This window comes from Miniopterus natalensis, chromosome 2 (assembly GCF_054644295.1).
Source record: "Miniopterus natalensis isolate mMinNat1 chromosome 2, mMinNat1.hap1, whole genome shotgun sequence".
NCBI lineage: Eukaryota > Metazoa > Chordata > Mammalia > Chiroptera > Miniopteridae > Miniopterus > Miniopterus natalensis.
The window spans coordinates 91,098,779-91,242,957 of NC_142082.1; the positions used below are offsets into that span (position 1 = coordinate 91,098,779).

Below are 144,179 nucleotides of genomic sequence, written 5' to 3' on the forward strand. Positions count from 1 at the left end.
ATGAAAAAAAAAACCACTGAAAAATAGATAATATGCAAAATGAAAATACACTATAAAAAAACAACAGCTGATTAGATGAAACAAACTGTTTAATCAGCTATTTGGAAGACATGGTAGCAGAAAACACTGAATCAGAGAGGCAAAAAGAAAAAAGAATTTCAAAGAATGAGAATAGTTTAAGGGACTGCTGGGACAAAATCAACAGTGAAAATATTAGCATCTTAGGAATACCAGAAAGAAAACAGAGAGAAAAAAATATTGAAAACCTATTTGAAGACATAATGACTGAAAACTTTCCTAACCTGGTGAAGGAAAAAGACACACAAATCCAGGAAATGCACAGAATCCCAAACAGTGTGAACCCATAAAGACTCACATCAAGACACATCATAATAAAACAGCAAAGATTAAATACAAAGGGAGAAACTTTAAAGCAGCAGGAGAAAAAACAGTTGGTTAGCTACAAAGGAGGTCCCATAAAATCTTCAGGTGATTTTTTTTCTCTCTATTTTTTATTAAATTTTTTTTCTTTATTATTCAAAACATTACAGATGTCCCCTTTTTATCCCCAATGACCTCTTCCACCCTACGCCCACTCCCCTTGCCAGACATTCACCACACTGTCTGTGCCCTTGGGTTATGCATATATACATATAACTTCTTTGGTTAACCTCTCCCCAGCCACCCACCCACACACACACCCACAACTTCCCTCTAAGATTCAACGGTCTGATCCATGCTTCCATGTAACTGAATCTGTTTTGTTCATCAGTTTATTATGTTCTTTAGATTCCACATATAAATGAGGTCATGTGATGTTTGTTTTTCTCTGCCTGGCTTATTTCTCTTAGCATAATATTCTCCAGGTCTGTCCATACTGTCCCAAATGATAAGAGATCCTTCTTTATAGCTGCATAGTATACCATGGTGTAATAATCCCACAGTATTTTTATCCACTCATTTACTGATGGGCACTTGGGCTGTCTCCAGATCTCAGTTGTACTAAATTGTGTTGATATGAACATCAGGGTGCATATATTCTTTCTGATTAGTGTTACAGGATTCTTAAGATATATTCCTAGAAGTGGGATCACTGGGTCAAAAGGTATATACTGTTTTCCATAGTGGTTGCACCAGCCTGCATTCCCACCGGTAATATACCAGGGTTCCCCTTTCTCCACATCCTTGCCATCATGTGTCATTTGTTGATTTGTTCATGGTAGCCATTCTGACAAGTGTGAAGTGATACCTCAAGGTGGTTTTAATTTGCATATCTGATGATTTGCAACATTGAGCATTTTTTAATATATCTCTTGGCCATCTGTAAGTCCTCTTTGGAGAAGTGTATATTCAGATCCTTTGCCCATTTTTTAATTGGATTGTTTTCCTATTGTTGAGTTGTATGAGTTCTTCATAGACTTTGGAAATTATCTCCTTATCAGATGCATCCTTGGCAAATATATTCTCCCATAATGTGGGGTCCTTTGTATTTTGAGGATGATTTCTGTTGCTGTGCAGAAGCTTTTTATTTTGATGTAGTCCAATTTGATTATTTTTTATTTTGGTTCTCTTGCCCTAAGGAATGTACCAGTGAAAATTTCACTGCGTGAGATATCTGTAAGTTTGCTGTCTATGGTTTCTTCCAGAATTTTTATGGTTTCATGAGTTATATTTAAGTCTTTTATCCATTTTGAATTTATTCTTGTGTGTGGATTAAGTTGGTAATCTAGTTTCTTTCTTTTTTTTTTTTTTTTTTTGCATGTACCTGTCCAATTTTCCCAACACCATTTATTGGAGGGACTGTCTTTACTCCATTGAATGTTCTTGCCAACTTTGTCAAATATTAACTGACCATAATGGTGTGGGTCTATTTCTGGGACATTTGTTCTATTTGATTGACCTATATGTCTGTTGTTGTACCAATACCAGGCTGTTTTGATTACAGTGGCTTTAGTAGTATAGTTTGACGTACAGTAAAGTGATCCCACCAACTCTGTTCTTTCTGAAGATTGCTGTGGATATTCAGGGTTTTTTGGTTCCATCTAAATTTTTGGAATTATTTGTTCTAGCTCTGTGAAATATGCTGTTGGTATTTTAATAGGAATTGCATTGAATCTATAGATTGCTTTGGGTACTATGGACATTTTAATGATATTAATTCTTCTAATCCATGAACATGGCATATGCTTCCACTTGTTTATAACGTGCTCTATCTCTTTTTTTAGTGTCCTGTAGATTTCTGAGTAGAGATATTTTACATCCTTGGTTAAGTTTATTCTTAGGTATCTTATTTTTTCAGTTGCAATGGTAAATGGTATTGTTTTTTAGTTTCTCTTTATGAAAGTTCATTGTTGGTGTATAAAAATGCCATCAATTTTCAGATGTTAAATTTGTTTCCAGCTACACTGCCAAATTCATTTATCAAATCTAGTAGTACTTTGGTGGAGTCTTTAGGCTTTCTATGTACAATATCATGTCATCTGCAAATAATGACAGTTTTACTTCCTCCTTTCCAATTTGAATACCTTTTATGTTTTCTTCCTGTTTAACAGCTGTGGGAAGGATATCCAGTACTATATTGAATAAACATGGTGAAAATTGACACCCCTGTCTTGTTCCTGTTCTTAGGGGAAATGGTCTTAGTGTTTGCCCATTGAGTATGATGTTGGCTGTAGGTCTGTCATATATGGCCTTTATTATGTTGCGATATGATCCCTCTATTCCCACTTTGCTGAGAGTCTTTATCAAAAATGGGTGCTGGCCTGGCCCGGCGTGGCTCAGCAGTTGAGCATCGACCTAGGATCCAGGCAATCGGGGTTCGATTCCTGGTCAGGGCACATGCCCAGGTTGCGGGCTCTATCCCCAGTCAGGGGCATGCAGGAGGCAGCTGATCAATGATTCTCTCATCATTGATGTTTCTAACTCTCTCCCTCTCCCTCGTCTTTCCTCTCTTTGAAATCAATAAAGATATATTTAAAGAAGAAGAAAAAAGATAAAAAAAATGGGTGCTGGACTTTGGCAAATGCCTTTTCTGCATCTATTGGTATGATCATATGATTATTGTCTTCCATTTTGATTATGTGATGTATCACATTTATTGATTTGCTAATATTGTACCAGCCTTGCAACTCAGGAATAAATCCCACTTGGTCGTTGTGTATGATCCTTTGAATGTATTGCTGGATCAGGGTTGCTAATATTTGTTGAGGATTTTACTGCCTATTGTTCATCAAGGATATTGGCCTGTGCTTTTCTTTCTTTTAGTGTCTTTATCTGGATTTGGGATTAGAATAATTCTACCTTCATAAAAAGAGCTTGGGAGTCTTTCTTCCTCTTGAATTTTCTAGAATAGTTTGAGGAGATAAGTGTTCATTATTTGAATGTCTGGTAAAACTGCTGTAAATATTTCTGGTCCCTGACATTTGTTTGCAGGGAGTTTTTTTTTTTTATTACTCCTTCAATTTCATTAGTTGTTATCAGCTTATTCAGGTTTTCTGATTCCTCCTGATTCAGCTTTGGAGGATTGTATGTTTCTAGAAATATGTCCATTTCACCCAGGTTGTCCAGATTGTTGGCATATAGTATTGTTGGCTCATAGTATTTTCTTACAATCCTTTGTATTTCTGTTGGGTCAGTTGTTATATCACCTCTTGCATTTCTGATTTTATTTATTTGGGGACTTTCTCTTCACTTCTTGGTGAGTCTGGCTAAAGGTGAATCAGTCTTATTTATCTTTTCAAAGAACCAACTCTTGGTTTCATTTATCTTTTGTATTGTTTTTTTTTTAGTCTCTTTGTCATTAATTTCTGCTCACACCTTTATTATTTCCTTCCTCCTACATCCTAGGGGCTTTTCCTGCTATTCTCTTTCTAATTCTTTTACTTGTTTTGTTAGATGTTTTAGCAAAGCTTTTTCTTGTTTCTTGAGGTATACCTGTAATACTATGAACTTTCCTCTCAGGACTGCTTTTACTGTGTCCCATAGATTTTGGGTTGTTGTCTGTTCATGTTAATTTTTTCCAGAATTTTTTTTATTTTTTCCTTGACCTCATTGGTAACCCATTAATTGTTTAATAACATGCGATTTAGCCTCCATGTGCTTGAAAATTTTTGAGTTTTTTTATAGTGGTTGATTTCTTGTTTCATGCCTTCATGATGTGAGAAGATGACTGATATGATTTCAATCTTTTTGAACTTGTAGAGTCTGGTTTTGTGCCCTAACATGAGGTTGATTTTTGAGAATGTTCCATGTACACTTGAGAAGAATGTGTATTCTGTTGTTTTGGGATGAAATGTTCTATAAATATCAATTAAATCCATCAGACCTAGTGTATTACATAAAGTCTTTGTTTCCCTGTTTATTTTTTGTCTTGATGGTCTGTCCAATGATGACAGTGGGATGTTAAAATACCCCAATATGATTATGTTGCTGTCAAGCTTTCTCTTAAAGTCCACCATGATTTTTTTATATATTTATGTGCTTCTATCTTAAGTGCATATATATTTATAAGTGTTATATCCTCCTGTAGGAACTATCCTTTTAGTATTATGTTGTTACCTTTTTTGTCACTTGTTATGGTCTTTATTTTGAAGTCTATTTTGTCAGAAATAAGTATTGCTACTCCAGCTTCTTTTTAATTTCCATTTGCATGGAATACTTTTTCTATCCCTTCACTTTTAGACAGTGTGAATATTTTGCTCTCAGGTAATTCTCTTGTAGACAGCATATATACGAGTCCTGTTTTATTCATTCAGCTACCCAGTGTCTTCTTATTGGAGCCCTTATTCCATTTACATTTAAGGAGTCTATTGATATATAGTTATTCAATGCCATTTTTCTCCTTTATGCTGATGTATCTTTCTCTCAATATTTCTTTTTGCTCTTAAAGCAGTCCCTTTCACATTTCTCGCAAGATTGGTTTGATGGTACTGAACTCCTTTAGCATTCTTTGGTCTAGGAAGCTCTTTATTTCATCTTCAAATTTAGATGATAGCCTTACTGGATAAAGTAGTCTTGGTTGCTGGTTCTTGCTTTAAATTACTTTGACAACTTCAAACCAATGCTTTCTGGCCTAAAGTGTTTCTGTTGAGACATCTGCTCTCAGCTTTATAGGGGCTCCATTGTAGGTCACTGCTTTTCCCTCTCTAGCAGTCCTTAATATTCTCTCAGTCCATAAAATTTGACATTTTAATTATGATGTGTTCTGGAATGGGTCACTTTGGGTTCATCTTGTTTGGAACCCTCTGTTATTCCTGAGCTTGTGTGACTTTCTTTTTATCAGCTCAGGAAAGTTTCCTGTCATTATTTTCTTCACCAGGTTCTCTATTCCTTGCTGAGTTTCCTCCTTCCCTGGTAACCATATGATGGTAATGATGTTTCATTTCATGTTGTCCCATAGTTCCTTTAATGTATCCTCATGCTTTTGAAGTGGTTTTCTTTTTGCTTCTGATTGTTTTTTTCTGCCTTATCTTCTAATACACTTATTCTATCCTCTGCTTCATTGAACCTGCTTTTAATTCCTTCCAGCATATTCTTGATATCAGATATGATATTCTTCATTTCTGTCCGCTTCTTATTTATGATACTTAGCTCTTTTTTCATGTTTTCGCTGAGTTCTTAGTCCTTCCCATTAAGTGTCTTTTTGTTCTCATTAATTACCTTGAGCTTCTTAATAACCTTTAAACTGACCTCTATTTCTGAGTTTGCTTAACTCCATCTCATCAAGGTCTGTTCTGGTGATTTTTTCTTTTCTTTAGTTCAGGGGTTGTTTCTTTGTCTATCTTAGTGATTCTTAGTATTCATATTTGTAAATTAGATATATTTGCTGTCTCCCAGTCTTGTGGTGGTGGGATTTTGTAGTGTGTGTCCAGTGGGACCCATAGGTGTGTTTTCCTTATACTTTTGAGTTATTTGCTCTATGAGTGTACTTTTTGTGGGTGTCCCTTTTTGGGGGTTCTTTGGCTCCTGTGTTGTAATTGGGTCTAGAATGCTGTTGTCCTGTTCTTCAGAAGATTCTCTTCTCAGGTTGGCTAACTGTGAGGCTCAGCCACAACCACATCTTGTGATCTATTGCACAGGTGCTGATAGTGCAAAACAAAACAAAACAAAACAAAACAAAATTGCCAGGAAACAAACAGATACTTACAAAACATCTTGACAATCACAATAAAAACATCCCAAGAGGAAGTAGAAATGGGAGAGCAAAGTAAGAACACAAATGCAAAAAAAAACAACAACAACACACACAGAGAGAGAAATGGATATTATTGGTAATAGTAAAGAAAAAATTAAAGTAATAGTAATAAAATAAAATGAAAAGTAAAAAATAGAGAAGCTGCTGGGAGATAAAGGGTAGAGAAAAATTTCTGAAAGGAAAGAATGGGGAGCAAATAATTAAAGGTAGATAGTAGGAATAAAAAAGTGGTTGAAAAAAATAAAATAAGAGACAAACAAAAATAAACAAAAAGACAGGAAGATAGAGAAAAAAGGGGCATAAAAGAAGAATAAAAAAGAAAGTTATTCCAATGGAATAAGAAGAGAGAGGTAAAGCAAGGACAGGGAAGGAAGCCAATAAGAGATATGGGGGAAACAATAGAAAAGAGCAATAAACTAATTGGTTATAATGATGACACCCCTGCAATAAAGCAGAGAGTATCAAGAAAATCTTGATAATAGAACAAAAAACAAAACAAAACCAAAAAACGAAGCAAAGCAAGACAAAATAATTTTTTAGAAAACTGATTAAAAATAAACAATAAAAAATTTTCTTTCCCCTCTTTTTTCTAAAAACAAAACAAAGCAAAAAAGTCAATCAGGTGAGGTTCCTCTGGGCAGCTTATGTTGCCTGAGGCTTTCTGTTTTGTATGCTGATTTTGGGTCTCCTGAGAAGTACTTGTGTGTCACCCAGTGTCAGGAGCTGTCTAGTTTTGACTCTGGAGTCCTTAGGTAGTTGGCTACTCTGAGGCTCTCTATGGACCACCTCCTCCTGTCAGTTATTTTGCCTCTCCCTTGTGGTTGCCTGGACTTCCTCCAGAGTTTTCTGAAGAGTCTTTAGAGTGCAAGCCAGCTAGTGTATCTCAGGATTTTGCGCTCCATACTTAGAGTTTTTGTTGTCAGGCACTCACTGTGGTGAATTTAGTCTGCTTCAAAGCCAACTCCTCAGTCTCTACCCTATCCCCCACTTCTAGTTCCCCATACAATGGCCTGCTGCAAGGTTCAGATTGACTTCAGTCTGTTGCCTTTTCTGTATGGGCAGTTTCAGTGACCTGGGCTCAGTGGGTTTGACCAAAAGAGACTCTGGTGAGCACATTGCCTGCCCAACCCCCAGAAGGGTTTTTAAGCTTTTTCTCCAGTTCCCAAACAATAGTCTCTGACAGTTTTATTCTGGTATTGTGGTCCTGTGAACTGTTCTCTTTTCCCCCTCAGGACTGTGCCCTGTGAGGTATATTTGGGACTTCAGGGAGCTGAACCAGCCCCTCCCTATTGGGGGTTATCCTCTTAGCCTTCAAGAGAGGTGGGCATGTTCTGTCCCTCCTTTAACAGATCTGCTGTCTGATCTCACAGGATGCTCAATTCAAACTCTTCACAATGCCAACACAAATCCCAGATTTTGCTGGTCTGTCTTCCCCATGCAAACCAGGAAGGTAGACAGCTGTTTAGCAATAAAAAATGCATAAAGCAACAAGTAAAGAACCCACCCTGTAAGGTCCCAGTGACCCCATGTCTTGGAACCAGGCAGGATAGGTTACAAAGTAGGCCCGAAGCAGGTCTCCTGCACAGCTGATCTCAGTAAATCTGGGGCAGCTCCTTGTAAGCTATCCTGGCTCCTCTCAGGGCAGGTTAAAAATCTTCAATTCACTTCACTGGTGGCTCTGGTGGCTGGAGACCTTATCAGCCCCACCAGCAGCACTGGAAGCTGGAAAATTGATCTAACCTGCTGGCAGCTCCTGTTCTGTCTCTGGTTGTAGAAGGGCTCTCTTCCCCTTCCCTGTGCCACACAGTTCAAAAACTTTCTGGTGTTCTACACAATGTTTTATAGGAAAGCAGAGGGTCCCTTTAGGTTGCTGTTGAGTGCAGCCCTCTGGCCTCTTTGTGTTCTGGAGCCACACATTGTTGGACAGCTTTCCTCTGGTTAGTACCAAGGGTAAAAGTTGCCTGTCCCAGTTGCTGCCATTAGGCATGTTGTTTCACTGGGAAAGTGCAGTCCTCTCCTCATAGGCACTTGGTTTCCCAGGCTCACTCTGCCAGCTGTGCACAAGCTCTCCTTCCCTTCTCCACCACTCTGGGAATGATATCCAAAATTTGAATTCCAATCTACACTCCCAAGGGGAGGGAGCTGTGCAATCTCTAACCCTTGGGCCTCACAGCCCAGCCTTGACTTCAGGGGGGACTCCTCCTTTTTATAGCCCTCCTCTCTTACCAGACTATATGATGTTTCTTCAGTGCTCCTTACTCTTAATATGTCACTCAGTTACATTTCTCTTGTTTTTTCCAAGCTGGTTATGTAGTATTTTAGCTGTAAATCTAATCTGTGGCAGGATGCAAGGGGACTCTGATTCTTGTCAGAGTGCCACCACCTTCCCTCCTTCTTCAGGTGCTTTTTTGACAGAAAAGTTTCAAGTCAGAAAGATTAGCAAAAAATATTAAAAGTGATGGAAAGCAGAACTACTCTACTAGGTAAGACTATCATTTAAAAATTAAAGGAAAAATAAAGAACTTCCCAGACAAGAAAAAACTTGAGTTCATCACCAACAATCCATTATTACAAAAAAAAAAAATGTTTAAAAAACTTCTTTAAGAAAAAGGAAAAAAGAATATAAATATATGTAATAAAATGGCAATAAATATGTAACTATCAATAATTACTTTAAATGTAAATAGATTAAATGATTAAATAAAAATATATAGGGTAGCCAATGGATAAGAAAACAAAACAAAGTATATATATACTTTCTACAAGAGACACACTTCAGATTAAAATGCACACAGAGACTGAAAGTAAAGTGAAGAAAAATATATTTTATGCAAATAGAAACAAAATAAAAGCTGGAATTGCAATATTTATTTCAGACAAAATAAGACTTTAAAACAAAGGCTATAATGAAAGACAAAGAAGGACATTATGTAATAATAAGGAGATCAACCCAACAAGAGCATATAACCCTTGTAAACATTTATGTACTTCAACATAGGAGAAACTAAACATGCAATAAATATTGATGGACATAAAGGGAAATATCAACACTAATACAATCATAGTAGGGGACTTTAACACCCCATTGTCATAAATAGATAGATCTTTCAGACAGAAAATCAACAAGAAAACAGCAACGTTAAACAGCACACTAAGCCACATAGATTTATTAATAATTCCAGAGAAACTCACCCAAAATCAACAAAATATTCTTTCTTTACAGGTGCACATAAAACATTTATGAGAATAGACTACATGTTAGAACACAAAACAAATCTCAATAAGTTTAAGAAGATTGAAAAAATATTAAGCAACTTCTCCAACAATGACAATATGAAACTAGAAATCATTTACAAGAAAAAAACCCTAAACATCACAAACACATGATGGCTAAATAGCATGTTACTAAACAAGGAGTAGATTAACAATGAAATCAAAGAAAATATCAAAAGATACCTTGAGACTAATGGAAATGAAATGCTGGATCTTGAGAGTATGTGAGTAGATGGTTTTGAGAATATTACTCTAAGTCAGATGGAAAAGGCAAAGAACTGTATGATTTCACTTATACATTGTATATAAAACAAAACAACAATAAAGAAAGAAAGAAAAAAATCTCATAGAAGCAGGCAACAGAATGGAGTTCACCAGAGTTAAAGGGGTTTGGGGAAAGGACAAAATGGGTAAAGGGGTTCAAATGCAAAATGATGATGGACAGGAGACTTCGGGTGATGACCACACAACACAGTATACAGATATTGCATTATAAAGTCATTCAACTGAATTTTTAAAATGTTATTAGGCAATGTTAGCCCAATAAATTTAATTTTTTAAAAAAGAAAAATAAATGGATAGAGGACTTAAATGAACTTTCCTCAAACAAGATCACTCATATGACCAATAGACATAAAAAGATTTTCAACTTTACTAATCACCAGGGAAATTCAAATTAAAACCTCAATGATATATCACTTCACACCTGTAATAATAGGTATAATCAATAAATTGACAAATAGAAAGTGCTGGTGAAGAAGTGAAAAAAAGTGAACCCCTGTACACTCTTGGTGGGACTGTAAATTCATGGAGTCACTGTGAAGAACAGTAGAGAGAATCCTCAAATTTAAAAATAGAGCTGCCATAAGATCCATCAATTCCACTTCTGAGTATTTATGTGAAAAATACCAAAACCTTAATTTGAAAACATATATGCACCTCTATGTTCATTGCAACATTGCTAGTAATAGTCAAGATATGAAAGCAACCTAGATGTCCATTGATAGATATATGGATAAAGGTGTTGTATATAAACAGAATAGAACATTTTTCAGCAATAGAAAAGAATTACATATTGTTTGTGACAACATGGATGAACCTAGAGAATATTATGCTAAGTGAAATACATCAGAAAGAGAAAGACATATACTATATGATTTCACTTATATGTGAAATCTAAAAAACCCAAAATAAATAAACAAACAAAACAAAACAGAAACAGAACCATAGATGTAGAGAACAAGCTGATGGTTAACAAAGGGTAAGGGGGCAGACTTGGGGTGAAAAAAGACAATCACAATAAAAATTAGAAATATTTTGAGCTAAAAAATGATAAAATGGTACCATAACAAATCTGAGAAAAAAACAAAATTGTACTCACATGAATTTATTTAAAAAGAAGAAAAGGTAGAAATCAGGGAATTTAGTATATATCTTAAGACATTATAAACATGTTAATTGCAGCATTATTTACAATAGACAAGATATGGAAGCAACCTAAGTGCCTATCAATAGAGGAATAGATTAAAAAGTTGTGGTATATATATACAGTATAATATTACTTGGCCATGAAAAAGAACAAAATCATACCATATACAACAGTATGTATGGACCAAGAGGATATTATGCTAAATGAAATAAGTCAGTCAGAGAAAGACAAATACCATATGATTTCACTTATTTGTGGAATCTAGTGAACAAAATAAACAAACAAACAAAGAATATTGAACCAAACTTAAGACTCAGAGAACAGACTGGTGTTTTCCAGAGGGGAAAAGGGTTAGGGGACTGGGTAAAATAAGTGAAGGGATTAAAAAATACAAACTAGTAGTTACAAATTAAAAAAATTATGAGGATGTAAAGTACAGAGTAGAGATTAATATTTTAATAATAATATTATAATATTGTAATAACTATGTATATAGTTAAGTGGATACTGAAAATATTGAGGGTTAACACTTTGTAAAGTATGATTGTCTAACCACTATGCTGTACACCTGAAACTAATACAAATCATATAGAATTTAAACTGTAATTAAAAAATAAAATTTAAAAAATAGTTTTGAAGAGAAAGTCAGAATAAATCAACAGAGTAGATGTGAAAAAAAATTTAAAAATAATAAAATATAACTACACACAAAAAATTTGGACATAACAAAGCCAAAAATTAAAAAAGGGCATGATTGTTCAGGGAAAAGGAAAGAATGTAAAAGTTATCAACATTAAAAATAATACATGGGATGCTACTACAAAACCTCTATACATTTCAAAGATAAGAGGATCTCATGCAAAACTTTATATGAATGAATTTTAAAATGGAGATAAAATTGACTCATTAATTTAGAAAATAAAATCTCTAAAATTAACAGAAGAAACAAAAGTTTTAATAGTTCTATATCTATAAAAAATGAATCAATAATTAAAAATTTTTTCATAAGAAAAATCAAAGTTAATGCCTAGATGGCCTTAACAGTAGGGAAAACACAAAGAAAAAGTTGCAATTCTGGAGCAAGCATAAGAGGAAATTTTTAATGACTTTCTTTGGGGTTATATTAATGTGTCTGCTTTTTATCCAAAAACAATCTAGAAGACACAATATTCCATAAAGCATTTCATGAAATCATTACATTGATGATATTTAACTAATTGATCCTGGTGAGTAAGAAATATCAAGCATCCTAGGTACTTTACTGAGCAATAGAAATGAGAGAATATATAATTATCATATGTATATGATATGTGGGGATTTCAGGGTTATAACCAGCAGACTCAATGGTTTTGGAATAGCTTATGATAGACATGCTACATGCAACCTTTGGCAAACATCAACAAAAAAATAGTAACACAGGATGGAAGATGGTGGAACTCTGACAAGAAGTGGAGTGCTTTTGTTTCCAGCCAAGGACTGGATTTACAGTTAAAATACTGTGTAGTCAGCTTGGAAAAACAAGAGAAATATACCTGATTGGACATACTTCTACCAAAGGACACAGAAGAAACCTCATAGAGTCTGGTAAGAGAGGGAGAGGCATTGAAAAGGGGGAGTCCCCCTGAAGCCAGGGCTGTGCTGGGAGGCCCATGGGTTAGAGGCTGCAAAGCTCCCTCCCCTTGGGAATGTGAACTAACATCCAAAAGCAGGAATCTCAAACCTGGAGCAGTGGAGAAAGGAAGGAGAGCCAATGCATAGCAGGGGAACAGTCTGCCTGTGAGGAAGAGGCTGCACCTTCCCAGTGAAACAAAACCCCTAATAGCAGCAGCCTGGGTTGCAGAGATTCACCCTGGGTGCTGACTGCAGAAAAGGTTATTCTGCAGTGTGGGGCCCCAGAATAAAAAGGGGCCAGAAAACTAAACTCAGCAGTGACCTAAAGGGATACTCTGCCTTTCTGTAAGACATTGTGCTGAGCCCCAGAAAGCATTTGAAATGGGTGGTGTGGGGAGGGGGAAGAGAGACCAACCACCACCACAGAGGCGGATGGAGTGGCCAGCAGTGCTGATTGGATCAGAGATCTTTGACCTGCTCTGAAGGGAGCTGGAATAACACAAGGAGCTGCTCCAGTGTTACTGAAGTCAGGTGTGCAGGAGACCTGCAAGGGACTGACTTTGTAACCCCTCCTGATAGGACCAGAGGCGCCAGGGTGCAAAGTAGCTTTTCTACTTGTTTTTTTTTTTCTTTATTTTTGTTTGTTTGTTTGTTTACTTTATATGTTTTTGATTACTGGTTGGAACCTAATGACATCCACTTTCTTTTCTTACATTGGGGAGACAGACCAACTAAGGCTGGGATTTGTGCCTGCATTATGGAGAGTTTGAACTGAACTCTCTACAAAGTTATGATGAGCCAACTAGAACTGGGAAAGGAGAAGCAGAGCATGACAACTTCTCCCAAAGACTGGGAGCACCACCCCAAATAGGGAGGGGCTGGTTCAGCTCCCTGAAGTCCCAAATATACCTCACAGGGCACAGCCCTGAGGGGGAAAAGAGAACAGTTCACAGGACCACAATACCAGAATAAAACTGTCAGAGACTATTGTTTGGGAACTGGAGAAAAAGCTTAAAAACCCTTCTGGGGGTTGGGCAGGCAATGTGCTCACCAGAGTCTCTTTTGGTCAAACCCACTGAGCCCAGGTCACTGAAACTGCCCATACAGAAAAGGCAACAGACTGAAGTCAATCTGAACCTTGCAGCAGGCCATTGTATGGGGAACTAGAAGTGGGGGATAGGGTAGAGACTGAGGAGTTGGCTTTGAAGCAGACTAAATTCACCACAGTGAGTGCCTGACAACAAAAACTCTAAGTATGGAGCGCAAAATCCTGAGATACACTAGCTGGCTTGCACTCTAAAGACTCTTCAGAAAACTCTGGAGGAAGTCCAGGCAACCACAAGGGAGAGGCAAAATAACTGACAGGAGGAGGTGGTCCATAGAGAGCCTCAGAGTAGCCAACTACCTAAGGACTCCAGAGTCAAAACTAGACAGCTCCTGACACTGGGTGACACACAAGTACTTCTCAGGAGACCCAAAATCAGCATACAAAACAGAAAGCCTCAGGCAACATAAGCTGCCCAGAGGAACCTCACCTGATTGACTTTTTTGCTTTGTTTTGTTTTTAGAAAAAAGAGGGGAAAGAAAATTTTTTATTGTTTATTTTTAATCAGTTTTCTAAAAAATTATTTTGTCTTGCTTTGCTTCGTTTTTTGGTTTTGTTTTGTTTTTTGTTCTATTATCAAGATTTTCTTGATACTCTCTGCTTTATTGCAGGGGTGTCATCATTATAACCAATTAGTTTATTGCTCTTTTCTATTGTTTCCCCCATATCTCTTATTGGCTTCCTTCCCTGTCCTTGCTTTACCTCTCTCTTCTTATTCCATTGGAATAACTTTCTTTTTTATTCTTCTTTTATGCCCCTTTTTTCTCTATCTTCCTGTCTTTTTGTTTATTTTTGTTTGTCTCTTATTTTATTTTTTTCAACCACTTTTTTATTCCTACTATCTACCTTTAATTATTTGCTCCCCATTCTTTCCTTTCAGAAATTTTTCTCTACCCTTTATCTCCCAGCAGCTTCTCTATTTTTTACTTTTCATTTTATTTTATTACTATTACTTTAATTTTTTCTTTACTATTACCAATAATATCCATTTCTCTCTCTGTGTGTGTTGTTGTTGTTTTTTTTGCATTTGTGTTCTTACTTTGCTCTCCCATTTCTACTTCCTCTTGGGATGTTTTTATTGTGATTGTCAAGATATTTTGTAAGTATCTGTTTGTTTCCTGGCAATTTTGTTTTGTTTTGTTTTGTTTTGTTTTGCACTATCAGCACCTGTGCAATAGATCACAAGATGTGGTTGTGGCTGAGCCTCACAGTTAGCCAACCTGAGAAGAGAATCTTCTGAAGAACAGGACAACAGCATTCTAGACCCAATTACAACACAGGAGCCAAAGAACCCCCAAAAAGGGACACCCACAAAAAGTACACTCATAGAGCAAATAACTCAAAAGTATAAGGAAAACACACCTATGGGTCCCACTGGACACACACTACAAAATCCCACCACCACAAGACTGGGAGACAGCAAATATATCTAATTTACACATACAAACACTAAGAGTCACTAAAATAGACAAAGAAACAACCCCTAAACTAAAGAAAAAGTAAATCAACGGAAAAATCCTTGATGAGATGAAAGTATGCAAAGTTATCAGAAATAGCGTTCAGGGTAAAGGTTATTAAGAAGCTCAAGGAAATTAATGAGAATAAAAAGTCACTTAATAGGAATGTCCAGGAACTTAGCGAAAGCTTCATCAGCATTAATAAAGTTATAGATATAAATAAGAATCAGGCAAAATGCAGATTACTAAATCAGATATCAAGAATATGCTGGAAGGAATGAAAAGCAAGCTTAATGAAGCAGAGGATACAATAAGTGAATTGGAAAATAATGCAGAAAAAAACAATCAGAGAAACAAAAAGAAAAACACTTAAAAAGCATAATGACAGTTAAAGGGAACTTAGGGATAACATCAAATAAAACAATATTTGCTTCTTAAGGAGTGTAATGTGAGCAATAGGTAGAGAACCTGGTGGAAGAAATAATGACAAAAAGCCTCTTTAACCTGTTCAAGAAAAAACCCACACAAGTTCAAGAAGCACAGAGAGTACCAAACAAGAGGAATCCAAAGAGAACCACTCTAAGACACATCATATTTAAAATGGCAAATGTTAAGGACAAAGAAAGAATATTAAAGGCTGCAACAGAGAGACAAGCAGTGATCCACAAGGGAGCCCCCATAAGTCTGATAGCTGATTTCTCTACAGAAACACTTCAGGTCAGACGGGAGTGGCATGAAGGTCTCAAAGTAATGAAAAGCAATAAACTGCAACCTAGATTGTCCTATCCAGCAAGACTATCATTTGAAATAGAAGGTGAAATAAAGAGCTTCTCAGACTAAAGAAGGTTAAAGGAGTTCAATACTATCAACCAACATTACAAGAAATGCTAAAGGAACTGCTTTAAGAAAAAGAAGAAATATTGAGAGAAAGGTACATCAGCATAAAGGGAAAAAATGGCATAAAATGAGCATATATCAATAATAACCTTAATACACATATGGAATAAATGCTCCAATAAAAGACAGAGGCTAGCTGAATGGATAAGAAAACAAGATCCATATATATGCTGTCTACAAGAGACCCACATGAGAGCAAAAGATTCACACAGGTGGAAAGTGAAGGGATGGAAAAAATATTCCATGCAAATGGAAATTTAAAAACCTGGAGTAGCAATACTTATTTCTGACAAAATAGACTTCAAAATAAAGACCATAACAAGAGACAAAGAAGGTCACTTATTGATCCAACAGGAGAAAATAACCCTTATAAATATATATGCACCCAATATAGGAGCACCTAAATATATAAAAACTTTCTTGGTTGTTTTGAAGGGGTATTGACAGCTACACAGTCATAGTTAGTATTTTAACACCCCACTGTTATCACTGTACAAATCATCAAGACAAAAAACAAAACTGAAAACTGAAACCTTAAATGACAAACTATATCTAATAGATTTAATTGATATTTACAGAATATTTCATCCCAAAGCAGCAGAATACACATTCTTCTCAAGTGCACATGAAACATTCTCAAAAATGGACCACAGGTTAGGGCACACAATAAGTCTCTACATGTTTAAGAAGATTGAAATCATATCAAGCATCTTCTCAGACCACAATGGCATGAAACTAAAAATCAACCACTATAAAAAAACTCAAACATATTCAAGCACATGGAGGCCAAATAGCATGATATTAAACAACGAATGGGTTACCAAATAAATAAAAGAATATTATAAAAACTTCCTGGAAACAAATAAAAGTGAAAACACAACAACTGAATATCAATGGGACACAGAAAGCAATCCTGAGATTAAAGTGAATAGCATTACAAGCCTACCTCAAAAAAAAAAAAAACAAAAAACAAAAAAAATCCCTAATCAACTATCTTACCCTACATCTAAAAGAATTGGAAAGAGAGCACCCAGAAAAACAGAGGAAGTAGAAGGAAAGAAATTATAAATATCAGAGCAGAAATAAATGGTGGAGAGATTTAGGAAAACTGTACAATAGATTAATGAAACCAAGAGCTGGTTCTTTGAAAAGATAAATAAGATTGATGAGCCTTTAGCCAGACTCACCAAGAGCAAAAAGACAGGACCTAAATAAATAAAATCAGAAATAAAAAAGGAGATATAAGTGCTGACACCACAGAAATATAAAGGATCATAAGAAAGTACTAAAAGCAACTATATGCCAACAAAGGATCATAAGAAAGTACTAAAAGCAACTATATGCCAACAAACTGGATAACCTGGGTGAAATGGACAAATTTCTAGAAACATACAACCTTCCAAAACTCAATCGGGAATAAACAAAAAACCTGAATAAGCCAATAACAACTGATGAAATTAAAGCAGTAATCAAAAAACTTTCAGCAAACAAAAGTCTGCAATCAGATGGATTTACTGGTGAGTTTTACCAAACATTAAAAGAAGAATTAACACCTATTCTCCTCAAACTATTTCAAAAAATTCAAGAGACGGAAAACTCCCAAACTCCATTTTATGAGGTCAGCATTATCTTTATCCCAAAACCAGATAAAGACACTAGAAAGAAAATCACAGGCCATTATCCCTGATGAACATAGACACTAAAACCCTCAACAAAATATTAGTAAACCAGACCCAGCAATATATTACAAAGATCTTACATCATGACCAAGTGGGATTTATTCTGGAGATGCAAGTCTGTTATATTATTCACAAATCAATAAATGTGATACATCACATAAAAAAAATGAAGGACAAAAATCATATGATCATATCAATAGGTGCAGAAAAAGCACCTGACAAAATCCACCACTCATTTCTGATAAAAACTCTCAGCAAAATGGGAATAGAGAGAACATACTTCAACATAATAAAGGCCATATATGAAACACCTACTGCCAACATCATGTTCAACTGACAAAAACTAAAACCATTTCCCTTAAAAACAGAAACAAGACAGGGATGTCTGCTTTCTGCACTATTATTCAACGTAGTACTCCAAGTTCTTGCCACAGTGATTAGACTAGAAGAAAAAATTAAAGGCATTCAAATTGGAAAGGAGAAAGTAAAACCATTATTATTTGCAGATGACATGATATTGTACATAGAAAACTCTAAGACTACCCTAAAGTTCTACTAGATTTAATAAATAAATTTGGCACTATAACAGGATACAAAATTAACATCCAAAATCAACAGCATTTTTATACACTTATAATGAACTGTGAGAAAGAGAAACTAAAAAAAACACACAAAACAATTCCAGAGTTGAAGATTGTTGTTATATAAGTAAAAATAATATATACCTGCTCTTGGCACTGAACCAGGGTTACAGCTAAAACTTAAAGCAATTAACCTGAATTAACAACAAAAAGACATGTGAAGAGTATTCTATCCAAGGATTTAAAAAGAGAAGCTACACAGAGACTGGTAAGAGGGATGGAGGCCCGGAAAAGGCTGGTCCCTGAACCCAGAGGCAGCAGCTTTAGCCGGAGAAATATTGCAGTTGCAAAAGCACCCTTAAAGGAAAGAAGTCTCAATCTTACGCCAGGATCCCCAACCCAGAACACCAGGGCCTGAAAGAAGAGTCTGCATAACATTTGACAGAAAAAATAAGTGGGGAATTGGCCTACTTAAGGGGAGGAGAGTCTGCCTGAATCCAGGATGTTCTCCATAAAGGCGGCTGCACAGGGATTCACTCTTGGGCACTCCAGGGCTCTTGTGTAGTGAGAGAGACTCAGGGTATATGGATACCAAAAGGAGATCAGGGTGGCATAGCGCTGGAGATCAGGAAGGCAGGCTTCTGAGGTCACAGACCTGAACCAATATCCCACATCATCCGCAGAAGTGATCTCCCAAGGTCCAGCACTTCTATTCTTACAGCACCAACTGGAGAATGTGCACTAACCCTGTCCTCCAAATACTTGCAACACCACCCTGCCAAGCTTGAGTCTGGCATAAAGAACTGTAGGCTGTACCTAAAAGGGACCTGAACAGTGCTTTTTACCTGGAGAAACTATAGGCAGCTTTAGAGGAATATTGAACTGAGTGGCTGAGAAATAAGAGCCAATCTTCCCACCCTCCCACTAGGTAAGCAGGTGCAATCCTCAAAGGAAGGCACCCTGGGCAGGACCTCATGCTACAGGCAGCTGTGGAATAAGGGAGAAGAGTGCACTTGCAAGCCTCCCTTCAGGATCTTTGACCAGGTTAGAAAGTCAGCAGCTAACAAACCTGCTAAGGTCCTGTACTACCCCCAGCAAGGGGCACTTGAATTTGCATTACCAAAGCCTGGATTTGCATTCCAAAATCTGCTTGCACCACAAACCAATCTCATATCTAGGACTGGAACAAAGTGCAAACCAGAACTGGGACTTTGGAGACCCCTTTTTCAGAGGCCTTCACCAGGGCTTCTGGCAGTGAGCTGCAAGGATAGAACAAGGTGACAAGCTTTCTACTCCCCCCACAAGAGCTGGTGCAACCTCAAGCAGAGGGTCAGCCTTGTGCTATCACTCCAAACCCCACCTGCACCATCCTGCAGAAACAGACTTGCTTGGAAAAAGGGCCACAAATCAGAACTGTGAAACATGGTGTGTCCCCTAGGATCCTCCATTCAAGACCTCTGGTTGGATGCCCTGAGCTGTAGGCCAAGAGCTTAGCTCTCTTTTTGGGGCTAAGTGCCTGAACCACCTCCAAAAAGGAACCAACTGGACTTGCATTCCTAAAGCCTGGATTTGCATTCCAAAAGTGGGGTGCACCACAAGTCAAGCTCAGATCTGTAGCAGGAACAAAGTACAAACCAGAACTTGTTCTTTGGCACACCCTTCCCCCTCAGAGGTCTTCCCTAGGGCATCTGGCAGTGAGTTGCAGGGATAGAGGGGGGCGACAAGCTCTCTATTCCCCTCACAAGAGCCAGAGCTACCTGAAGCAGAGGAGGCAGCCTTGTGCTATCACTCCAAATCCCACCTGCACCATCCAGCAGGGGGAGGCTCACTGGGGAAATGGGTCACAAATCAGAAGTATGAAATTTGGTGTGATCCACTAGGAGCCTCCCTTGAAGAATTCTGGTAAGTTACTGATGAGCTCAAGGACAAGAAACTAGCACCTTTATTGAGGGTTGAGGAGCTACACCACTTCCAACAAGGGGTTGCGTGGACTTGCAATCCCAAAACCTGTCAGCACGCCAGCCAAGTGGAGACTAAAAGGGGGAAGGAATTGTAGGTCAGAACTGGGGCATCTAGAGCCACTCCCTTTGAGATCTATATCAGAGCCTCTAGCAGTGAGCTGCAAGGAAATTGCGGGGTGACAAGCTCTCTCTCATCCCCCACAAAAGCCAGTGTTACTCCAAGTGGAGGGAGCACAAATTAGAACTGTGAAATCTAGTGCATCCCCCTAGGAGCTTCCCTTCTAGTGTTCTGGCGTGGAGCTTAAAAGAGAGCACCTACCTCCCTTCTTGAGGACTAAGGACTGTGGCCACTTCAATCAAGGGGTAGATTTGACTAGCATCCCCAGATTCTTGTGGCAACGCCCTGCTAACCACATATCCACTAGTGGAAGGGGGTGTAAAACAGAGGTTGAACATTGGACATGACTCAATCAGAGCATTCCAACAACGCCTCTGGCTGAGCACTGCAGAAACAGAAGAAAGCAGGAGTTCTCTCTCTTCTCCCAAGAACAAGTGACACCCCAAGTGGAGTAGGGCAAACTTGCTCTCTTCCTCCAAGCTCTACCTGCACATCCATGTTGGGGAAGCCACACAGGAGAAAGAGGACATACCCCAGAGCCAGGGCCTCTGGTGAGATGCTCTCAGAGCCTTCCCTCAGGGTTTCTGACAGGGCATTTCTGAGCTAGAAGGCAAATAGCTAGCACCCTTCTTAAGGTCTGAGATCCTTGTCACCCCATTCAAAGGGAGGATTAGATTTTTACTCCCATCTCCAGCTGGCTCCATCCTCCTAGGCTCAATTCTGTGGTGTGAAAGTTGATGCCACCCATGAACAGGCCAACAACAACTGGCTCCCAATTACAACAGGAGGGTGCACATAACCCACACAAGGGACATTACTAGAGCATTCAGCTCAGGAATTCAAGGAGATTTTATCACTGTGTCCCACAGGATGCTTACTACACAGGGTCACCCCATAAAGACTGGGTGACCTAGTAGTTCTATCTTGCACATAGGAACAAAAGCAAGGAGACAGCTAAAATGGGGCAACAAAGAAACAACCCCCAAATAAAACAAAGGAAAAATCTCCAGGAAAAAAAACTAATACAAATGGAAGCATTCAATTTATCAGACAGAACTCAAAATAATGGTTATAGGGAGACTCAAACAACTTAGTGTGAGAACTACAGAAAACTCAATGACAACTATATCAACATGAAGGAGATTGAAATGCTAAATAAAAATCAGTTGGAAATAAAAAACTTCATATCTGATATCAAGGACACATTGGAGTTAAAAATAAGCTGGATGAAGTGGAGGATAGAATCAGTAATTTGGAACACAAGGAAGAAAAAAACACCCAAACAGAGCACCAAAAAGAAAAGAATTAACAAGAATGAGGATAGTTTAAGGGAACTCTGGGACAACATGAAACAAAACAACATCCACATAATTGGGGAACAGAAGGAGAAGAAAATAAACAAAGGATAGGGAACCTGTATGAAGAAATAATCACAGAAATGTTCTGAACCTGGTGAAAGAAAAAGCTTGTATAGTTCAGGAAGTACAGAGAGTCCCAATCAAGATGAACCCAAAGAGAACCACACCAAAATACATCATAATTAACATGGCAAATGTTAAGGACAAAGAGAGAATCCAAAGGGCCCCAAAAGAGAGACAATCTGTGACCTACAAGGGATCCCCCATAAGGCTGACAGCAGATTTCTCAACAGAAACACTTCAGGACAGAAAGAATTGGCATGTAGGTCTCAAAGTAATGAAAAGAAAGACCCTGAAACCAACACTGCTCTATCCAGCAAAGCTATCATTCGAAATTGATGGGGAAATAAAGAGCTGCCATAACAAAAGAAGGCTGAAGGATTCAGTACCACCAAACAAGCATTGCAATAAATGCTAAAAGGACCACTTAAAGAAGAAAAAGAAGCACAGCGAGTAAGATACAGAGGCATAAAGGGGGGAAGTGGCATTAAACAAGTACATATCAATATTAACCTTCAATGTAAACAAGTTAAATGCTCTAATCAAAAGACGTAGGGTAGCTGAATGGATAAGAAAACATGACCCATAAATATGCTGCCTACAAGAGACCCAACTCAGAATACAAGAATTACACAGACTGAAAGTGAAGGGATGGGGAAAAATATTCCATGAAATGGAAAAGAAAAAAAAAAAAAAAAGCTGGGTGGTAATACTTATTTCAGAATAAAGACCATATCAAGAGAAAAAGAAGGTCACTACATAATAATAAAATAATCCATCCAGCAGGAGGATATAGCTCTTATAAACATATATTCACCAAATATATGAGCACCTAAATAAAAAAAATTAAAAATTGTGAACTTTAAGAGTGAGATCAACAGCAAGACCACCATAATAGGGGACTTTAACACCTCACAGCCATCACTGAATAGATCATTCAGACAAAAAGTCAACAAGGAAATAGACTTTAAATGACACACTAAAGCTAATAGATTTAATTGACATAAATAAAACATTTAATCTGAAAGCAGCAGAATATACATTCTTCTCAAGTGCACATGGAACATTCTCAAAGATAGACCTCATGTTAGGACACAAAACAAGGCTCTACAAGTTCAAGAAGATTGAAATCATGTCAAGCATCTTCTTGGATCACAATGTGATGAAACAAGAAATCAAGCAGTATAAAAAATGCAAAAATATTCAAATACATGGAGGCTAAATAGCATATTACTAAACAATTAATAGATTACCAATGAGATCGAGGAAGAAATCAAACACTTCTTGGGGGAAAAAATTAACAGACAACAAACCAAAATCTATGGGACACAGTGAAAGCAGTCCTGAAAGGAAAGTTCATAGCATTACAGGCATATCTGAAGAAACATGAAAAATCTCTACCAAATCATCAAACACAACAACTAAAAGAATTAGAACAAGAACAGCAAGAAAAGCTGCAAGGAAGTAGAAGGAAAGAAATAATAAAGATCAGAGCAAGATTAATGACAAAGAGACCAAAAAAAAAAAAAAAAAAAAAAAGAACAAAAAAACAAAAGATCAATGAAACTAAGAGCTGGTTTTTTGAAAAAATAAATAAGATTGATAAACCTTTAGCCAGACTCAACAAGAAACAAAGAGGATCCAAATAAATAAAATCAGAAATGAAAGAGGCTATATAACAACTGACCCAACAGAAATAAAAAGGATTGTAAGAAAATTCTATGAGCAAGAAAATGCAACAAACTGGACAACCTGAGTGAAATGGATAAATTTCTAGAAACATACAATCTAACAAAACTCAGTAAGGAAGAATCAGAAAACCTGATAAGCTGATAACAACTAATGAAATGAAAGGAGTAATAAAAAGAACTTCCAGCAAACAATATTCCAGGACCAGATGGATTTACAGGAGAGTTTTACCAAACATTCAAAGATGAATTAACATCTATTCTCCTCAAACTATTCCAGAAAATTTAAGAGGACAGAAAACTCCCAAACTCTTTTTATGAGGCCAGCATTATCTTAGTCTCAAAACCAGATAAAGACACTACAAAGAAAGAAAATTCCTGATGAACATAGATGATAAATCTCAACAAAATACTAGGAAACCAGATCCAGCAATACATTAAAAAAATCATACACTATAACCAAGTGAGATTTATTCCAGAGATGCAAGGCTGGCATAATGTTTGCAAATCCATAAATGTCATACATCACATAAACAAAATGAAGGACAAAAATCATTTGATCATATCAATACATGCAGAAAAAGCATTTGACAAAATCCAGCACCCATTTTTGATAAAAACTCTCAGCAAAGTGGGAACAGAGGGAACATACCTCAATGTAATAAAAGCCATAAATGACAAACATACAGACAACATCATATTCAATGGGCAAAACTAAAACCATTTCCCTTAAAAACAGGAACAAGACAGGGTTGTCTGATTTAACCACTCTTAATCAACATAGGACTAAAAGTTCTTGCCACAGTCCTCAGACAGGGAAAAAACATAAAAGGTATCCAAATTGGAAAGAAGGCTATAAAACTGTCATTATTTGCAGATGGCATGATATTGTACATAGAAAACCCTAAAGTCTCCACCAAAGTACCACTAGACTTGGTAAATGAATTTGGGAGTGTAGCTGAAAACAAAATTAACATCTGAAAATTGACAACATGTTTTTACAACAATGATCTCTCACAAAAAGTAACTAAAAAAAATTACCATTTCAATTTTAAAAATAAGATACATAAGAATAAACTTAACTAAGGATGTAAAAGATCTGAACTTGGAAAACTACAGGACACTGAAGAAAGAAATAAAGGAAGATATAAACAAATGGAAGAATATATCATGTTCTTGGATTGGAAGAATTAATATCATTTAAATGTCCATACTACTCAAAGCAATCTATAGATTCTATGCAATTCCTCTGAAAATAATAACAACACATTTCACAGAGCTAGAACAAATATTCCAAAAATTTATATAGAACCAAAAATTACCTCAAATAGCCACAGAAATCTTGAGAAAGAAGAACAGAGTTGGAGGGATCACTTTACCAGATATCAAGCCATACTACAAAGCTATTGTAATCAAAACAACCTGGTATTGGTACAACATCAGACATATATATCAATGGAACAGAAGTGAGACCCCAGAAATTCACTCATGCCATTATGGTCAATTAATATTTGACAAAGGAGGTAGGGTCATACAATTGAGTAAAGATAGTCTCTTCAATAAATGCTGTTGGGAAAATTGGACAGGTACATGCAAAAAAATAAAACTAGATCACTAACTTACTCCATACACAAGAATAAATACAACATGGATGAAAGACTCAAATGTAAGTTGTAAAACCATAAAAATTTCTGGAAGAAATCATTGGGAGTAAAGTCACAGACATCTCAGGCAGTGGGATTTTCACCAATACATCTTCTAGGGAAAGAGAAATAAAGGAGAAAATAAATAACTGGGACTACATCAAACTAAAAAGCTTCTACAGAGCAAAAGTAATCATTCTCAAAATACAAAGGAACCCCACCATATGGGAAAACATATTTGCCAAGGATACATATGATAAGGGGATAATTTCCAAGTTTACAAAGAACTCATGCAAGAACTCAACAAGAGGAAGATGAACATTCCAATTAAAAAATGGGCAAAGGACCTGAATAGACACTTCTCCAAAGAGGATATACAGATGGCCAAAGGACATATGAAAATTGCTTAATATCACTAATCAGCAGAGAGATGCAAATTAAAACCACAATGAGGTATCACTTCACGCCTGTCAGAATGGCTACCATCAACAAATCAACAAATGACACATGCTGGTGATATGTGGAGAAAGGGAAACCCTGCTACACTGTTGCTGGAATGCAGACTGGTACAGCCACTATGGAAAAAAGTATGCAGGTTCTTCAAAAAAATTAAAAATGGAACAGCCTTTTGATTTAGTGATCCCACTTTTAGGAATATATCCTAAGAATCCTGAAACACTAATCAGAAAGAATATATACACCTCTATGTCCACAGCAGCACTATTTACAATAGCTAAGATCTGGAAAAAGCCTAAGCGCCCATCAGTAGATAAGGGGATAAAAAAGCTGTGGGACATTTACACTATGCAGCTGTAAAGAAGAAATATCTCGTATTATTTGCGACAGCATGGATGGAGCTGGAGAATATTAAGTGAAATAAGCCAGGCAGAGAAAGACAAATACCACATGATCTCACTTACATGTGAAATCTAAAGAACATAAACTGATGAACAAAATAGATTTAATGACATTGAAACATGGAACAGACTGGTGAATCTCAGAGGGTCATTGGGAATGGGTGGGAGTGTGGGGAGAGATTAACTAAAGAATTTACATGCTTATATGCTTAACCTATGGATACAGACAACAGTGTGGTGAAGGTCTTGGGTGGAGTGTTAGTGCAGATTAGAAGAGGTCAATGAGAAAAAAAGGGAACATCTGTAATACTTTCAACAATAAGGATTAAAAAATCAATTAAAAAATAAATTGAGAAAAAATAAAATAAATAAAAACATATAAAAATAAAAAATAAATGAAAATTTTAAATATTATTTTAAAAATGTAGGAAAATAATAACATGTACTCCAACATTTTTGGACTGTGTCATGCCTTTTTTTGCTCACAAATATTCCCTGCTTCAAGTTCTTGTTGAGCCTTAGTAGAAACTTTGCACCTGACCTTATGACGTACAATACAGCTACCCATCCTGAACAAGGTGTTATATATTCTACTAAATCACAAAATTGTACAACTGCAGCAGAATTCCACTGTAAAAAAAGTATAAAAATATATATAACTAGATCCAAGCAGATTCAGAACTCACTAGTAAACCACAACCAGGTGGTTCAGTCTCCCATAAGACTTATCCCTACTGCTGTTTCAGCAGTTCCTCAAAATATCTGTATGACCTCTTTGGAAGCTTCCTAAGGCAAGTGAAAAGAGATGGAAAAAAGTAGGCCTAGTTAGCAATGGATTTCTGTGACATGCAGACACCACCCAAAAGTACATGGTGACATTACAGTACCTCTGGAAGACAGTAATAAAGGACAATTGTCCTATAGGGAGAACTCTGGAGTCCAGCATGGAATTGTTCACTTTGCACCAAAGGCAAGATAGTCCAAATTATGGACCAATTCTGTTTCAGGTTTAGAAACTTGGAAAGAACAAGATTAAAATATTGATGATAAGAGGTATGTAGTGTGCCTTTCAAAATGCATGCTGAGTGTGAAAATCCTTGTGTCCACTGCAAAGGAGATTCTCTATTATGGTGAGAGGAGATGACCCATATTATAAAACATGGTATGGAAACTTATTTTGCTCAATGAGCCTATATTTAAAGAGGCTTTGATAGCAGGGATTGAGTTATGTCTAGGTTCAGCAATCTGAGCTTTTTCTCATCAAAGCTGATCTGGCTACTACTACCACTGAGTGCCCAATCTGCTAAGGAGCAGAGGTCAATGTTGAGTCTATCCCATGAGGATGACAGTGGGTCACCTGGTGGCAGTTTGACTACAATGGCTTACTTCTATTATACCACAAGCAGCAATTTATCCTCACAAGGATACACAGGTATTTCAAATGCAGGGTTTTTTCCCTTACCTATAGCTTTTCTATTAGCATGACCATCTGTGAACTCTTAGAATGTCTGATCAGTCCATTGCAAAATTATTCTACACAAAAATCACCTTTGAAGAAATAAATTCATGCTCATTGATTCACTAGTCTCACCACAAATTCCACCTCCCAGAAAAAGACAGCTTCATTAAACAGAAAATATCTTCTGAAAACTTAGTTATGACACCAATTGAAAAATAAAATTCTTCAAGGTTAGAGTGCTATCCTAGAGAATGTGATATATACCTTAAAATACAGCAAGTATATAACACCACCTTTCTTAGCCAAAAGGCACCTGTCTGGGGATGAAGGAGTAACCAACATTTTCTTTTCTTTTGTCATGGACTTAGAATCAGTGATTTGGAGGTCCTTGTGCCCAGAAAGAAATGATAAAATATACCCATGCATATGTTAATTTGGATGCTAATGCTACTCTGGCCATTTGGGGCTTCTCATGTCACTGTAAAATGTCTTTCAGCATGTGAAGAAAAGAATTAATGCACTAATTGGGTTGATTGAACCCAATTGCAAATGAAAAATTGTGTCAAGCAAAAAAAAAAGACTCTTTCTAGAACCTAAGGGTTTGTTGGGGCAGCCTTCAGTACTCCCTTGAGCTTCAGAAACAGCTACAGAAGTAGGTCATAGTCAATTAAAAACTGGGTTACATGGTGAAGATTAGGATTGCCAAGTATTCAAATTTAGCATAATTTAAGGTTTGGGATACAACATTAGATTAAAACTCCAATTGCCAAAGATTTTAACAGATATTAAGAACCTTGTGATAGAAGAGGGGATTATTAGTCTCAATTTGAGCCTCACAAACAGCTAAAGAAGTAGGTCTAAAACAACTCTATTTCTGCTATTTAACTACTTAATTTTTTTCCTCCCTCCCTTTCCTTGTATATGAAAAACATTAATACAGAGTAGCATTTTAGACTCAAAACTGGGATATACTGGAGTATATGCAAACTGGCATCACCCTACAAAGTTAGTACAATAGATAAGACTGTCCTCTGTATTTACATAGCTCATACCAGTCACTCTCCATATATCTACTCTCCATGTTTTGGTAGCTATACCTACCCTCTTTTCTTTAAGGTCTTGTAGTAATGGCTCCTTGGGGTACTATGACTCCCTCATTGATTTTACTAACCTGTCCACTTCTTTATAAATGTTCCTTTGTTAAACCCTCTTGAAAGACCTGGTTTGAATACCCACTTCTTTCTTACCAAGACTCTGAATAATAAAGAAAATATGATTTTAGATCTGTAGTCAAATAAGTTTTTTAATACTTTATCCTGAATTAGAATACCCATTGGTGATTGGCACAGTTGAAAAAAATATGGACCTCCCCCAACAAAGACAGGATCCTTGCTACATGGCACAGAGCAGACCTGCCTGCACTCTTTCTGGCTATGTAAAAAGAGACAGTAAGAATTGCATAGACCATGCTTACATACTTCTATTCTCAACAGTGAGATAATTCATTCAGAAAAGGGAATAGGAGCAGTCAGAGAGACCAAGAGTATCAATTCAGGGAATATTTCATCATATAGAAAAATTAGTCTGGAGACCTGGAGGCCCTCTCTTAATATGCAGTGTACACCATGAAATCCTATAAACGAATGAGAAAAAGGTAACACAAAATAGAATCTTTCCAATGAAAGGACAGCTCACAGAAGAGAAAACTGAAATTATTAGTTACATAATTTCTAGCCCAAATGATCATTCAACATTCAATTTATTTTTATGAAATCACATTAATAATTGAAATTAGTTTTCTATTTGGTATCATTCTAAATATTTTGTCATTGATCAAAGAAATCAGAGGCAACCTCTAAATCAGTTCCAAACTTTATCCTATACTATAAAGGCTTACACTTTGTCTTGTTGGTTCAAGGCTGTCATTTCCCTGTTTTTAATAATAGAAATAATAATGCTATTTATAAATAGTGTTTACTCTATGCCCAGAAAGGTTCTAAGTGCTTCACATATGACAACTAACTGAACTTTCACAACAATTGTGTGAAGTTCATAGTGTAATTTCAATTAATATATGAGCTCCCGGCTGGGCATGTCTCAGTGGTTGAGCATTGACCTAGGATCCAGGAGATCGGGGTTCGATTTCCGGTCAGGGCACATGCCCGGGTTGCAGGCTAGGCAGCCAATCAATGACTCTCATCATTGATGTTTCTATCTCTCTTTCTTCCCCTCCTTTCCTCTCTCTGAAATCAATAAAGATATGTTTTAAAAAATTAAAAAAATATATATATATACATATGAGCAAACTATGTGTCCAAGGTCAAATGGGATTTAAACTAAGACAGTAGCCCTCAAGATCTATGGTATTAACTACTACATTATGTTGCCTATCATTTGCAACAAATTCCTGTCTTGAGCAGCATTTAATCTATTTTAATCATCTTTCTCCCCATGATTTGAGAAGCATAAACACCACCTCCTTCAAGCACAGAGAAAAATACAAAGTCGATGATGAAAAATGTAAACTGTGGTTTAATTCAGTGTGAATACCATGAAGAAAAATGGTATGCATTAGATTAATATATTTAATTGTAAAAAACAGATATAATAATTTAGAGCCAATATTACCCTCCATCTTTGAGTTTCTTAGTATTTGGGAAAGATTTAGAAAGCCTTAATGGCAATGGGAGGGGAAATGTCAGGCTGGAAATAGATCTTGGACCCAGCTGCCTATTTATGGAGGCAGAAGTTGTGGCCTACACAGGATTTTCTAGAGCATGGGTGGGGAACCTTTTTCTGCAAAGGGTCATTTGCATATTTATAACATCATTCTTGGGCCATATAAAATTATCAACTTAAAAATTAGCCTGCTATATTTGGTCAAACATTTAATTGAATTTATTGAATTTCAACTTCTGCCTGCCGTTGCCTTGGCAGGACCAGACCAAATGAATTCTCAAGGCCCTATGCCACCCACAGGCTGGACATTCCCCATCCATGTTCTAGAGAGATAAGTATGCAGACCAAACAAGGAGCCCTAATGCTCAACACCAGATGCCACTGAACCTGTAAAAGCATTTCAGCAATAAGCCAGGACCACAGGAATGCAGTGCTTCTTCCTTGGACAAACAATTATTATATCTTAAGCACAAAAAGTAAAAGGTATTATGTCAGGAACCAGCCTGAGAAACGAACAAACCTGAGTTTGAGCGGTGGGAATGAAAGAGACAAACAAAGTTATGGGATCAGGAGGACTGCCCTCTGGCGAGGAGCAGCCCCAAATGGATTCAATGCCTTTATTATATAGTAAGTGACAAACAAGTGATAATCAAGTGAGTGATGATACAAAGTAGTTCCTTCAAGGCAATTTCTGCTGCATAAACACTCTTTCAGAGTAAACACCCTGCCTCCTGCTTGAGCCCAGACCTTGGTAATTTCTTTATCTCAGCTCCTCATAGGAACTTATGGGGAGGGTCCAGTCCTTGACTCCAGACCCTCAGGTGCCGTGAACCATGTCCAGACACGTCACCAGCTCCCAACAGTCTTAAGTGTTAGTACTTAAAAATCACTTTTCTCTCCTTTAAAATATTTACAAACTGGATTAAAATTGGCAAAACAAGAAAGAAATTGTGAATACAAAATACAGATTACAACTACATTTTAAAGATATTTGGGATAATTTTTCAGCAAAAATGGAATAATCTTTCAGTAAAATATCAATTCAATAAGGGCCTTATTTTTCTTATTCATATTCTGTCTTCACTGCCTAAAATATTGCTTGCCATAAGGACATGCTCAATAAATATTTGTTGAATAATTTAAATAATTAATTAAAAAATGAACTAATATTGGCAAACCAGCAACCACAAAATATTTGTATTTCTTTCTTATACATAGCCCTATCCATTTGGGGCTGAAATGATCAACACTATGTAAATGAAAATGGTATTTTAACCTTACTGATCAGGTGATCAGTCTGATCTCAGCTGATTAAAACATTTTCAGATATGCCAGATTGCCACGGTCCAGCTGCAGTGGGAGTCAGGGGTGCCGAAGGTGGGCAAGGAGTCGGCGCTGGGAGATAGCAGACTACACGACTCGGAGGTGGAGTGACACTGTTCCACTTTATTGAGAATCAACATAATCTTTTATACTTTCTTTTTTGGCTACGATTCCATTTTTTTGGTTAGCAAGCAAGAAATATTATTCACAGGTTAAACAATACAAGTTTTGATTTCATCAGAATGGAACAATTTTTACTTTTATTTTTTAGAATAGAGGAGAAAGGAAAAATCAGTGACCTAGAGAGTGATAGATGTGGCTTTGTTTGCAGCAGTAATATATTAGTTTGTGAGACAGAAATTTTATATAATGTTTGCCTGTGGTTACTACTTCTTCTGGTTATATTTTAACTATGGACCTATTCTTAAGCTATTATATTCTTCTTGCCATTTTCTTCTAAGAACAGAGTGCCTTTTGCCATAGCTATTGATTAACTGCTTAAGAATGCTTTTCTTTTGTTTCTTTGGGAGCAAGCACCAGCGTGGCCGCTGCCTTGCCAAGTGTTTCATGAAGGGCAAGTTCTCATACTGAACATGCCTTCCATTTACATTAACTATTTTGATACTGTTCTCATTGTAAGCGCCTGTATAAGGCAAAGGAGGGTCTGGTAGCCTTTCCATGGTGTTAGCCCTTTTTAGGGGGATGCCACAATCTGCTGTTTATTCTATATGCTACCCAGGGTGGTCCTTGTGCAGTAGGCAAGGGGCGATGGCCTTTTTCTTGTCCTCGACTAATCTTGCAATCATAGGCGGAGGCACTTGAGGATAGGCTGCTGCATGAGCTCAGCTTTCTCTAGTTCCTCCATAAACTCCTTATTGGGGGTACCAGGGGGAGTTTTCCTAGCTTCTTCTAACTATTTGTTAAAGCATCCGGCACATGTGATAGTGACTGGACTTGGGGGAATCAGGATTTCTTCAGAAGTGAGAACATTGTTTACCATTCCCAGGTTAGTTATTGATTTATGACCCAAAATCCCCCTCCAAGGAGGAGAAGAGATATTCCCATTAAGCCAATTACTCCTACCCACATGCCACGTCCTCTCCTCAGAAGACGCCTTCCTTGAAGCTTCCTCTCCACGTCCGGATTTTGTCAGACGACATGATTGGGAGAGGACCCGGCACCAGACTAGTGTTTTTCTTGCCAAGAGTTTCATTATTTTTTTCTTTCTCCAGGTCCTAAACACTTACCTTCTTTTTGCCTTATCACATTTCAGCCTATTTTAGCTAATATAAGAACTTTACCAATAGAATGACCTGCCCCTCCACTCCCCTCCCCCACCAACTAGTAATTAACTAAGACTGAGCTCTTTCTTAGTCATTTCCGATAAAAAATAATCAATCCATTAACTAATGTATATATTTATTTGTTGAAATTGCTGGTTTCCTGACAGGCCAAAAACTCTACTCTCCCAAATGCTTCTTTCAGCTCACTCTGATCAAAAACAGAAAGAGCCTTCAGGGGCCAGTGTACATCCTAAAGAGCCATCCATCTGCCCATATAAACAAGAAACTGAAAGCTTTCAGAGCAGTTATTTAAAACACCTTAAAACCAGTAGATCTCAACTGGTCTTCTCTAAACCCTAAAGCCACTGATTAGAAGCATATCCTAATAAATCAAAGCCATATGTTAGACCTTGTCTGTAGTTTTGAATGTTCTCACTATGATCTCAGAGGTTTCCTAGAGCCCTGCCAATCATATTCTGGTTCTGCCAAGTCAACAGTAGGCACATGAAACAAAGACTCATTTGCAGTTTCTGGTGCAGAGCAGTACTCCAAGAATGGAGACTTGCTTTCTCTTCCTCTTTTCCCTCCCCCACTTAAATACACAATTCAACCTCTTCCCCCAAATCTCCTGCTTCAATATTTTAAATTAATAATATATACTTGGAGTTGAAAGTCAATGTTCTGGTAACTTGATTTTCTTTTTGGCTTTTGGGGCAAATTCCATTAATATAATTATATTGATAAAGACTAGTTAAATGTTATCTAGATAATTAGACAAATATACTGTCTAATTATGGGAGAGAGAAAAAGATTAATTTGTCATCATTTCTTTTCAGCTAACATGCATTAATCTTAAGTGTACACTAATACCTCAATGTCTATTAGCATAGTATCTTTATTAATAAAATTTATGTATTTATCAACCATCAAATTCTCCATGTGTTTGCTTGGGTATCTGTCTTGAATGATTTAAAACCTGACAGTTGTCTCTGTCTTCCATGATAAATGCACTGGAACCTAAGGTATAACTTCATTCTCCATTATGTTATTAACAACCTTCTTCTACAGATTGTGTTCTAAACAAACCTATATTTCAGTTATTTTTAAAAGATTCTTAATTTTTTTATTCTTTTGCTTCTCTTTCTTTTTCTTTTTTTTTTTAATATATCTTTATTGATTTCAGAGAGAGGAAAGGAGAGGGCGAGAGAGAGATAGAAACATAAATGATGAGAGAGTCATTGATCGAGCCCACAACCCGGGCGTGTGCCCTGACCGGGAACCGAAACCTGATCACCTGGATCCTAGGTCGACGCTCAACCGCTGAGCCATGCCCAGCTGGGCTCTCTTTTTTCTTTTGATTCTTATGCTAATTAACCAGTAGTTTATGAACCCTCAAAACCAGAAACATTATTAAATAAGTCTTTACCTTTAGTTCACTTTTCTCAATATGAGCATTAGGCCAAAGATTATGTAGTACTTTAAGGAAGATATCTGGAGAGTGTGAAAACTGGATAAAAGAAGCTGATTGAATTGATCCAACATTATTTAATAAGATATTATAAGACACTTTTGTAAAATTGAGCCGATGTCTCTATTTTTTTTAATGTTGATGTTTATTTACAATATGTCTAAACCATCACACTCCAAGCCATATTTTCCTGAAAAACAAAAACAGCCAAAAAAATCCCCTTCTATTTAATACCTGGGGAAAACTTGGTAAAGTATTAACACTAACCTAAAGTTCCACCAAGTAATATGAGGAAGAACATTAGAAGTTGTCTTCTTCAGAGTTTCTTTCTGTTTTTTACAGTGTGTGATCTTTGAGGCTGTCTGTATATTAACACATCAGGCACACAGGTCTTAAATCAATTTCTTCTCAGGGAAATCCATTTTAATTGAACATCAGTTAAACAAGAAATCCTGCCAATTTATTGTTTTTTATGTCCCTTTTCAAAAGAGTGATTCTGCTGAAAATCTTAGAATGTTAGAACAGTACTTACCTTAAACAGATTTAGACTAGCACTTATTTTTAACCCTTATATGTAGAAAACAATTTCAGATAAGTTTACCATAAAATAAGCAAAGTCTAGATACAGGTTCTTGATGCTTTATTGTTATATGTGGCTCCACACAGGTAAATTTCTTAAAATTCTTGATGTAAAGTTCCAGGAAACATGAAAACGTCTCTATTTAGCTTTGTAAAGGAGAAAAGAAATAACTATGAACACAGAAACACAGGGTAGAAAGTAAAGCTTTGACCTAGGTTATAGTGAAATAAAACTTTATCTGATGAATCATTATATTTTTCTTTGATACATTAGTTGATCTTTATTGTACACTTTCTTTATTCACTATTTAAACTTTTCCATAGACTACATATGTACTCAAGAAAACTAAATCCTGTAATAATAGATTTGTTTCTAAGAGTAGTAGCTATATACTATGACCTATAACAGACTGAATCTTTAGAAAAGGAGTATAGAATCATCTAGCAATTTTAGCATTTTTCTTACCTAGCACCATATTGGATTAAATAATATCTTGGAGCTCACAAGAGTTTAATTAACATACATTCTGAAGGGACTTCCTGTTTTTTATACTACATGATTTTTTAGTATGAATCTCAAAAAAGTATGAAATATATTTCCATTGCATATAGTGTTTTCACTCACAAATTTTTATGGAACAAATTTACAACTATTAATATTACACTGCCATATAGGAAGTTTTTTTCACCTTTAACAATGCAAACTAAGACAATACTGCTAACCTTTTTCCAAATGTATCTACACAATTAATCCTGTTTATATAAAAAAATATTAAAAGCTTTGAAAAAATGATTTATTCTCTTAGAAGAGTATATATTTTTGTAAATAATGATATTAACAATAAATAAATCTATATTTCAGATTTAGCAAGCATATTAAAGATATTGTTCATTAAAAAGTCTTCATATTTTCAATGATTGAATTTACCTTTTTCTGAATATATACCCAGGAAATTAAGTGTAACTTCAAAATTGATGGTTTTCCACTAAGAAACAAAAATATTCAGTCAGTTTTAAATGCTAACTAAACATATGATTTCTTATTGGGTACACTAGGAACCCTGTTAAGTGTTTTTCATAATTATTTAATTTAATCTTCAAAACAGCCATGTCAGCTAATTATTCTCATTTTCAGAGATGGTTGATAACTTGCCAAACATCGCAAAGTAATAGGCAGCACTGGGATTCTAAGTCAATTCTACCTCCAAAAGTCATAGTCCTTCCAATGTGCCAGCTTCATGAAGATTTAGTTCACTGTGTTTTGAAATAATCTCATTTTAGATGAGATGTAAAGAACTTTAAAAATATTGTATATTTTCAAGAAAATACTGATGCATTTATATCTAGTTGAAGAAAGACCTGGGATACTGAAACAAGAACTGGTCAGTTTTCACATGTGTGCTGGGCTTAATATAAAAATACTTGAAACACAAGCAAAAATACCTACAAAACTTCCATTTTATTGCAAGTCAATCATTTTATTGCAAATGATTCACTTTTTTCTGAGTGTTTGCTGGTATCTCAGTCAATCTCCCATTTCAGTGACTCTTTTCTTTAGGAGTTAATTAACTCCTTTACAAGGGCTGCTTTAAGTTAAAAGATACTCTTAAGGTTAGTGGACTTTGTCTGCATTTTGCTTCCATGTTATAAATATGCTCTTACTTTATCCATACACAAAACTCAGAGAATACCTCTCTAACTTTTTTCTTTTTTTTTCAAACTCAACAAGACAATGACTAAAACAAGGAGGTTAATGTTTTGTATTCAAAACTGAGATAAATAAGATAGCATGTGTATGTGTTAATTATCTAGACTCTTCCTTAATTTTTATTTTATCCTACAAAGAGAGTGAGACAGAAGATATGCAGACACTTGTAGAATCTTTGGAGTACCGATCTCATCTCTTCTTTATTTCTTGGGGAAACACTGGCTTAGAAGTGTCTTCCTTTGCAGCTTTAATTGCTTATTTAAAAGGTGCCAATAAAATAACTCTGGCATGTATGGCTCAGTTGGTTGGGCATCATCCCATACACCAAAAGGTGGCAGGTTTGGTCTCTGGTCAGGACATGTGCCTAGGTTGTGCGCTCAATCCCACCGTGAAGCTACTGATTAATGTTTCACATTGATGTTTCTCTCTCTTTCTTTGTTCCTCTCTCTCTAAACAAACAAACAAACAAACAAAAAAACCCCAATAAAAATATATAATTTTAAATGAGCCAATAAAATAGTCTACTTTTGACCAGAAGCCTTACTGGTAACATAAAATTGATTAACACACACACACACACACACACACACACACAAATGTGTTAATAAGTATCTTCTTACAATTAATATGGGAAAAGATACAAAATAAGCCCTGTGTAAAATATTTGGTAAATTAAGGAAAGAAGAAATTTTCTTAGTCTTTTCTCCCCCTAGTTTCTCAGTCAGGAAATGAATGAAAGTCACATTTTTACACTAAATTTACATTAAAGCTTGAAGGTGAATAAAGATTTAAGAAAGTATAAGATTCACAAATAAATCTATTAAAATTTACATTCCTTTGAGAAAACTATTACATACTAGCTTGGGTTTATAAAGAGATTTTTAACTTTCTTGATGTTAAAAAATAGAAATAAAAACTACATTCTTTAATCATAGCTCTGTGAATATATAAAGTCAGTGGAAGGAAATAACAAATACACTTATTGATAGACACAAAATAGATATCAATGAGTAGAAAAGATGGACCATGCCTAAATGGAGGCAAAGAAAAATGTCACAAATGAAAGAACAGAAGAAATCTCCAGAAAAAGAACAAAATGAAATGGAAGCAAGCAAACTACCAAATACACAGTTCAAAGCAATGGTTATCAGGGTGCTCAAGGAACTTAATGAGAATTTTAAGGAAATTAGTAAAAACATCAACAACACAAGGATCAGTCAGAAATGAAAAATACACTAACTGAAATGAAGAATAATTTATAGGGAAGAAACAGTAGAGGACATTTAGAATCAAATCAGTGACTTGGAATATGAGGAAGCAAAAAACACCCAATCAGCAAAAAGAAAAAAGAATCCAAAACTATGAAGATAATGTAAGGACCCCTGGGACAACTTCAAGCAAACCAACATTCACATCATCGGGATACCAGGACGAGAAGAGGGAGAGCAAGAAATTAAAAATTTATTTAAAAAAAAATAATGACAGAAAACTTTCATTACCTGGTGAAAAAAATAGACATATAAGTCCAGGAAGTGCAGAGGGTCCCAAACAAGATAAGAGAAATAGGCCCACACTAAGACATTACAACTAAAATGCAAAGAGAGAATCTTAAAAGTGACAAAATAAAAGTAGTTAGTTACCTACAAGGAAACACCCATACTACTGTCAACTGATTTCTCAACATAAACTATGCAGGACAGAAGGGAGTGGCAAGAAATATTTAAAGTGATGAAAAGCAAGGACCTACAACCAAGATTACTCTACCCAGCAAACCTATCATTTAGAATTGAAGGTCAGAGAAAGAGTTTCACAGACAAGATAAAGCTAAAGGAGTTCATCACCACCAAAACAGTATTACATGAAATGTTGAAGGGTCTGCTTTAAGAAGAAGCTAATGAACAAAATAAACTGATGAACAAAATAGACCCAGAGACATTGAAACATGCAACAGGCTACGTATTTCACAGGGAAGGGGAGGAGAGATTAACCAAAGAACTTATATGCATGAATGCAAAAGCCATGGACCCAGGAAATAATGCAGTGAAAGACTAGAAGGAGGTGGAAGAGGGGTGGACAGGGACAATGAGGGAACAAAAAGGGACATCCGTAATACTTTCAAAAATAAAGATAAATTTTTTTAAATGTATGAGACATCCCTGGCCAGTGTTTCTCAGTGGTTAGAACATCAGCCCTCACACTGAAGGGTCTTGGGTTCAATTCCTGGTCAAAGGCACGTATTTGGGTTGCTGGTTCACTCCCCTATCCTGATTGGAAATGTGCAGGAGGCAACCAGTCGATGTGTCTCTCTCAGGTAGATAATTCTCTCTCTCTCTCTCTCTCTCTCTCTCCTTCCCTCCCTCCCTTCCACTGTGAAAAGCAATAGAAAATAATATATCCTCAGGTGGGGATTAAAGAAAAAAGCATGAGGCAGCTCTAAAGGAATTAAGATGGGAAATTCATATTCTTGTATTTGGTGCAAAAAGAAAGAGTTTAAATGTTATTATTTTTCTAAAGAGAAAAAGATTATGTATTTATGTTATGTATATTTATATACACAATACATATGTATATAAAATGCTATATATGTGCATGTGTATATATAAATGTATAAAGTTCATGTAACATTTTTTTGAAAAGATATGCAAAAAATTATTGACAGTAGCAGTGAAACACTACTGACAGTAGCCTCCTGGAGAAAGCAGTTGGAAGTGGGAGGCTGGGGTTATTAGGATCACAGTAGATGAGGCTACCTTCACTCCATTCCCAACTCCATCCCTTGCTACTGGAATAAGCTTGAGAAACTAATCTGTCTGTGCCTTAATCTCTTAACCTGTTCATTTTTAAACCTGAATCTCTCTGTACCTCACCTCTTCCACTGTAACCACATCTCCCTATAGAGCTGTTGTAAGAATGAAATGAATTAATACATGTGTACGTTTAGAGTAGGGCCCAGGAGGAAAAAAAAACAAAAAACAAAAAACAAAGAGGCCATCAAGGGGACTAATGTTGCTAAGGGTACGAAAGTGCTCAGAAAACAATCATAGGCAATTGAAGAGGTAGAAAAATCCTTGTTGATTTGGATAAAAGAAAATCAGTTAGCTGGTTATAGCATTTCAGAGGCAGAGGTATATTAAAAAGCAAAGACACTGCATGCTGATTTAGAAAGACATTCTTGAAATGAGTGCTGAAAGTAATTCTTTTCAGGCAGGTAGGGGGTGATTCAATGAATTTAAGAAGTGTTTGTCTATAGATTAAACAGTACATTAAACATGTATTGTATATAAGAATGTTTAAAACAGGGAATTGTTTGTGAGTCTGGAACAGGTTAATTCAATTTACATTATTTTTAATGGAAAAAAATGATTCAGTTTTCCAACAAATTCCTTCTTGAGTAGCCTTCCAGAACAAACTAAGTTTGAGAATTGAGGTTTCATTCTAATTCAAACAAAACCCAAGCCACTAAAAAATTTACAAATAGTCTAGTTTACATATATTCAGAAAAGTTTGTGTGCAATGATTGCTAAACAATTAGCAAATTTTCCCTTGAATGGCATCTGCACATAAGTGTGCAATGTATACATATGGATGTAAATAGAAAGAAAGCCATCTTTGGAAATTATAAAGTTTCTTTTTAGTGAAACCAAGTTTAATAAAATGTCATGTGGCAAAATATTTAGAAAGAGCTACATAAATATCAAAGGGCTTTATTTCTGACATATTTTCATTGTCAAGAAAATGGGCACTTTTATTTATTTTTATTTTTTATTTTTATTTTTAAAATTTACCTTTATTGTTGAAAATATTACAGATGTCCCCCTTTTTCCCCATTAACCCTTTCAATCCCCACACCCACTCCCCACCTAAAGTCTTCATCACACTATTGTCTATATCCATGGATTATGCATATAAATTATTTGGTTAATCTACCCACCCACCCTTACCTTCCTTCTGAGATTTGTTAATCCGTTCCCTGCTTCAGTGTCACTAAGTCTGTTTTGTTCATCAGTTTATTATGTTCTTTAGATTCCACATATAAGTGAGATCATTTGATATTTGGCTTTCACTGCCTGGCTTATTTCGCTTAGCATAATATTCTGCAAGTCCATTCATACTGTCCCAAAGAGTACGAGATCCTCCTTCTTTACAGCTGCATAGTATATCATGGTGTAAATGTTCCACAGCTTTTTTATCCACTCCTCTACTGATGGTTACTTGGGCTGTTTCCAGATCTTAGCTACTGTGAATTACACTGTATGAACATCAGGATCCTTAGGATATATTCTTAGAAGTGGGATCACTGGTCAAAAGGCAGCTCTATTTTTAATTTTTTGAGGAATCTCCATATTGTTGTCTATAGTGGCTGCACCAGTCTGCATTCCCACCAACAGTGAACCAGGGGTCCCCTTTCTCCACATTCTCACCAGCACATGTCATTTGTTGATTTGTTGATGGTAGCCATTCTCACAAGTGTGAAGAGATACCTCATTGTGGTTTTAATTTACATCTCTCTGATCATTAGAGATGTTGAGCATTTTTTTTTCATGTGTCTCTTGGCTATCTGTATGTCCTCTTTGGAGAAGTGTTTATTCAGGTCCTTTGCCTATTTTTTAATTGGGTTGTTTGCCTTCCTCTTGTTGAGTTGTTTGAGTTTTCTGTACACTTTGGAAATTAACTCTCTTATACTGTGGGGTTTCTTTGTATTTTGAGGATGATTTCTTTTGCAGTGCAGAAGATTTTAGTTTGATGTAGCCTGGTATTGGTACAATAACAAACATATAGATCAATGAAGCAGAACAGAGATCCCAGAAATAGACCCACATCATTTGGTCAGTTAATATTTGACAAAGGAGGCAAGAGCATAAAATGGAGTAAAGAGAGTTTCTTCAATAAATGGTGTTGGGAAAATTGGGCAGGAATACGCAAAAAAAATGAAACTAGACCACCAACTTATTCCATACACAAGAATAAGTTCAAAATGGATAAAACACTTAAATGTAATTCATGAAACTATAAAAGTCCTGGAAGAAAACATAGGCAGTAAAGTCAAAGACATCTTTTGTAGTGGAATTTTTACTGATACATTTCCTAGAGCAAGAGAAATGAAGAGCTCTTTTTAAATGTTCAGAGATTTCAAAAAATACTGAGTGAATAATTTAAATAATCCCAACCTCTGATTATGTCATCATGAAATGTAACACTCTTCTATAACTGCTGCTGAATATAAGGGAACATAAAAATATTTTTAAATATACAGAATGAAATGTCACTTCTTCAGTGGGTTCTATCAGATGGCAGTTCCTTTCAGATTATAACAGTATTCTTGCCAATTTTGGACACCTTAGTGAACCACATGTTTTTGTCATTTTTATTATTGCCCCAATTTTCATTTTTTCCTCCTCTTACTGTATGATTCTCAATATTTTTAGACCATCCCTTCTGTCGTGTAATAATTCTTGAGCAGTCTAATCATTCATTATCATCTGCCATTGAGATTGCAATTCATTAATGATTACATCATGAAAAACCTATTCTCTTTGCCTATTAGGGTATTATTTAAAATTTCCAATACTTGGGACAGAAAGAAAGCAACCCTGAAAAGGAAGTTCATAGCACAGCAGGCCTACCTCAAAATACAAGAAAAAGTTCTAATAAACTCTCTAAACCTACAACTTAAAGACTTAGAAAGAGAACAACAAGAAAAACCCAGAATAAGTAGAAGGGGGGAAAAAAAAGATCAAAGTGAAAATAAATAATATACAAACAAACAAAAAATACAAAAGATCAATGAAACCAAGAGCTGGTTCTTTAAAAAGATAAACAAGATTGAGGAACCATTAGCCAGAATCATCAAGAAGCAAAGAGAGAGGACCCAAATAAAAAAATCAGAAATTAAAGAAGTGAAGTGACAACTGACCCAACAGAAATACAAAGGACTATAAGAAATAGTATGAATAAATATGCACCAAGCTGGACAACCTGGATGAAATGGACAAATTTGTAGACAACTACAACCCTCCAAAACTCAATCAGGAAGGGTCAGAAAACCTGAATAGACTGATAACTACTGATGAATTGAAACAGTAATTTAAAAAAACTCCCAGCACACAAAAGCCCTGGTCTGGATGTCTTCACATGGGATTTTTACCAAACATTCAGAGAAGAACAAACACCTATCCTCTTCAAACTGTTCCAAAAAATCCAATAGGAAGGAACACTTCCAAGCTCTAATTCTAAAACAAGATAACAACACTACAAAAAAGGAGAATTACAGAGACAAAATATTAGCAAATCAAATCCAGCCCTATCTTAAAAAGATCATACATCATGAACAAGTGGGATTTATTCCAGGGAGGCAAAGTTGGTACAATATTAACAAATCAATAAATGTCATACATCACATAAACAAATTGAAAGACAAAAATCACACGATCATATCAATAGACACAAAAAGCATTCTGCAATATGCATCACCCATTTTTGATAAAAACTCTCAGCAAAATGAAAATAGAAGGATCAAACCTTAACATAATAAAGGCCATATATGACAAAACTACAGTCAACATATACTCAATGGGAAAAACTAAAACCATTTCCCCTAAGAACAAAGACAGGGGTTTCTTCTTTCACTGTTCTTATTTAACATAGTGCTGGAATTCCTAACCACAGGAATCAGAGAGAAAAAAAAAAGCATAAAAGGCATCCAAATTGGAAAAGAAGAAGTAAAATTGTCATTATTTTGCAGATGACATGATATTCTACATAGAAAATGCTAAAGAATCCACCATAAAACTACTAGATTTAATAAATGAATCCAGCAAGGTAGCAGGATACAAAATTAACACACAGAAATTGATGCCATTTTTATACACAATAATGAACTCTCAGAAAGAGAAACTAAAAAAAAAAAAGTCCCATTTAACATCGCAACAAAAAAATTAAGATACTTAGGAATAAACTTAACTTAGAAGTTAAAATAGCTGCACTCTGTAAACTACAAGATGTTACAAAAAGAAATAGAGGAAAATATAAACAACTGGAAGAATATATCATGTTCATGAACTGAAAGAATTAACATCATTAAAATGTCCGTACTACCCAAAGCAATCTATAAACTTAGTGCAATCCCTACTAAAATACCAACAGCATATTTCACAGATCCAGAACAAAGACTTCAAAAATTTATATGAAACCAAAAAGGATCCCAAATAGCCACAGAAATCTTGAGAAAGAAGAACAAAGTTGGAGGAATCACAATACTAGATATCAAGTTATACTACAAAGCCACTGTAATCAAAACAGCCTGGTACTGGCATAAGAACAGACATATAGATCAGTGGAACAGAACAGAAAACCCAGAAATCGACCCAAGCCATTACACTCAATTAATATTTGACAAAGGAGGTAAGATCATACAATGGAGTAAACAGTCTCTTCAATGAAAGGTGTTGGGAAAATTGGACATGTACCTGCCAAGAAATAAAACTAGACCACCAACCAACACCATACACAAAAATAAACTCAAAATGGATAAAAGACTTAAATGTAAGACTTGAAACCATAAAAATCCTAGAGGAAAACATAGGCAGCAAAATCTCAGACATCTCTTATAGCAATGTGTTTTGCCAAAACATCTCTTAGGGCAAGAGAAACAAAGGGGAATATAAATAAATGGGACTATATCAAAACAAAAATCTGTTGCACAGCAAAAAAAAATTATCAACTAAATGAAAAAGAAGCCCACTGTATGGGAGAAAATATTTGCCAAGGATACATCTGATAAGGGGTTAAAATCCAAAATATATAAGGAGCTCATACAACTTAAAAAATGGAAGACAAACAATCCAATTTAAAAATGGGTAAAAGACCTGAAAAGACACTTCTCCATACTGATCGCCAAGAGACAAATGAAAAAATGTTCAAAGTCACTAATAATCAGAGAAATGCAAATTAAAACTCTAATGAGATATCACCTCACACCTGTCAGAATGACTACCATCACCAAATCAACAAATGACAAGTGCTAGGGAAGATGTAGAGTAAAGGGAACCTAGTACTGCTGTTGGAAACGCAGACTGGTGCAGCCACTATGGAAAACAGTATTGAGTTTCCTCAAAAATTAAATATGGAACTCCTGTTTGATCCAAGGATCGTACTTCTAAGATTATATCCTAAGGATCCCAAAACACCAATCAGAAAGAACTTATGCACCCCTATGTTCACAGCAGCACAATTTACAATAGCTAAGATGTGGAAACAGCAGAAGTGCCCATCAATAGAGTGGATAAAAGAGCTGTGATACATTTACACCATGGAATACTATGCAGCTGTAAAAAAGAAATATCTCTTACCTTTTGGGACAGCATAGATAGAACTGGAGAGTATTATGCTAAGCAAAATAAGCCTGTCAGAGAAAGACAAGTATCACATGATCTCACTTATATGTGGAATATAATAAACTGGTGAACAAAATAGATCCAGAGACACCGAAGCATCAAACAGACTGATGAATCTCAGAGGGAAGGCAGGGGTGGGGGAGTGGGTGAGGAGAGATTACTCAAAGCACCTCTATGCATAAATGCATAACCCAGAGACACACACAATAGTTTGTGGAAGGTCTGGGGGTGGGGTGGATGTGGAGTGGAAGGGATTATTGGGAGGGAATGGGGACATCTATAATACTTTCTATAATAAAGATAAATTTTTTAAAATGTCCAATACTTTGTCAGTTCCCTATTTAGAGCATCAGATTTTCCCCCATCCCTGGCTCCTTACTTCCCAAAATTACTGTCTAATATAGTCTGCAAAGAGAGCATTTGTCAGTCCCAGCCATACTAGGCTCTCTCAGCCATTTTCTTTCAGCTTGCAGACATTTTTTTCTTTTCACTAAAATGACTGGTCTATTACAGCTAAACAAACCCATATGGCCTGCCCCCAACACTCCCTTTAATGCATTTGCCAAATAAAACATTGAGAATGTCCGTGTAGCAAGAACATTAATATACTCATTTTAGAAAATGACTAGAGTCTGGTTTTATTGAAAATTACAGCTATAGAAAGAGAGGAATACAGAGATCATGTGCATGCATGGGTGGTCAGTTTTCCATAGAGATACTCCCTTACCCATATACCCATTCTTTCATAGTTATAGAATATTTATCTGCATCACATCACCACTCAAAATAAAAGTCTATTTCTGTCTCTTTTACAGTAAACATGGTGTGTGACCAAGTTCTCTCTAATGGGATGTCTGCGATTTGAAATGGAGAGAAAAGCCCTCCCTTCCCTTTTCATGCCTGTTATCTGGAAAGTGGATGTGGAAAATAGCCATAGAAAACCACAAAGATGAAGAAAACACTGTAGAGATGGTGTAGCCACATGATGAAATGTTCTGGGTCTCTGGTAACTGAGTGGAAGTGCTCTTCTTCAAATTTCATATGAGAGAAAAATAAAACACTATTTAATTTGATACAATTATTTTGGGTCAATGGTATCAATAGCTGGTGCTATGTGCTAATTATTTCTGTCAACAGCAGGGTCTCACATACTAGCCTTCATATATTTGAGCATCCCTGCATACAGAGTTCTGATAACCTTATATTTTTATTGTTGTAAAGAATAACTTAAACTTTTTACTAAACCATCTGAACTTTAATGTTGAAATCTCTAAAACCATTGCTCCAATGCTACCCACTAGGTTTTATTATTGGTGTTAAACAAAGAATAAGGGGATAGAAATGGACATGGGGAAAAGGTTGGGTTCTGCATCAGGGTCAGTTTACAGACATAATCAGAAAATAAGGATTAGGTATTTTTCCGTTTTACCAGAGACAAAAGTCATGGTCTGTTGAATCTCAGAAAGCTAATATCAAGTGTATATATCTAAGCATTTTTGTCTAACTTTTTCCCTTTACTTATTTTCTAACTACATATTTCTCCTTGTCAATTCTTTATTTACTAAATCATCAACTGAACATTTCTCCCATTTAAAAACTAGCCCCATGTTTTACAAGTGACCTTGCCCTCTCTCACTTCATATTTGAGGAATGAAGATGATGGTGGTTATTTTATTTGAACCCATGCTTATCTCTATTATCAGTTTATGAAAGGTTAGTATTTTATTGTCAATAGTTATCTATTTATTTGTCAGATCCTTGAGTGCCTTTTAGTTTGATTCTTCATGAAGCATTCAAGTGAGAAAGCATTTTATAGAATGTCTTATGTTAAAAGTGTCATGAAGTCCAATCTCACAACTAGTACAAAAGACTCTTATAGCCTGGCTGGCTTGGCTCAGGGGTTGAGCATCGACCTATGGTCCAGGAGACCGTGCCATTCAATTCCCAGGCAGGACGTATGCTTGGGTTGTGGGCTCAATCCCCAGTAGGGGGCCTGCAGGAGGCAGCCAATCCATGACTATCTCATCAATGGTGTTCCTCTCTCTCTCCCTCTCCCTTCCTCTCTCTATAATCAATAAAGGCATATTAAAAAAAAAAAAAAAAAGGCTCTTACAGCTAGTTTCTACCTGTGTTTGAATGAATCACTTAACTTCTCTGAACTTGAGTTTCTCACTTATCAGTGCAAATAAATTTCTACATTACATAGTTAGCATTGCTTCAACAGTAGTAATAACATCCAATGAAATTATTGCTTGATATAAGTTTGGTTATTAATAAAGTTTAGCCTTTTCTTGATACCTAAAAAAAAAGACTTCTCATTTGAGCAGTTAAATATTTTAGTTGCTCTCTGGGTTAAATGAAAGCTCATTCTCTGTAATTTTATCCATCTGCCCTGGACCTTCCTGCAGATCTTGGAGAATGAACCCATTTTGTCCATATGATCCTGATTCTTCCCAGCAAAACCTTTTATTCCCCAGGCTGAACATCCCCAGCACCTCTTGAAAGGTTAAGGTCAGTGGTGCATGGGCAGGCTAAATAGCATCTCAGATGGTGGATAAACAAAAAGTGAACTTACTTAAGAAAAGGGGATGAGGATATCCAAAGGAAAGGGCTAAACAGCACTGAGTAAAAGGGCATTTGGTGTATGATGGCAGAAAAAATATACTTGGGACAGTGAAACAAGGAAGAATATAGAAGAAGCATCAGGAGAACCTAGGATGAACTGCTTTGGCTCCCTAAGTCAGAGAGAGAGAAGGGGGCCTTAAAAACTCAAGTTCAGGAGGTAAGCCCGGGATGAGCTTCTGTTGCCCATTGTTCCCCTGGTTGCACGTCTCATGGGGCCCCCTTGGAGGAAAGAAGGGGATGGAGATGCACTGGCTTGCTCCCTTGGTGGAGAGCACACACTGGGTCCTGTATCCTGAGCATATTTATCTCTTTCTTTCAGGTGAGAATCTTAGGGGAGGTCTCAGGGGAATGTCTCAATAGAATAATTATCAGATTTCCAGGTGTGCTCTTTCAGAGTTGTGGTCTCCACTGATTCCTTGGTTCCAAGACAGGGGTCATTAGTCAATGTAGCTGGTCCTGAGGCAGCCACAACATCCCTTTTCTGGTGTTGCTGCTTTTCTGGGCCTGGAGCTGAAAAAGGACTGAGGTCTACATGTTATCTTTAAGGAGGAAATGCTCAGAGAATCTAAACCACATGACCAGCGATATGCTGGGGGAAGATAAATTACTCTGGACACAAAGTTCCTGTTTACCCAGTTTTTCCTTTTGGTAGGCATCTAGGGCTTCTTGCCCTAGTGAGTTTCTTTACCTGGGTTTCTGTACCTGGCACATCTAACAACTCTAACACTTTCAGTTATGATAGAGAGTCAAGTCTCTTTCACAAATATGGCTCCTCTTCTCTTGATTTGCCCCAGTGTTATATGTCCCTCATAATATATAGCACACAGGCTCAAAATGCAGCTCAAGCTATGACCAGACTAGAGTTTTTGGTGGAGAGCAGTGAGCAAATATCTGCATCCTCTCATAAAAAGCCCAATCCAGAGGCAAGTTTTACCTATGGTTGGGTTGCCCTGATCCAAGCTTTCTTCCTTAAATTCTGCTTCCCAATTCCATTTTATTAGTGTTGAACCACTTCAGAGTGATTTAGAGAGGAGGATTATTGAATAAAGGAACTGCATTTGTGTGCAGTTTCAGTAATTTATGTGTTGGGTGAACTTGATCAATGCCTCATTTTTCTCATATGCAAAATTCCTGCTTGCCTCTTCCACTGGATTAATACAATCTTCAAATGAAAATATGACTGATGAAACACCATGTAAATGTTGTACAGTATTGATAAAATAAACAAAATTGTTTGTTCTTATTTTCCAACTTTCTAAGTTCCTTTGTTTATAAAATAGGAATTAAGTTACAAAGTTATTTGAGGATCATTTAATATGTGTGTATAACATGGTTTCTTACAGCCATTGGTTAATAAATGTGAATTTTGTAATTTATAGTTAATTGATTCTAGTTCTCAAAATGACATAGCCACTGTACCCATTTGCACAAACATAAGTCATTTTGTCATCATCCCCTGTGGTGTTTGTAAGGAGGTAAGACACTAACTCTGAAAACATGTCACCTGGAAACTATTCATCTGCACAAGAAATTTAGATTCACCAAGCTATTTCCTTGAAATAAGTGACTGAGGTAATCCCCATCTTCTTTTCATTAACAACCACATTCCTTTAATTCTCACATGCACTCAAATTCATAAAAGAAAGTTGAAATATAATATATCCTCTTTACATAGAAGTAGTGAGACACAACTTAACAAATAACACCTTGATTCTTCAGATGAGTTAATTCCCCTCCCTTTTTCAAAGAACTTGTTCTTTCTTTTTTTTTAACAGTGATATTTGTTTATTTTAAACCCTACTCTAATATCTTGGGAAACCCGAGCTACCTGTACCTTGCTGTCACCCGCATGTGCAAGACTGGGCAATCATATCCTCATACTCTTTGTACAAGATACTCCCATTAGCCTCAACCATAAGGATGTTAATGGGAGCATACTTATAAGGGACATAGGAGGGCTGAGGGACACTTTGGTTCACCAGCTCATTGACAAGATTTTGGATGATGGCATGATTGGGAGAATCGATACCATAGTGTAGTACCCGAAGGCAGGCTCCCTTACAGTAGTTTGGGGTGTAGAGACTGGGAACAATGATCCAGTGATCCCAGCCCAGCTGGTGGAAACTGACTTGGAAATTATGGAGGGAACACTGGTTAGTTTCAGGCCCATCACATTCCTGAGAGGGCCAGGAATCTTAGATGCAATACTGCCTGCTCGCAGTGCCCTCTGCAAGAGAAGAGGAGTCCGTTTCCATAAATTCCTCCAGGCTTCAGGTTAGAAGTTTGACCTTCAGAACACTTTTATGAGTGTCATTGAAATAAAGTAACAAGAAGGCAGTGTCCAAGGATGAAGTGCCATGCCACAGGAGCTCAAGACCCTCACTACCTTTTTGCTGTTGACACATGAAGTGGAATCATAGAACCCTGTGCCTCTTGTGATTCCAGAGCCTTTGCTGAATGTGTTGTGTGATATCCGTCTCTATTCAAGTCAAGGAACTTGTTCTTATAATGATAATAATTTTACATAGTTTACTGCCTAACCTGATTAAACAGCTCATATTTTCTGACCTTTTTCTAAGTATAGAGAATTATAGCCATTTAAATTAATACTCTGTCAATTTCAGTATCCAATGTCTACTTTATAATTGTGAGGGGTTTTTTAATGCTATCAATTATGTTCTTTGGTCTCTGGCTATATTTCCCTACATTATTCATTTGCAGTTATTTTAAATTTTTTAAAAAACACACTATTTTTCTGGTATGGTAAAAACAACTTTTTAATTAAACTTATAAGATTCTTCCATCATGTACTGCCTTCAAATTTTGAGCTTAACAGAAAAATACTATTGGAAAAAAATTTAGAAACCACGTTGACCTTAATCATTTCTGTTTCCAACTCTTATCCACATTGGATAGCAGTAGTTTAACTATTTTGCCTTTATTAAATATAACATGACCAAAAGCTACATCTACTCCTGAAAATTTTCAAATGTCATCTAAACCATTCCCTTTCTTCTCTCCCAATAGTAACAGTATAATAACTGATTCAGAGGAAAAGCAACATTATCATCTCAAAACATTCTCACATGCTCATTTCAAGATGTGTTTTCTCATTTGCTTATTTATACATGTAAAGAATATTTCAGTCATTTATCAGACATTTATTGAGTATTTGGCCATTTTAGGAGATAAAACAAGTGTTTTTCAATCCTAAATACAAAATAAATGAATCATAAATCTATTTTCAAGGAGCTATGGTCTCCCAGAAGGTCCTCATGTATGCAAGTAATTAATATACAGTACAGAAATTACTGAGTGTCATTTTAAGACATATAGTATAGCCACTATAAAAAGTAAAGAATTGAAAGATCATAGTCAGCCTCAGAGACCCTATGTGATCTGGGCCCCAACTGTAGTTATGATTTGGGCAAATAGACATTGGAAGAGAGAGATTTTCCAGGGGTAGAGAGAGTCTTAAACAAAGAAATGGAGGTGGAAAATTACACAAAATGTGCAGAGATATTATAATTAGTATAATTAACCTGACTTCAGTAATTCAGAAGAAATATGAAAGAAGACAATGAGAGAGAAAAAAACTTAAAAAATATGTAAATTTGAGGCTTCGTTAGGCTATGTTGTATAAATTTTATTTGTTTGGAAATAGTAAGCCATTGATGGTTTTCCAGTAAGTCAGAGGTATTCAGGAACATTAATTTGACAGCTATATCTAGAATGAATTACAAGGGAAAAACTGAGGTGAGAGATGGCTTGAATATTCACTGTAATGACTTAAACAATAAACAAAAGGAGTCTGAAAGAGGCAGTATTAATAGAACAGTTATATGTAGACAAGAGAAATATACAAGATACAAGACTTGGCAACCAACTAGATATAGCAAAAAAGAGAGCAAAAAAGAGAATGTTTACCATTCTAAACCAAAGTTATTCTTTCAAATTTACTTTATGGATAAACCTGATGTTTATTTATACTATATTTTAATTTATAAATGGAAATAAAGTTTTTAAAATTCTGAAAAAGTAGTAAAGAGAAAGGTGATTCAAAAATAATAGAGAAATTACTAAGACAGATGTCCAAGAGATGATTTCATGTGTTTTCTTCTAGTTTTCAGTTTTAGCAATATATTTTGGACCAGTCTCCTTAGGCAAGGCCAACAAAAGCAAAAAATAAACATATAGGATTACATCAAACTAAAAAGTTTTTGCACAGCAAAGGAAACCATCATGAAAATGAAAAGACAACTTTCTGAACGATACACCCAATAAGGAGCTAATATTCAAAATATATGAAGAACTTATAAAACTTAATATCAACAAAACAAACAACTTGATTAAACATTGGGCAGAGGATTTGAATAGACAAACAGATGACCAACAGAGAGACATGAAAAGATGTTCAACATCACTAATCATCACGGAAATACAAATCAAAACCACAAAGAGATATCACCTCACACCTGTCAAAATGGCAATTATCAATAAATCAACAAATGTGTCAGCAAGGATATAGAAACAAAGGAACCCTCATGCACTATTGGTAGGAATGTGAAATGGTGCAGCCACTGTATGGAGGTTCTTCAAAAAATTAAAAATAAAACTACCATACTATTCAGCAATTTTACTTCCGCGTACTTATCTGATGGAAATGAAAACACTAATTTAAGAGATATATGTACCTCCATATTTATTTTAGCATTATTTACAATAGCCAAGATATGAAATCAGCCAAAGTGTCCATTGATAGGTAAATGGACAAATATATGAATATAGCCCAGGCCAGTTTGGCTCAGTGGTTAGAGTGTTGGTCCATGGACCAAAGGGTCCAAGGTTTGATTTCCAGTCAAGGGCATGACCTCGGTTGCAGGTTCGATCCCTGGCCCTGGTCTGGGTGCATGTAGGAAGCAACCAATTGATGTATCTCTGTCACATAAATGTCTCTCTCTCTCTCTTCCTTCCCCTCCACTCTCTCTAAAAAATAAATGGAATAAATATCCTCAGGTGAAGATTTAAAAAAAAAGTGATGTGAATATATACATATGAATATTACTTAGGCATAGTAAAAAGAATAAAATCTTGCTATTTGTGACAACACGAATACATCTAGAGGGTATTATGCTAAGGAAATCAGTCAGAAGAAGAAATATACATATATATTGCATTTATATTCCCATATATGTAGAATAAAAAAAATAAAACAAACAAAAACAGACTCATAGACACAAGAAACACATTGGTGTTTACCAGAGGAACCAGGGGTTAGGGGGACAGGGGCAAAAAGCGAAGGAGATTAAGAGATACAAACTTCCAGACTAGACTTATCAAAGAGAAAATGTTGTGATGTATGAAATATCAAATCACTGTGATGTATAACTAAAACTAATAGAATATTGTATGTTAATTATATATCAATATAAAAAGTAAAATGTTTTAAAGAATTTAAAAAATACAGAAATTAATTGAACTAAGCCAATAAAACAAAATCATGATAAAAAATATAATGTATTTTGTCCTAACTTAAGATAAAATAAGTCATCTGCCAAGAAGTGTGAGCAATAATAAAAAGAAAAAATTTATATACTATAAGACAATAAACCTCAAAGAAATATTCGATGTGTATGTGTATGTGACTTTCAGTCAAACCAATGGTGCGGAATTGATTCCAGGTTTAATTTGGAGCTTAATGTTGTTCTCAGATACCAAATACTAAAATAAGTAAAACCTAGACATAAATTTAATAAAATGTAGTAAAAATAAAAATACCAAATTATTTATTTAAAACAATATCAAGTTAAGCATTCTGTTCTTTATGAATACCATACTTCCATGATTTCTATTCTCTTTGTCTTTTATTTCCATCACAAAAATAATAAAGGAATTTAACTATGAACAATGAAAAGCCTATATTTAGCTTTATTTATATGTGTAATATTTATAAATAAATTATTCCTCAATTATACTTCAACCAATACTTTAAAGAACAACAACCCCCACATGTTCACTGAAGCCTGACTTCATTGGAGAGTTCTTTTAAGAAGGAGGGCAGTAAGATAGAATCTCCTGAATATGATGACCTTTAATGTCAGGACTGACAAACAAATAGAAGGCTTCTACTGTATGTGGAAATATTGGGAAATGGAAGATTCAGAGACAGAAAATTGGGATAAAACAGAAGCAGGGTGAGAAAAAAATAATATGCTAAAAATGCGGGCTCAAATTCTGAATTTATATGCCTTCTTATAAAATTAACATACAAATGTTTTGGTAAAATGCAGATTTTTACATAAATAAGAATTACTATAGTTGCTTACTTAACGAATTAGAAAAATCAAAACCTTACAAACACTCTATCATAACTATCTTATGAATGAGGAAGATATTGCTGAGGAAGGCTGAGCTTCAATCTCTTCCTCGTCTCTATCAACATGATTAAAATGGACTTTATTGCTAAAATAAATAGTCTGTATTTTAATAGAAAGAGCAAATAATATTTGAATATGAACTAATCCACTGAGATTTGGAGATCAATCACATTTCATTATTATAGTCATTGTGAGTGTCCCTAGCAACTCAATAGCCAACCTCTCCTTTTGGCTTATGTGCATTTTTTCAGGGCCCTAAGTCTCTGCTTTCCTTCTCCCCCTGTGTGTAGCTCACATAGAATCTGATCTGGGCCTGGAGATCTGGCAGTTCTTTGGGAAGGTCCTTTGCCATAGTTTATGCATATGTAAGTTGTTAATTTACTAGATTAAAAAATGGAAAAAGCTACAGGCCATATCACTAATGTTCCTCATCAAAAGCAAATAGAGAAGTATGGAGTATGATTAGGGAAAACATTAAAAACTGCATTCATTTTATTAAAGTATTATGTCTTACAAAACATTAAGTAAAGAATTTCTTTTCTTCTTTTCAATTTTTTAATTGATTTTAGAGATCAAGAGAGGGAGAGAGAGAAACATGAATTTGTTGTTCCACTTATTTATGTATTCATTGGTTAAGTCTTGTATGTTCCCTGACCGGGGATCAAGCCTGTAACCTTGGCATATTGGGCCGATGCTGTAACCAACTGAGAGACCCAGCCAACTTTTAAAGAATTTATTTTCAAGGATAAAAAGAATCCATGTGAGTACAAACACCTAAGATGGAAATAAATATAAATGTCAATTTAAAACAAAGACAGGCTTTTTAAAAAATTTTATGTTCCAGATGCATTTATCTAAAATTAGGTGAAAATGACTTTGGTTATTTTTCAGTGATTAAAATATCCAATATCTGTGAAATTCTGTAATAAAATATTTTTAGAAATTATATGCTTTTGTATTATTTACAATTCAGTAGCATTAAGAAAAGCATATTTGGACAATGACAACTGTATCTGGTTACATTTTTGCCAAATTAAGTGATACCATAATATAAATTAGAATTGACATGATTATTGTAAAGTTTTGTTTTTTTTTCCCCCACTTTATTTCTATTTAAACAACTGTGGAAGGGCAAAATTAAAATGTTAAAATGGTTTATTCTAGAACACTAGCAGCAAATTTTCCTTAATGTTAGCCACATTTCTTTACTTGCCTCATGAAATACAATAATAATGTCATACAAAGAATTACATACATCAGAACTATTTAAGCAATTATGTATATAGATGTAATTAGAACTTTTTGTTTGAAACTCATGCTATTATTTGAGTTTGTGGAATGGTGCTGCTGTAAGCAATCATCACTGAATATCTACAATAGGCTTATAATGAAACGCATATATAGTAGCACTTCTTTTTTTTTAATTGAAGTCACAAACTCCTTTTTTCAGATCTACAGGCTGAAAAAATTTAAACTTCCTCAAACAGTCCTGGATTAAATTTTATGACACATCCCCGTATGTTGATAAAGGCAGATTTTGTAAGGATTCATAAATAATCGGTGTATACCATGAGTAAGTGTGAAGGGATACTGCCTAGGATTGTTTTAAAACGTATTAAAGGTGGTATATATAATTATAATTAGATGAGAAAGTAAAGCTGATGGTTTCTGAAGTTCAAAAGTTTTAAGGTATTAATAACAACAACAACAAAACACCAACCTAAACAATTGAGCTAAAAATCAGCAGAGGATCTATAACAGACATTTTTCTAAAGAAGACGTGCCAAATGATGGCCAACGGGTACATGAAAATATGTTCGACATCATTAGTCACCAGAAAACTGAAAATTAGAAGACAAGCTACAGACTGAGAGAAAGTATTTGCAAAGTGGGCATCTGATAAAGGACTATTATCCAAAATATAGAAAGAACTTTTAAAACAACAATAAGAAAACAAGCAATCTGATTTGAAAATGTGCCAAATACCTTAACAGACATCTCACCAAAGAAAATAAACAGAGTGCAAATAAGCATATGAAAGGCTGTTCCACATCATATGCCATCAGGGAAATGCAAATCAAAACAACAAGACGCCACTATTAGACAGACCTATTAGAATGGCTAAAACCCAGAACATTGACAACACCAAATGCTGCTGAGGTTGTGGAAAAACAGGAATTCTCCCATACATTGCTGGTAGAAGTACAAAATAGTACAGCCACATTGGAAGACAGTTTTGCAATTTCTTACAAAACTAAACATACTCTTTCCTACCATAAAGTCCAGCAGTCACACTCAGTATTTACCCAAAGGAACAGAAAACTTATGTTTACATGAAAACCTCCACAAGTATGTTTATAGCAGATTTATGTGTAATTGCCAAAACTTGGAAGCAACCAAGATGTCCTTCAATAGGTGATGGGTAAATAAACTGTGACTCATACATACAGTAGGATATTATTCAGCACTATAAAGAAATGTGCTATCAAACCATGAGAAAACATGGATAAAAATTAAATGTGTATTACTAACTGAAAGAAGCCAGTCTGAAAGGCAACATATTAGTCCAACTATATGACCTTCTAGAAAAGGTAATCTATGGATGTAGTTTGGCTACCTGCCACAACAAAAACCAATTTCATGAGACTGGTGCTGGTGCAAAAGTAAAGACATTTTACTCAGGTGCTGTGACCTGGGAGAATGGTGGACTCCCATTTCAAAGTTCATCTCCCCATCCTGCTCAAGCCTGGGTCCTTATATGGATAGGGAGGGGGAAATTTTTTTCTATTCAATTATCTTGCTAGCTTTTCCTGCTGGGGCTCAGTCCATTCATTTTTCTAGCTTTTGGCCCACTAGGTATAAGAATCTCCACCTTGTGCCATCTTAGCTAATGGGGGAGACTCCTCTGTGCTCCCTGAATGTCTAAGGTAATGGAGAGGAAAGCTGCAGGATCTACCATCAGGAAGCCTGGAGATGCTGCAGCCCTCTGCTCACCTCCCCATGCTGAACATGGTGCTTGCACACCCAGGGGAGCCAGTTGTAGCCCAAAGGCACCCCTGGATCTCACATCCTCTGCTCCCCTGCTTATGGCCTACCCCTCCAAAGTGACCAGTCATACTCACACTCTGACTGAAGGCTGCCTACAGTAACATGGAGAGAGAAAAAAGATCAGTGGTTGCCAAGACTGAGGAGAGGAAAGGGATAATTAAGTGGAACATGGTGGACTTTTTAAACAGTGAAATACTCTGTATAATATAATGAGGGACACATCATTTCACATTTGTCTAAATCCATGACAACAAAAGTGAACTATAATATAAAGTATGGACTCTGGGTAATTATGTTTAGTAGATTCGGTTTTATTATTTGTTATAAATGTTCTATTCTGGTGGAGGTGGGGGCAAGGTTGATAATGGGAGAGGTTATGTATGTGTAGGGGCAAAGGTTGCTGAGAAAATCTGGTAGCTTCCTCTCAGTCTTGCCATGAACCTAAAAGTCAAGTTTAAGGGAAACAAAATGAGAAAGATAGAGCTCCTGTCTCCTAGCCTCTGTGGGAGGGTAGTAGTCTAACTTCAATAAGCACCAATTAACAAACACAGATAGCCTAATCACATAGACCAACCTCCCCACTAACAGCTTCCAAAACTTTTTCAATAGCTCACCTCAATGCTTAAAATCTCTCCTGTCTTTTAACAGAGTTAGTTTAATCTCTTTTTCCCCTTTCAATAGTCTTGAGTAATGTCTTCCTTGCTTGGTTAACTTGTGCAGTGCAATTTTTCAATGACAACTCTCATAGAATGCTCCCTTCATGGTTAGGGGCAACAGGACCCTTACCTGCACACTCAGTACTAGTCCAGTATCTGATATCAATTCAATCTTAAATATGTATAGGAAGTTAATAAATCTTAATTTAATAACTCACATCAGCAATAGACTTACTTTGACCTCACACTTTGTGACTAATATATAAGAGAAATCTAAAGCACAGAGAGGTCAAGTATTTAGAAGATACAGAAAAAAGTTATCAGAATAGCTAAATTAAACCCTAAGACTTGAAGTCTGTGTCTTTTTAATTCTATGCAAGGAAGCGATGGACAAGGTTAGGGGCAAGGAAAATGAATCTCTCTGAGTGTCTATTGGAACACTTATGTAAGAGCTCTGTTTCCTTGAGAGTTCTCTGAGTGATCTGTAACTTTCTATATACATTTTCTCACATGTTAGTATTTGGTACTCAGGTTATTTAGGTAACTGATCCTTGAGACAAATTTGATCATGAAGATTAAATATATAATATGTGGAGAAATTGAAACCCTTGTGCATTGCTGTTGAGAGTGTAAAAGGGCCACCCCACTGTGGAAAATTGCATGGTGATTCTTCAAAAAATTAAACATAGAGTTAGCAGAAAATAAATAAATAAATAAATAAATAAATAAATAAATAAATAAATAATAAAAATAAATTTCTAATCAGAAGTACAGATGGCACCCCTTTCTTAAAAGTTTAATGTGAATATATTCCTAGAATTAGCTAAATGGGCAAAAGAACATCATAAAATTTAAGACCACTACCATAACAGAAAGGCTTCTATTGATACAAATATCATATATGTTGATGGAATATGTGAGTTTTAGTTAATACAAAAAAAATAATTTTACATATAAAGTATTTGAAGTTTTTTATATACATTTCTGAAATTGTACATATTAAAAATATTAAGGAATGGAAAGTTATGGAAGTGGTGTTGAATTTTATGATGTCTATTTGACCCTTTTTGCTAATTCTATGAATATATGTACTTCAAGTAATTAAGAAAGGGATGACACCTGTGCTTCTGATTACAGATTTATTCCTCTATTCTCCTACCAGTTATTTATAAAAATCACCTCTACTGAGACTGATTCAGAAAATATGGTACCATATGAATTCTTACTTTGGAAATTTAAAAGAAATTTTGAAAATAAAAGTGCAGTAAAATTACTGTTAGATGTGACAAATAGCTATGTAGAAAAATAATTTATTCAAGGGTACGTCATAAAAATAATTAGAAAGAAATATTTGAAAATGAAAATTCTAGACTTGATTTGCTTCTGGACCCAGGGCTTGGAAAAGAAAAAGTTGGTGAATAGCTTGGTCCTGTTCAAACACAACCATCCCCAACAGAGAGAAACACAAGCTATGGAGTGTGGAAAACTTCAAACAGGATACTCAAGGCCAGTCAAAAATAGCATCTGATATGGGCCTGCACCAGAGACAATCCAAAAGACTCGGAGTCCTAGCATATATACCTAATAAATAGAAACAAACCCAAAGAGGCAGGAAAACTGGGGGACCAAAAAAAAACCCCAAATGAAAGAACAAAAGAATTCTCCAGAAGAAGAGCTAAACGAAATGGAGATAAACAAGGTATCAGATATAGAGTTCAGGAAACTGATCATATAGATGCTTAAATGGCATGAGAAAAGAAGTGGAAACTATGAAGGAAATTAAGAATAACATAATAGAAATAAAATAAATATTAAAAAATTGGAAGAAATAAGTAGCAGACTAGCAGAAGCCGAGGATTAGATTAGCAAATTAAAAGACAGTGTAGAAAAAATCAATCAGAGAAAAATAAATAAATAAATAAATAAATAACAGGACAGTTTAAGGGAGCTTTGGGACAACATGGAATGTAACAATATTCGCATCCTATAAGTACCAGAAGATGTAGAAAGTAAACAATGATTAAAGAACCTGTTTGTAGAAATAATGGCAGAAAACTTCCATAAGCTGGTCAAGAGAAAAGTCACATGAGTTCAGGAGGCACAGAGAGTCCCAAGCAAGAAGAACTCAAAGAGGCCCACACCCAGACACATCATAATCAAAAATGTCAAAAATTCAAGATAAAGAGAGAATCTTAAAGGCAGCAAGAGAAAAGTAATCTGTTACCTACAATGGAGCTCCCATAAGGCTGTCAGCTGATTTCTCATCAGAAACTCTACAGGCCAGAAGAGAATGGCATGAAGTACTCAAGTTAATGCAAAACAAGGATCTGAAACCAAGAATACTTTATCCAGCAAGGCTATCATTCAAAAGAGGTGGTAAAATAAAGAACTTCCCAGTCACAAAAGGATAAAGGAGTTTGTCACCATCAAACCAGCATTGCAAGAAATGTTAAAGGGAGTGCTGTAATAACAAGTTATAATAGAGAGAAAGATGAACATAGGTATAAAGAAATAAAATAGCAATAAAGACGTACCTATTAATAATAATCTTGAAGACAAATGAATTAAGTGCTCCAATAGGGTAACTGAATGGCTATGAAAACATGACCCAAATATATGCTGTCTATAAGAGACCCCCATCAGAATAAAAGACTCCCACAGGCTGAAAAAAAACAACAAAAAAAACCAAACTTCTGGAAGACTATAAATGAGAGATCAACAGGAATACAGTCACTGTAGGGGACTTTAACACCCCATGTGTTTTACTGGATAGATTTCCAGACAAGAAAATCAACAAGGAAACAATGATTCTAAATGACACATTAGATCAGATGGATTTAATTTGATGTTTACAGAACAATCCAACCCAAAGCTGCAGAATATGCATCCTCTTCAAATGCACATGAGACATTCTCAAAAATAGACCACAAGTTAGGACACAAAACAAGTCTCCACAAGTTCAAGGTGATTGAAATCATATCAAGCATCCTCTCGGATATTTACACCATGGAATACTATGCAGCTATAAAAATGAAAGATCCCTTGCCTTTTGAGACAGCATGGTGGGACCTGAAGACTATTATACTAAGCAAGATAAGACAGTCAGAGAAAGACAATTATCATATGATCTTACTTGTATGTTGAATATAATTAACAAAATAAAACAATGACCAAAATAGATCCAGAGACATAGAAGCATGGAACAGACTGACGAATCTCAGACATAAGCCCTGGGTAAGTGCGTAGATGAGAAGAGATTAACCTAAAAACTTATAAGCATGCATATATACATAACACATGGACACAGACAACAGTGTGATGAAGGCCTGGAGGGGGGCATGTGCAGGGTGTAGTGGACCAATGGAGGAAAAAACGAGACATTTGTAATACTTTCAACAAAAAGTTAAATTTTAAAAAACATGCATCACATAAAGACCATACATATAAAGACCATACACAAAAGCATAACTTATTTTCTTTTTCTCTTAAAAATGCATCTGAAAGGGGAACCCTAGTACACTGCTGGTGGGAATGCAGACTGGTGCAACCACTATGGAAGACAGTGTGGAGGTTCCTCAAAAAATTGAAAATGGAGCTGCCGTTTGACCCAATGATTCCACTCCTACGAATGTATCCTAAGAATCCTGAAACATTCATCAGAAAGGATATATGTACCCCGATATTCATAGCAGCACAGTTACAATAGCTAAGATCTGGAAACAGCCCAAGTGCCCATCAGTAGATGAGTGGATAAAAAAGCTGTGGGACATTTACACCATGGAATACTATGCAGCTGTAAAGAAGAAGAATCTCGTATGCTTTGGGACAGTGTGGATGGTCCTGGAGAATATTATGCTAAGTGAAATAAGCCAGGCAGTGAAAGACAAATATCACATGATCTCGCTTATACATGGAATCTATAGAACTTAATAAACTGATGAACAGAATAGATTCAATGACATGGAAGCATAGTTGAGACTGACGAAATGTCAGAGGGAGCGGGGAGAGGAGGTGGAGGGGGAGAGAGTAACCAAATAATTTATATGCATATATGCACAACCCAAGGACACGGACAATGGTGGGGAGAGTGACTGGGGAGGGGGAAGGAACAGGAGGGGAAAGGGTCATTGGGGAGAAAAAGGGACATTTGTAATATTTTAACAAAAATAAAAATTATACATATTAAGAAAAAAATGCATCTCCATATTTTATATTTTTATTATTAAAATTATATAATTTTTTCCAACTTATTTAGAACTTTTTACTTTTAGAAACTAAAATTTTCAATGATAACCAAAAAAAGTAAGCAATTAGTATTCCCTAAACTGACTTTTATGAACACATTTTATAACTTTTAGAAATAGAGGTTTCTCTATTGGCAAACACACTTTTAACAAACACACCTTTAGCAAAGCACTAGATGTTCATTAACAGTTCCAAATTTTCTCTACAGCCCCTCTACAACAAAAGTCAAAAGCAGTGGAACCAAAGACTTGGAAATCAACGTTTTAGTATTTCATGTTATTTCAAATTATCTAGATATTCAATAACTTTTATCAAATTTTTTAATTTAGAAAGGAATATCTGAAATAAGTTAATGTAATTAACTCAGATATAGCTAAGTATTTGGAGGGTGTTGTTTGTGTATTTTATCTTAACAATTGGGTTGCCACCCAAATGTTGATGACAGACTGATAAATTAATTCACCAATTTTTGGAATTTTTCTTCCCATTTGGGTACATTTTTTTTTCTGGTAGTTTACAGACAGCACATAACTTAGGGTCACCTCAGAGACTCATAAAGGCTTGGATATATGAGACCTGTCAATTTCCCTTGGGAATGGTAAAGCAGATCTAGCTATAGCATCAGCTAAATAATTTCCTGTTGTTTCCATGGTGGTAGCTTTTAATGTCCTGGAATAGATAATTGTCAATTGTTTTAATTTCTGAATGACATCTAATAATTCTGATACCTATTTTCCACTTCTTGTGAACTGCCTTACAAAGTTAAGAAGATCTGCTACTTTCAAAACATTCTAAAGTTGACAGCTTCACCAAAGGCATGGCTACTGTGATTGTAAATATTGACTCTTTGATCTTTGGACAATTGACAAGCCTGAGTTAGAACAATTAGGCTTCCTGGCAAATTATTTTTTTAACTATTAAATTTTTATTGCTGAAAATATTTCAGATGTCCCCTTTTAAACCCCATTGATCCCTTCCACCCCGCATCCACTCCATGCCCAGGCCTTCCCCATGTCAATGTCTGTGTCCATGGGTTATGCTTATAAACATATAAATTCTTTGATTAATCTCTCCCCACTCACTCCCCCATCCCCACCTTCCCTCTCAGATCCCCCAGTCTGTTCCATGCTTCTATGCGTCTGGATCTATTTTGTTCATCAGATTATTTTGTTTATTACATTCCACATATAAGTGAGATCATGTGGTACTTGTCTTTCTCAGACTGGCTTATTTCATTTAGCATAATACTCTCCAATTTCCTCCATGCTGTCCCAAATGATAAGAGATTCTTCTTTTTTATATCTGCAAAGTATTCCATGGTGTAAATAAACCACAGTTTTTTTATCCACTCATCTACTGATGGGAACTTGGGCTCTTTTCAGATCTTAGCTATTGTAAGTTGCACTGCCATGAACACAGAGTTGCATAAGTGCTTTATAATTGGTGTTTTGGGTTTCTTAGGATATATTCCTAAAAGTGGGTTCACTGGATCAAATGACAGTTCAATTTTTAATATTTTGAGGAAACTTCATACTGCTTTCCATAATGGCTGCAACAGTGTGCATTCCCACCACCAGTGTACTAAGGTTCCCTTTTCTCCACACCCTACCAGCACTTGTCATTTGTTGATTTGTTGATGGTAGCTATTCTGATAGGTGTGAAGTGACACCTCATTGTGGATTTAATTTGCATCTCTCTGATGATTAGTGACTGTGCATTTTTTCATATGTCTCTTGGCCATCAGAATGTCCTCTTTGGAGAAATGTCTATTTAGGTCCCTTGCCCAATTTTGATTGGATTGTCTTCTTTTTTGTTAAGTTGTATGAGTTCCTTACATATTTTGCATATATATATCCAATGTGTCTTTGACAAATATGTACTCCCATAGAGTGGGCTCCCTTTTTGTTTCATTGATGGTTTCTTTTGCTGTGCAGTAGCTTTTTAGTTTGTTGTAGCCCCATTTGTTTATTATCTCCTTTGTTTCTCTTGTCCTAGGAGATGTATTGGCAAACATTGCTAGGGGAGATAGCTGAGATATTCCAGCCTACGTTTTCTTGTAGGATTTTAATGTTTTCATGTATTACATGTAAGTCTTTCATCCATTTTGAAATTACTTTTGTGTATGGTGTAAGTTGGTGGTCTGGTTTCGTTTTTTTGCATGTACTTCTCCAATTTTCCCAGCACCATTTATTGAAGAGACTGTCTTTAATCCATTGTATGTTCTTGCCTGCTTTGTCAAATATTACTTGACCATAATGGAGTGGGTCAATTTCTGGGTTCTCTGTTCTGTTCCACTGATCTATATGTCTGTTCTTGTGTCAGTACCAGACTGTTTTGATTACAGTGGCTTTGTAGTATAACTTGATATCTGGTTTTGTGATCCCTCCAACTTTGTTCTTCTTTCCCAAGATTGCAGGGCTATTTGGGGTCTTTTTTTGGTTCTGTATAAATTTTCGAAGTGTTTGCTCTATATCTATGAAATATGCTGTTGGTATTTTAATAGGCATTGCATTGAATTTATAGATTGCTTTGGATAGTATGGACATTTTAATGAAGTTAATTCTTCCAATCCATGAACATGGTGTATTTTTCCATTTCTTTATAGCTGTTTCTTTTATCAGTGTCCTTTAGTTTCCCAAGTACAGGTCTTTCACATCTTTGGTTAAATTTATTCCTAGGTATCTTATTTTTTTAGTTGTAATGGTAAATGAAATTTTTTTTTTTTAGTTTCTCTTTCTGAGAGTACATTATTGGTGTATAAAAATGCCACTGATTTCTGGGTGTTAATTTTCTATCTTGCTACCTTGCTGAATTCATTTATTAAATTTAGTAGTTTTTTGGTGGAGACTTTAGGATTTTCTATGTAGAATATCATGTCATCTTCAAATAATGACAGTTTAACTTCCTCTTTGCCAATTTGGATGCATTTCATGTTTTCTTCTTGTCTGATTGCTGTGGCTAGGAATTCCAGTACCATGTTGAATAAGAGTGGCGAGAGTGGACACCCCTGTATTGTTCCTGTTAGGTGAAATGATTTTAGATTTTGCTCATTGAGTACGATGTTGGCTGTAGGTTTGTCATATATTGCCTTTATTAGGTTGAGGTATGATCCTTCTATTCTCACTTTGCTCACAGTTTTTATCAAATATCAGTGTTGGATTTTATCAAATGCTTTTTGTGTATCTATTGATATGATCATATGATTTTTGTCTTTCAATTTGTTTATGTGATGTATCACATTTATTGATTTGTGAATACTGTACCAGCCTTGCATCCATGGAATAAATCCCACTTGGTAGTGGTGTATGATATTTTAATAAATTGCTGTATCTGATTTGCTAATATTTTGTTGAGTATTTTAGCATCTATGTTCATCAGGGATATTGCCCTGTACTTCTCTTTCGTTATAGTGTCTTTATCTGGTTTTGGAATTAGGCTAATGCTGGCCCTGTGAAAAGAGCTTAGAAGTGTTCCTTCCTCTTGGATTTTTTGAAATAATTTAAGGAGCGTAGGTATTAATTATTCTTTGAATGTTTGGTAAAACTCCCCTGTGAAGCCATCCAGACCAGGGCTTTTGTGTGCTGAGAGCCCTTTGATTAGTGCTTCAACTTCATCAGCAGTTATCAGCCTATTCAGGTTTCTGACACTTCCAGATTGAGTTTTGGAAGGTTGTATTTTTCTAGGAATTTGTCCATTTCACCCAGGTTGTCCAGCTTGGTGGCATATAGTTGTTCAAAATATTTTCTTAAAATCCTTTGTATTTCTGTTGTATCAGTTGTTATTTCACCTTTCATTCCTGATTTTGTTTATTTGGGTCCTCTCTCTTTGTTTCTTGATGAGTCTGGCTAAAGGTTCACCAACCTTGTTTACCTTTTCAAAGAACCAGCTCTTGGTTTCATTGTTCTTTTGTATTGTATTTTTAGTCTCTATATAATTTATTTTTGCTCCAATCTTTGTTATTTTTTTCCTTCTATTTCTCCTGGGCTTTTCTTCTTGTTCTCTTTCTAAGTTTTTAAGTCGTAGGGTTAGAGAGTGTTAGAAGATTTCTTGTTTTTTGAGGAAGTGCTATAAACTTCCCTCCTAGGACTGCTTTCATTGTGTCCCATAGACTTGGAGTTGTGTGTTCATTTTCAGTGTTTACAGAAAGTTTTTTATTTCTTTCTTGATCTTTTTGGTAACTCATTCATTGTTTAAAAACATGCTATTTAGCCTCCATGTGTTTGAATGTTTTTTAGAGTTTTCATTGTTTTCTAACTTCTTGTCATTTTGGTCCAAGAAGATGTTTGATATGACTTCAATGTTCTTAAACTTGTGGAGACATGTTTTATGTCCTAACATATGGTCTATCTTTGAGAATGTCTTCTGTGCATTTCAGAAGAATGTGTATTCTGCAGCTTTGGGATGGAATGTTCTGTAAATGTCAATTAAATTCATCTGAACTAGTGTGAGTCATTTAGGGTCACTCTTTCTTTGTTGATTTTTTGTCAGTAGACCTATCCAGTGAAGTCAATGTGGTGTTAAAGTCCCCTGGTATGACTGTATTGCTGTCAATCTCTTTCTTAAAGTCCTCTAGAAGTTTTTTTAAATAAATTTAGGTGCTTCTATATTGGGTGCATATATATTTATCAGGGTTATATCCTCTTGTTGGATTGATCCCTTTAGTATTATGTAATGACCTTTCTTGTTTCCCATTATCATCTTCATTTTGAAGTTTATTTTGTCAGATATGAATATTGCTGCCGTAGCTTTTTTTAATTTCTATTTGCATAAAAAATTTTTTTCTATCCATTCACTCTCATCCTGTGTGGGTCTTTTTTTTTTTTGAGGTGGGTCTCTTGTTGACAACATATATTTGGACCAGGTTTTCTTATCCATTCAGCCACCCTATATCTTTTTGGGGGGCATTTAATCCATTTACATTTAAGGTTATTATTGAAAGATACTTATCTACTGTCATTTTATTTCTTTATGCCTGTGTTTCTCATTCTCTCTATTTCTACTTCTAATTATAGCAGTACCTTTAACACTTCCTGTAATGTTGGTTTGGTGGTGATAAACTCCTTTAGCTTTTTTTTTTTTTTTTTTTTTTCTGTCTGGGAAGCTCTTTATTTTGCCATCTATTTTGAATGATATCCTACCTGGATAGAGTAGCATTGGTTTCAGATCCTTGTTTTGAATTACCTTGAATACTTCATGCCATTCCTTCTGGCCTGTAGAGCTTCTGATGAGAAGTCAGCTGACAGCCTTATAAGGGCTCCTTTGTAGGTAATAGATTGCTTTCCTCTGGCTTTCTTTACAATTCTCTCTTTGTCTTCAATTCTTTGCATTTTAATTATGATGAGTCTGGGTGTGGGCCTCTTTGGAGTCTTCTTGCTTGGGACTCTGTGTGCCTCCTAAATTTGTGTGATTTTTTCTTGACCTGGTTAGGGAAGTTTTCTGCTATTATTTCATCAAACAGGTTCTTTAACCCTTGCTTACTTTCAACTTCCACTGGCATTTTTATAATGCAAATATTGTTATATTTCATTTTGTCCCACAGCTCCCTTTGGCTGTCCTCCTGTTTTTCTCTTTGGGTCTCTGATTAAGTGATTTTTTTCTACACTGTCTTCTAGTTCACTGATCTTATCCTTAGCTTCCTCTAGTCTGCTATTTATTCCTTCCAATGTATTCTTCATTTTTGCTCTCATTCTTAATTTGCTTCATAGTTTCCATATCTTTTTTCATGCTATTGAGCATCCTTACAATCAGTATTCTGAACTCTATATCTCTTAGATCACTTATCTCCATTACATTTAGCTTTTTTTCTGGAGATTTCTCTTGTTCTTTTATTTAGGGCTTGTTTTTGATTCTCCCCATTTTGGCTGCCTGTTTGGGTTTGTTCCTATGTATTAGGTAGATCTGCCAGGACTCTGTTTTTTTGGAGGGTCTCTGGTACAGGCCAATATCAGACACAGTTTCTGACTGGCCCTGAGTACCCTGTTTGGAGCTATCAACAACCCACGGTTTGAGGTCTCCTCTGCTAGGGCTGGGTGCATTTGTATAGGACCAAGGTTCACATTAAAGTCTGCCTTTCCAAGATCCAGGTACAGAAGCAGATCAGGAGAAGTCTCAAAGCACTCTGATGTCTGCCTCTGCCTGCAGGCTGATTAATCTGATTCTCTTAATAAGCCTCAGGCTATAGAAGCTCCACAGAATGGGGTGGCTGGTTGTTATCCATCTCTTAACAAGTCTCAGGCTGTAGAAACTCCTCTAGATAGGGTTAGAGGTTTTCCAGCATGGGGGGGCAATTGCTTCCCACTACAGGCAAAAGCTGAAAATTGTCTGCCTGAGAAAGATGTTCTCTGCAGTATGGCATAATGACATTACATAGGAATCCAGACAGGTGCCCTCTGATCTCACTATCCAGAGCCCACAGCCCCAGATTCTCCCCACACAGCTCCAGTCCACTCCTCTCTACCTCAGCTGGAGCCCAAAGTGAGTGACTGCACACGAAACTTTTTTCCTTGGCTCTTTAAGAGTATGCCTGCATTTGTAGCAGTCTCTCCCTGGCAGATAGAAACCAGCTGCTTTTCACAGCCAGGTGTTATGTGGTCACCTTTCTCAGTTCTGGTACCCTTGACTGGGAAGCCCAGCCTGGGGTTTAGGCCCCAGCATCTTCAGTGAAAACCCCCTACAGCTGAGATATCTCTCAGGATGTTCAGCTGCTGCTTGTGGATGCCAGTCAGCCCTCTTGCACCTCTGCACTTCCTACCAGTCTCTATGCAGTTTCCACTTTTCCTCCTCGGTTATGAGGGTGCTCTCCAGCTCATCCTCAGTTGGTTTTCAGGCTGGTTTTTCCATATTTTTGTTGCAACTCCAGTTTTGTCCCAGAAGAATGTCCATGTAGCTTCCCCTCAGTCCACCATCATCTTTTATATCTTGTTGGGCAGATTCTATTCAAGTAAATAAGAACCTTCCCTTATATCCACTGTGGAAGTTATTGAATATCCAGCTTGGTAACATTTCTGCTTTTTTCTTTAAGGATTCATCTATAAACCAAATTAAGTCATCATTTTTAAGGAATTTTATAAAACATTTCTAAGAATAAGAAGGTTGTCAGCTCTGGCTGGTTTGGCTCAGTGGTTAGAGTGTTGACCAGAAGACTGATGGTCATGGGTTTGATCCTGGTCAAGAGCGCATAACTTGGTTGTAAGCTCAATCCCCAGCGTGTTCGGGTCATGTGTGGCAGGGAACCAATTGATGTGTCTCTCTCTCACATCAATGTTTCTCTCTCTCTGTCTCTCCCCCTCCCTTCTACTCTCTCTAAAAAATCAATGAAAAAATATCCTCAGGTAAGGATTAACAAAGGAGAAGAAGAGGAGGAAGAAGAAGAAGAAAAACAAGAAACGGTCAGTAAGCAAAGAGAATCATGGATGTCCTTATACTGCAAAGAAAGTAGTGAAGTTGCTAAGTTAACACTGTTATATCAAGTTTAAGTGAAATTGGGTGCAGAAGACCAGAGCCAGTCACTGACAGGTGTGTTGAAAGTGATGAGATTTCAGTGATTTAAAAGAAGGAAGAACATAAGCAAAGGGGAGTCCATAATTATCTGATGTTAGTTTGTTTGCATAATATATCTATATCAGAATTGGCTGTCATGTAGAGAGGAAACCCTTTGGCTAGAGTCTAGTTGCTGACTGTAATAGTCTATAGGTCTATGATGGTCTGTATTTTTTTAGTTAAAATTTCTATGATTAAGGTGTCCCAAAGTGGAAGCTTAAACAATTTTTTAGAGATTTTATAGGTTGTTTCCTTTCTGGGTTCCACTGAACTAGATCAGGTCAACCTGATTTTAATAAAATATAGAAGCTGGGCCATTAACAAAAAATTTGGAACACACTTGTGACAATATCCAGTCAAACACAGAAATCTAAGTTGCTTTCTTGTTTTTATGGAAGAGGAAAAAACAAGTGAATGGTTCAAGTTGGTGGTGCATAGGCAGGCTAAATATCAATCTCAGACCAGGAATTTAAAAAATGAATTTATTTAAAGGGGATAGGGGGTGGATGTAGCCTAAGGGAAGTGCTACACAGCACCAAGCCAAAGGGTATTGGGTCAATGACGTCAACCCCTAGGAGCTGGAGTCTTGTTGTTATATACAGCCACTGGCAGGAAGCTTTTGTCATCAGTGGGTTTTGGGAACTTGGTTGGTGGGCTTGGGCAGTGGGGTTGGGTCAACAGTAATGTGGACGTATGATGGGGTGCTTTTTGAAAGTTTTAGTTTCTTCTATGGTTTGATTCTTGGTGTCCAGCCCTTCTTGTCCAACAAGTCTTCCTGGTATTTGTATTCCTGTGGTGGGGAAGCTTACAAAATGGCTATTAAGAATTATATTGCCTTGTAAATCCTAACAATTTCCCCCTCTTTCTATTTGTTAATAATTATTCTTATGAAGTCTGGGCGACATCTCTTTTCTTCTGTAGTTGCTTCCTGCTGGTTTGTGGGCATAGAGCTCTCACTAAGCTGTGTTAGTATGTTGGAGAATTGGGGAATAAGGGTAAGAATAAGTTCTGTAGGCCATGGTTAAGGCTATTTGCTTGCCCATAATAGTTCATATGTTGTTTTGGAGAAAGGAAAGAAGGGTGTAGATTATGCAAGGTCCAAAGAGAAGGAGGAGAATTATTGAGGTAAGTGAACCCAAAATAGGTAGAATCCATGTAATATTAGAGATTGTTCAATGTCTTGTGTTTTTTTTTTAATTTTATTATTGTTTAAAATATTACAGATGTCCCTTTTTCTCCCCAATGACCCATTTCACCCCATTCCTTCCCCCTCCCCAGTCCCTCTCCCCACCATTGTCCATGTCCTTGGGTTATGTATATATACACATAAATTCTTTGGTTACTCTCTCCCCTTCCACCCACCCGCCCTCCTCCATCCCTCTGACATTCATCAGTCTCATCTATGCTTCCATGTCATTGAATCTATTCTGTTCATCAGTTTATTAAGTTCTTTAGATTCCACATATAAGCGAGATCATGTGATATTTGTCTTTCACTGCCTGGCTTATTTCACTTAGCATAATATTCTCCAGGTCCATACATTCTTGTGGTTTTTTTGTTTTTGTTTCATGAAGAGGGGCTTGAAGTCCTTAATGAGTTCACAAGAGTAGGTCTCAGATTGAGGTTCCTGTGGGGACTTATAAGAAATAGATTTACTTCAAGATAAATGAGACCTATATTGCATAAACAAGTAACTAGTTATTTAATAAGGTCATAGACATATATTCTATGAAAACAGAAAGAATACAAAGGTTAGCAAATATAAACCAGTTGAGAAGATTGCTAAATGTAAGGCTTTGCTGGAAAGCAAGCAAGCAGTGACAATCTAATAAATTGTCTGCAGTTAGAACATTTCTGGTGATGTTATCAGGTGCTGAGGTCTGTATAGTATACATAGACAGTCTTAAAACAAAACTTTGAAAACAGTTAATTGCACTGGAATTCAATATCCACAATTGGGCATTGTGATTTTTATTGAAACAATTTACCTTCCTAAAATTACCCTCATTTTTTTCAAAGAGACTGCATTAGGTTTTTAATTTGGCCTGATTATTTGTATAAACACAATAAGAATAGTAATTGATTATATAAGCTCTTTCAGATCTACTTTGCTGGAATTTCACTTACAAGGAATATTCAGATTGAGCTTCAGTCAGCCCTTCAGGGCACATAAGCCAAATCACACAGTTGCTATGTGGCTTTGCCTGCAAGGATTTGGATGGATTCTTCAAGCTCTTGAGGTCCCCAAAATGATTTGAGGTTCTCTCTGCCATTTCCCAGGAAAGCACCTTTTTTCCTTATCTGGAAATATTTCTGTGAACCAAGTGAACAAGCAAGGTACCAGGCCATTTCTCCAAGGTGCTCTTATTGGCTTTAAAGTCAGTCTTTTATTCCTTAAGGCTTTTTAGTGACATCCAGAGTCCTGGCACGTCTCTTTCAGAAATGGCATTCCAAAGTTTTGGTATTCCAAACCACAACTGGAACCTGGTTTTATAAAGAGAATAGATTCTTGTTGGATTTATGCAAATAATATAATGTTATGAAAATAATACTCATTGAGATTTGGCAAATTCTGGAGGGATCATGTAGGGAGAAAAATATAAAAGCTTCTATATCGCTTATCAAGGTAGATTTTACCAAATTGTTCTAGAAAAATTAAAATAAAATTTTTTTAAATATCTGGAAGACAAAAATATTTCAATATTTTAAATAAAGTCACAAGAATAATAATCATTCTCAGCCTACTCAGTCCCATATAACTGATTATTTCCCATTATTTTCATGAATTCAGTTATTTCTTAGAGTTCTATAAATATATATTTATCTTAAAGAGATGACCTGCTTAGAAACCTGTAATTTAGAGTAAGTCAGAGTTCCTCTCATGAATCTTTTCAAAGACTTAACTAACATATTTGCAAATGCATCAGAGCAAAACAATGATGGTCTATACATGAAACACTTGAAATGATATGGTGTAGACTTGACCATAAAACAATTGACAAAGAGCCTTGCTTTTCTGTAAGATATAACATTCCAAGGTAACAATTTCTTGGTAAATAATAGTTATTATGAAATGACATAAAAGAACAACATAAAGTTTATATTCTTTGTTTTAATGTAAAGTTTTAAAATATATATAAAGAATAAACAATATGCAAAATTTTAAAATGCTGAACATGGCTCATTTGAAGTGTGTATTGAGCACTGGAAACAATTCATAAACACTCAAATGTGTGAATTACAGGCATCTGGAGCACTACTGCCAGATGGTGTCCATAAGGAACTATTATTCTAGGCTTGTAATGTGTCACTGACAAGATACCTGTTACTCCTGAAAACTTCCTGTTTGAACTTGGCTCTGAATCTTTGCAAGTTCTTTCCTAGAGCAGACTAAAATTCCTAGAATATTTATTTTAATAAAAATATATGTATACAAATAAAACATAGCTGTTATTAATTTTTATTTGGTGAAGCTTCCCATGTAATTTTTCAAGCATATTAAATAGGTCTAATTAGTTTAAAATTTTAGGAGAGAATGAATCCTTGAGGTATTTCAGGGCCTGTTGTAATAATTCAGTCATTTATCTGTTTTTAAGAAAAGCCTTTTGAAATTTAAACTTTGGGAAGCATGTCAAATATATTAACCAAAAGATTATATTATAAATCTTTTGTAAATTTAGGTAAAACAAACATACAGTTTTATGGTAATAACCTTAAAAAATATCAATTAAACTTAAACTGGTTTTAATTAATTTATATATAAGTATTTAATCTAAGTAGGCCAATAAAATAATATACCCTAATAATAATGCCATCTGGAGGAAGAAAATACAATAGATATAAACAAATACATAAAGACTATACACATGATTCAAATTACTAATTTTTGTAGAGAAGACATAAGATTTTTTATTTGTTTTTGGTGACTTTTAAGAAGGCTAGAAAAGGGGAGAGAGTTCCTAAATACCAAACAGGAAGACTTGTTGAGACTTTCAATGAAAATGTCAAAGGTTGTGAATGAGTGGCAGAAATAAAGTCTAGGCTCCAATCTAAGGACTTAAGCAACAAGAGAGCTGCTTTGGCTCACTGAAACGTCAGAAACCCCTGTGACATAAAGTGTGACATAACAAGAATGGGGGTGTTAGAAATGCTGGGAGAGAAGGGGTCCCTTCAGACATTAGGGGTGATCAGGTCCTGACTCACCTAACCCCATCACCTGAGGATGGTCATGTGGGTGGGTGATTCCATGTCCATCCAGAGGGCAGGTTTACCTTTCATCTAAGCATTGATGTGATGCATCTTGATGAAGAATTACTCTGCAGCTGTACAGGTAGGGTTCTTCCACACAGATAAAGGGCAAAAGAAAGTGTAATGAAAGCAACTCTAGGTCCATTAGAGAGAAATTAGGTGGAGGAAGGGGATTGAAGCCTGACTGTTTTTCTGTAGACTTAAAATTTTCATAAAGTTTTATAACTTTCTTTTATAATTTATGCAAACCTTTTTACCCATTCAGAAATAACCGTTATTAGAATAACTCAGTTTCAATCCTTGTTCTGCAAATGTGTATTTCCATACTTTATGCCTTCTATTACTAAACTCATACAATTTCTTTTCAACTTAATTTGAATTTTTAATTCTTAGAAACTTTACTTTTCCAATGATAACCAAAAGTAAATAACCAGCATTCTTTAGATTGATGATTATGAACACACTTTAAACATACTCTTATTTTCAAGAAACACCTTCAACAAAGAACAAAACATTACATCAACAGTTTCAAATCCACTTTATAGACTTTCTGTAATAAAAGCTAAAAGCAGGCAAACTTAAAACTTGTCTAGCAATCAATGTCTTAGTGTTTCATGTTATTTTAAAATACTTAAGTGTTCAATGACTTTTATTATTTAATCCAAAAAAGCTTCAAAGTTTTAAGTTACCAAAGACTTTGGAAAACTATGTACAGGTATATGCAATTATTATTGAAAAGTTATTATCAAAACCCTTCATTTTTGTTATATTTATTTATTATATTGTAACAACTTGGAGATTTTAAAGCCAATTATTATCCAAGTAATTTTCCTGATAAATTTTGTAACAGGGATAACATGATCTTGACAACTTTTAGGAGGCTGGAGAAAAGGTAGGGGGTTGGAGGGAGATATCAGGCCCTGCAGCATGTTCCCTGGACTGCAGCAATTCCCTTGACCTCCAGACACTTGGATTTAAAACTGCCACATTCTTACAAGGAGAGGGGCAGTGCTCCTCCCTGCAGCTTCTACAGCTTGCCCAAGGGCATTGCTGCAGCTCCAGTCCTCAAGGATTATTTGGAGCATTTAAAAGATTCACTTTTATATTTTGCTCTTTAATTACTTAGCCTTGTTTACATTCTTAATTACTCAGAGGCTTAGAAAGATATGACTAAAAGTGAGATTCCCAAGGATGCAGCTGAGGGTAGAGTGAAATGGTAGCATTGAAGATGCTCATTCACCCCAGTAATCAAACAAGTTTTGGAAGAAAGGCCCTGGTGGATGAGTCAGAGCAGAGTAAGCAGTCTCAGTGTCTAATAAAAACGTAATTGGCTTTCATACCAAATCAAGGGTCACCCTTGGTTCTGTCCCTTCATAAACAATGCTTTTAGTGGGAGCCAGCTGGGGTTTAGGACCCCAATGAGCTCCACTTCTGCTAGTGGCAGGACTGTTATGTAAGTGTAGATCTGCAAACAAGTGCCTGCAGTTTTACAAAAAGAAAAGGTTAAACAGTGGCTGCTGCTTTTGGAGAATGGGATGAGTTGAGAAGCAGGCAGTTCCATCTTTGGGAAAAGGCAGGAAGTTTGCTGGGACTATGAGGAGGGTTTCCCTTAATTCATATAAGATTGTGGCAATATATGTTTTATAAGTTTTTCTTAAATCCTTATCTTGGTAAAAGGGCTATAAAGATCTGGCACTGAAAAGGGAGTGTGTACTTTGACAATTCTCATAACCTCCCTGAGGGGGAAATGACCACCCCTGTTAATATATGGATTTTCTGATCTGGTGCTTTGAAAGGGATGCCCGGACCTAGCATAAGTGGAAGAATCATGGGATAAAGGGTTTTGTGCCAGTGGGGGAAGGGTAAGATATGGAGGTAATGGGGCTGATGGTGGCAAGGGGTTAGAGGTGGGTTTGGGTTCTAAGGGAGATGGTTCTTGAAGTGAAGGAAATAAGGGCAGATAAGCAGCAGGGTCAAAATCTGGGGTTTCTTGCTATCTTAAGGGCCTGGAGGTGGAGGCATAAAGGATGGTGCAGGAGGAGCAGAGTTCAGGGTGATGACAGAGCTCAAAGAAGGCCTGAATATAGGGAATTTTAGACCATTTGCCTAGGCGGCAGCAGTATAAATCCAACTGGAGAATGGTGTTATAATTAAGGGTGCCACTCTGGGGCCAGATCTCCTGATTGTCTAATTTATATTGTGGCTATGCTGTATTGCAGTAGAAAATTAGGCATTTAGGTCTAATTTTGTCTTAAGATTATTTAAAAGGCAGGCCAGAAGTGAGTTCTTGGGAAGGGTTGAGATTTAGTTGGGGTAAGCAGAATCAGAGCTTGTTCTTTGATATACATGTCCCTTTATAGCTAGCTGTTGCAATAGGTATATCATGCCCTTTGGGAAGTCTAGTAATTTTCTAAAGTATATGATTAAATCAACCACATATTGGATTAGAGTGGAATACCTACGAAATTTAACATCATTTAAATCAGCTCTTAGTATCTAAGACAATAGGTGGTACTTTTTGTATACCCCTGGGGCATTACTCTTCAAGTAAATTTGTAGTTTTTCCAGGTGAAACTGTTCTGGGGGGACCCGCGACAGACGACCACCAGAGTTTGTGTTTGAATTTTGGAGCCTTTATTAGCTGGCCTGTGGCTACAGTTGCAGCATCTCAACCATATAAGAGCAGAACTGCAGCCCTGACCCTCAGTTCTTCTCTCACTTTATGCTCAGTAACCACAAAGGCACTGCAGTAAAGGGGTTTCCAATAGTTTGTCAGGCTGTCAGCTTTTGGTACAGGAAACAAGGGGGGACCTTTAGCAACACAAAAGGAACGATTTAAACACAATGCCTTACAATGAGTAATGGGGTTATGCTTGGCCTGGAGTGTGACTGGTTTGTTCTTTCTATGGGAACTCGGGGGGGGGGGGGGGGGGGGGGGGGGGGGGCGGTAATTATTGGGCTAGCTTGTTGGGCCTTGTCCTGTACAGTAGGGATCTTGTTCTACCTTTACTGTTAGTTCCTTAGGTATATTCTTCTGGCCATGGTGGTCAGAACAAAACCAAGGAGGTATTGGCTGCTTTTCTACTGGAAGGATGAAAAAGGCACTACATACATTTATTATTGAAAAATATTGGCAGTCCACATGAATGGCTGATAATAACATATGTGGATTTGGAACCACAGGATGTCTTGGAATAATTAACTTATTTATCACTCTGAGAATTTGTACAAATCTTTTTAAAATTTGGTTTTCTTACTAGAAGGATAGGAGAATTACAGGGACTTGTACATTTAATTATAAGCTCCTCCCTTTTATGGTAATTTTAATTTCTCCTAAACTATTAATAAGGAGGAGAAATACTTTCTCGCAGTCCTCAGAGCAGCCCTATGCTTGTTTCTGTTTTGTTTTGTTTTTTCTAAATCCCGTTTCAGTTTCCTATAATTCTTAAAGTGTCTGTCTTATAGGAGTTTTTCTGCAAACCTTTTGCTTTTGCTCCCAGAAACCAGTAGGTATATTAATTGGAATAGGTTAGAATAGCCAGGATTACATGTTCTAACAGTTAAATTTCTTTGGGAACCCATCAAGGTCATGGAAAAAATTGGGAACAATTGCTGGTTCCTCTCTAGGTGAGGCCAGCTTTTTTCCAAAGTGAGCTGTTGGAATTTCTATTCTTTTTTACTTAAGTTGGTAGGGAGTGGTAATGGAGGAGACAGAATGGGAAGGAAGGACAGAGAGAAAGGAAAGGCAAATCTGGACAAGAAAGCTGGGAGAGCAAAGGATGTAGTGGAGGAGCTATAGAAGGGGGAGGAATGGGATGTAGGCATTTATTAGTTTCAGAAGGGTTCAGAGACAATCTTTAAAATTTTTTATTAATTTATTTTTTAAGAGAATTTATCTGTGTTTCTCCTAGAAGCTTCTAATTTTCAAATTGAGATATGCTTCACAAATTTCTTCAGTTTAATTTTAGAGCTGGCATTTTAAAAATTTTTGCATGCAAAAAAATTAATTTAGGCACCCAAAGACAATGGCATTTTGACCATTTTAAGTTGGTATTTTCTAGTTAAATCTTCCCATTTCTGTAAAACTTCCAAGTAAAAGGCTTCCTATCAGGAATATAAATGAGGAGAGAGGTCTGGGAGTTTCGGGACTTGGAGGCACAATTTCCCATGTTAATTTTAGTTTTTGTTATTGCTGTTGTTTGTTTGTTTGTTTGTTTGTTTGTTTGTTTTATATCTGCAAAGTCTGAGTAAATTTTCTAAGGATATTATGTAGTGGGTCAAAGTGTGCTGCTTATGGATTGAGTTCCATGAGGCTCTTACCCCTGGAATCATCTGTCTCTTCCATTTACAAATGGAGATTTCCTATATAAATCTAAATGCATTTTTAAAAGGGGTAACTTTTTGGCTTTTGAACTTTTCCTGTGTCTGCTGTTTCTTAAAAATATTCAGCCTGAAATAGTCCTTATGCCCAAAACACATATTTTGGGGTGTCATATACTGTTCCCCATCCACCATAAGATGTCAAAGCATTAAATATAAATGTGGTTATTTACTCCCCTTCCTCCTACCCATTACTGAATGCCTCTGACTAAGCCAGAAAGCTCAGAAAATTCTTAGTTAAGTCTGACTTTGCTGATTCAAAAATAGAAAGATCAACTTTGAGCTAGGAGGAAAATCAGTGAGTCAAAGTAATTGCTGTAAGATCAATGGATATAAATACTTGGCTCTACAATGGTGAAGACAGTGACAAATAGAACTCAGATATATTCAAAGTGGTATGTCACAATCTGTATGATATGTAGCACTAATTAGTTGTTAAAATACAAATTCAATGTATGTTCTATACAATCCTTTATGTGGTAAAGGAATGCTGTATTAGAAATCAAAAGACTTTGGTCTTTTCTTTTTGTTGACACTGTAACTAGGTACCTGATTCAATGGATTTCAGTTTCCTCTTTTGTAAAAATGGGATTGGATTAGATGATCTCTAAGGTTTTTCTAGCTTTAGCATTCTACATTAACATTCAAAAATAAAATCATGAAATACATATGGTACACTACCTTTAGGAATGTCTTTTCATTTATAACTTGATATGCCAACTAGACAGACTCTTAGTTTTTGGTTCAAAATATCTTATTACATTCTTCATGCTTTCCTTCAAAAGAAGTGCAATGTTAGGGACTTTATTACACTTAACAACATAACATAACAACATAACATAACATAATATAACATAACATAACAACATAACATAACAACATACTAACATAAAACAACATGTTTATGGTTCAGTATAAGAGAACCCACTGCCCCTCCCCGCACCACAAATGTTGGGTAAAAACAGCAATTTCATCAGTGATTACAAAGTCTGAGCTCAGCTTTCCATTTACAAACAGTGAGACTGAAAACTATAAACATTCTGACTTTTGCCTGGGGAGAGTTGAATGTTCCAGCAAATGTACATTATACTGGAAAATCCAGCATTAATTTTCATTGTCTCACTAACATGCTGTTTCCACAATACAGCTCAAGTTGGCAGAATGTCCTCGGGATCTTGGGTGGCACTGTGCCCTGCAAATTTTGCACTGCTTCCTCAAAGTTGGACACATTAAAATAAAGCTCCTGTGGGTTAAGAATTTGTTTACCATATACCCCACCACCACACCCATCTCCATTTTATAACCTTCTTTGGTTGAAATACTGTGGGCAAAACAATCTGTTGACTTGTAAAAACTTAGAGGTTTATTTTTTTAACAAAATAAATATATTTCTTGGATGAAGAGAGGCAGGGCTGCTTATTCATACTGACTGCCAGCATGGTAATTACCAGAGGGGAAGGAGGCTATGGGGAGGTAGAAGAGGGTATAAGGGGATACATAGTGATGGGAGGAGACTTGACTTGGGGTCATGAACACACAGTACAGTATATAGATGATGTATTATAGAGTTGTACACTTGAAACCTATGTAATTTTATTAACCTATGTTATCCCACTTATTTATTATTTATTCTTTTCTGTAAATAGCTTGAATCACTAATCTAGACAACGCCTTTTACTTTAAAGTTTAGGAAGTTGTGCCACAAAGATGTTAAATGGTCATGGCAGCTCAGATCTGCGAATGTTGATGCCCAATAAATGCTTAGTGTTCACACACTATGTTTAAGGCACTCTTCCTTGATTTTGCTCTGAGATGAGTTTTATCTTCATGGTACAATGATGATGAGAACCAATGCTCCAGACCTTACAATATCTCATTTTTACACCCAAAATAAAAAACCAAAAATCTGTTTTCCACAAATAATTTGAAGAATTTATTGTGCCTCATTAGGTCTGATTGGATCATATGCTTATTACAAAACCAGATGCCTTTTCTGGGGAATTATAATGCTTTGATTGGCTTATGCCAGGAATCCATTCAAAGCACGTGGTCAGAAAATAGGGAACAGATTGATTGTCCAGAAGGAAAAATGGGTTTTGATTATGAAAGGAGGAGTGCCTGGACTCTGGGTGGCAAAAATAAGAGGAATGCAATAATAACACTCCTATGGCTAGTAATAATGATAACAATTATGCTATTTTTAATAATTTAAAGAGCTTGTTTTTCCATAATACTATGACAGAGACTGTAATTTAGCAGTTTTGGGGCCAGAATTTAGCCTGCATAATGTCCTTAAAAAATAAGTATTAGTGGTTTCAGAGGGTGTATGCTTCCACAAATCACTCCTTGTCTTCTACCACCAGCAGCTTCATTCATGCATATTACTTATGACCTCTGACTCCATTCATGAGAGAACCTAGGGACTCTTCAAGATTATAATTAACTAATAATAGTTTTAAGAATAAACTTACAAACAAAACAGATCCAGAGACATTGAAGCATTCAACAGACTGACGGATTTCAGAGGGAAGGTGAGGGGGGCAGGAAGAGATCAACCAAAGAATTTATATGCATATATGCATAACTCATGGACACAGACAATAGTGTGGTGAAGGCCTGGGGAGGGGGCAAAAACAGGTGGAGGGGGCCAATAGGGGGAAAAAGGGAGACATCTGTAATACTTTCAACAATAAAGATAAATTTTTTTAAAAAGACTTTCATTCTACAGAAAAAAAATATGACACTCTCTGTACCTAAGTGATTTGCTAACAATTTCACCCTTGCCCCATGACTTTGTTGGTTCATGGTTCAATTCTATTTTGAAATTTATAGGCGCCTTAGCACAAGCTAACAAATGGGCCCATAGGAAGGGATAAAATGTTGTACCAAAACATGCTCTTATCACCCATATGTTCATTCTTCATAACTTTGACAAATTCTCCAGCAGTCTGTCCCTTTCTGCTACTATCCTTGAGTAAACACAAACTGTGCCCAAGTAGCTCACAAGTGAGCTCTATCTCCAAGCAATATTGTTTGGTGTCACACAAGAGATAACCCTAGTAGAATGTCAACAGTGTCTATGTGAATAGGATCTTCTTTTGTACACTGTTGCTTCGTCAGCTTTTAGAAAAATACCAGGCATAAAGCAAAGGCTCAATACTAATTAAGACAAAAAAATGAGGGACATGTATTTAGTATACCATGCCAAAATAGAGCATGGAGATGACCTCCCTTCTTCTTTTACTTTCTTTTCTTCTCAACATGAAAATTTATCATTGTTGTCTTCTTGCTCATTTTCTTCTCTTGCTAGCACAAATCTCAGAAAGAACTGATACTTGTTCAACAGTACTAATTTCTATTTTACACAGTGGCCAGTCTGGGAAGGGTAATGTCATCAGCAAGGACTGTAGTCACATCTAAGGGCACCGTACCACAATGCAGTCACACCCTTTATTGCAAAATTCTGATATTAAGAGATGCATGCACTAAGACCAGATAAAATGGTCTCTGATACATACTAAAAGTTCATGTGTGTTGAATAATTTCACCATATGTTTATAAATCTGTGCCTTATTTACTGGAAGCTGAAATGTCAGGTAAAGACCTTATTCTTTAAAACACTTCATTCCTATCTGTGAAATTCTGGTGTAGATTTGGGGATTCATAAACTTACACCTCTCGGCCATCAACAAATCAACAAACGACATGTGCTGGTAAGGGTGTTGAGAAAGGGGAACCCTAGTACACTGCTGGTAGGAATGCAGACTGGTGCAACCACTATGGAAAACAGTATGGAGGTTCCTCAAAAAATCGAAAATGGAGCTGCCATTTGACCCAGTGATTCCACTCCTACGAATGTATCCTAAGAATCCTGAAACATTCATCAGAAAGGATATATGTACCCCGATGTTCATAGCAGCACAGTTTACAATAGCTAAGATCTGGAAACAGCCCAAGTGCCCATCAGTAGATGAGTGGATAAAAAAGCTGTGGGACATTTACACCATGGAATACTATGCAGCTGTAAAGAAGAAGAATCTTGTACCCTTTGGGACAGTATGGATGGACTTGGAGAATATTATGCTAAGTGAAATAAGCCAGGCAGCGAAAGACAAATATCACATGATCTCGCTTATACGTGGAATCTATAGAACTTAATAAACTGATGAACAGAGTAGATTCAATGACATGGAAGCATAGATGAGACTGATGAATGTCAGAGGGATGGAAGAGGGCAGGTGGGTGGAGGGGGAGACAGTAACCAAAGAATTTATGTGTATATATGCACAACCCAAGGACATGGACAATGGTGGAGAGAGGGGCTGGGGAGGGGGAAGGAATGGGGTGGAACGGGTCATTGGGGAGAAAAAGGGACATCTGTAATATTTTAAACAATAATAAAAATTTAAAAAAACAATCAAAAAATACAATCATGGATCAACTAAAATAAAAAATAAAAAATAAGAAAATAAACTTACACTTCTCTTCATCTTGAAGAGTACAACTCATCTCTCTGCCCTGTATCCTGATTGTACTATCTTTGTTTTGTGAATTTTTAGACTTTTAAAAAAAATTCTATTTATTGATTTTTAGAAAGAGAGAGAAAATAAAATAGAGAGATAGAGACACATTGATTTGTTGTTCCACTTATTTATGCATTCATTGATTGTTTCTGTATGTGCCCTGACCAGGCTTTGAATTTACAACCTTGGCATATTGGGACAATGCTCTAACAAACTGAGCTACCTAGCCAGGGCCAGAAAAATTAGATTTTTAAAATTTATAATAGATGCTCTCATTTTATATACTGAGAATTTGAGGAATGATATGGACAATGACGTTTCTGATTTATAAAATTATTTTGCATATTCCTTAAGAATTTCACCTGTAAAATGATGAGTTTTTAAAAATAGAATATATTGAAGGAGTTCCCATGTTGGAAAAATAAAATCCATGCTTTTTTAAAGTAAAATTTAGAGCATGACAAGGAAAAGTTTCAATCTGACCAGAAAATTTTCAAGCTATTATTTAAACATAGAGCTTTGAAATTTGTAATTTTAAAAAATAAATTAAAATTTATTATTATTATTAAGATAATTAAAATTTGTAATATTTTTAAATAGTTCTTGCAGTGGAAATTCCAAAGTTGCTCTATTTTTCAGGTTTTTCTGAGTTATCATATGCTAATTATAGATAAGACAAAGTAAAAACAAGTAAAATTGTTTTTACCAATACTTTGGTATTATTTGAACTAATTTATCCCTGCTGTTGTGGGTTATTCTTTGCATCATTCTGTTTCTTTAGTTTACTTTCATGTAGAAGAACACAACATCAGTTATGCAATATTCTTACTAAAAGTGCATAAGCTGAGATTTCTTGAGGAAACATCAGAAAACCTCAAATTGAAGGACAATTTTAAAAATAACTGACCTGTACTCTTCATAAATGACAATGACATGAAACACGAAGACTGAGGAACTGTTTTGTGACTTTTATATCAGTAAACTCTGTCCAATTTAACTAAATTTTTCTGTGTTTGGTAGTTCTATCAATTCAAGTCAACAATTAACATTTTTACTGCAGTGGTTGTATAGTCTGACCGTGGTGGTAAACTTACATGTTGATAAGCTTTGCCCTTTGTTATATTCAAGCAATGTATAAAGGACTTAAAATAATATAATAGTTAATGTAGACTGAAATCAGAAATAGTTTTCACGAGTTTCTCACTTATAAAAAGGGAACCAAGGTTAAGTGGGAGAAAAAATTCAAACTGGCCACTGTGATTTTTTAATATAATAATTTAGTTAAAGAAAGATATTCAGATATGCTTTTAATACTATGGGTAAATGACTCAATTTTATTTTGTTAATTAACACAATGTCACCTATTATAGAAATTAATTTTTCTTCTAAAGACACTATAATACTTTTTATATTTTAGTAGTAACCTTGTAAAAAGGACATGTCTTTTAATTTGTGTATAACCACTATATCCAATAATGATATTTTAAAGGAAACAAAGACTAAGATAATTGACCACAAAATTGAATAAAAAATTCCTTTCTTATAAAACAAAGCCACTTTATTTATTTATTTATTTATTTATTTTTTGGATTAGTGGAGAAAAAAAAGTAAAAATCACAGTTTGTGTTTCTGGCTATTATGTTCTTTTAACTTCAAAATGCAGTGACTTTCTGCTCCAATGAGAATGCCAGCACCATGGGGAAGTTCTTGCTTTGGTAGTTGTGGAACTGAAAACGCAGGTTTGGCTGCTGCACAACAAAAGCCAAAGTCATGAGACAGGTGGTGCTGCAAACAGAAAGAGACTTTATTCAGGGGCTTTGACCTTGGAGAATGGTGAACATGTGTTTCAAAGACCATCCCCACCTTTTTGCTCAAGTCAATAGTTCTTAAAAGGATAAGGAGGGGAGGGCTTTTTTTCTATTCAATTACCTTACTAGCTTTCAGTGTGGTAGAGCTTTCCCATTCATCTTTCTAGCTTTTGACACTCAGTGTAAAAACCTCTCTCTGAACCATCATGACCTGTGGGGGAAAATTCCCAGTGCTCCCTGCTTATTGGTAACAATTTCTCTTTCAAAATTCTGAACCCTTGTAATCTATGAGGGTAAATGGATGGTAGTCTCATCTTTAGTTTCTTCCTGCTGTCAAGGGGCATAGTCTTACTACCCCTAGGTCCACAGACTCTTATCTACTAAAAAAGAAGGGTCAAAAATGGACGGAAGCCTTTACATGAGTGAAGAGGATTGCTGTCTTTGGAAGGTGGCATACTCAGTGTCTAGAGGATGGAAATGCTGAACAAAAGAAACTGGTAAACTGCTTCATATTTTAAGAGGTGGTATTGCAGATGGGCTTCCAAAGTGAGACCTATTGTGTAGACAAACAATCAAGTATTTAGTGAGGGGTGTGCCTAGTAGTGCAGGGAGGATTGTAGTGGAATCAGAAACTAGAAAGACTAAAGGATCCTGATTATCCAATTCTGAGCAGGGCTTTGGGTGGCATAGCTAACAATGGGATAAGGTTACCGAGAAAGCCACTATCTGGGAAATGCTGACAAAGGAGTTATCAGTCCAAGCACAGGCATAAAGTATAACAATTGTCAAAAAATAATAATAAGATAAAAAGTGACATGTCACTTAGCTTTGGGAGATGCTGTTCTTTTCCAAAAGAGGAATTTTAAATCTCCTTCAGGAGTGCAGGTCCAGTTTTCCCTTGCAATATCAACAGCAGCACTAATATCTGAGTCCTCCTCAGGCAGAGCTTGATTTATCCATGTGTGGTGGATACAAGGATTGATTGAGTTTTACGAAGGAGTGTGTTGTCAACAGGACATCATAGGTATGGGTCCATTGCTTGGCTAACTTGTTCATGACTTTGAGTCTTCCAGGCCTTTAGTAAGACTGGGTCTCCCAGCTGGAAGCAATAGTGTAAGGGTTTGTCAGAGGGTATATAGACCTGCAATGTACAAACTTGTGCAAAGTTGCTAGCGCTTGCCCTAAATGTTGTACGTATTGTTTGATTTTTTTAATCCTCACTTAAGGATATATTTTTTATTGATTTTTAGACAGAGAGAGAAGAGAGAGAAACATCACTGTGAGAAACATCAGTTGGTTGTCTCTCATATGTGCCCTGAATGGGGATCAAACCCACAACCTAGGTTTGTGCCCTGCCCAGGAATCAGACCTGCAACCTTTTGTTGTTTGGTGTGTGATGAACAACTGAGCCACCTAGCCAGGCCTTGTTAGACTTTTGGTTTGTGTTTTAAATCTAAAGGGAATGTTCCCAAAACAGAAACTTGGATGAGTTTCCCATAAACTACTTCAAAAGGGCTTAATTTAAGACTGCTTTGGGGTACTATCCTAATCTAGAGCAAGGCAATAGAGAGGGCCTGGTTCTATTTCAAGTGTGTTTCCTGAAATATATTTCCCAGGGTTTTCTTTATTGTGTGACTTATTTTCTCAGTCTTTACCCTAGATTGGGCTCTCCAAGATGCATGCAGTTTCCATTTAATCTGTTGTGCATGTCATCTTCTGGGAGATTTCTAAAGTGAAAATGGTCCATTGTTACTTTGAATAGTGTAAGAAAGTCCAAATCTAGGAATTATTTATTATTTTATTATTATTATTATTATTTTGTTGTTGTTAACTCTCACCCAAAGTTATTTTTCCATTGATTTTTAGAGAGAGTGGAAGGGAGGAACAGAAGAGGGGATAAGGAGAGAAAGAGAGAGAGAGATCTATGTGAGAGAGACATATCAATTGGTTGCCTCCTATATATGCCCCAACTGGAGCTGGGTCATGTGCTAAGGCTTGACTTGCAACCCAGGTATTGCCCTTGACCAGGAATCAAATCTGCGACCCTTTTAATGCTCTAACTACTAAGCAACACCATCCAGGGTGGGATTATTTTATTGAGTTGAAGTTTTACTCCCTCAGTTGCCTTCTCAGTTCTACTGGGGCATGTATCTACTCATCTAGAAAAGTTGTCTACAAAGACTAATACAAATGAAGTTTCCTACAATTTTAGGCATCAGTGTAGTCAACTTGCCAATCCTCAAACAGGCATATCCCTTTAGATTGTACTCCTGTTTAGGCATGTTCTTTCTTAGGATTGTTTTTGGTGCATATCTGACAGGCTTGGATAATCTTCTGAATGGTCCTTTATAAATGAGGGCCCTTCTAATGTGGTCTAATGAGGTCCATTAAAGTATCTCTTCCATAATGAGTCCCTTCATGTAATTATTTGAGGTGAGATATAATAGAGTTTCAGGGAGTAAGACCAAACATGAATGTTATCTTTTATATAGAATTAGGGTCAATGTTAGAGAATCCCCATTCATGGGCCCCTTCCTAATCTCGTTCTGTTTGATGGAGTTTAAATTTTGATGAGTCCAGGTGGGGAAATAAATCCCATAGAAGTGGTGGCTCTCAGGCTGCTTGTCTTGCTGCTTCGTCTAAAGTTTATTTTCCCTGACTTTTTGGGAAACCATCCTTCTGGTGTCCTAAGCAGTGCATTATGGCAATCTGGTTTGATAAAATTCACTGACTCTAGCAACTTTAAAATCTCTTGCATGTTTGATATTTTTATTCTCCAAGGTTAAGGGCTCTCTTTCTTTCCATGTTGCCCCATTGGCATGGACTACCATGAAGGCATATTTAGAGTCGATGTAGATGTTAACATTCTTTTACTGGGATAATTTTAAGGCTCTGGTGGGGGCTATCAGTTCAGCCTTTTGTACTGCAGTTCCTATTGCAAGAGCTTGGACTTCTATTACTTTGTCTATTGTGACCACTGCATACCCTGTTCATCGTTTACCATTCTCTGTGAAGTTGCTCCCATCTGTATCAAATTCTCAGTAAGATTTTGTCAACAGCTGGTCCATACATCTGATCTGCTAGAATAAATTTGTTAGTGATTTCTAAGCAATCGTATTGGAGTTATGAACTTTCTTATGAGTTCGTGAGTAGGGTGACCGGGTTTAAGGTAATGGTGGTTTATAAGGTAACATTTGAGTTGTATAATAAAATGGTTTGATATATTCCCATGTGCCCTGCCTTCAGCCAATACCCTCTTTTCTGTTCTAATATCTTTAAAAGTTAATGTAGCATAAATACCATAGTAGTTTTCCCAAGAGTGAATTTCTCTGCTTCCTGTAAGATGTCACAGGTAGCTGCTATTGCCTGCAGGCATGGTGACCATCCTTTTGTCTGAGAGATTGGCTATGGGATGAGACATATTTCCCAAGGTCTGTTTTAGTACCCCAAGTTCAGTTCCCTGCATTTCATACATGTATGCTTTGAAATGTTTCTGTAAATTGGGCAATCCTAGTGCAGGAGCCAAAACTAGTTTTTGCTTCAAGGTGTCAAATGCCATCTGACAGTCTCTCGTCCATTCATAGGTTCAAAATCCAGTCCTTTCAAAGAATTATATAATGGTTTTACTATAGGCCAAAGTTTGGAATCTAAATTCAGCAAAACCCTGTAATCCCTAAGAATCCACAAAGCTGTCTCAGGTTCTCCTGAATTTTTATTGTAGTGATAGTTTGTTTTTGATCAGCCATCAAGCTCTCAGTGCCCTGTTTCAATTGGAATCCAAGGTATGCCACCTCCTGTTAGCAAATATGGGCCTTATGATGCAATGCATCATATCTTCTTTTTGTCAAATGATTCAAGAGTGTGATGGTGTTGAGCAAACTGTCTTTGTATGTATTGCTAACTATTAATATATCTACAAGAAAGTCAATTATCGTGTTGCCCATTGTCAATTGTACCCAGGGCTTTTGTGAGGAAATAGTAATATGTCAGGAAGTGTATATGGGAGTCCTTGGGCCTCCACATTCATCATCAAATTTGTCATTCCTATCCTTTTAATTTTAATTTTTGAGTTCCAAACAGTCCTTTCTCCAGTGGCCTCCCTGTTTGCAATAGGTATATTGATTGGCACTTAGTGCATCTTTCCCTTTCTTTTTGGGTCCCACCCCTCCTTCTGGCTTCCTTGCACTGTTTCTAAGAAAATGGTGGCCAGCTTTAATTTCCATGTTTCCTGGGCATGGTAAACTTTAAAGGCTATGTGCACCAGCTGGGAGGAATTCATCTAAACATTGGAACTTTCTTTTGATAGCCAGAGCACTTTGCCTAATAAATGTCATATTTATCATCCAACATTTTCTGTTGCCTCTGGGTCAGCATCAGTGTGCTTTTGATAGGCCTGATAGATCTCTTCTAAATATTCAGAAGGATCCTCATTTGGTTTCTTTTGAATGGCTTATATAGAATTTAGGCTCTTTTGTTTAAACACCCCTTTCTTAAGCCCTTCCGATATGCATCTTTTGTAATGTTCTAGGGAGGCTAGGCTCCCGCCATTCCGGTCCCAGTTGGCTCTGTCAAAGGAATTGCCTCAGCTAGGTTGGGGGTTCTGTTGGAATTCTCTTGATGCAAGTGAAGAATCTCTTCACTAGCCTTATCTATAACTAGCCACCTTTCATTTGCCATTAGCAGGATGTTAAGGAGATCCTATACGTCTGCCCAGTTTAGATGTTAAGTGGCAAAAATGGAGGTAATAAGATCTGTCATTTTCTGAGGATCCTCCCTATATGGGGGAATGGAATTCTTCTAATTCAGTAAATCTATAGCAAAAAATGGAGTATGGGCCCAGTAGTGGCCAGTGGGCTGCCTTCTTGGTTTATTCCTCCTATAAGGTATTGCCTCAGAGGGAGTTGTCCAGCTTCAGATAAGGATGCTCTGTGGCCACATTGGGTGCCTTGCCAGGTCTTTGAAGATGAGACTATTCCTTCCTCATATAGGGGGCACTATACTTCCTCTCTGGGCACTATTTCAGGGTAATCTAGCAGCAGATGTGTTGGCAGGGAAAATATTCCTGCTGCTAATCTGAATGTACTGGGTTCAGGGCATTAGAGATTCATTTCCTCATTTTCTTTTTCTCCTGGTGTCTTACTATCAGAGAGAGGTTTGGAGGTCAGTTCCCTTCTCTGCATCATTAAGTTGTTCTCTGTCTTTGCCAAACCCTTATTATTTTTTTAAATATATCTTTATTGATTTCAGAGAGAGGAAGGGAGAGGGAGAGAGAGAGAGATAGGGACACCAATGGTGAGAGAGTCATCATTGATTGGATGTCTCCTGCTTGCCCCCAAGTGGGGATCAATCCCATGACCCAGGCATGTGCCCTGACTGGGAATCAAACTGCGATCTCCTGGATCCTAGACTGATGCTCAACCACTGAGCCATGCCTAGCCGGGCTGCCAAACCCTTATTGTGTAAAGATGTAAGTGCCTGGACATAGGGGATTTTGTCCCATTTCCTTGACCATTGGCAAAATAATTCCAATTGTATGACGTATATTAATAAGGAAACATTTTCCCCCATAGTCTAAAGTATACATAGGCCAAGCAGTGTTACGATAGAAAACCAATTCCTTCTTAGTCATTGGATCATAGCTATACATGGACCAATCTGCTAAAATTTGTCCCAGTGGGCTCCCTCAGGTTTCAAACCAGAACAACCCATGATGGTACAAAAATGAAAACCCAAAACCATAACCATAGTAAGACCCAAGACAAAGTGGAAACATATGAACAAAACTTGGGTCCATAATTTCATTAATCCAAACAAGTACTCACAAATAAATCCTGACATCTTATCTCCTACCAAACAATACTCAAGTGGTCCTGACCTGACCCAAATGGCACAAAACCCAAGTAACACAAAGCCCAAGAAGCAGGGATAACCTGGATAGCCTGCCAAGGGATACCACAGATAATCCTAACCAGACCAAAGCGGCATGAAGCCCAAGTTTCACAAAGCCCAAGTGGCAGAAAGACCAAGTGACAGAAGTAGCCCACCAACTGGTACCAAAAATGGTCTTAACTGGACCCAAGTGGCATGAAGCCCAAGGAGCATGAACCCCAAATGACAAGGATAGAGAATCCCTGGTATGCATGACAGTTGGACTTAATGAGTCCTGGAGTCAGTCTACTCCCAATAAATTTGTTTCCTTTTACCTGACAAGCATTTCAGGCAGCTGACACCTTGAAAGGAGTATGGAGAAATTCCCTGAGAAAAACTCTGGCAGCTGCTGGGGAATCTCCATAATCCTGCTCTGGGATTGGCCTGCCACAGCAACTGGGGCTCTCTGGGACTTAACAAGGTCCATCCTATCCTACCACAAAAAACTGTAACCAAAAACACAGGTTCAGCTGCCTGCAAAACAAAAGCTAAACTTGTAAGACAAGTGCTGGTGCAAAAGGAAAAAGGTTTATTCTGGTGCCACCATCTGGGAGAATGGTGGATTCCTGCCTTAAAGGTCATCCCCACCTCCTGCTCAAGTCTGAAGTTTCTATAGAGATAGGTAGGGGAGGGCTTTTTAAATGCAATTATCTTGCTAGCTTTCAGTGTGGTAGTGCCTGCCCATTCATGTTTATAGCTTTTGGCAAACTTTTCCCTTGTCCATTCATGTTTCTAGCTTTTGGTGTGCTCAGTATAAGAACTTCTCCCTGTGCCATCTTGGCCAATGGGGAAAACTCCCTGGTGTTCCCTGACTGTCTACAGTAATAGTTGCATAGTGACTCACACTTTACAGAAACTATGATCAACCATGTGTGGGTATAAAATATGGGATAAAGATAGTTTTTAACAAAAATACTTGATAAATATAACAAATGTTCATAAAACTGACTTTTAAATATAATTTTAAACTAAAGCACACTTTTATTCCTTTATAAAAAACAAAAACTTTTCCTCCAAGTTAAAGCTTTAATTATGTATTTACAAAGAGGAGATAAAACCCAGTGCTCTGAAAAATGTAATTTAAAATCAAACTCATAAAAATAAATATGGCTATGAACTGATAATTTACTGAGCTCCCACTCAGTACAAATAAATGACCCACATTTCTGAGGAATCTCATGTTGGTTGTTATTTCCAAGGTAAGTATTCCTCTTTAGTTTAAAAAGTTTACCAAAAAATGGAAACAGATGAGGCACTTCAGTAATAAGGCATCTAAGTTTGTTTTCAAGCTAATCATGTGTTCTTCAAGCAGTGGCTGGGGTGGGGAGTGAGGAAGGGCTGTGGGTTATGGAAACTGTGGAAGTTGTGGAAAGAGAAATGCACAGAAAAACAAGGCAGTTACAGAAAATTAGAGATGGAAATAACATGAGTACCTCCTGGCATGTGTGTTTTTTCCACCATGCCTTGGTCTGGGCTTTGTGTTCTCACTATTCCCACATAGCCTTGGATGCCAGCCCCTCACTTAAAAAAAAGCCTGAATCAAGGGAAATTCTAGATGAACTTTAATGTTTGAAGTGCATTGCTAACACTTTTTGTTCCACCATCCTTTATTTCATGTTGAGTATGTCCTCTGCATGAAAGTGGGGTTGCGAAGCTAGACACCAACAAAGCTCTAAATACCTGAGGGTGCAAATGCTATATTCCTCAAGGCTGGCTTTAAGTAATGCTTTTCAACTTGATCTGTAAGGACATATAACAATTTTACAAGAAGTGAAAAGTTTTGTCAATACTCTTATTGTTTTGAAATATCTAATTGTATTTCATCTGCATGATGAGCTGTTTCTGTTCCCTTTCCTGTTTATATTTTTTAGTTCAGTATGTATCACTTCAAACTCACAATTGCCTCTTGTCTTTGCTTTAATCATTCATTGTAGAATAGGTCCTTTACAATTTCACCATTCACATCACCATGCACTTGTAATATTGATTGTAAAAAAATTTTTTTAAATATTAAACATTATTTTACTTCTTCAACTTGACCTGAGTTTCACTCTAGCCTAAGATAGAAACCAGTTCTTCAAGGGTTTGTATTCTTTGCAGTTAATATCTGTGCCTTATATTTGATTGTACCCCAGAGAGTCAGAGAAATTTTTATGTTAGTAATGGGAAAATTTTGGGTAACATTTATTTAACATTCTCAAAACACCATAACCAAGGAAGAAAACCTTTGTTTCTTTTAGGGAAATTTCTTCACAGAGTTTTGAGTCAAAGCACAGAAGAATATTTCAACTTGACTCAATCTGTGACTCTTGCCCAGCTTTCTTTCCATGAATATTAAGATGTCATTCTAAGAATTATTTGTTGAAGATTATTTTTCTCTCACCAAGAACTACATATAAACCCTCTATTTTAGCTTTGTCACCTGTATTTTCTCTCAATAGTATCATTTTATGATAATGCTTAATAACATAGACTTTGCAGTTTGGTCAAGAATAAAGTGATTTTTGCATGAGGAGCAGAACTATAGTTGTGTGTGGTACTCAGCTTAGGACTCATTTCTTTCTAGAAACTTTGGCCTAAACAGAGAACTATTCTTTTTGTGCACTTTTTACACATGTTACAAAAACAATGCATCACTTCATATAAATACAACAATATTACTTAAAATGGTACTAACATAATAGTTTAAGTCACAACATAATTTGTAATGCAATAGATTTATAAGAACAAAACAAGAGATCATTTCTATTGAGAAGTGGTCATTGAGAGATAGGATTTTTAACCAAGCATTAAAAAAAATAATAAGTAACATTTCACCAGAAAGAGAAGGAGTAGAAGGAACTTCTGGGCTTAGTGCATAAAAATGCGTGGCTTTAGACCTAGCCAGCTTGGCTCAGTGGTTAGAGCATCGGCCCAACAGACTGAAGGGTCCCAAGTTTGATTCTGGCCAAGGACACATACCTTGATTGCAGGTTTGATCCCCAGCCTTGGTGGGGGTGAGTGCTGGAGGCAACCAGTTGATGTGTCTCTCTCACATTGTTTCTCTCTCTTCCCCTCTCTTTTGCTTCCACTCTCTCTGAAAAGCAATGGCAAAAATATCCACGGATGAGGATTAAAAAAAGCAAAAAAGCATGGCTTTAAAGGGAATTGAGTAAACTACAGTGAACCTGAGCATAGCTCAGTGACAGGGAGTGGTGTGGTTACAGTAGGAGAGAAAGAGCCAGGCAAACCATGGAAGACTTTGAATGCCAGGCTATTGAGTTTAGAACTCTGACAATGGGAAAAAACTAAGATTTTGTTAGGAAAGCAACATGAATTTTTATTTTTGGTTAGTGCATCATGTAGGAAACAGATGGAACATTCAAATCAGGCTAATTCAAGAAAAGTTTACTAAAGGAACTTTGCAAAAGTTGTTGGCAGAAATAAAAAAAATACAGCATCTAGGATGTGAAACAGGCTAGGGGCAGTTTTACCATCAACAGCCTTAATTGATAAAATCTGGAGAAAGAGCTATATAAATAAGGGAATAAATGACCTGGGTTGACTTTGCTTACCCGTTATTATTTATTTATTTATTATTTATTTATTATTATTTATTTTATTTATTTTTATAGCCCATAACCTTAACATCAGCAAACACAACTCATAGAATCCCAAGGCAGAGATTCTATATCTTTTTTTTTTTTTTAATTTCCTTATCTTTATTGTTGAAAATATTACAGATGTCCCCTTTTTAACCCCATTGATCCCCTCCACCCTGAAGCTAGCCCCCCAGGCCTACCCCAGTTCAATGTCTGTGTCCATGGGTTATGCTTACATACATAGAAGTTCTTTGATTAATCTCTCCCCACCCACTTCCCCCTCCCCACCTTCCCTCTGAGATCCCTCAGTCTTTTCCATGCTTCTATGTCTCTGGATCCATTTTGTTCATGAGTTTATTTTGTTTATTACATTCCACATATAAGTGAGATCATGTGGTACTTGTCTTTATCTGACTGGCTTATTTTACTTACCATAAAACTTTCTAGTTCCCTCCATGCTGTCCCAAAGGATAAAAGATACTTCTTTTTTACAGCTGCATATTATTCAATGGTGTAAATATACCAGAAATTTTTTATCCACTCATCTACTGATGGGCACTTCGGCTGTTTCCAGATCTTAGCTATTGTAAATTGTGCTGCTATGAACATAGGGGTGCATAAGTTCTTTGTGATTGGTGTTTTGGGTTTCTTAGGATATATTCCTGGAAGTGGGATCACTGGGTCAAATGGCAGGTCAGTTTTTAATCTTTTGAGGAAACTCCATAGTGCTTTGCATTGTGGCTGCACCGGTCTGCATTCACACCAGCACTGTACTAGGGTTCCCTTTTCTCCATACCCTTGCCAGCACTTGTAATTCCTTGATTTGTTGATGGTAGCCATTCTCACAAGTGTGAAGTGATACCTCATTGTGGTTTTAATTTGCATCTCTCTGATGATTAGTGATGTTGAGCATTTTTTCATGTCTCTTAGCCATCTATCTGTATGTCCTCTTTGGAGAAGTGTCTGTTTAGGCCCTTCGCCCATTTTTTAATTGGATTGTTTGTCTTCTTTTTGTTAAGTTGTATGAGTTCCTTATATATTTCCGATATTAACCCTTTATCAGATATGTCACTGGCAAATATGTTCTCCCATTGAGTGGGCTCCATTTTTGTAATGTTGATAGTTTCTTTTGATGTGCAGAAGTTTTTCAGTTTTTCAGTTTTTCAGTTTTTCAGTCCCATTTAGCCCATTGAGTATATGTTGGCTCTAGGTTTGTAATATGTGGCCTTTATTATGTTCAGCTATGATCCCTCTATTTCCACTTTGCTGAGAGTTTATATAAAAAATGGGTGTTGGATTTCATCAAATGCTTTTTCTGCATGTATTGATATGATCATGTGATTTTTTTTTCAATTTGTTTATGTGATGTATCACACTTATTGATTTGTGAATATTGTACCAATCTTGCATTCCTGGAATAAATCCCACTTGTTCATGGTGTATGATATTTTAATGGTGTATGATATTGCTGGATCTGATTTGCTAATATTTTGTTGAGGATTTTAACATCTATGTTCATCAGGGATTTTGGCCTGTAATTCTCTTTCTTTGTAGTTTTTTTATCTGGTTTTGGAATTAGGCTAATGCTGGCCTTGTGAAAAGAGCTTAGAAATGTTCCTTCCTCTTGGATTTTTTGAAATAATTTGAGGAGCGTAGGTGTTGATTCTTCTTTGAATGTTTGGTAAAACTCCCCTGTGAAGCCATTCAGGCCAGGGCTTTTGTGTGCTGGGAGTCCTTTGATTACTGCTTCAACTTCATCAGCAGTTATCAGCCTATTCAGGTTTTCTGAAACTTCCTGATTGAGTTTTGGAAGGTTGTATTTTTCTAGGAATTTGTCCATTTCCTCAGGTTGTCCAGCTTGGTGGCATATAGTTGTTCATAGTATTTTCTTAAAATCTTTTTCATTTCTATTAGGTCAATTATTATTTCACCTCTTTCATTTCTGATTTTGTTTATTTGGATCCTCTCTCTTTGTTTCTTGGTGAGTCTGGCTAAAGGTTCATCAATCTTGTTCATCCTTTCAAAGAACCAGCTCTTGGTTTCATTGATCTTTTGTATTGCTTTTTTAGTCTCTATATCTTTTATTTCTGCTCTGATATTTATTATTTCCTTCTTCCTACTTATTCTGGGCTTTTCTTGTTCTCTTTCTAAGTTTTTCAATTGTAGGGTTAGAAGTTTTTCTTGTTTTTTGAGATGGGCTTGTAGTGCTATGAACTTCCCTCTCAGGACTGCTTTCATTGTGCCCCATAGATTTGGAATTGTGTGCCCGTTTCATTTTTTTCCAGGAAGTTTTTGATTTCTTTCTTGATCTGTTTGGTAACTCATTCATGCTTTAAAAACTTGCTATTTAGCCTCCATGTATTTTAATGTTTTTTAGTGTTTTTATTGTGGTTGATTTCTAATTTTATGCCATTGTGGTTCGAGAAGATGATTGATATGACTTCAATCTTCTTGAACTTGTAGAGACTTGTTTCGTGTCCTAACATGTGGTCTAACTTTGAGAATGTCCCATGTGCACTTGAGAAGAATGTGTATTCAACAGCTTTGGGTAGAATGTTCTGTAAATGTTAATTAAATCCATCTGATCTAGTGCATCATTTAGGGTCATTGTTTTCTTGTTGATTTTTTGTCTGGAAGACCTATCCAGTGAAGTCAGTGGGGTTTTAAAATCCTCTAGTATGACTGTATTGCTGTCAACTTCTCCCTTAAAGTCCTCTAGAAGTTTTTTTTTAAATGAATTTAGGTGCTACCATATTGGGTGCATATATGTTTGCCAGGGTTATATCCTCTTGTTGGATCCATCCCTTTAGTATTATGTAATGACCTTCTTATCTCTCTTTAAGGTCTTCATTTTAAAGTCTATTTTGTCAGATATGAATATTGCTACTCCAGCTGTTTTTTCATTTCCATTTGCATGGAACATATTTGTTCATCTCTTCACTCTCCTGTGTGAGTCTTTTGTTTTGAGGTGGGTCTCTTGTAGACAATTATATTTAGGTCATGTTTTCTTATCCATTCAGCCACCGTATATATTTTTATTGGAGCATTTAATCCATTTACATTTAAGGTTATTATTGAAAGATACTTATCTACTGCCATTTTATTTCTTTATGCCTGTGTTTCTCATTCTCTCTATTTCTTAGCTTTTTTTTTTTTTTTTTTTTTTTTTTCTGTCTGGGAAGCTCTTTATTTCACCATCTATTTTGAATGATATGCTTCCTGGATAGAGTAGTCTTGGTTTCAGATCCTTGTTTTGAATTACCTCAAATACTTCATGCCATTCCTTTTGGCCTATAGAGTTTCTGATGAGGAGTCAGCTGATAGCCTTATAAGGGCTCCTTTGTAGGTAATAGATTGCTTTTCTCTAGCTTTCTTTACGATTCTCTTTGTCTTGAATTCTTTGCATTTTAATTATAATGAGTCTGGGTGTGGGCCTCTTTGGGGTCTCCTTGCTTGGGGCTCTCTGTGCCTTCTAAACTTGTGTGACTTTTTCCTTGACCTTGTGAGGGAAATTTTCTGCCATTATTTCATCAAACAGGTTCTTTAACCCTTGCTTACTTTTGACTTCCTCTGGCATTTTTATAATGTGAATATTGTTACATTTCATTTTGCCCCACAGCTCCCTTTGACTCTCCTCCTGTTTTTCTCTTTGGGTCTCTGATTAAGTGATTTTTTCTACACTGTCTTCTAGTTCACTGATCTGATCCTTAGCTTCCTTTAGTCTGCTGTTTATTCTTTCCAATGTATTCTTCATTTTTGCTATGTCATTCTTAATTTGCTTCATAGTTTCCATATCTTTTTTCATGCTGTTGAGCATCCTTACAATCAGTATTCTGAACTCTGTATCTCATAGATCACTTATCTCCATTTCATTTAGCTTTTTTTCTGGAGACTTCTCTTGTTCTTTCATTTGAGGTTTGTTTTTTGTTCTCCCCATTTTGGCTGCCTTTTGAGGTTTCTTTCTAAGTATTATATAGATCTGCTAGGACTCTCAGTTTTTTTGGAGGGTCTCTTGTAAAGGTCAATGTCAGAGGCTGTTTCTGACTGGCCCTGAGTACCCTGTTTGGAGCTGTCAACAATCCAGGGCTTGACATCTCCTCTGCTGGGGCTGGGTGCATTTGTAGAGGACCAAGATACACACCAAAGTCTGCTTTTCCATTGTCCAGGTCCTGAAGTAGATCAGGCAAAAATCAAAGCACTCTGATTTCTGCCTCTGCCTGCAGGCTGATTAATCTGATTCTCTTAATGAGCTTCAGTTTGTAGAAGCTCCACTAGGTGGTTTGGCTGATTTTTATCAGTCTCTTAATAAGCCTTAGGCTGTAGAAACTCCTCTACGTAAGAATAAATGTTTTCTAGCAGGTGGGGCAATTGCTTCCCCCCTCAGGCAAAAGCTGAAAATTGTCTGCCTGAGAAAGATGTTTTTTACAGTCTGGGGGAATGGCTTGACAAAGAAATCTAGAGGGCAGCCCTCTGAGCTTCATGTCCAGATTCCCCAATCCTAGATTCTTTTTACACAGCTCTAGTCCACCCTGCCTTTCCTCTGCTCGAGCCCAAGGTGAGTGGCTGCACATGAAGCTTTGTGCATTGGCTCTTTAAAAGTGTGTCTTTATTTCCAGCCATTTCTCCCTAGAAGACAGAAACCCAGCTGCTTTTCACAGCCATATGTTATGTGGGCACCTTTCTCAGTTTTGGTGCTCTGGGATGAGGAGCCCAGCTTCGAGTTTAGGCCCCAGAGTTCTCAGTGGAAACCTCCCATAGCTGTGATATCCATCTGGACCTTTAGCTTCTGCCTGTGGGAACCTAGCCTGCCCTCTCACATCCATACTTCATACCAGTCTCTATGTGGCCTCCACTTTTCCTCCTTGGTTATGAGTGTGCTCTCCAGCTTGTCTTCAGATGGTTTTCAAAATGGTTTTTCTGTGTTTTAGTTATAAATCTAGATTAGTCCCAGGATCTCTCTGCTTACCCTTTAAACTCCTATCAGCATTTCCCATTGGTAAAAGCCAATGGGAAACTGTCAGACAAGAACTGTTATTGATAGATTCCACATACTTCAGTGGATCAATGTGCTAAATAATGGGGAATACATTTATGGACAAATGGGAGAAATGTACCACAGTTGCAATTTTAAAAGTACTTTGAGATGTCAAGAAAATGAAAAGAACATTTAAATGAATGAAAAAAATTATTATAGTGGTTCTGGTAAAAGTACTGCTGGTGTGAATCCAATCAGCATTAATAACAATGGAAGGAGAGAGAAGGATAAATGACAAGAATCAGCAATGTTTTGGATGTAGAAGGGGAAAAAGAGGAACAAATAAAAATGACTGGTGGATATGCTTTCCTTTCCACAAAATACAGGTAACAGAATAAAGAACTGATATTTTTTAAGGACAAAAATGAGTTTAAGTGTGGGTAAGTAAAAAATAGACATTTGTTTCTGAGATTGAGAAAGAGATTAACCAATGAATTTAAATGTATATAAAAACCCATAGACAGACAACAATGTGAGGAAGGCCTGGGGAGTGGCCAGGAGTGAGGTAGAGGAGGGTCAATGGGAGGGAAGGGGGACATCTGTAATACTTTCAACAATAAAGTTTCTTGAAAAAAGAGAAAAAAGAGGTCAGAATCCGAAAGTATACTTAAGCATAATTTACTTTGGAGTTGACAATTTAAGTGTGTGAATATTGTCCAGGGAAATAATTTAGAAGACTAACTATAAAATATTGAAGAATGTAACCTATAAGGAGAAGGCAGAGATAGGAATTGGTCAAGGAAGTGAAGAAATAGTCATCAGAATGTATAGGAGGAGAGAAGACATATGTCAAAGCAGGAGCCAAGGGGGGACACAAATTTCAATGATGAACCTCGTAACTTTTATATGCTTTACCATTAGAGATGGCTTGCAAAGTAAATTTAATCTTGTGGTGGTGTTGTTGTGTGTTTTTTTTAGTGTATAATTCTGGATAACTTTATCAGTTATAATTATTTGATATTTCTCTTTGGAGAATAAATAATTTAATTCCTTAAACAAGTTTATATTGAACATGCACTTTTCGCTGACCTCTGAGATAAGCCATACTATGAATATAAAACTGATATGGAATGTACTAGTGCTCTTTAGGGACTTTATAATTTTATTGAAATTAGTGAAACAGTGTAAGAAGGAAATAATTTCTGTCAAGAGGATTAGAATAGGCCAAATTGAATAAACATTGACTTTAGTGCCCTCCATTTTACCATAGCATCCTCCATTTTGTACTCGGTACATATGATAAGGGAAACTGGGTCTAAAATGGCCAACAGTTGTGTGTCGTGTGGTGTCACCCCCCCCCCACTTCCCCTATTGCCATCCTGCTATGTTCCCATGCTCACCAAACCAGAAAGCGCTTTTCCCCACCCTAAACAAGGTATAGCTGCCATGTAGGCAAAAGCACATATGGTATATAACTCCTTGCCCAACTGTGCTCTGGCCTCAGACTCTGGTATTGGACTCATCTGGGCCCGCTGGCGTAAAATAAACCTCTTGAATTCCAAGCCTTCGTGTGCCACTTGGTCTTTCCGTAAGGTGAACATCTCCAGTTTTGCAACACATATGTGCCCAATTGTCCAACCCAAGGGTCTGCCCTGTGTGCGAGTTTTCTAAATTAGCCAATCGGTTTAGATTGTGAAGCCATACGCTAACCAATAGGGTATGGCACAGTGGCATTTGCATTAGGGATAAAAGCCAATGGACTTCCCTTTTGGCGTGCTTGCTTGCCTGATTTGGGTAGCTCCACAGAAGTAAAGTTTGCCTTGCCAAGTTACTTTTGATTTCTTGTGTCTTTATTTGTAGCATGGTTGAAACCTATTCCAAACAATAGCACAAGACAATATGTATATAATGCAAACATAAACTGAATACTTTAAAATGATAAAATATATGCCCTAGAGAATCTATTGTCAGTTAGAAAAATTGAGACTAGTTTTACATGGAGATATAACAAAATATGTATCAGAATCTCTAGCTTACAGTTCACTAGAATATATTAAGTCCACATCAAAGAAATATTACTAATATTTCTTTTGCATGACAGGGGTATCTTTTTCACTACAAAATTTGAAAAGCATGAGTTAACAGAATTTCCTGTGATGAGTAAAATGAAGAGAAATCTGGACAGAGATACACACATGGGGAGAACTCCATGTATAAATTGGAATTATAAAGCCAGAAGCCAAAGAACTACCAGAAGCTAGCAGGGAGGAATGGAATAATACCTTCTTTAGAGCCTTCAGAGGAAACTGCCCTTGCCAACATCTTCACTTCAGACTTTTAGCCTCCAGGATTATGGTACATTAAGTTTTTGTCACTTAAGGTACTCAGTATAGTATTTTGTTATGGCAGCCCTAGGAAACAAATATACCATCATATCCATGTCTAGGATTTGAACTACCATTATAAGCTTACTGTTTTCCAGGAAAGAGATTTCCAAATTGTGCCTGTGACCACTGGTCCCTAGAGAAATTCTTCAAAGAAGGATGTCATGGCCAAACGCCTGGAGCTCTATAACAAACTGTAAAAAATAGTCTCTCAGGGATTCTGCAACCAAGAGCACAAAATTCCTTCCATATGTGAGCACAGGACACGTTTTCATTACAACATATCTTAAGAGTTTTGTTCGGGGGATATATAGCTCTAGTGCAATAAACTGCAGTCTTTTAAATGTTTATTGTCATTTCATTTAATAAACCTCTCAATGCAAAGCAGTTGACACCATAAATATATGTTTTAAATGTACAATATTTTTCAAAATTTGGACAATTTTAACATACTTTGTGATAACTTATAATGCTTTTTCAGTTCCTCAAATACATTTTGCTAATTGCTACACCAGTGACATCCTTTTAAAAAATTATTTTATTTATTTATTTTTTATTTATTTATTTATTTATTTTTATTTATATTTTTCTATCACAGTTAATATTCAATATTATTTTATATTAGTTTCAGGTGTATAGCATAGTGCTGTGAGTAGAACTATCTCAGCAAACACAATTTAAAATGTGGCATACTGTATTCTAAAATATAGAATTATACCTTTTAGATATCCAAAAGCAAAATAACTTTTATGTAAAAAGTGACATCTCAATTTATTTCTGTAAATAAATTGGAGAATTGAAATAATTTGGGGTGAAATGTTAGCCTAATAATTTTATTTTTCCACCTAATTTTGTTTTATAAACACTGCTTTAAAATAAGTTTATTATTAGGACCAACCTCAAGTATCAAGTTTTCTTTTCAGCAGGATAGTACCAACTTTTTGTTAGTTTTTTTCCATCATAATTTTGAATATTAACACAGTAAATCATCGATTATTTTCTTGGAAACATTTTTTTTAATATATGTTTTGTTTTGTTTTTTATTTTAGAGAAAGAAGAAGGGAGAAGGGGAGTGAGAGAGAAACATTGATGTGAGAGAGAAACATGGATCAGCTGCCAACTGCATGCACCCCAACTTGGGTTCAAGCCTGCAACTTGGGCATGTGTCCTGACTGGGAATCAAACCAGGGATCTTGCAGTGCACAGGGCAATGCTCAACCAACTGAGCCACATCAACTAAGATGGAACATTTTCTTCTATTTTTAATAAGAGGAACTTTTCTCTAGTCAGCAACTCAGAAGTCATTTAGTTTTACTTTAGGCAATTGGTGATCATTTCATTTTATGTTCATTCTGGACAGTTACATTTTTCTGTCTTATTTTTGCTGGTTTTGATTTGGTTTTATGTTTATATGAGATTCCCATATAAGCAGATATAGTCTATCTGCTTACATTTATTGCTGACTTGCTCCATTGTGCTGTTCAGTTGTGTGGCAACTAAATCAACTGCTCTATAAGTGTTTCTTCAGCCACATAGATGCAACTTTAGAACATAATGAACAGAAACACATGACCACATAGACACTGAGAATGTAGAGCAATAATAATCACTCCTTAAATCAGTCGGGGTTTGCTCCTTTAGGACATGCCTTTTTCATTGTGTCACAGTAATAATTTGTGAGAAATGTTTATACCAGAAATGTAAGGAGACTCCCATAGATTTGAATACTTTGTAATTCATATGAAGGCTTTGGGTCATGAAGTCAGCAGATTTGTATTTACTGAAGGAAAATCTCTAGTTTTCCTAAGTGAGTGAGGTAACTTTAAAAGAAGTCTAGCATTGCCTCACTCATAGCAAAAGACAGCCAACAAAGACAGAAAATAATTTCTAGCTTTCTACATGACCCTGTGTGTTCCTGTCTATAAATATGGATGTCTCAAAACCAACAAAAACAAATATCATACAAAATTTTTGACCTTTTATGCATTAGCACTATTGATGCATCACTTGTGTTATGGACAAGAAGGCACCATCAGGACAGAACATGGAGAGACAGATGGTTTCTTATAGCCTGTTCTAGGCTAGAATCTTTTCTGACAAAAGTCAATCTACTTTAACTAAGCCTCTTTATTGTCTTTTGCAGCTAAAATAACATTCCTTTGCATAACTTCCCTTTTTCTAGACCCCTTAGGGCACTACCAATGCACGGGGCAGAGACCATAGATCCTCTCATTCATATTGTTGTATGTTAATTGTTAACTATCCTGTACCCACCTGTGTAAAAGATGTATGTGTCTATATCATTTTACTTTTCATTGAATCCCAGAGGTTTTCCCACTTTGCTTTTTCCCACCTTCCTAATCTATCACTAGTGGATTTCATGCAACCCACTTGCATCTTCTCTTTTGATTGTAGTGTATAAAATAAGGTATAAAACTGCCATTCTCTGAAGCATTATTTCAATCCCTTGAGATTTTGCTTCCCAGCCATTGTCTACAGTTTGACTCAAAAACACTCACAAACTTGACAAATACTGCCCTCTAAAAATGTAAAAATAAAATGTTACTTTTTGTCCTCAAAATGTTTACAATTTAGAGGAACATACAAATATTCAAATAAATGTCAGTAAGACAATGTAGTGAGTGATCTAATATAGGAGCACAGAAGGAGGCAACCAATAATTCCTAGGTGAGACTAAGCAGACACTGCAAAGAAAACAGAATGGTTGTATTGTTTTAAAGAATAAGTAAAGATTGGCAAGTGTCGATGTAAGAAACATACAACCCTGTAGAGAATTTTTGTGAGTTTGTTTCAGCCATACTGAAGACAATTGCCAGGAAACAAAATCTCAACAGATTGAGAAAGTGCTCTGGAAGATGGCAGTTCTGCACCCTGCTTTACTCATTACAACCAAAAGAGAAGACTTAAGGGGGTTACATAAAATTCATTGGTGATTGATTAAGGAGGCAGGAGAAAGCAAAGCATAAAAACCTCTGGCTAAAAAGTAAAATTATAGACACATACTTCTTTTACATAGGTGGATACAGGATAGTTAACTGTCAACAATTAATGTGATAACAATAACAATGAGGGGATTTGAGATCTCCACTCTGGCGCAGTGCCTGTGCTTGTAGGGATCCAGAAAAAGGGAAATGACTTTGTTTTTGCAAGGGCATGTTTATCAGGTATGTTATCTTAGATGCCAAAAGACAACAGACAGGCTTAGTTAAGGTGAAGATTGACCTTTGTTAGAAGGAAAAATACTGTCTAAAGAAATGACAAAGGGCCATAAACCACTTTTAGTTAAAAATTTTTAATTTCAGACCATTCTGTGTGGTTACTTTAGGTCTCTGAATTTGTAAGACCACTACACAGGCCTTCCCTGAGCTTGTCTGGTTTAGCATGTGACCCATTTTTTATCCACACAAGTTAAAGAATGAGAAATGGGGGTGAGGAATGGAGAGAAGAATATTCCAGGCAGAGATTGAAAATATTTGCTACAGTAACTGAAAGGTTAAGGTCAGTGGTGTGCAGGCAGGCTAAATAGCCATCTCAGACAGTGAATAAAAAAAAATTAAATTTACTTAAGGAGAGGGGATGGAGGGTGGAGATATCCAAAGGGAAGGGCTACATAGCACTGAGTCAAAATATATTGGGTCCATGATGGCAGCAAAAATATACTTGGGACAGTAAAACTGTGATAGACAGTTGACAGACAAGAGCAGAGCAAGGACAGTGGGCCAGGTACAGAAAGTCACCAGGATGGAAAGCCCTGGATGCCTAGTAAATGACAATTGTAAGGTGGGACCTTACCTCCAGGGTGGCTTTCCCTCCCCTAGCATATCACTGATCATGTAGTTTGGACACCCTTACCTTCCCTCCCTAGAGATAATATCTAGGCCTCAGTTGTATTTCAGCTCCAGGTCCAGAAAAGCAACAAAACCAGCCACAGCTGACTTCAGGACTAGCTGCATTGATAATGACAATCCTCCTGGTGCTGACCAATCAATCAGTGGAGAGCACAACTCTGAAAGGAAATGCCTGGAAAGCTGCTGAATATTACAATGAAATCTTCCCCTGGGGCCTCCTCTAAAATCGCCTCCCTTAAAACCATTAGGACTGAGGACCCAGTGCTCTCCCTCCTGGGAACACACTCCACACCTCACCTTGTCCTTCCTTCCCCTCCCCCTTCCTCCAGGTGCATTTTCATTACCTTTAGCATTAGCTTTGTTACTGGGAAGCCCTGGTTGGGTTTGGGCTGCCCATTACTGTGTCCAATTCATCAGAGGCAGGGCTGAATCATATAAGGTGTTTATTGAGAAGGGCAGCCAACCAAGAAGACAAGGGGCATACAAGCATTCAAAACCTGTCTTACAGCATGGTGCAAGGGATGGGATTATAAAGGGAAATGGGATAAATTGAGGCTGGGAATGGAATGCAGCTATATGCAGGCCTGGAGGTCTGCAGACATTATCTATTGTTCTTGAACAATCTGGTGATGTATGGATAAGACAGTATCTGAGCCTTGTGGTCAACACATGTCTCTGACTGTTCTGTGCCTCTAGATTTATGACTGTTTTTCTTATCGCCCTGTAGGTTTGTGTCCACCCATAAACCAGTCTGCTGGGTTCAAAGGGAATGCAAATGGTCCGGAAAGGAAAAACTTGTAACAATATATTCTACATCATACTATGAAATAAGCACAACTAGTTACACAATCAAACTATAAATCATAATATTCAGGCTATCACACCCCATCATTTCCCCCCTCTGATTATGTAAGTGATCTGATATCTGCCAGTCTCACTAGTCTCTGTCTTATTCTTAAAGCAATCATATTGTTGTAGTGCCAATGCCCCTTATGGTGATTTTCTCTTCTAGGTCTTATGAATTGACATGTACTAGAAAAGAGAGGCATACACTGAATACAACAACAAGATATTAGAGAAATCATAATAAGGAACAAAAAAGTGGAGAAGACTTCCTTTATGCCAGCCCAGCTGGGTAGCCAAGAAGTAAGAGCAGCAAATTCCTTGGTAAAGAAGCTTTCCCTTTGGGTGACTTTAGAGAGTGTGTCTTTCATTTTTTGTAGTTTGTGCTCAATGAGTTCTGTCAAGTTAAAGCAGCACATAGCTTTGAAGTCCTCACACCAGTGATTATGTCTCAATAATAAATAATCTTTGGCATCATGGTTCTCTAATACAGCCATACTTACTTGCCCTAATTCATGACCCATAGCTGCTATAGCTTAAGAAATGGAGTTTAAGGCCTTTACCATAGCACAAGCAAGTTTGGTTACTTCAGCATTTGGCAATCCTACCATTACTGAGGTGACAAATATGATCATAGAAATATATTCAGTTTGGCTAAACAGATGTACTTCACCATCACAGTTTTCATCTAGTATGAGTTTATGGCACACTTGCTGAGGATAAGGCTTCTGTGGCAGCATTACAGTCAAGCATCCAATTGTGCAAGGGCCTCCAGCATGAGCCTTTGTGCAGTCCTGATCTTTTTTTCTTCCAGAGCTCTCTTCAGGCAAGTATGATGTATCCAAGGTTTAATGCCAGCCAACTTGACAGACATCGGGATCATTAATACTATGTCTCAGGGTCTGCTCCACTTCTCCTCTAATTGGCCTCCTGGGGATCCATCCCACTTTCCACTTCTTCAGAAGAACTCAATCCCTTGTGGAAAAAAGGTGGAGAGAATTTGAAGGGGAGAGACTCTAGGGGAAGCAAAGTTATGAGCAGTTGCTAAATATTTACTTAAATGTTATACATATTTCTGAATAAATATATCTTGGTCTATGTGCATGTTTCCTGTCTTAAGGAGGGTCTGAAAAAGTTGGCCAAAAATAATTTCATAGGGACTTAATGCAATCCCACTCCTGGGGGCTACTCAGACTTGCAACAGAAACAATTGCTCTTTTCAGTGTCTGATTCATCCTTTCAACTTTCCCTGACACTTGAGGCCTCCATGCTGAATGCAGCTTCCACTTAATGTGTAAGGTTTTACTTACCTTCTGGGTTATTTCCGCTACAAAAGCAGGCCCATTGTCACTTTGTAAACTAGCAGGAAGCCCCAAACAAGGTTATCTCCTACAAGAGTACTTTTACAGCTTCAGAAGCTTGCTGACTTCTAGTATGAAATGCCTCTACCCATCCTGAGAAAGTATCTATTAGTACCAGTAAATATTTCCATCTTCTTCTTGCTGGCACCTGAATAAAATCTATTTGCCAGTCCTCTAAGGGAACTTGTCCCTGGTATTGATGTCCCAATGGGGTGGGTTAGGAATACTCTTCGGGGTGTTCCTCTGACAGGTGGCACACTAAGCTATGACTTGCATTGTGTAATCTTACTCAATTTAGGGTCTATTATCCATGGTTTTATGTGCTCTAAAAGGGCATCTCTTCCATAATGTGATGACTGATGTACATATCTCAGCACTGGTTCCACCAGTTTTTCTGGAAGGAGGATTACCCATCCCTGATTCTTCCTTCAATTTTGGTCAGTAAACTGAGTGTAGCCCCACTTTGGGGCTCTTTGTAAATCCTAATCCAGATTTTCTGGATCAAATTCAGTCAGAAGGAGGGGCAACAATTTGGATACAGTGGCAGTCTTTGCCTTTTTATCTGCAAAATTATTGCCTTGTGCCACGTCAGTATGTTCCTTTTGGTGGCCTGCACAATGCATGACTGATACTTGAGCTGGAAGGTGTATGGCATTCAGCAGACATAGAATCTCCTGGGAATTCTTAATGTACTTTTTGTTAGAAGTTAATAACCCCCTGTTTTTCCAAATGAAGCCATGTGCGTATAAAACCAAGAAGGCATACCTGGAATGTACAGTCTCGCCAGCAGCCATCTTAAGCACTCTAGCAAGGGCAATCAGTTCTGCTTTATGGGCTAACAACATTCCTGGTGGTAAGACCTGAGCTTCTAGTACTGAATCCCTGGTCACCACCACATATCTTGCCCACCACTCACCTCTTTGTACATAACTGCTGACGTTCACAAAGAGAGTCCATTCTGAACCATCTGTGGGAGAATCCTTCAGGTCAGGCCTGCTGGAAAATACCTCCTCTAATATTTTCACACAATCATGTATTAAGACAGGTTCATTTAAATCTGGCAGTAATGTAGCTGGGTTCAATGTAGTAACAACTTTCAGTGTTATGTTGGAATTATCCAAAAAGATGGCCTGATATTTTCCCATCCTTCCTGCAGCTAGCCAGAAATTCCATTTTTGTTAAAGAAGCATAAGTACCTGGTGAGGAATATGAACCTCAGTCAGCTGTCCTAGAGTAAATTTTTCTGCTTCCTACAATAACTGACAGGTAGTTGCCACAGCCCTCAGGCAGGGTGATCAGCCCTGAGTGGTAGAATCTAAATTTCTGGATAGATAGGCAATTGGTTGATGTATGTCTCCTACCTTCTGAGTCAGTACCCCTAGGGCAACTCCCCTCCTCTCATGGACGTAAAGAGCAAAAGGCTTAGTTAAATCAGGGATTCCCAAAGTGGGTGCTTCTAGAAGCTTAATCTTTAGGGTATCAAATGCCTGCTGGCCATTCTTGTCCCAATCCAGGGGTGCCTCTTCAGCCCTTTTTAGGGCTTCATACAGAGGTTTAGCTATAAGTCCAAAGTTGGGAATTCAGTTACCATGTCCAAAAAGCCTCGGAGTTGCCTCCTAGTGTGGGGAGTTGTCGCCTGGGTCAGGGCTTCTTTCTGATTTCCCATTAAACTCCATTTTCCAGGTTCTAGTAAGAACTTAGGAACTTTACAGCTTGCTAGCAAATTTGTGCCTTGTGGGCTGATACCGTATAACCTCTTTGGGCCAGGAGGTTCAGGACCTCAATAGTTTTTTTTTTTTTTTTTTTTCATATCTTTATTGATTTCAAAGATAGAAAGGGAGAGGGAGAGAGAGAGATAGAAACTTCAATGATGAGAGAGTCATCATTGATCAGGTGCCTCCTGCATGTCCCCCAACTGGGGGTCGAGCTTGGAACCAGGTATGTGCCCTGACTGGGAATCAAACTTCGATCTCCTGTATCTTAGGTCAATGTTCAACCACTGAGCCACACCTGGCCAGGCCTTAATAGTGTTCTTAAGGCAATTTTGTTAAGTGTTTCCAGTTATGAGCACCTCCTATCAGATTGGCGCCAGAGAAATCTTGTCCCAGAATTTCACCAAAAAGGGTGGGGTAGTTCTCAAAACTCTGTGGTAGCACAGTCCAACAATACTGAGTTTTGACTAAGGTGTCAGGACCTTTCTACTCCAGAGCAAACAAGGGTTGAGGTTCTTCCTCTACAGGGATACAGAAGGCATCCTTCAGATCCAGCACATAATACCATTGACTGTCCCCTGGAATGTTGCTAATCAAGATGTAAGGATTAGCTATGGTGGGATGTATATCTTGGACTATATCATTTATGGTTCTAAGATCCTGTACAAACCAGTATTCCTCAGCCTCTGGCTTCTTTACAGGTAAGATTGGTGTATTGTAAGAATGGCAGGGTAATATGAGGCGTACTGCTTGAACAACTGGATCAAGGGTTTAATACCCAGGAAAGCCCCTTTCTTTAGAAGGTGTTGTTTCTTGTGGGGAGTAGGAGCCCTGGGTTTCAATTCAATTATGATCAGTGTAGCATCTGTTGCCTTACCAGGTTTCCCATGTGCCCAGACAAGGGGCGTTACCTGTTGCTGAATTTCCTTTGGCCAGTGTTAGGTTTCTTAGTTCTCCCATGGTGTCACTAGAAACTGCCATGCATGTTCCAGTGGTACCTGTAAGTGTAGGCTAGATTCCTTCAGGATGAATGTTATCTGAGCCTGTTATTTAGACAAATCATGACCCAACAATGGGATTGGACAATCAGTAATGTATAAAAATTTGTGGGTTAAAACAGAATCTCCTAATTCAGATTCCAGGGGCTATAAGAACACATGTTATTCTGGAATGCCGGACACCCCTGTCAATTTGACTCGAAGGTTTCATTAATGGAATATTTAGTACTGAATACCAGGCATGAGTATTGACAAGAAAATCAACAGAATGACACCCCCCCCCCCCCAGTGAATTGAACCTGAGGCTCCTGAGCATCAGTCAAAATGTCCTGGTGGGGTTAAGAGCCTCTGGACATCCTCAGTCCTCCCCTGAATTGTTCTCTCTCCCTAAGAGAACTGAGCATCTTTCTAAGACGTTTTGGGGCACTCTTTCTTCCAGTTCCCTTTCTTTTTACAGTAGGCAAACTGATCTCTGGCCAATTGGTAGCCAGGGGTCCAGGGTCTCTGTCTGCCTTTCCAGACCTGTTCCTTTTTTTTTACAGGCTTTCCATGCAAGGCCTGAGATAAATAGATTGCTGCTTCTTTTGTTTTTCTCTTTCTCTCAGCTATTGTATACTTTGAAGGCAGTATCAACCACTTGGGAGGAGCTCATACCAATAGCTCCTTCTCTTTTTAGGAACTTGGTTCATAAATCAGTGGTACTTTGGCTGATGAAAGTCCAATTTACCATACAGACATTTTCAGGGGCCTGGGGGTCAAGATCAGTATATTTTCGATAAGCCTGATATATATGTTCTAAAAAGGCAGGGGGATTTTCATCCTTTCCCTGTTATATTGCCTGTACCATATTGAGGCTGAATTGTTTTGGTACCCCTTTTCTGAGATACACTAGTGAACACCTATAATGTTCTAAACTTGGCATACCCCTGGCATTAGGATTCCATCCAGAATCAAATGTAGGCACTGCTATCTGTGGGTTAAGGGTGTTATTGGGATTTTCCTGATGCAGTTCCTGAGCTTCTTCAAGGGCCTTATCTATGACCAGCCAGCATTCATCCCCAGTCAACATAATATTTAAGAGAGCCTGAATATCTGCCCAATTTGAGTTATGAGTAGCAAAAATAGTGGTTATCAAATCTGTCATTTTCATGGGGTCATCTCTATAGAAAGGGATCATATTCTTCCAGTTCATCAGATCAGATGTAGTAAATGGGGGATGTGCCAAATAATATCCCACAGGTTGGCCCTGATCATTTAATCCTGCCACTAGGTGATGCAAAGGATATTGCATTGCTGCAAAACTGCCAGCCCCATTTCTGAAATCCATGCCCTGCGGGGTATCAGAAGGCGAGGGCCTGATTATGTCAGACCCACATGCTCCATCTAATCTTGGATATGGTGGTGCCCAGTCCTCTAATTCCTGGGGCACTGATGGAGTTGCAAGAGGGGGAGGAGAGAAAGGGTTGCCTGATTTTCCCTTGGCAGGAGCCACTGGATTGGGGTGCCTAGTTACGAATAATATTTGCTCCTCTAAATCTCACTCTTTTTCCTCCACTGTCTTGGAGTCTGGGACTGTCATTTTCTTATTATCTTCTGGTTACCTCTGCACCATTAACTTAGTAGCACCTTTTTTAGAGTCAGCATTGTGGAAAGCCATAAAAGCCTGTACATAATGTATTTCATCCCATTTCCCAGACCACTGACAGAACAATTCAAGCTGCAGTACAGTAAAATAGTTAAGAGATTCAGTGGCCACTGTTCACCAGATTCTAAGACATACATGGGCCAAACAGTATTGTAATAAAAGATCATTTTCTTTTTAGCCATAGAATCATGAGCATAAATCAACCAATCAGCCAGAATGTGGCCCAGCAAGATGCCAGGTGGGGTAGCCAGTGCATTTCCCATGCTTTTCAAGTTTTCAATTCCCACAAATACCAGAAACAGAAGGTATCTTAAATATGCCACCCTTGGCTTATAGTACCTGGGACTTTCAGAAAAGAACAGGCGTGCAACCAGAATGGTGATTCAGCCTACAGCAAAGGCAACTGGAAAAGTTCATGGGCTCTAGAGAAGGGCCCTGAGTTAAATAACTTGGCAGCTGCTAAGGAGTTTCCACAAGCACTTTCAGAGAGTCCCCCATGTCTGGGCAGCCACACAGAGTCCTTTGGCACTTCCTGAAGGATTTTACCTTAGGGCCCAAAGGAAGGTCCTGGTGGAGTTGCCAAATTTATGTTAGCAGGAAACCCCGGTTGGGTCCAATTCAACAGAGGCAGGGTTGAATCATAATGTGTTTATTGAGAAGGCCAGTCAACCAAGAAGACAGGGGGCATACGAACATCAAAAACCTGTCTTACAGCATGGGACAAGGGATGGGATTATAAAGGGGAATGGGGTAAGTTGAGGCTTGGATCAGAACGCAGTTATGCACAGCCCTAGAGGTCTGCAGATGTCAGCTATTGTTCTTGACCAATCTGGCAATGCCTGGATAAGACAGTATCCGAGTCTTGTGGTTAGCACATGTCTCTGACTGTTCTGTGCCTTTAGATTTATGACTGTGTTTTTTTTATCACCCTGTGGGTTTATGTCCAACTGTAAATTGGTATGTGGAGTTCAAAGGGAACTGGAAAGGAAAAACTTGTAACAATATATCATACATCATTCTATGAAATAAGCACAACTAGTTAAACAATCAAACTATAAATCATAATATTCAGGCTATCACACCCCATCAGCTTCCTCACTCCCAAGCTCCTAGGGCCCTTCCTTTGCCTCTATAACTTGTTTCCTGAGCTCATTTTTTCTAGAAATTATTTCTTCTACCTCTATAATTTTACAAATAAATGTTCTTTTATAGTTCGAGTCTTGGCTATGAATTCTTTCCTAGCCAGAACCCAAGTACTGAGGTTGCTGAACCCAAGCCCAGTCTGATCCCACTGGAATAACATCCAGTGCCTAAAAGAAAACAAGGAAGAGCTAGAAGAAGCAACAGGAGAACCTAGGATGGAATTCTTTGGCTCACTAAGAAGTCAGAGAGAGTAGGGGGACTTTGAGACAGGTTCAGGAGGTAAGCCCAAGATGAGCTGCCTCTGCCCATTGCTCCCCTGGTTGTAAGTCTGCTGGGGTCCCCTTGGAGGGAAGAAGGGGGAGGGTATGGTGCTGGTGTGTTCCCCTAGTTGGGAGCATGTGCTGAGTCCTTTGTCCTTAGCATATTTGTCTCTTTCTTGCAGGTGGGAATCTTAGGGGAGGTCTCAGGGGAGTGTGTCAATAGAATGTTCATTAGCTTTCCATGTGTGCTTTTATTTTTTCTTTTAATTTATCTTTACTGTTGAAAGTATTACAGTTGTCCCATTTTCCCTCCCAATTCACCCCCTCCACCTCGCTCCCGCCCCATCCCCAGGCCTTCACCCCATTATTGACTGTGTTCATGGGTTATGCATATATGCATATAACTTCTTTGGTTAATCTCTTCCCACCCTCCACCCCTTCCCTCTTTTCTCTGAAATATGATCATCTGTTGCATGTCTCAATGTCTCTGGATCTATTTAGTTAGTCAGATTCTTTTGTTCATTAGCTTCTTCTTACAAAAGATCCTTCAACATTTCCTGTAGTGATAGTCTAGTGGTGAGGAACTCCTTTAGCTTTATCTTGTCTGTGAAGCTCTTTATCTGACCTTCAGTTCTAAATGATAGTTTTACTGGGTAGAGCAATCTTTGTTGTAGTTCCATGTTTTTCATCATTTTGAATATTTCTTGCCACTTTCTTCTGACCTGCAACGTTTTTGTTGAGAAATCAGCTAGAAGTTGTATGGGTGCTCCTTTGTAGGTAACTAATTGCTTTTCTCTTGCTGCTTTTAAGATTCTCTCTTTAACCTTTGGCATTTAATTATGATGTGTCTTGCTGTGGGCCTCTTTGGGTTCCTCTTGTTTGGAACTTTCTGTGCTTCCTGGACTTGTAAGTTGATTTGTTTCCCCAGGTAGGGGAAGTTTTCTGTAATTATTTTTTCAAATAGGTTTTCAATTTCTTGCTCTCTTCCTTCTCCTTCTGGCATCCCAATAGTACAAATGTTAGGCCTCTTGAAGTTGTCCCAGAGACTCCTTACACTATCTTCATATTTCTGGATTCTTTTTTCTTTTTGCTCTTCTGGTTGGGTGTTTTTTGTTCCTTTATGTTCCAAATTGCTGATTCGATTCTCAGAGTCTTCTACTCTACTGTTGATTCCATATAAATTATTCTTCATTTCAGTTCATGCAGCCTTCATTTCAAATTGGTACTTTATTATGTCATCGATTTTCTCAGTTGTTTTCATAATACTCTTACTAATATACTTGATCATCCTTATAAACAAAATTCTGAACTCTGTATCTATTAGCATGCTTGGATCTATTTCATTTAGTTCCTTTTCTAGAGATTTCTCTGTTCTTTCCTTTGTGACATGTTTCTTTGCCTCCACATTTTGGCTATTTTCAGGTGTTTGTTTCTATGTATTAGGTAGAGTTGCTATGTTTCCTGGGATTTGTAGAGTGGCTTTATGCAGTAGGTGTCCTGTAGGGCTCAGTGGCTCAGCCTCCCCAGTTACCTGAGCTGGGCCTTCTAGGCGTTCCCTTCTGTGGGCTGTGTGCACTGTCCTATTGCAGTTGAGCTTTGGTTGCTGTTGGCATTCCTGGGAGGAATTGACCCCCAGGCCAAATGGCTGTGAGGACCAGCTGCAACAACAGCCAAAGAGTTGCTGTGCTGGAGACACCCTTATAGAGCAGGATTTACTTCAGTGGAGCTTTGGTGTTCATCAAGTGTGCCCCTTGAGTGTGTCACTTGTGGATGTGGTAAAGTTGTACTCCAGCGTGGTTGAGTCAGACCACCAGGTCCACTGTCTCTGGGGCCTCCCAAGAGATGCAAAGTCAACCTCTGCCAGTGCCTTGCCCAAGGCCACCCAGCATGAGCTACACAGAGAATCGTAGTTGGCTGCTACTTGTGCTGGGCTTGGAGATGTCCACGAGAGGCCAATGTATGAACCAATGCAGGCTGTCACTAGTGCCAGGCCTGGGGCCACTTATCAAGCCATATGGGGCATGCTGATGCTTGTTTTAGAGATTTTAGGAAAGTCCTAAGCATAAGGCTCGACAGGCCACTTGCACACAAAAAGCCACTGGAAATGGCTTGGATGAGCTTGTAGGTAGGGAGGGGCAGGGCCTCCAGGAATCACCGAGGCAGGGTGAAAGGTGTGAGTCAGGTTCTGGTGATTCAAATATGGTGCTTGCCTGCTGGCTGTGTGGGGGGAGGACTCACCAAAGCAGCAATGGCCTCTGCTAGTTCTTCTGCCTGAAAGAAAGCTGCCCCTCCACCTCTCGCCCCAATTTCAGTCAGGTTAGCTCCTTCTCAAGTGTCCTAGGTTCCTTTCAAGCAGCTGCCCAGAGCTGGGGCTCAGTGGGAGTGCTTCTGAGTCCATGCGTGGGCCCTTTCAAGAGGAACTCCCTGGGACTCCCACACCCTCCTTGGCCCTGAGCAACAGTCCCAGCTGGTTTTCACAGTCCAAAGTTGTGGGGATTATTCTTCCTGGCCCTGTAGCCCTGGGCTGGGGGGCCTGATGTGGGGTTGGGACCCCTCACTCCTCCAGGAAACATCCACCGCTGAGATATCCCTCCCAGGTTTAAACCACGGCACCGGGTGTGGGTCCGCGGCCTCATCTCCACAATTCAGACCATTTCTGCCCATGTCCCTGCCCCGCCTTCTGGTCTTGATGCTTTTTCAGTTCCCTGGTTGTAGGGCTTCTGTTCAGCTAGATTTCAGGAGGTTCTGAGTGATGGTTGTTCTGTATTTTAGTTGTAATTTTTATGTGATCATGGGAGGTGGCAGGTACATTTGTTACCTACACCACCATCTTGTTTCATTTACCCAGGTGTGCTCTTTTGGAGTTATGGTCTCCACTGATTGGTCGGTGTCAGGTAAGGGGGTCAGTAGTCAATGTAGCTGGTCCTGAGGCAGCCACAGCACCACTTGCCTGGTTTTGCTGCTTGTCTAGGCCTGAAGCTGAAATACAACTGAGGCCTAGATGCTATCTTTAGGGAAGAAATGCTCAAGGGATCTAAACTGCATGACCATTGCTACTTGGGGGAGGATAGTATACCCTGGGCACAAGTTTCTTGTTTACCCAGTTTTGCCCCTTGGTAGGCATATGGGGCTTTCTGCCCTGGTGAGTTTCTATACCTGGGTTTCTGTACTTGGCCCATCTAACAGTAACATTGCACACTTATTAATTCCCTCTTATTTACTTAGGTGGTTCAGTTTTTTTACTTTATTTGATTCCATGTCTCCTACTACAAGGAAAAAGAATCAGAAGAGATTTTTAATTGACATCCAGATACACTCCTGAACACATTTTTAAGGTAAAGGAAGATATTTACTATAACAAAAACATTGAGTGAAAGATAAGACATTTGGAAACATAATGATAAGGCATTATTTGGGGATGGTAGCCACATACTGTTCTTTGGTAAGAAAACATACTATAATGTAGTTTGACATAAATATGTAAACATTTTAATAAAGTAAAAGCATTAAGAATTAATGTTTAAAAAATTATTACTGTGATTTTTACTGCTTAAATATAAACATTGAATATCACCTTAGTAAAACAAGTATCTATAGCAACAATTATATGTGAAATGATGTAAAACATTACAATCTCTTGTGGAAAAATTCTTTCAAACACAGGTATGACAATAATCATAATTAGGCACATATGTTAATGTGAAAGAAAGTAGCACATATTTTTTATATTGCCCACTATCACCTGGTGGTTTTAAATTTACCAGGTAAAATTCAAAGTTTAGATGAATCAATACATGAAAGCTGTTTTCTCAGATGCAGTAAATTATACATTTTTATTAACTTATCACCAGGTTGTTACTGGCCAGACCACAAGAACTCAGTTCTTGTCTTCTTGAAGGAAAGATTTCAATCAAGAGATAAAGCGTAGGAAAGCAGGCAAGAATTTATTGGCCACAGCAAAAGCACACTCAGAACAGTAAAAGAAAGAAGGGCTTAGCATAGAAGAAACAGGAGAGCCTAGCTAGGGCTGCTTTGGCTCACTGGGAAGTCAGAAAAGAAGGCCTTTGAGACAGGTTCAGGGGATTAGCCAAATATGAGCTGCCACTGCTCATTGCTCCTCTGGTTGCAAGTTTCCTGGGGTCCCTTAGAGTGTAGGAGATGCATGCCAGTGGTGAAGGAGAGAGGAAAGGGAGTGACACAGGGTGGGGGGAGGAGTGTGCTCCTGGGAAGGAGAGCACTCATTGGATTCTTTGTGTTGAGGGTATCTATGGCTCTCTCTTGCAAGTGTCAGTTTAGGGGATCATCTCAATAGAATATTCATCAGCTTTCAGGTGTGTCATTTCAGGGTCTAGGTCTCCACTCTTTGGTCAGAGCCACAGCAGGAGTCATTAGTCAGTGTATTTGGTCCTGAGCAAGCAATGGCATCACTTTTCTTGTTTTGCTGCTTTTCTGGGCCTTGAGCTGAAATACAACTGCAGCCTACATGTTATCCTTACGGAGGAAAAGGTCATGGGGTCTAAACCTCAGGACAAGTGATTCGCTAAGGGAGGAAATGTTACCCTGGGGGCAAGGTCCTTGTTTTCCCAGCTTTGCACCTTACTAGGCTGTGGTTTCTGCCCTGATGACCTTCTGTACCTGGTCCATCATCCTTGCTCTGCTCATGTCTGTCTAACTGCCTATTACAATGTGACATTTACTTCACATGGTTGGTGTAATCATTTCAATGACCCAGTATATTAATAATTATCTCCCATCCTTACTCATGAGTGTCAATCAGATAATGTCTAATTCTTGGTGAAGTAATCAGAGATACAATGTCTGTCTTTCTCAAACAAGTCCAGATATCCTCAGGGCTGCCAAAATTTAATGGACAATTTCCAATCTTTCTGTGATTTGAACTCTGGCATTTGACATGTTGCTGATCATTGCTCCTTTTTGAAATATTCTACCATTGGCTTCTGCAATAACATTCTATTCTGAATTTTCCCCATTTTTTTATATCTTTTCTTCCCAGCCTTTTTTGTAGACTCTTGATCTTCTGTAGGTTTCTTAAATCCTAGATTGTTTTATATTTTTGTCTTTGGTCCCCTTAACATTTCACTCTGTCCACTCTCCAGAGAGGGTTTATCCACTCCAAAAGATTCAACTACCTTCTTTCTATGAAAACTCCCTTACTCTAACTAACCTGTCATCTTTCTCACCTCATCTGCTCTTTTTCTTACTGTCTCTTCCAGGGGTAATGACAGCACCAGTTTTTAGAGTACTCAAGACAGAAATCTTGCAGTCACTCTGACTCTTCACTTTTTTAAAAAAAAATACATCTTTATTGATTTCAGAGAGAGGAGGGTTAGGGAGAGAGAGAGTCATTGATGGGCTGCCTCCTGCATGCCCCACACTGGGGATTGAGCCCACAACCCTGGCATGTGCCCTGATCAGGAATCAAACCTCGATCTCCTAGATCATAGGTCAATGCTCAACCACTGAGACACACCTGACCAGGCTAACTCTTAATTCTTTTACCCCACTCACACCCAACCACCAGCTGACCACCAAACTCTACACATGGCTTCTCCTCAGCTTTGATCGTTAGCATTACTATTCTTGATTATGACATCAGTATCTCTGCCTCCATTCCTATCATCTTTAATCAATTCTCCACACTGCATCTAGAATAAATTTCCTAAAATATAAAGGGGAATGTGTCGTTCTCTTGCTTGCACTATGGATAATACCACAGTACATCAGCATAACACAAATTCCTTCAGAAGCTAACTTCTGTTTCTTCTCTAATCTTGCCTTTAGAAGTAAGGGGTTTGGAAAATTTGGGAGTTTATCAAACACACACACACACAAAACAAACAAACCCAGATATGACCATCAGAGGCACTAACACACTAAATAAGCTTTATTAAGCAATTCTTGAACAGGTTTGCATGTGGGGGAAATCTCTCATAATAAGAATTTGTCCAGTTCATATGGTGCAGGGATCCCTATGCAGAAGGGGAAGAGGGCAAGTGGACTCCTGAGGAAAAAAAGATTTGGGGAGGGAGCTTATATATAAGTGCTATCTACTCAGAAGATCAGGGATATCTCTGGATCAGAGTTCCAAACAACAGCAGTTGCTCAGGTCTTTATGTCCTAGGGCTTATATATTATTAGTAACTGTGTGGGGTGAGGTTTTTTCAGGGTAGGCAAAACACGCAGGCTCCAAATGGCTAAAAATATGTTTGTATGGGCTATTTTCAGATAATTGGATGTGGACAAGTTTAAGTTAAGTACCAGCAGGTTTTTGAGTTAACAGGTATCAGCCTGCAGAGAAGAAATAAACAACTTAGGGGTCAATAGACAGAGGCTGTCTTTGCCTCATGTATATTACACCTCTCAACATGTTCTAACAGAGAACTTCCTTGATTATGCCTACTGAAACTACTTGGCTTTCTTTAAATGGGTAATTTCACTTTTACACATCTGTGTTGGTGCCCAACATGCTCTTATGCTGACTTTAGTAACTCCTTTTAACTGTAGTGTTCTAAGTCTGAAAGGTGCCTGAACTGGGAGAAGAGAGACTTGAAACTGCATTAGAGCTTAAGATAATGTGATTATACTGAAATGGACTTTTCATTGTTTAACAATAACTAGAAACATCACAGCACTTGACCGAGGTTCAAGTGCAGTGAAAGAACTATTTGACAAAATGAATTTAATGGAAAGTGGAGAGAAAGAACAATGGTGTTGTCTTCTTGCATCTACAATCCAATTTATTCAATAAGCTGGTAGCATTGAGGATCACGGTCACCTTCTGCCCTATAGATTCAGATGACTAGCTGACATAGAGTCATTACTTGTAGGAAATTACAAGTGAGGATGAACAGAATCTGTCTTGTAAATCATTTATTCCAGTGTATGTTGCTCTTTGATTTTTTCTCTTTTGTTGGCACTGAACATTTAATGTTTTATTTTAATGTCCCAGCCTACTATAACTTGAGTAGTATCTAGTTAGTCCAGAGCTTTAAAGGGTTAGGAATTCATGTCCCCTCAGGTAATAATGGCTTTAAATAGGTTAAAATCCCCAGCGAAGGTATCAGATCACAGTAAAAATAGAAACTATGAGTCCAACTGCCCCACAATAGATATATAGGTTCTGTATTGCCAAACTAGGAGGATTGATTATTGTGTTAAGGAGCCAAAAATTTTCTTCAAAAATATTATAAAATGTGTGCTCATGAAAGCATACATCTTATAGTTTGCTGATCAGTTAGAGTAAGTTTAGAGTTACTTGCTTATGAGCTTTGAAGGTACTTGATGAATTGATTTAAGAAAGTACATGTCTGTGTTAGAATATAGAAAGATACTGGGAATCAAGTGTTCTAGGAACTGGTGGTTGCTGAGGAGATTAACAGCCCCATGCCACCCAGACATGAGCAGTGGAACTTTAGATTTATTATGTCCCATGTTGTGAACATATTGTGGAATAGTGATGCCTTTCAATATAACTGCTAGACAATGATAAAAAGGCATACACTGTATCAAAGCAAATGTAAGGAAACAACCAAAATTAGGCCATAGATCGGCAAGACTTTGGTGCATCCAGAATTCATACTCCTCTCCTTCTAAAGCCTATGTGTTTTCTATATCCTCCCACCCCTTTATACTCCTAAAACCAGTCTTCTGCCCTGAAAGAGCACTCTTCAAGAACTGATGTCAATGAACTAATTGCCAAAGCCAAGGGCCCATTTTAGTTTTTATTGCGTGTTCTTATTTTCACTCTGTAATTAATCATATGTGTGACTATTTGTTTAATGTCTGCCTTTTCACAGTAGATTATAAGGTTCAATTAGGACATATCAGTCTAGCTCATTGCTGTATACCCAGCTCCAAGCACAATGAGCAATGTATATAGCAGAAGCTTAAAAACTAAATTGTTAAATAAATGAAAGGTACTTAGGGGCCACCTTGTACAAGGTTTTAAATGCCAAGCTAAAAAGTATAACTTTATTGAGTAGGTAATGAGGAGGTACTAAAGATCTCTTAGCTGGTGCCTCTTAGGTTTGACAATATGCTGGGGTAATTATTCTGGAATAATGATATAGTACCATCTGGATGGGAGAAAGTCTGTCCCACACAACAGATCCACAAAGGCAGATATGTAACTTCATGTAGAATACAGGTGAACTTAAAATGATGTCCAAGCAAATAAATAAAAAACTGTCTTGACCATTTTTGTTTGTTTTGTGTATTTGTGTATTCTATATTTCTTTTCCATCAAAGAAATGACTGGCTGGTTGGTTAATGATTAAAGTTGCAGAAAATTAAGGGATACTAAGCTTGTAGCTGAAATCAGATAAAAGTGGTTTCTGACCTATCCAGTAGGACCTATTGCTGGAGAAGTCTTAACTGCAATTCAGTTTTAAAAATATATAAACAGGGCCAGAGCATCTGTTCACTTTCTCTTTCCAGTAATTTTGTAACCTTTCAAATGAAGAGTCATTAATGTTTCACCTTCTGGACTGGAGGTGGATGGCATCCTGTCTGAGCCAGGAAACAAAGGTCTGGCTAGAGAAACTCTTGCCTCAAGCTTAGGTATCCTTTAAGAAAACATCCTTAGTTACAAGGGAAGATCAGGCTCTACAGGTCAAATCAGACTTCAACAGGTTTTTACCATATAAATAAACATCATTATTTGTATTCCTTCATGCTATCTCCTGTTCCATCTCCATAATTCCATGTATTCTAGACACTCCTGTTTAATCAACCCAGTGGATTTAGTAGAGCTTACCTCCTCTCATGAGTCATGAAAGCATATTTTATGAACTATATGGAAAATGTGCAATTAACTTATTTTCAGATACTCTTGGCCTACACTACAATGAACTCATTTTTCCTCCTGAATTGTATTTCAGTAAAGATAGCCAAGAATTCCAAACTCAGCATTCTATATCTTGGAGACAAAAGAAGGATATGTTATTTTCTATGATTTAGAAGAACCAGGAGCATTTTTTTAAAACTAAAATTCCTTCAGAGCTTTAAAATTTGAATTTTAAAAATCATATTTCTACTCAAGTTACTAAGACTACATCTATTATGTAACCAAAGCAAGCATTTATAGCCACATATCATATAACTCTAACAATATGGTATTTACCATTATTCTTTAGGTACAAATAGGTTAATAAGAAATAAGAATTGGGGAGGAAACAAGATGGCGGCATAGGTAACAGCTGCACCCACCACCTCCCACAACCACATCAAAATTACAACTAAAATACAGAACCACCATCACTCAGAGCCTCCTGAAATCTGGCTGAACAGAAGCCCTACAACCAGGGAACTGAAGAAGGACCGAGACAGGTAGGAGGGGTGGAGGGGCGGAGACACAGGAGGGTTAGGGCTGAATCTGAAACATGCTGCGGGCCCACACCCAGTACCGTGGTTGAAACCCAGTAGGGAATCTCAGCGGTGGGGGCTTCCTGGAGGAGTGAGGGGTCCCAGCCCCATAGCAGGTGCCCAGCTCAGGGCTCCAGGGCTGGGAAGAGACGTCCCCACAACTTCAGGCTGTGAAACCAGCAGCGACTGACCCTGAGGAACACGGAGGCTGCAGGAGCCCCAGGCAGCTCCTCTTAAAGGGCCCGCGCACTGACTCAGACGCGCTCCCTCTGAGCCCCAGCGCCTGGCAGCAGCTTGAAAGGAGCCTGGGACACTCGGGGAGGAACTAACCTGCCTGAAATCTGGGCGAGAGCTGGAGGGGTGACTTCCTCCCAGGCAGAAAAGCTGGCAGAGGCCATTGCTCTTTCGGCAAGTCCTCCCTGCACACAGCCGGTAGGCAGGCGCCCTAATTGAATCGCCAGCACCTGACTCACACCTTTGGCCCCACCTTGTGATTCCCCGAGGCCCCTCTCCTCCCCACCTGCAGGCTCATCCAAGCCATTTCCAGGGGCATTTCTATGCAAGTGGCCTCTTGAGGCTCATGCTTAGGACTTTCCTAAAATCTCTCAAACAAGCAGCATCGGGCCCCATACAGCTTGATAAGTGGCCCCCAGTGGCAGCCTGAAGTGGCTCATAGCTTGGCCTCTCCTGGACACCTCCAAGCCCAGCACAAGTAGCAGCCAACTACAGTTTGCTGTGTAGCTCATGCTGGGTGGTCTTGGGCAAGGCACTGGCACAGGCTGATTTTGCACCACCTGGGAAGCCTCAGAGAGAGTGCACCTAGTGGTCAGACTCGACCAGGCTGGACTACAACCCTACCACATCCACGAGTGACACACTCAAGGGGCACACTTGGTGAACACCAAAGCTCCACTGAAGTAAATCCTGCTCTATAAGGGTGTCTCCAGCACAGCAGCTCTTTGGCTGTAGTTGCAGCTAGTCCTCACAGCTGATTGGCCTGGGTGTCAGTTCCTCCCAGGGATGCCAACAGCAACCAAAGCTCAACTGCAATAGGACAGTGCACACAGCCCACACAGGGGAGCACCTAGAAGGCCCAACTCAGGTAACTGGGGAGACTGAGCCACTGAACCCTATAGGATACCTAGTACACAAAGCCACTCTACAAATTCCAGAAGACATAGCAGCTCTACCTAATACATAGAAACAAACACCTGAAAATAGCCAAAATGTGGAGGCAAAGAAACATGCCACAAAGGAAAGAACAGAAGAAATCTCTAGAAGAGGAGCTAAATGAAATAGATCCAAGCAGGCTAACAGATACAGAGTTCAGAACTTTGTGTATAAGGATGTTTAAGCAGATTGTTAGGGAAATAACTGAGAAAATCGATAACATAATAAAGTACCAATTTGAAATGAAGGCTTCAGGAACTGAAATGAAGAATAATTTACATGGAATCAACAGTAGACTAGAGGAAGCTGAGAATCAAATCATGAGGAAACAAAAAACACCCAACCAGAAGAGCAAAAAGAAAAAAGAATCCAGAAATATGAAGATAGTATAAGGAGCCTCTGGGACAACTTCAAGAAGTCCAACATTTGAATTATTGGGGTGCCAGAAAGGGAAGAAAGAGAGCAAGAAATTGAAAACCTATTTGAAAAAATAATTACAGAAAACTTCCCCTTCCTGGGGAAAGAAATCGACTTACAAGTCCAGAAAGCACAGAGGGTCCCAAACAAGAGAAACACAAAGAGGCCCACAGCAAGACACATCATCATTAAAATGCCAAAGGTTAAAGACAGAGAATCTTAAAAGCAGCAAGAGAAAAGCAATTAGTTACCTACAAGGGAGCACCCATACAACTGTCAGCCGATTTCTCAACAGAGACTTTGCAGGCCGGAAGGGAGTGGCAAGAAATATTCAAAATGATGAAAAACATGGAACTACAATGAAGATTGCTCTACCCTGCAAAGCTATCACTTACAATTGAAGGTCAAATAAAGAGCTTCATAGATAAGAAAAAGCTAAAGGAGTTCATCACCACCAGAGCAGCACTACAGGAAAAGTTGAAGGGTCTTCTTTAAGAAGAAGCTAATGAACAAAAGAATCTGATGAACTAAATAGATCCAATGACAAACTAAAAGAATCTGACTAAATAGAGACATTGATGCATGCAACAGATGATCATATCTCAGAGGAAAGAGGGAAAGGGGGTGGAGGGTGGGAAGAGATTAACCAAAGAACTTATATGCATAACCCATGAACACAGTTAATAACGGGGTGAAGGCCTGGGAAGGGGGTGGGAGCAAAGTAGAGGGGATCAATTGGGGGGGAAAATGGGATACCTGTAATACTCTCAACAATAAAGATAAATAAATTTAAAAAAGAAAAAAAGAAATAGAATTGGAAGTGAAAATATTACTAAAAGCTAATCATTAGTATTATAATGGTCTTGGTACTTTGGATACACTATAGATGGGTTTTATAGTATAGAATTTTCCAAGCAAGAATGTCATGGATTTTCCTCACTGTGTCTTTGTACATGGTAGAGTACCTAGCTGGGCATAAATATATATTTGTTAAGTAAATGTTAGTGGATAAATAAATGAATGAATGAATTCTTGATTTAATATAAATAGCTTAAAGATAGTATGAGACTGTGCTCTTCCTGTGCTTTTTTACCAATAATCTGTTGCATCTGAAGGTCCTGCAAAGTTCACAGTCTGGGCTCCTGAGTGCCTCAATCTAGTCCCCTGGCCTCATATATCACTTATATGTTGACAGCTTTCACTTCAGCTGAACCTTTTCCATGAACTTCAAATTTATATATACAACTATCTATGCTAACATTTCTATTTAAGCATGTGTGTGTGTGCTGGTGCACACATAAGAATAAGGAAACAATCTAAAGTGGAATCTTTTATTTCTGATTATTCCCCAATATTGTGCCTCTCTTTAACCTCACTCATATTAGCAAATGATAACTTCAAATATCAGACAAAAGTCTTGGGGTCACCCAGCTGGTGTTGCGCAATGATTGAGCCTGGACTGATGAACCAGGAGATTCGATTCCTGGTCAGGGCACTTGCCTGGGTTTCGGGCTCATCTCCAGTATGGGGTGTGCAGGAGGCAGCTGATTGATGATTCTCTCTCATTACTGATGTTTCTATCTCTCTCACCCTCTCCCTTCCTTTCTTTGAATCTAATAAAAACATTTAAAAAAACCCAAAGTCTTGGTGTCATCTTTGACTCTTTCTCTTACATGCTTTGTCCAACTCATCAACAAATCATCTTGCTCAACCCTCAAATATATTCCAAATCCAACCACTTCTTCCCAATCCATCACTAATCTTTCTAATCCAAGGAAGTACCTTAGGCTGGACTACTATAATGACTGCCAGATGTTTATCCTACTTTCACTTTTCCCACCCCATCTTATGGGGATCTTACAGAACCTAAGTCAGATTATTTTCTTTCCTCTAATGCCTTTCCATTTCACTCTGAATAAAACCCAAGGTTTTACTTCAGTCTGCCAGATCCTCTACAATCTGCTTTCTAACTACCTCTCAGATATCCAGTTCTCCCTCCCTTCCCCTATTCATTCTACTACAATCATACCGAACTCCTTGTTGCTTTTCAAATCCACCAAAAATGGTCCTTCCTCATGATTGTTTAAGTGCCCTCTCCTCTGGGCATGTTCTTTGCCCAGGTGTTAATGTGTCTGTTCTCACCAAATTGAACTTTCACTTCATCAGATCACCCTATCTAACTGCTAAAGTCATTCTTCATCCCTTTACACTGCTTGATTTTAATTCTTATCATTTATTACCATTTGACATATTGTCACATTTGTATATGTATCATTTGTTTCTTACTGCTCTGCACTGGAATATAAACTCTGTGAAAGCAGGTGTTTTTGTGCGTGTGTGTTTTTTCCCTAGAATAGTGCCTGATATTACCGTGTGAATTGAATAAGATCCATGGCACTCTCTTTTATCTATCTTCGAATATACCATGCTTAGATTTTTTACAAATCATTACTCAGTAAAGATCTATTAAATAAGTTAATTTGTTTTATAAATATGTCCACTGAGGAAGCTGTTAAAGTAATAGGACCAGATGAGATCCCACAGAGTTAAGTCAGAGTCCATGATGCTCTTGGCTGGTACAGGTAGATAGCTTAGAACCAAGGCCTATTCTAAGTCTTAGCACTGAAAGAAAACTCCCTCAACAATAAATGTCTGACAACTCAGATATATGTTTTGGACAAAGCCCTGCTCAATTTGTCTTCAATCTGACCACAATCATAGTTGGTTAATGATTTCTCCAAAGCAGTCTGAGTTTTGCAAGTTTGATTTGCCAACATTCTTCTTACCATGGCTGAAGAGTAATTTTTATGGAAAAATATCCTGCCTTGAAGACAAAAAGTGGAGGAATGTTTTACTTACTTTATATTATCTACTACTTTCTTGCATTTGAAGGCTGTGATGCACTCATCATATTGAGATTGCATCAAAACATATCGAATTGGTCATTTAGGACATTTATTTGAAACAAGAATTATATATTTTTTAAAAACTTAAGAAGCTGCCAAATCCTATTTTTAAGGTACACATGACTGTATAGGATGCTGACCAGTCCTTTCCTTCTCTTTTCATGCTCAGCTCCTTACTTTGAGCAGTAATTATTAGAAAAGGCTTTCATTTTTTAAAAACAGTTTACCCACAAGAAGCATCAATAATAATAGTAATTATAATCTAAAATTACTCTCCCTCCTCCAAAAAAAAATGTTTTAGGTTCTCCTGGCTTCTAAAAATTAAATGTCAATGAAAAAATAAGTTTCTGTAAATATATCTGTATAATGACTCTATTTAAAATGTATCTTGCTTTGCTGTAATTAATGATTCACAGGGTAACATTTTCTTCCTATAAATTAGAGGAGGATTACCTCTCAGGAGAATTTATGGGTTTTAATTTTTCCTGTGGTGATCTATGCTACATCCCAAGGCACATTTGTTGGAGAAGATGACTTATTTACTCTAAAAATTTCCTTGAGCAATACATTATATGACTGGATTGGTCATTTTTATAACAAATCATTTATAAGTTATCTTTAGACATTTTGTGACAGCTATCCATTACCTATGGATAGCTATTTTTTTTAAAGTTGGTGAAGCTCAAAATATTGATCTTCAGGCTAATTTTATAAACACTTTCATCAAAACCTGATGATGTGCAATAAAGACATAGGCACACATATGTATAGCCCACCAGGAGGAACCACTGACCTGACCCAGACCTGCCCACTCACAGTATCCTATGACCCTGAATACAGTGATGGGTCCTAAAACAGGCATTTAACCCAAGCAGGTCAATCAGAACTTTTTTTCAAGTGATCTTTTCAGACTATAAAAGAAAAACCTTCTATTCTGGTGTAGCCAAGCTAAAAGGAGCCACCAGCCCAGGCTGCAAGAGTTGGAGAAGGTATAAGCAGGTGACAATTAAAGGGCTGATCAGTTGTCACCTTCTCAGCTGGAAATAATCCAAGAAATTCTCATTTCCATTTATCAAAGAAAAATGTCAGAGCCACCTGGAAATGGCAGGAAATTTAAATTGAAGCTCAATTTTTTTTACTTTTTTTTCATCCTTTCAACGTTTCCCCATTATAGATATGTGGGGCAATGATTGTACATTCTTTGATGGTAGTGTTTTGCAATTGCAATTTTGTTTTCCCTTCCAGGTTTGGAGCTTAGCTTTTCAATTTCAAACAGAGAAACCTGAGCAGGCTACTGTAGTTCAGCTCTTTCTGCTGGCATTAATTCCTGGAGTTACAAATTAATTGGGAATTCTTAGAGTAAATATATGAAAGTAAGATGAGATGAGAAAGAAAGGTGTGTGTGGTCCCTGGGTGGACATCCAAGAATGAGAGGAGGAAGGTCATCTTAGTTCCAGTTCTTCAACTTACACATAAAGCCCCTGGGAGAACATAGGGCTCTCAACCAATGTCTCATAAAGCTAATGGCAACTCGGCTCCCAACCCCTTAACTGTCTTTTATGGAAGAGGCCCATGTGCAGTTGGAAACAACTCACAAAAGAACATGCAACTGAAATAAAGGCTGGAGAAGAAGAAAGGGGGAGAGCAGGAATGAGAGTGAGAGAAAATATTCATGATTCTGAATCAATTTGTACTTGTTTTCAGCTCAATTCCCATCCACCCCAGGAACAGGAAACCACAAACTCTCTATTTTTGGTTAAAGTTCATTTGGAATAGATTTGTGTTGCTCCAAATATGCTGATTTTAGGCACCTTTAACTTTCTGAGCCTCATTTTGCATCTCTATAAAAATAAATACAATAATATACCTATTACATAAGGTCCTATTAATAATTAAATAAAGTTATGTAAATCAACAGCTGGTATAACTGATGGCAGGTACTTATGCTTAAAAAATGTTACTTATACCTTTTATTTACTGAGCCTGATGGTATATGTGGAAATAAAAATGGCACTTCTGATAGGATTCTTCTTTCTAGAACAAAAAAATGGATGGGGATGGTTATCTACCAACAGTGCTCTGTTGTACCCAACTGCTCAAGTTTAACTAAAGCCCATCCAGGATAGCCTTTAAAATGTGCCCATAACCCTAGAAACCAGAGAATAAAATGGCCTCTAAATATAAAAATTTACAAAAATGCCCCCCAAAAGGACTCATTTTTCTTCTACAAATATTTTTAGTTTTTGCTGTATAGAGGAGTCCAAAAAATTTTTACCAAACAGATGAATCTGATACTACAAGTAGATATGGACACTGCTTGATGTGGGAAAGGAGTTTTGAAGTCATTTGGAAAGGCAATAGTACCCTTCTCACATTTATCACATTTTCTGCATGAGGCCAACAAAACCTTGAGAGTTCATGATCTGGCTACCATGTTATCCAAGTGTGGGAAGACTTCCCTCCAACTAAGAGAGGGAGAATCTTTCTGCTCTTTCTTAACAATAACTTTCAAGCAAGAGAAAGAGCTCACCAGGCACGTGTCCTCTACAAGGTTTGCTCCATATAGCAATTCATTATTTTACATCATTTACCACTTGCCTTTTTAGTCAACCTTTGTTTTGGTTGGGATTGGATAATCAAAAAAACAGTTTGGAGAACACATATATTCACACTCAAAAGGTCTTCATATATATTAGATGATGAAACCACTTATTTCTGACATTATGTGTTGATTTTTCCAACTTGAGTGAAGTTGACATTAGCCAATAAATAATATTTACTCAAGAATGCCAGGGTCATAGGACAAATGATGTCCTAAGGAAAGTCTACATCTAAAATTCAGATCTGAAATCTGGCCTTTTATAGGTTGAGAGAAGAGCCAGCTGTTTAAATGCTCATTGATTTAATATGTACAGAAGAATGAAGAAGTCCTGAATCCAAACCTTACAGAATAAATAATAAAACATATATGCATATTACTCATTGTCCTACATAGCTATTTATTAATAGAAATAAGAATAAACATATACAACATACTTGTCTTATCACCTTGAAGACAAGGATTATGTTGCCTTGTTTGAAGGACAGTGTAGTGTTGTGCTTAGGGACCTGGTTCCTGGGTTCAAATACAGTGCTGCCCATTACTAGCTGTGTGATGTTTAACAAGTCCTTTAACCTCTCTATACCTGTTTCCTTGTGTAGAGAAAGTTTAAAGCTAGAAACTTCCTCATAGAATTGTAGTAAAGAAGAAATCATAATATATAAATTATTTAGAACAGTGACTGACACATAATCATTGCTATATGTATACTGCTACTATCATCCTCCTTCTCATCATCATCATCTGAATCCCCCAAAAGCATATATAACTGTCTATAACATATAAGTGCTCATTATAATGTATTGGCAAAATGAATGCTTAGTTGAAATTCAGAATCAAAGACACAGTTTCTATTTGGGGTGTTTGACTAAGATGTTATATAAAAAGAATATAAACTTTGATGTCAGATGACTTGGATTCAAACTCTCAATCAACTACTTCAGCTACATGTTCATATAAATATCTACCTCCCTGAGCCTCTGTTTCCACAGGTGGTGACAATTAGCTAACACAGGTGTAGTGTTTTATGACATATGCCCAATAAATGTTTGTTCTCCCTCTGCCACCCTCCCTCTCAAATGCTAGTTACCAATTTAATGGGGGAGACAATAATGTTTTCAGTATTTAGAAAAGGAAAGAATCAGAAAAAATAAATCATGCCAGGCTGGGGAAATCTGGGAAAGTTTCTAGAAAGAAGTAGCCTTGAACCAGATCAGAATGCTGGGAGGAAGTCAACATCATAGAAAGGAGGGAGGAATGGTGTAGTGGGAGCAAGACACAGACCAAGAACTGGAGCACAAGTGACCACTTTGATAGGAGCAGGGGGCTGTGTGAAAATCATTAAAGGAAAAGAGAGGTAGAAATGATATTAGTGAGTCTGATATTTGGAATTTTTCTTTATGAAATAGCCCTCAGGGCCCTTAAAACAGGTATGTGTGCACTGATGCATATAAAGCTCAGTCTGCTGGCTGTGGGTACAAAATGGAGGTGAGATGGGTAGAATAAGATTACATTAGATAATGAGACTTCTTTTTGAATTTATCTTTATTGTTGAAAGTATTACAGATGTCCCTTTTTTCTTCACTGGTCACCTTCACCCTATATCCCTCCCCCCAGGCCTTCACCCCACTAATGTCTGAGTCCATGGGTTATGCATAAATGCATACAAATTTTTAAGTTAATCTCTACCCACCCACCCATGCCTGCCTTTCCTCAGATTCTGTCTGTCTGTTCCATGCTTCTATGTCTCTAGATCTATTTTGTGCGTCTGTTTTTATTTATTCATTAGATTCCACAAATGAGTAAGATCGTGTGATACTTGTCTCTCTGATGCACTTATTTCACTTACCATAAAACTCTTCAGGTCCCACCATGCTTTCTCGTTGGGTAAGTGAACCTTTTTTATAGCTGCATAGTATTCTATAGTGTAAATGTTCGAGAAGATGCTGATTCCACTCTTCTTGAACATATAGAGACCTGCTTTGTGTCCTAACATGTGGTCTATCTTTGATAATGTCCTATGTGCCCTTCAGGAGAATCTATTCTGCAGTTTTGGAGTGGAATGTTCTGTAAATGTCAGTTAAATCCATCATATCTAGTGTCTCATTTAGAGTCACTGTTTCCTTGTTGATTTTTTGTCTGGAAGATCTATCCAGTCAAGTCAGTGGGATAGATGACTGTATTGCTGTTGATCTCCCCTTTAAAGTCCTCCAGAAGTTGTTATTTTTTCAGCCTGTGTGAGTCTTTTGTTCTGAGGAGGGTCTCTTGTAGACAGCGTATATTTGGGCCTTGTTTTCTTATCCACTCAGCTACCTTATGTCTTTTGACTGGGAAATTTAATCCACTTATACTTAAGGTTATCATTGATAGGTACTTATCTGTTTCTCTTTCTCTCTATTTCAACTTCTTATTATAGCAGTCCCTGTAACATTTCTTGCAATGCTGGTTTGGTGGTGATAAATCCTTTCAGCCTTTTTTTTTTTTTTTGGTCTGGAAAGCTCTTTATTTCACCATTTATTTTAAATGATACCTTTGCTGGATAATCGAGTATTCTTGGTTTCAGATTACTGTTTTGAATTACCTTGAATACTTCATGCCATTTCCTTCTGGCCTGTAGAGTTTCTGATGAGAAATCAGCTGACAGTCTTACAGGAGGTCCTTTGTAGATAACAGATTGCTTTTCTCTTGCTGCCTTTAAGACTTGCTCTTTGTCTTGGATTTTTGGTGTTTTAATTATGATGTGTCTGGGCATAGGCCACTTTGGGTTCTTCTTGCTTGGGACTCTCTGTGCCTCCTGAACTTGTGTTACTTCTTCCTTCACCAGGTTAAGGAAGTTTTCTGCCCGCATTTCTTCAAACAGGTTCTCTAACCCTTCCTTACTTTTGACTTCTTCTGGCATTCCTATAATGTGAGTGTTACCTTTCATGTTGTCCCACAGCTCCTTTAAACTGTTCTCCTGTTTTTTAAATGTTTTTTTCTTTTTGGTTCTTTGATTGAGTGATGTTTTCTACCCTGTCTTCTAATTCTCTGATCTTATCCCCAACTTCCTCTAATCTGCTATTCATTCCTTCCATGTTTTTTATTATTATTGTTATTATTTCTACTATGTCATTCTTAATTTCCTTCATAGTTTCTATATCTTTTTTCATTCTGTGTAGCATCTTGATGATTAGTATTCTGAACTCTATATCTGATAGATTGCTTATCTGCATTTCACTTAGCCCTTCTTCCGAAGAATTCTTTTGTTCTTTCATTTGGGGCTTGTTTTTTATCTCCCCATTTTGGCAGCCACTTTGGATTTGTTTTTATGTATTAGGTAGATCTGCTAGGACTCCCAGTCTTTTGAATGGACTCTGGTGCAGGCCAATGTCAGACGCTATTTTTGACTGGCATTGAGTATCTTGTTTGAAGTTTTTCACACTCCACAGCTTCTGGTTTCCACTACTGGAGCTGGGTGTATTAGGGTAGGACCAAGATGTGCACCAAGGTCTGCATTTTCAAGCCCTGGGTCTAGAAGCAAATCAGTCAAAGACTTAAAGTCTGTTATTTAGTCTCTTAAGGAGCTTCGGGCTGTAGAAACTCCATGGGGTGGGGCCAAAGGTTTTCCAGCAATTGCTCTCCACTCCCAAGAAAGTCTGCTTGGAAGGTAAATGTCTGTCTGAGAAAGATGTCCTCTGCTGTATAGGGGAATGACTCAGCATCAGGGTCCAGATGGATGCACTCTGAGATATATTCCCCCAGCCAGCCTCCCTAGATTCTCCTCACACTCTCTAGTCCACTCTGCCATCCCTCTGCCAGAGCCCAAGGTGAGTGGTTGCATATGAAACTTTATGTGTTGGCCTTCTGAGAGGGTGCCTGCATTTCCAGCTGGCTCTCCCTGGCAGATAGAAATACTGCTGCTTTCACAGCCAGATGTTATGTGGGCACCTTTTTTAGTTCTGGTGCTCTTGGCTAGAGAACCCAGCTTGTGATTTAGACTCCAGAGATCTTAGTGGGAACCCCCCACAGTGAGATATCCCTCCAGACCTTCAACTGCTGCCTATGGGAGCTTAACCAGCCCTCTACACCTCTGCACTTCTTACCAGTCTCTATGCGGTCTCCACTTTATGTTCTTGGTTATCAGGGTGCTCTCCAGCTCATCTTCAGGTGCAGTTGATTATTCAGGGTGGTTTTTCTATATTTTAGTTGTAATTCCAGTTTGGTCCTGGGAGAGTGTCAGTGTAGCTTCCAGTTAATCTACTGCCATCTTGGGTTTCAATGAAACATTTTTATATTGTGGAGTGAAAATGTAACCAAGTGAAATGTTTGGTTTCTTTGACTCCATCTTATTCAAGCCTGCTTTTTCATCATGGCCTTTAGGCTAATAGTTTCTGCTCAGTAGTCTGTATAAACATGGTAATCATTGGAGAAATTCTGCTTGCAGGTTGGGGAGTTAAGGGAAGTATGTATTGTTTGTCAAAGATTTGCAAGAACATTATGACTTGACTCAGAGCAAGTAGAATAATCTTCCTCAGAGCTCCAAATGTCTGTGGTAATCAATCACCTCTTGTCCCTGTAGGTAGACAAAGAAATATGTCAGAAAAAAAAAAAGAACAGGAGGAAACTCCAAAAAAAGCTAAATGAAATGAGGGCAAGTCATTTATCAGACAGAGAATTCACAGTAATGGTAATATGAATGTTCAAAGAATTAGTGAAAACTACAATAGCATGATTAAATTAATAGAAACCATGAAATAGAAATGGTCAAAAATGAATAATGACATATATTAAATACAGAATACATTGGAGGAATAGCCAGTACACTGGATGAGGCAAGGATCAAATTAGTGAATTGGAAGACATGATAGAAAAAAATTTCTCAGTGAGAATAGAAAAAAAGACAAAATAATTAAAAAGCAGGAGGATAGATTAAGGAAACTTTGGGACAACATGAAACCTAACAACATCTGCATCATAGGGGTACCATAAGGAGAAGAAAGCAAGTAATGGATATAGAACCTGTTTGAAGAAATAAAGACAGAAAATTTTCCTTGCCAGGTGAAGGAAAATGTCACATAAGTCCAAGAAGCACAGAGAGTCCCAAACAAGATAAACACAAAGAGACCCACAAAAAGACACATCATAATTAAAATGACCAGGAGTAAACACAAACTGAGAATCTTAAAGGCAGCAAGAGAGAAACAGTCAGTTACCAACAAAGGAGCTCATATAACTCTGTCAACTTATTTCTCAACAGAAACACTTCAGACCAGAAGTGATTGGCATGAAGTATTCAAAGTAATGAAAAGCAAAAACCTGCAACCAAGACTTCTCCATCCAGCAAGGCAATCATTTAAAACTGAAACAAAATAAAGAGCTTCCCAGACATAGACTAAAGCTGTTCATTATCATAAAACCAGCATTGAAAGAAATGCTGAAAGCACTGATTTAAGAAGAAGAAGGAATAGAGAGAGAAACATAGAGAGAGAGGAATATAGGCATAAAAAATGGCAATAAATAAATACCTATCAATAATAAATTTAAATATAAATGGATTAAATGCTCCAAATAAAGGCATAAGGTAGCTGAATAGATAAGAAAGCATGTCTACAAGAGACCCAACTCATAACAAAAGATACACAGAGGCTGAAAGTAAAAGATGGAAAAATATTCCATGCAAATTAAAATTAAAAAAACAAAAACACCACAACAACAAGGGGTAGCAATACTTATATCTGACAAAATGGACTTCAAAACAAAGGCCATAATAAGAGACAAAGTAGGACATAATAATAAAGGGATTGATCCAATAAGAAGATATAACCCTTATAAACATATATGCATCCAATAGAGGAGCTCCTAAATATATTTTTAAAAAATCTTTGTGTGGGCTCTAGGGAGAGATTGACAGTAATACAGTCATAGTATTATCCCACTGTCATCAATGAATTGATCCTCCAGACAAAAAATCAACAAGGAAACAAGTGATTCTAAATGACACACTAGAACAAATGGATTTAATTGATATTTACAGAACATTTCATCCCAAAGTGACAGAATACACATTCTCCTCAAGGGCAAATGGGACATTCTCAAAGATAGACCATACGTTAGGACACAAAATAAGTCTCAATAAGTTTAAGAAGATTGGAATCATATCAAGTATCTTTTTTTATCACAACTACATGAAACTAGAAATCAACCATGATTAAAAAAAGCTAAAAAATATTCAAACACATGGAGGCTAAATAGCATGTTATTAAACAGTAAATGGGTTACCAGTGAGAGTAGGAATAAATAAAGAAATTACCTGGAAAGAAATGAAAATGAACACACCAGCACCAAAAATCTATGGGACATGGAGAAAGCATTCCTGAGAGGGAAATTCATAGCATTACAGGCCTACCTCAATAAACAAGAAAAATCTCCAGTAAACAATCTAACCCTACCCATAAAAGAAGTGGAAAATCAACCACAGGAAAAGCCCAGAGTAGTAGAAAGAAGAAAATAATAAATGTCAGAGCAGAAATAAATGACATAGAAACTAAAAAAAAATACAAAAGATCAACAAAACCAAAAGCTAGTTATTTGAAAGGATAAACAAGATTGATGAACCTTTAATCAGACTCATTAAGAAACAAGGAAAGTGGACATAAATAAATAAATTCAGAAATGAAAGAGGAGAAGTAACTGACATCAAAGAAATACAAATGTTTTTGTAATGCAAATGATCAAGGCCAGGGAGGTTTGCACTGGATCTGGACAAAGAAAAACTGTGGAGCAAAAAAGGATGAGACATATCTGTTACTCATCCTGCAGTGGGGCTGAATGTATATGAGAATCAAACTGCCTTCTCCCAGTGTTGCTGGCGGGGCATATACAGGAAACAAATTGAACCCCCAAAAACCCTGGGCTGGTTTTATAGGAACCAGAAAAAAAGTGGTTTTCAGCCAAGGATGGGTCAGACATTAGTCAGCTAACATGATGTCTGCTATGACTATTGTTATGACTATGCTGTATCATGTTTCTATTACCCAGGCCTTACGCCATCAAGTGGCAAGAGGACCTAAGTGTTTTCACTTTCCCCACAATATTACAAACAACTATATACCAACAAAACAGAAAACCTGGGTGAAATAGACAAACCCCTGGAAATATACAAACTTGCAAAATTGAATCAGGAAGAAACAGAAAACTTGAATAAACAAATAACAACTAATAAAATTTTAAAAGTATAAAAAAAACTTCAAACAAATAAAAGTCTGTGACCAGATGGCTTCACAGGCATATTTTTCCAAACATTGAAAGAACAAACACCTATACTCCTCAAACTATTACAAAAATTTCAAGAAGAGTGAAGACTTCCAAGCTCTTTTAACAAGGTCAATATTACCCTAATACCAAAACCAGATAAAGACACAAAAAAGAAAAAATTACAGGCCAATATCACTGATGAACATAGATGCTAAAATCCTCAACAAAATAGTAGCAAATTGGATCCAGGAATACATTAAAAAAAACATACACTATGATCAAGTGGGATATTTTCTGGGCATGCAAGGTTGATAGAATATTCACAAATTAATAAATGTGATACATCACATAAACAAAATGGAAGATAAAAGTCACATGATCCTATAAAAAATGCAGAAAAAGCATTCAATAAAATTCAGCATCCATTTATAATAAAAACTCTCAGCAAAGGTTCATACTTCAACATAATAAAGGCCATTTATGAAAAACCTACAGCCAACATCATACTCAACGGGCACAAACGAAAATCATTTCTCTTAAGATCAGGTAGACAGGGATGTTCCCTTTCACCATTCTTATTAAACATAGTACTGAAAGTCCTAGCCACAGCAATCAGAGAAGAAGAAGAAATAAAAGGCATCCAATTGGCCCAGCCGGGTGTGGCTCAGCGGTTGAGCATCGACCTAGGATCCAGGTGATCTGGGTTTGATTCCCAGTCAGGGCATATGCCCAGGTTGTGGGCTCGATCAATGACTCTCTCATCATTGATGTTTCTCTCTGTCTCTCCCTCTCCCTTCCTCTCTCTGAAATCAATAAAGATATATTTTTAAAAAATAAAAATAAAAATAAATAAAAGGCATCCAACTGGAAAGGAGGAAGTAAAGCTGTCATTATTTGCATATGATATGATATTGTATGTAGAAAACCTAAAGTTTCCACTAAAAAACTACTAGATCTAATAAATGAATTCAGCAAAGTAAGAGGATACAAAAACAACATCCAGAAATTGATGGTATCTTATACATAAATAATGAACTATCAAAAAGAGAAACTAAGAAAACAATCCCATTTACCATTGCAACAAAAACTAAGATACCTAAGAATAAATTTGACCAAGGAAGTAAAAGATCTGCACTCGGAGAACTATATGACATTGCAAAAAGAAATTAAGGAAGATACAAATAAGTGGAAGCATATACCATGTTCATAGATTTGAAGAATTGACATCATTATAATGTCTGTACTACCCAAAATAATCTATAGATTCAACACAAGTCCGATTAAAATACCAATGGCACATTTCACAGAACTAGAAAAAAAAATATTACAAAAATTTATATGGAACCATAAAAGACCCTGAATAGAGGCAGAAACCTTGAGGAAGAAGAACAAAGTTGAAGGTATTACAATGCCAAATATCAAACTATACTACAAGGCCATTGTAATCAAAACAGCCTGGTACTTGCATAAGAACAGGCATAAACCAATGGAACACAACAGAGAGCCCAGAAATCAGCCCACAACTCTATAGTCAATTAACACTTGAAAAAGGAAGCAAGGGCATGCAATTGAAGAAAGAGCGTCTCTTCAATAAATGGTGTTAGGAAAATTGGACAGGTACATGCAAACAAATAAAACTAGACCACCAACTTACACCATTCACAAGAATAAACTCAAAATAGATAAAAGGCTTAAATGTAAGGCCCAAAACTATAAATACCCTAGAGGAAAATATAGGACATAGGTGGTAAAATTTCAGACATCTCTCTTATTTTTTTTTTAATATGTTTTTATTGATTTCAGAGAAAGAGGAAGGGAGAGAGAGAGGTAGAAACATCAATGAAGAGAGAGAGTCATTGATCAGCTGTTTCCTGCATGCTCCCTCCTGGGAACTAAACCCACAATTTGGGAATGTGCACTGACCAGATGTCGAATCATGACCTCCTGGTTCATAGGTCCACACTCAATCACCGAGCCATTCAGGCCAGACCAGATATCTCTTAAAGCAATATTTTTGCTGATATGTCTTCAAGAGCAAAAGAAATTCAGGTAAAGATAAACAAATGGGACTAGATCAAGCTAAAGCTTCTGCACAGCAAAAGAATCAACCAACAAAATGAAGGGAACCCACTGTATGGGGGAACATATTAGCCAATGATACATCTGATAGAGGGTTAATATGCAAAATATATAAAGAACCTATACAACTCAACACCAGGAAGACAATCCAATTAAAACATGGACAAAGGACCTGAATAGAGACTTATCCAAAGAGTACATGTAAATGATCAATAGATATATGAAAAGATGCTCAAGGTCACTAATCATCAGAGAGATGGAAATTAAAAGTACAATGTATTATCACCTCAAACCTGTCATAATGGCTACTATCAATAAATAAACAAACAGCAAGCGTTGGTGGGATGTGGAGAAAAAGGAACACTAGTGCACTGTTGGTGGGAAAGAAGATTGGTGCAGTCACTGTGGAAAACAGTGTGGATTTCCTCAAAAAATTAAAAATGGAACTGCCTTTGACCCAGTGATCTCACTTCTGGGACTGTATCTTAAGATTCCTGAAACCCTAATCAGAAAAAAATATATTCATACCTATGTTAATAGCAGCATTTATTTATAGTAGCTAAGATCTGGAAACAGACTAAATGTCCATCAGCAGATGAGAGAATAGAAAAACTGGTACATTTACAGAATGGAATACTACGCAACTATAAAAAAAGATAGAGCTCTTACCCTTTTCAAGAGCATGGATGTACTTGCAGAGTATTATGCCAAGTGAAATGAGCCAGTCAGAGAAAGACAAATACCATAGGATCTCACTAATATTTGGAATCTAATGAACAAAATAAACAGACAAAATGGAACTGGAAGCATGAATACATGAATATAAGACCTGAGGGGAATGGAGTGTCGGTGTCTGGATAAAGTTGATGGGATTAGCTAAAGAACATTTATGCATACCTCGAGGACAGAGACAATAGTTTGGTGAAGGCCAAGGGAGGGGGGAGGCAGAGGTGTGTGTAGGTGGACAAAGGGGTAGAGGCAAGGGGGACATCTACAATAATGTCAACATTAAACATTTTTAATAAAAAATTAATTAAAAATAATAGAATAACATAGAGCCTCCTTTATGTTGTGTTTATATAAGTACATGTTATAAATGTTCCAGAAATATACATAAAATCATTGGAAATCTGAGATGTCTTGACATAAAATGCCTGTCATCAAAATTGAGTGACATGCTAAAATGGCTGAACCTGAGTATCAGATTATGTCACATATAGATAAAGTCCATTTTGTTTTTTGCAAAAATGACCCTTCATTGCCAGACTTTTGTCATCCTGATGTTCTTATAACATGGTAACAGTCTCCTCCTGAATCAGAGAAATTAAGATTAGTAAACAATAATTGTAAATTAAATGGACAGCTGACAGACAGGAGGAGGGAGTAGGGGACTGACTAAAAGAAGCTAAAGGGATTAGCCAAACAACATATGTGCATAACCCATAGACACAGACAGCAGTGTGTTGATGGCCAGAGGGAAGGGGAGGGGGCTGAGTGGAGGTGGGCAAAGTTGGAAGGTGATGCGGACATCTGTGATAGTGTCAACAATAAAAATAAAGCTCCTTGGAATTATCAGGCAAAGCCTGGAGAACTAATAGAAAAACTGAATTCAAGTTTTAATACACAGGATTTAATAAACTGATAAACTTGGATACGTTTTTATGACTTTTTTGTTTGAGATTGCTGATTTTCTCTTTTTTTGTTTTTTTTTTGTTTTGTTTTTCTCCAGATAAAAGGAAAAATGCTTACCTATGATTTAGTAATATGGTAAATTATATCTGTTAGCAGAATTGAAATATTTATTTTTTTCTCCCTACTTGATCCCTCCATGATAGGCAATTAGTCAGACTTGAGCAGAGTAAGGATGATGGGACAGGTACAGAAGGTCATCAGGGTGGAAAGCCTTGGATGCCTAGCAAAAGACAATTGTAGGGTGGGACCTTGCCCCCAGGGTGGCCTTTCCTCTCCACCTAGCATATCACTGGTCATGTGTTTTGGGCCTCCTGAACTTTCTCCCTAGAGAAATATCTAGGCCTACTAAGATCTCCACACTTAAAATCATTAGGACAGAGGACCCAGTGTGCTCTCCCTCCCGAGAGCACACTTGTGCCTTCCCCTTCCTTTTTTCCTTTACTTTTCCCTTCTCTTCCTTCCCTCCTTCCCCACCCCACCCCCAAGCATATAACCATTAGCTTCCTCATTCCCAACCCCTAAAGGCCCTTTCTTTGCCTTTATAACTTGTTTCCTAACCCCATTTCTTTCAGAAATTACTTCTTCCACCTCTGTAATTTTACCAAATAAGTGTTCTCTTGTAGTTTGAGTCTTGGCTCTGAGGGAAGGGGAGGGGACTGGGTAGAGGTGGGCAAAGGTGGGAGGTGTCTTTCCTAGACAGAACCCAAGTACTGAGGTTGCTGAACCCATGTCTGTTCTGACCCCACTGTATTAATACCCAGTGCCATTCCTACAGCCTAGAATACCTCCAAAGCAAGTAATAAGTATTTTTATTTTCATGGAAATGAGATTAGCTGCATAAGTTTAATAAAAATCTGTTAAAATGGTTTTATTACCAAGGCTTTGACTAGAATGTCATGCTTGAGAGAGATATGTATAGATGTGGATATGACCAAAAATCTTGGAGGAGTTAAGGTTGACTTTGGAAGTCAATAAAAGTCCCTTTGAAAAACAGCCTGTAACCTTGTTTACGTGATTCACCGCAGTCTTTCCAGGTGAGGGACAAAGGCTGCTTCCTGGAAGATGCAAAGAAAGAACCTCAGAATATGTTGGGAACTTGAAGAAGAGAGACATTCACTTAAATCTATAGGTACTGCAGGTGAAATCTAATGTTAAGTATGTGCCTTGGCTTCTTAGCCTTGCGAGGCTATTTAAAGTCAATCTGAAGATTCCTTTGAAAAATTCTAGCAAAATAGATTTAAAATTGCCTATATGGTTGATAACTATTCTTCACAAACATACAAATAATCAGGCCAAGTTTACTGAAACTAGACTTATTTTGCAGATAAATTAATCTTAATTTGGCTCTCTTTTATAAAAATGAGGGTGATTATAGAGAGATTAATATTTTAATGGGAATTATAATACACCTTTGAGAATATTGCCTTTTGGGTTTTGTTTTGTTTTGCACTATAAAAACTTCAGTAAAATTGCCACAGTAACTCATGTTTAACCAATCTCAGTGACTGATGCTGTATAAGCCACACAGAAAATTTACCTGAGAAACTGATTCAAACTATATGTTATGACATTTAATTCTTACAGTCAGCCATTTGGTCTGTTCTACTGATTAAGCTCTAAGACTTCAACTGATCACCTTAAAGCCCTTGGCATATAGGCCCTTGAAGAATAAAATTGATTTATTCTTTTCTTTTCTTTTCTTTTTAAAAAATATATCTTTATTGATTTCAGAGAGAGGAAAGGAGGGGGAGAGAGAGAGATAGAAACATCAATGATGAGAGAGTCATTGATCGTCTAGCCTGCAACCGGGGCATGTGCCCTGACCGGGAATCGAACCCTGATTGCTCAGATCCTAGGTCGATGCTCAACCACTGAGCCACACCTGGCCAAGCTAAAATTGGTTTAGATTACTTGTTGCTGAAGAAGAAAGTGTTTTTGTACATAGCCATCTCGTTATGGTTTGTGTCCTGGGAGACATAATAATCACTCTTTATTCATTGTCTCATATTGAGGTACAAATATCCTGATATATTGCTACTTCTATCAGTTTTGTGGTCTCTGCTTATAAAGTGAACACCCAGAAAGCCACTCTAAGGTTCAGGGACCATAGTGAAAGAGGTGGGCATGTGAGATTGTAAAAATCAGATAAGAAGCACATGAATATGACTCCATTTTAAAAGGTAATCTTCCCTCTTAGTTGAACCTGAACTTGGTTGTTCTAATTCCCTCCAGATTGAGGAATGAACAACAAAAGTGAGGAATTGTAATAGAAGGAAGTGCTTGGTCTGTATGACTTCATCTTTTTCAAGTCAGTTTTATTTCCACAGCCTTCAGGCTAATAGATTTTGCTCAGTCTTACATACAGACATGCTAATCATTAGAGGAATTCTGCTTGTAGCTTGAGATAAGGGAAGTATGTCTTGTTTATCAAAGATTTGCAGGAAACTTGGGGTAGGACCCAAACCAGCTAGCATAATCTTTATCAGACCCCTGCTGATGCTGAGATGCCTGATAGTTGTCACCTCTTGCCTCCTCCATTTCCTTTTTCCTTGACATTAAAGAAGCCTGAACTCTGTACTTTCTTAAGATGGATTTAAGAATTAGGCCTTCCATCATCTTGGTTGGTGTCTTCTTGATCAATAAAAATTTCCTTATTCCAAACTCTGACATTTTGAATTTTGGCCTTTGGATGCATGAGGCACATGAACTTTAAACTGGAAACAAGAGGAAAGCACCAGAATAAGATGCATTATCTCTCAATGGGATTAGATTGCTGGATATAAACCAAGAAGGAGGAGCAGTAAAAAACCATCCCATTATTTTGAGTCTTGGTAAAGGACTGTCAGATAAACAGGAGAAATAAATATTCTAAGGAGATCTGAACCCTACTTTGAGATAGAAAATTAGAATTTTCCATATCTGTCACAGAGACTTTCAAACCCAGGTGCCTAGCAACCGGCAAAACTAGAAACACAGTAGAATAAGATGGGGCTTTTCCTCCCCTACATTTCATATGGCTGGTCATGCCCTTCATACCCTCCCGTGACCTTTCCTCCCCTGACATGTCATCTACCATATGGTAGAATCCCTTAGAGGATCACATATAAGCCATTACATGACAACCCCCTTAAGCACTATGCCCTAGAGATAACATCTGGGTCTCATTTGTGTTTTAGCTCCAAACCTAGAAAAGAAGCAAATCCAAGTGGGGTAATGCCATGGCTGACATCAGGACCATCTGCGATGACTAATGACTTCCTGTCCTGGTGTTGACCAATCAGTAGAGGCTATGACCCTGAAAAGACACATCTTGAAAGCTCATGAATATTCTACTGAGATCCTTTCTTATGACCTCCAGCTTTTAATGTAAGAAGTCATTCAAACCTGTGAAAAATTTTTGAGTTTACTTGAGCCAAACTATCAGCAACTGCTGGGAAGCCAAAACCTCAATGAACTGAGATAATGCTCCAGAGACTGGCAATTTTGCACTTTGTTTTATACATTACAATCAAAAGAGGAGAAGTAAGCGGGCTACATGAAATCCACTGGTGATAGATTAGAGAGGTGGGAGAAAGCAAACCTGGGAAACCTTTGGGATTGAATAAAAAGTAAAGTGATGGACACACTTCTTTTTCTTAGGTGAGTGCAGGAGAGTTAAAGGTCAACAATTAACTCAGTTACAATGAGGGTATACGTGGTCTTCACAGAACTGTGCCTGTGCTTTGAGGGGTCCAGGAAAAGGAAAATTA

The 144,179-nt window shown here is 37.3% G+C and overlaps 1 pseudogene; it reads right to left on the reverse strand.

Annotated features, from left to right (window-relative positions):
- Positions 1-49,268: 49,268 nt before the first annotated feature.
- Positions 49,269-111,193, reverse strand: LOC107541621 (bone morphogenetic protein 15 pseudogene; annotated as a pseudogene).
- Between the last annotated feature and the right edge of the window lie 32,986 nt (positions 111,194-144,179).